Below are 118,884 nucleotides of genomic sequence, written 5' to 3' on the forward strand. Positions count from 1 at the left end.
ATGGCTCATTTCTGTTCATCTGTCAACCCTAATATCCTAACATTCCTAGGGTTCAACCGGGGCTTTCTAACACTTTTCCTCTGTCACTTCACCTTAAATTCGACTTTAAATATTTTCATAACATAAATATATAAATGCTGGAAATTGACAATAATAATGTAAAATAAAAGAATATTGCATTTATTTACTGTAACTTACCTTGATACAAAATGTGACTAAACTTTACAATTTAGTCCTTTACTTTTTCTTTTCCCCGATCTACTCCCGAATTTCGTTCTTCTTGATCTATAATAGCAAATTTAACTTATTTAATATTCACATTTATTAAAACAGTCCTTGACCCAAAATTTTGCAAAATTATATTTTTACCCCTAAACTTTCACATATTTGCACTTTTGCCCCAAGGCTCGTAAATTAAACTTCATCCTATTTTCTTATGTTTTATGACATGCTGATCATTTTTCCCTTCTATGACAATATCAAAATCACACTCTAACATATACTTATGACTATTGTTTTTTTTTCTAATTTAAGCCCTTTTACTCGTTTTCACTTAAAACCGAGTAGCATAAGTTGTTTAACATAATTTAAAACCTCATATTCTATCATAAAACACCAAAATACACAAATTTCAGCCATGGGTATTTTTCCAAATATGAACCCTAGGTTGAATTATTGCTAGAATAAGCTTAATTAAGTTATCGGGACTCCAAAAACGTAAAGATCATTAAAAACGGGGCTTGGAATCACTTACTATGAAGCTTGAAAGTTGAAGAAACCCCAGCTATGGAGGAGAGCAAAAATCAGCAGAAACTAATTGAGAAGATGACCATTTTTGTGTTATTTTTCCCTTTTTAATTCATTTAATATCTAAATTACCAAATTACCCCTCCTTACTAAACTTTCAAAAATTCCTTCCATGTCCTAATTTTTGTCCATGAACTTAAAATTGGTCAAATTGTTATTTAAACCCTCCTAATTAATATTCCAAAGTAATTTCATACTAAAAACTTCTAGAATGCAAGTTTTGCAAATTATTCGATTTAGTCCCTAACCTCAACTTAAGCACTTTATGCATAGAATTTTATCACGAAATTTTCACACAATCATGCAATCATACCATGAACCTCGAAATAATAATAAAATAAATTTTTCTACCTCAGATTTGTGGTTTCACAACCACTATTCTGTTTAGACCCTATTTCGGGATGTTACATTTCTCCCCCCTTTTAGGGATTTTCGTCCCGAAAATCTTACCTGTGAAGAGATTTGGGTACTGTTTTTGCATAGCCTCTTCGGGTTCCCATGTAGCCTCATCTACCCCGTGTCTATTCCATAGTACTTTCACAAGTGCAATACTTTTGTTCCTTAAATGTTTTACCTCTCGAGCTAGAATCTTTACCGGTTCTTCACCGTAAGTTATGTTTGGCTGAATCTCAACCTCTGTCTGAGAAATCACATTGACGGATCTGAACGATAACGACGTAGCATAGACACATGAAATACATTATGAATCTTCTCTAACTCAATCGGCAAAGCTAACCGATATGCTAATGGTCCGACTCTCTCAATTACTTCAAACGGTCCAATAAAACGTGGACTTAGTTTGCCTTTCTTGCCAAATCTGAGAACTTTCTTCCACGGGGATACTTTCAAAAAAAATTTGTCACCAACTTGATATTCGATCTCTTTTCTTTTTAAATCTGCATACGACTTCTGCCTATTTGAAGCTGCTTTTAAACAATTTCTGATAACTTTCACTTTTTCTTCTGTTTCTTTAACTAGATCAACCCCAGAATCGCTTTCTTTAAGCTCATTCAATATAAAGGTGTACGGCATTTACGTCCATACAAAGCTTCATAAGATGTCATCTTCAAACTTGACTGGTAACTATTATTATAGGCAAACTCTACCAATGGTAAGTATTTTTCCCAACTACCTTGAAATTCTAATACACAACATCTAAGCATATCTTCAAGTACCTGAATAACTCTCTCTGACTGACCGTCGGTTTGAGGATGGAAAGCTGTACTAAAACTCAACTTTGTGCCCAAAGCCTCTTGTAATTTCTTCCAAAACCGTGAAGTAAATCTTGGATCTCTGTCTGAAATGATCGATAATGGTACCCCATGTAGCCTGACTATCTCTGAAATATACAACTTGGCCAACTTGTCAAGTGAATAATCCATACGAACTGGGATAAAATGAGCTAACTTCGTTAACTTATCAATCACAACCCATACTGCATCTTTCTTTCTCGGTGTAAATGGTAATCCTATCACAAAATCCATAGTAACTCGATCCCATTTCCATTCCGGAACTAGCACAGGCTGCAATAATCCTGAGGGTACCTGATGTTCGGCCTTTACCTGTTGACAAATCAAACATCTAGAAACAAACTCTGAAATATCTCTTTTCATTCCTACCCACCAATACAATTTCTTCAAATCATTATACATTTTTGTACTGCCTGGATGAATAGATAAAGGACTACTATGTGCTTCCTGTAAAATCTTCCGAATAAGCTCATCATTCTTTGGTACACATATTCTGTCTCTAAACATCAAACAACCATCAAAACCAATCCAGAAATCTGATTCTATACCAGACTCACATTGAACTCTTTTAGCTTGTAACTTATTATCATCTTTCTGAGCTTCACAAATCTCTTCAAGAAATACCGGTTTAGCTCTTAATTCAGCTAAAATAGAACCATCATCTGACATGGCTAAATTGGTATTCAAAGCTCGCAATGTAAATAAAAGTTTCCTACTTAAAGAGTCAGCAACTACATTTGCCTTACCTGGGTGATAATCAATCACTAACTCATAATCTTTAAGCAATTCCAACCATCTTCTTTGCCTCAAATTCAAATCTTTTTGAGTCATCAAGTATTTCAAGCTTTTATGATCGGTAAATATCCAAGCACCTTTCACCATACAAATAATGTCTCCAAATCTTCAATGCAAATACAATAGCAGCTAGCTCTAAATCATGTGTCGGATAATTTTTCTCATGTGGCTTCAATTGTCTAGAGGCATAAGCAATTACCTTTCCTTCCTGCATGAGTACACAACCGAGCCCATTCAAGGATGCATCATCAGAATCACAAATTCTTTACCCGGTTAAATTTGTACTAAGATAGGAGCTTCCGTCAACAATGCCTTTAACTTGTCAAAACTTTGTTGGCACTTCTCATCCATTCAAACTTAACATCCTTCCGTAGTAGTCTCGTCAACGGGTAGCTATCATGGAAAATCCTCCACAAATCGCCTATAATATCCGCAAGACCAAGACAACTTCTAACTTCGATACATTTCTAGGAGGCTTCCAATCAACAATGGCTGAAATCTTGCTCGATCAACCTTAATACCTTCACCGAGACAATATGTCCAAGAAAACCAACTTCTCGTAACTGAACTCACTTTTGTTGAACTTGGCATACAACCGATTATCTCTCGAATTTGTAAATCGTTCTCAAATGCTCTGCATGCTCAGTCTCATCATGAGAATAAATCAAAATATCATCAATGAACACAACTACAAACTTATCTAAGTATGATCTGAAAATTCGGTTCATTAAGTCCATGAAAATGGCAGGAGCATTAGTCAAGCCAAATGGCATCACAAGGAACTCAAAATGACCATACGTAGTCCGGAAAGCAGTCTTCAGGACATCTGACTCTTTAACTCGCAACTGATAGTATCCAGATCTCAAATCTATCTTGGAAAACACAGTAGCTCCCTTCAATTGATCAAACAAATCATCAATTCTAGGCAATGGATACTTGTTCTCTACTGTTACCTTGTTAAGTTGCCGATAATCTATGCACAATCTCATCGATCCGTCTTTCTTTTTCACAAATAGCACTGGTTCACCCCATGGTGAACTACTGGGTCTTACCAAGCCTTTATCTGTTAATTCCTACAACTGAGCTTTCAATTCTTTCAATTTCAACGGAGCCATTCTATAAGGAGTAATAGAAATGGGCGTGGTACCTGGAATCAACTCAATACCAAACTCAACTTCTTTAACAGGAGGCAAACCTGGTAGTTCTTCCGGAAACACATCGGGAAACTCACATACCACAGGCACTAATTCAATTTTCAATTCTGGATCTTTAGTGTTCAACACAAAAGCAAGATAAGCTTCATACCCTTTTCTCAAACATTTCTGAGCAGACATAACAGAAATTATGGGAAATAAACTATCTGACTCTTCTGAATTAACCCGAAGAATTTCACTATTTTCACACTTCAACTCAATGAATTTCTTTCCACAATTCACTATCACGTCATGTGTAGTCAACCAATCCATACCAAGAATCACATCATACTCATCAAATGGCAATAGCATGAGATCAGCCGGAAAACAGTATCCTCTAATCATTAAAGGACAATTTCTACATACTTTATCTACTAATACATGCTTGCCTAATGGATTCGATACTTTAATCACAAATTCTGTAGATTCTATAGGCATACTTATACTAGGCATCAATTTCATACAAACATAAGAATGAGTTGAACCCGGATCAATCAGAGCAATGACATTAATATCATGTAGAGAAAATGTACCCGTAATCATATCGGGGGAGGATGCCTCTTCGCGTGCACGAATAGCATAAGTCCTTGCAAGGGCTCTAACATCTGGTCTCACAGCCGAATCTCTAGAGGTACCTTTGTTACTTGCTCCTACTCCCGGTTGCCTCGGTGATCTGCTTCTAGCAGGAGCATTTTCAGATCTAACACTCTGTGTTACTTCTCGGCTAGCCACTTCTAGACATTCTCGTACAAAATGATCTGGAGCACCACATTTATAGCAAACATTTTCGCCTACCCGACAAGGACCATAATGAAGTCTACCACACCGTAGACACCCTCATCTACTCTGTCTGACATTACCTACACTCGTAGTCGAGGTGGTCTGAGCCTTCGGATCCTTAAATCTGCTACCTCTATTCTGACTAGATTGCCCTGCCGAAAAGTTAGATCTGGTAGAAAACTCTTTGGGCCTCTTGGATGTAGCCTGAAATGATCTGCTCATCTGTCTCTTCTTTGTATCTTGTGTCTCTGTCTCAACTTTGCCTTTTCTTTTTAACAGCTCCTCGCTTACATGTGCTCTCTCAACTAAAATAACGAACTCTTTTATTTCTAGGACACCCACTGACAGTCGGATATCATCATTTAACCTATCCTCAAACCTTTTACACATGATAGCCTCTGTGGACACACATTCTCAAGCATATTTACTAAGCCTGACAAATTCGCGCTCATAATCGGTCACTGTCATAGTACCTTGTTTCAATTCCAGGAATTCCTTTCTCTTCTGGTCAATAAACCTCTGACTGATGTACTTTTTACGAAATTCCTCCTGAAAGAAATCCCAAGTGACCCTCTCCTTTGGTACAACTGATACAAGTGCCTTCCACCAGTAGTAGGCTGAGTCTCTAAGAAGTGATACTACATATTTCATACATTCCTCGGGTGTACAAGATAATTCGTCAAAGACTCTGATAGTATTTTCTAACCAAAATTTTGCTCTTTCTGCATCATCATCTTTTGTTGCTCGGAACTCTTCGCCCTTGTTTCTGATTCTATCAACTGGTGGCTTTTCTCTTACCACTGCATTCTATGATCGGGGAAGCTTGAGCTACATGGGTAGCCCGAGAATCATGAGGGGTGGAGGTGTAACTGCCGGATTCGCATTTAACGAACTCGGCAAATAAATCATTCAAAGCTCTAAGAGAGCTTCTCGAGTCACTCCTCCCGATCAACTATTATCGGCCTATTCTCGATGGCTGCTTCTTCGTGGGAGCAAAGCGCATTACTTTCTACATCATCATCACCACTCGTCCGGATCCATTACTATAAAACAAAATATTTAAAAATCGTCAGAGTCGTCACACTATCAAAATACAAGTATGGCATGTATAGCTAGACTTTTTCTCACACAAACTGTTCCGAGAATCGACTAAACCTGCTCTGATATCAATAAATGTAACACCCCCACGCCCGAAACCGTCACCGGAGTCAAGCTTGTGGTATTACTAAACTTATCTTACCTTTTAAACAACTCTAAACCACTTATTTTAATTTTTGGAATAAACTATTTTTCTGCATCATGGTTGCTTAAAAATTCATTTCTCGAGTTTCAAAACTCAAAATTAAGATCCATAAATTTTTCCTGAAACTAGACTCATATATCTATCTACTAATTTTTTTCTAGAATTTTTGACTTGGCCAATTAGTACAGTTTATTAGTTAAAGTTTTCCCTGTTTCAAAACTCGACTGCACTGACCTCTTCTTACTACAAACAATTTTTCTTCCTGTACAAAATTCATATGGCTAAGCCGTTTGCTCTCAAAACTAGATTCAACAAGGATTCTAACCATATAAATTAAACCTTCTAATTATTTTTTTTACAATTTATGGTGAATTTTCAAAGTTGAAACAGGGGATCCAAAAATCGCTCTGACCCTGTTTCACTAAAACTCAGATATCTCATAAAATATAATACCTTTACCTATTTTGCTTATTCCATAAGAAAATATACATAATAAGATTTAATTTAATATATTATTCATCTTCAAACTATGTTTCTAAAATTTTTAGTGATTTTTCAAAGTTACGTCATTTCTGTTACTTGAATTTGTTTTTAGGTTACTTTCACATTTTTCATAATTTTCATGTGATAATCATCATTCAATCATACATATTAATAAACATGTATATCATCAGCTATTTTATTAGCTAATCACTAGCAAGTATTTACACATCGTTCACATTATACCAAAAGTAGCTAAGTTTCTATACATGCCATACCCAAAACAAAACGTCTAGTTATACCGAGTTATTTCTTTGATAGTGTGATCGGCTTCCGACGTTTCCTTCGATCCCCGAGTGACTCGATAAGTACTATAAGAAGAAGAAAATAAAGAGATTAAACACTAGGCTTAGTAAGCTTACAAGCAAATAAATCACAACATTCAACATAATGGATAATTATGCATAATATCATCTAACACCATAAATTTCTTTACTTCTCAATTTCTATCTTCTTCTTTATTCCCTTACCTTCTTTCTTACCGACCTTTCCTTTTCATAAGTATAATCTACTTTTCCTTTGCTGTTAATTCAATGTAATTTAACTCAGTATCCTGACCCGTTGAACCACTCGGAATACTAAGGATACTAGGTCGTTCTCGCTATCAATATCTCGCCAATGCCATGTCTTTGACATGGACTTACATGAATTATTCCTGTCTCCAATGCCATATATAATATGGACTTACATGGCTCAATCTGTCTCCAAAGCCATATTTCTAATATGGACTTACATGGCTCATTTCATTCATCTGTCAACCCTAATATCCTAACATTCCTAGGGTTCAACCGGCTTTCTAACACTTTTCCTCTATCACTTCACCTTAAATTCGACTTTAAATATTTTCATAACATAAATATATAAATGCTGGAAATTGATAATAATAATGTAAAATAAAATAATATTGCATTTATTTATCAGTAACTTACCTTGATACAAAATGTGACTAAACTTTACAATTTAGTCCTTTACTTTTCTTTTCCCGATCTACTCCTGAATTTCGTTCTTCTTGATCTATAATAGCAAATTTAAATTATTTAATATTCACATTTATTAAAACAGTCCTTGACCCAAACTTTTGCAAAATTATATTTTTACCCCTAAACTTTCACATATTTGCACTTTTGCCCCAAGGCTCGTAAATTAAACTTCATCCTATTTTCTTATGTTTTATGACATGCTGATCATTTTTCCCTTCTATGGCAATATCAAAATCACACTCTAACATATACTTATGACTATTGGTATTTTTTCTAATTTAAACCCTTTTTACTCGTTTTCACTTAAAACCGAGTAGCATAAGTTGTTTAACATAATTTAAAACCTCATATTCTATCATAAAACACCAAAATACACAAATTTCAGCCATGGGTATTTTTCCAAATATGAACCCTAGGTTGAATTATTGCTAGAATAAGCTTAATCAAGTTATTGGGACTCCAAAAACGTAAAGATCATTAAAAACGGGGCTTGGAATCACTTACTATGAAGCTTGAAAGTTGAAGAAACCCCAGCTATGGAGGAGAGCAAAAATCGGCAGAAACTAATTGAGAAGATGACCATTTTTGTGTTATTTTTCCCTTTTTAATTCATTTAATATTTAAATGACCAAATTACCCCTCCTTACTAAACTTTCAAAAATTCCTTCCATGTCCTAATTTTTGTCCATGAACTTAAAATTGGTCAAATTGTTATTTAAACCCTCCTAATTAATATTCCAAAGTAATTTCATACTAAAAACTTCTAGAATGCAAGTTTTGCAAATTATTCGATTTAGTCCCTAACCTCAACTTAAGCACTTTATGCATAGAATTTCATCACGAAATTTTTACACAATCATGCAATCATACCATGAACCTCAAAATAATAATAAAATAAATTTTTCTACCTCGGATTTGTGGTTTCGCAACCACTATTCTGTTTAGGCCCTATTTCGGGATGTTACATGTGCTTTAAAAGTTATATTAGAATTTTAATTAGGCTTGGAATAAGGAGTAAATTGCATGAACTTCATTTTTCGAGCCTATTGGAATTAATTAAAAGTTTAAGGGCAAAATGATACTTTTGCCTAAAATGTGAATTGGGTTCAATTGAATGTGAAATGTATGGAATTGATGATTAAATTAATTTATATAGATCCAGAAGTACCAAATAAAGAGAAAGATCGAGGGAAAGAGAAAGTTTCAGATTAGTAGATACGAACAATTATCAAGGTAAGTTCGTATAACTTAAATAAGCATGAAAATGTGTTGGTTTGATTGTTGAATTGTATATGACTTGATATGTGAATTATATGTACATGGAGCATGAATATGGAATGATAAGAAATATGTAAGAGATTGTAAAATGATTGAAAAAGGGTTATAATCCGTTTGAATACAGAATCCCGATGGATACGTGATTCTTGATGTGAAATGAGATCCTGCATGAGTTGCAGAAAAGATTTAGCTCGAACAGGTAATCTATTGCTCTCATCATTTAAAAGTATTTAGCTTGGTCAGTTAATCCTCTGAAATGGGCTCTCAAGAATATGTGTTTCAATTAGGACTTAGCCTGGACTTGTAATCCTAATTGACTGAGGATTTAGCCTGGATTGGTAATCTAAATTGGACTCTATAGGGAATTCATTGTCATACAAGGATTTAGCCTGGACTGGTAATCTGACAAAGCCTTTAGAGTATATGTGTTACAGTTAGAATTTAGCCTGGATGGTAATTCTACTATATAATATGTGGCTCGAGAGTGTACCTAAAAGGTACTACTGGATATGAATTAACGGATAATGAAATTGTGCACCTCATCTGTACAATTGGAAATATCCATCGGAAAGTCGATAATTCAATGGAAACAGTAAATAAGTGACATGGAAAAGATGAAATGGATTGTGAATGTGGCATGATGAGCTCATCTATGCATATTGGTGTTTGAAACTAACTCATTTGGTTGAGTGTATGTGATTAGGCAAATTGCCAAGTTGTTGAAAAACATGAAATGTATGGTTAATATGTTGAATATAAATGGTAAGTATAATTCTTGTTATACGAGCTTACTAAGCATGAAATGCTTACTAGGTTTTATTTTCCCTATTTTATAGTGCTCTGAGGCTCGCGAAGGTTGGAGATTGGTCGGAGGAAATCATCATACTATCCACCCTTTGATTTTGGTATAAATGATAAACTTGATTTTGGTATAATGGCATGTATAGGTTATATGGTCTAAATTGTAAATGATGAATATAAACTAGCCATTGGGATGGCTAGTAATAGTTGTTTTTGGTATGCTGTGAGTTCATAATATGATAAATATCACATGTTAAGTAAGTTCAATATGACAATCAATGATGCAAACTATATAAGGTAAGCTTATAAGTGTGGATATATGAGATGATGAAACAAATTGGTTGATGGATATTAATTAATATTATGTTTGAATTGGTTGGATTCTACTTGTAAATATTGGTGCAGGAAAAATGACAAGTTTTAGGTGAGAAATGAGGCTAGGAATGGCCTTATTTTTTCTACACGGGTAGACACAATACATGGGCATGTTATCTGGCTGTGTGTCCTCTGTATTTCAAATTTGCAAAACAGAATGCTCAAAATTGAGCACACGAGCAGAGACACGGGCGTGTGTCTCAGCCGTGTGGATGACACAGCCTTGAATATGGGCATGTGTAATGGTCTGCCGTGTCATGGTCGTATGAAGTCTGCACCTAATTTTTGAAAAAGAAATTGACGTGTAGCCTGGCTATGTCAAAATTGCACCTTAATATTTACAAGTCAGAGAGTTACACAGGCTAGCGACACGGCCGTGTGACCAATAACATGGTCATGTGACCTAGCAACACGACCGTGTGACTTATCTCTCGCATCACACGAGCTAGACATGGGCGTGTCACTGGCCACACGGCCTGACCACACAGGCATGTGGGTATTGTTCATAAGAAAAATTTTAAAATTTTGTGAAAAATTCTTTGAGTTTCAGATTTGGTCCCGACCCGCTTCTAATGTTTGTATTGGGCTTCGAGGGTCCAATCAAGGGATGTTATGATTGTTCTCGTTAAATGAATAGTAAATGACATGATTATTCTGTAAATGTTCTGTATTTACTGGTAATACTCCATAACCCTGTTCTAGCGACGGATACGGGTTAGGGGCATTACACTGGAACTCAATTGCAATGGTCTTCTCACAACTTCAAATGGGTAAGTAGCTGTTATCTATTTTTTAATTTAGTGACTTCCCATATTAATTTATTGCATATAGATTAATTATTTGATTTAATTAAGTGTTATAAAAATATTTTTTAATTGATTTAAAGAAAAAATCTCTAAGATATGTTTTGAAGCTATTCAAATTAATCTCCACGAAACAGTAGATCCAATTTGTTTGATTTAAATAAATCCAATTTTTAAAAATTTGTTGCTTCATAATAGCAATCTTCAAATATGAACTAATACATGTCCATAATATCAACTAATTCATGGCCCAACTATAATGTTTTAAAAAATTGCTAACTTCAAATACGACAACTTATAAAACCTTGGGTAGTTATCGACATAATTGTAAATACTTGGTGTCGTTGCTCTTACAAGGGCCTCAACAATTTTAAAACATTTTCTTTTAAAAGCAATTTCAATTGGAGTGTATAGGATACCAAACTAACAAATTTAATTTTATTAGGCATAAACTTCTATTGCATTTTATTAGAGTTCATTCAACTAGGGGTGAGTATTTAGTCGAGTCGAGTCAAAAAATTTTGAGTCAAGTCGAGTCGAGTTAACAAATCCTATTATTTATGCTCAATGTTGTGTTTATATAGACCAATTATTTAACTAGTAGACAAAGTATATGATTATTTAACTACATAAACAATATAATGATTTTACCATTTAAGTTAGTAGATAAACATTTATCAAAATGAAATAGTTTTGTCTTTTAATTTAATGGTTTTGACTTTTAACTTTAAAAAATGTAAACATTTATCAAAACGACGTAGTTTTGCATTTTCTTAGTCGAATTTTCGGATAACTCGAATTGTGTAATTCACATTCGAGTTAAACTAAAAAATTTCATTTATTTTATTCGAGTTGATCTAAATAACTTGATTAACTTGAATTGTTCTACTAAAACTTTAAATTTTTATGGAGTTTTTCGAATCGAATCGAATTTTGCTCACCTCTACATTCAATCATTTCACTCCAATCTTGAAACATTAAATTTATTCGTTGGTCAAATTTAAATAAAATATAACATGTTATTTGATTGAACTTGACTTTACTCAAAGCGTAACGTTACTTTTCTACCCAAATTTAACTCAAATGAGTTTGAAAGAATTCGAATTTAACTTAATCAGCACTAGAAATGATTATGCGATAGTTGTAACAAAATTTCTGGACTGTTATATAAGTCCAGCCTAGCCCAACTCGACCTGGCAAAAAAAACAAAAGGCTAAATTTTTGTTCAAACTTGGTCTGAGGATTATCAATAGTGGGCATACTCTGCCCCTCCAGCGCACCTCCTTACCGCCGCTCCCGTACGCCACTAGATGCCAGAAAAAAACCTCCGTACCTGCACAACGAAAGGACAAACGATAGCAAAGCAAAGAGAAAAAAAAAACAAATTGTATTTTTTCCTTTTCTTTTAGGCTATAAAAGACCGAATATAACGAATGTAACGAGGTTAGAAATTTGAATAGAGAAGAACAATACAAACAGAAGCGTTTTTTTAAAAAGGTTGCATTTTTATCTTTTTCAATTTCTGTTTTTTTTTATTTTGCTTTTAAGTTTCGAAAATAAAAAAGAGAAATAGGAGATTACCTCTTATTTGAGTCGTCGGAACCCATTTCCTTGGCTAAAATTGAAGCAAAGAGTGGCTGTGGGGTGGTGAGCACCGAGACCTTCGGGCTTGGCCTTAAACGGAGATTAAACGGAGCCTCTTCTCATCACCGGAAGTCAATTGCCGTGCCTGAATGGTGGTGAGATAGAGATGTCGGCCGAAAAAGGAGGAATTAGGAGGGTGTTTAAGTATTTCTTTCTGTTTTACTGCTAGAATTGTGTTCTGTGAACTGTATACATGTGTACTGTATTGAGATTATCTATAGTGGGGATACTCAATCTAATGAGATCCTAAATTATGTTTAAGAAGCCGAAAAATTGTTCGAATTGTGTTAGCAGGAACGTGACTGTGCAGTGGTACGGGGAATTTTATATTGTTATCTCATAACTTAATCCTGGGAAATGCGTTCTAGTGTAATAAATTGTTCTACTAAACTCTTATGTAAGCATTTTTTAGCCCGGGATTAAATATTTTTAATGATCAGTTTCTATTTTCACCAAAAATTCCTAGGTTTCGTTGTTCCGCTCACTACTGTCGTCTCCTTCTCCGCTCCAACCTTCAACTGTCTCCGTCCTGCCGCTGGTCAATCTCATCCAATTCCAGGTATGTTTTTTTCAATCCCTTCTATATTCAATGCTACTTGTCCTTGAAGTTGCCAGTAAATCAAATTTTCTTTTTGGGTTTTTGCTCAAAATTTTCAATTCCTCTTCTGTTTACAATATATTCTGCTTTAGTAGTATTAGCATAAGATTGTCTCCTTTATTAGTTTAATTTTTATTTTTGGTTTGCAACAGTTATGTCGGAACCATATTGTGAGAATATGAAAGAGGATGCTGGTGTAGCTCCACTTTCTTGCCGTTTAAAGACGAAGAAAAAGCTTTGGAGCTATACACACATTTAGTGGAGCATCACGATAACTGGATATTAAGTTGCCATCATCTTGTACGGTATCAAGATGAATGGCTGGTTGCACTAGAATATTCTAAAAATATTGTAACATATTTTAGAGAAAAGATGGAGGTGTGGGAAAGTAGTGATCGAAATCAGCATGAATGGTTCAATTATATTAGTGAGGATTTCGTTAAGATCTTAAAGGATATTACTTTTTTCGGGCTAAAAGTAATAAGAGCATTTACACGCAAGATCCGACGAAGCCTATATTCATCACTAATTTCAGTGGGGGGTAAAGTTTTTACCCAATTTGAATGCATCTGACCAACCAATAGAAGGTGATATTAATGAGTTGAAATATTTGATGAACTGCATCGTCAATATGCCATTTGGATCTATTATCGAAATTATGAGAATTTCAATATGCCGAATGAATTATCATTGTTTCTTAACTAGCTCAAATCTCAAAACTTGTAAGTTATGTTTCATATATTTATTTTAAAGTTCGATAACTCATATGTTCTACTTCATTAATTTTATAATTTTTTTGTTTTCTTATTTGACTATGTCCAAATGGACAGGAAATATATAAGTCCCGCGTTTCTACTGGATGCGCCTTTATTTTGGAGACCTGTTGATAAGTTTCATTTTATTATAAATCTGGATCACATGATGAAGCGTGGAGAGATTATGCAAGGTTTTATTGACAGATGCCTATTTCTCTTGCGAAAGAAATATTCATATAAATGGATGTCGGTGGTGAAATGTGATCCGGTGCTTAAATCTGTATTAGAGCATTCAGAATCTCATTACCCAACTAATTCCTTGTCCTCTGTAATACAGTACTGCTCTAATGTTTACCTTCATTACAACGACAATATAACAGCAGAAGTAAGATTTCAATATTTTTTATTATGATATTCTATTTACTTTTGTTATTAACTTTTACTTAAATTGTTTATTTTATAGATTAGCATCATTAACATTAAGAGTGAGTTTAGTACGCTACTGCCAGAACTGTATCTTCATCTATTTGAAGGTTTAATCAATTATGCAATAGGCAATAAAAGCAGGTAAGGAATATAGAAAAATTATATTATCATTGTAAAATTGTTTTTTTAATTCATATTAAATGAATATTGTTATTTTATTGTTTTGATATAGGCACCCAGTTTTTTCGAAATCAATTATTTCTGAAAATATATGAAAGGTAAGCAAGTTGGTTTTCTCTTTAAATATATTTAGAAACTATCACACCTCAAAGTCTGGACTACAAGTAGGAAAAAGAAAAGAATAAAAAAAAATCACGTGATTAAGAGGAAGAAAAGAAAATATGAGTTTAGAAAATCCAGGTAAGAGAAATACGGGTTAGAGAGTAGTAACTAGAACTTTGGATTAGCTTAGGTGAGATTAGAATTGCAATCGTGGATCAAATTGAAGCAAATTACTTCAATTGAAATCGAGAAATTCGATTTCTTAAAACAAGTCGCTAGAAATTAGACTATGTTAAAGATTTAATTTCATGCATGTTGATATTAATTAATTTCATGCATGTTAATAATATATTTAATCTTCTTACTTATTTGTTTATTCAATTTTATTATGTTTATAATTGAATTTAAATTATGTTAGTACTATTGAGTATATATTACTAAGCGTACAGTTATATTTATTTTTGTGCGTAGGTATCGGATGGGAGCTTTAGTAAATACATGGTCAAGCATCCATTTTCTCCAGCTCAACTCGAAAGTCATTTTGTTACTATTTTGTATGTTGAGTCTTAAGGTATGTAACTAGGTTGGTAAACTTGTTACTTGAGTAATTTTAGGTACTTTTGGCGCTTTTAATATTGTTTGGTACTTGAGTCTCTATTGAGTATACAGTTATAAAGCCACCAGCTATTGTCTAGCATAATACAAAGCTGTTGAGTTATAACCAGACCAAATCATATTAGTTGCATTTCATAATAACAGGTCCAAGTTAAATACATAGTTTGATTTGGTATATGTAGCTTTAAAAAAATTTGGGTCGAGGCCGAGTTTAACATATATAATTTGGATCGAGTTTGAAAAAAAATTTAACTGTTTTTTGAAGAGCGCTCGGGTAACCATGTTTACATTCTTGGGGGAATAAGCAGAACTGATGCTACTTTTGGTGGTTATGATGATGTAAACGATGTTTTCCGATTAGATTGGAAGGACCTTGAATGTGGGTGGAGAAAACTACTTCTATGTTGTTCCCTCGGGCTTTTCCCCTGGTTTTTGCTGCAGAAGGAAAGATTTACACGATATAAGTGGGGATATTTGGGAACCATTGTCGCCCCCTCCGGAAGCTATCGCTCTAAGTAATCCTGTTCTAGATTCTTCCCGATCTCGGATTTTGGTGCACTGCCTTGTCAATGATTCTCTTTACGCTTATTACTATGATCGTAAATCATGGGTTTCCCTCGAACAAAAATTTTGTTACTGGTCTGGCTTAGCGTCTGTACAAGCCCAATTTTGGGCCCAAAACCCCTAAACCCACTAAGCCAATAACCCCAAACCTACCCATGCCTACACACACAACAAAAGAAAAAGCTAAGGAAACCCTAGCTGTCAGCACATGCTCCCCACCCCATCCACCACCGATGCCTGCAAGTGGCCTCTGCTCCACCACCGTTTGCCTGCAGCAACAACAGAAGAATAGACAAATATTAAAAGAAAAAGAAATGTAATGGCTATTTAAAAGCCAAATCAAAAACCATTGTAGGGGGTATTCTTTTAAAAATAAAAAGCGAACAACATTCGATTTCAAGAAAAAACAGAGACTTTAGCAACATCAAAAGCAGGGAATAGCCCCATATTAGAGACCGGAGAATCGAAAACAGCAAATCTAAGGTCTATTTTCTTTTTTCTTTTTGAATTTATTCACATATATTATCCCCATTTTTAATAAAACAACACATATATTAAATAAATAAAAAATACAAAAAAAGGAGAAAAATCTACCCACGGGCGATTTCTGGCCACCGTGTACGGTGGCCGGAGCGACGGCCGGCACGGCGGATGACACGACGGCGACCGGCCCACTCCTCGCCGGATTTTGGTACCTGTAGAAAGAGAAGAGAGGATTAAAAGTTTTTTTCGAAGAGGAGAAAGGAAATGAAATAAAAAAAATAATTAGTTTATATAGGCCGGAAAAACGCACTGTTTTGCCCGGCCCTTTTAAATCCAGAAACGGCGCCGTTTAGCTACCCCGACCCGAGACCCAGCTCCGACCCGCCTCAGGATCCGCGCGTTTTCGTATGATGGTCTAATTGCGCGCGCCGTCCTTCTGCTTTTCACACGTTTTGCAATTATCTTATTCTTTCTTTCAAATTGGCCTCAAAATTCATCATGTTTTGTGATTTAATCCTACCTTCTGCGACGTCGTTTTAAGGGTTCGGGTAAATTACCCTTTTGATCCTCTACATTCTTATAGCGCATTCAAAGGGTCCTTCTTTCATATTTATTTTAAAATCGACCCCAAAACTTAATATTTGTTCAATTTAGTCCCTTTTCATATTTAATACTGTTTTCATATTATTTTTACTCTTTGTTTTTTAATATTATTCATTATTCTATTTTACCTTTCTTGTATTATTATTTTAGCATATTTTATTATTATTTAAGCATTTTTTTAGATTAATATTACATATATATTTTTTATAGTTGTTTTATATATATTATTATTGTTCCTAATATATGTTTTATGTATACATATTCAAATACTCTATTATGTACATTTTTTATGCCTATTCTTACCTCTATATTTATTATTAATATCAATATATGTTTTATTATATATATTTAACATATATACGCATACGCTTATATATTATTATTATTAGTTTTTGATATTATTGTTTTGTTAATACATTTGTGTCATATATACATACTTTTAACATATATTTGTATATTATATTTCATATTATGCCCATGTAAATTAATGTTATATCATGTATGTCATTTTGTTATAATTTTTATATATTGTATATATCATATTATGTTCTACCTTGTATATTATGTATGTCATGTATATGTTTTAATATATTATGTGTATATTTTATTTTGTATTACACGTACATGTTATGTATATACATTTGATTTTATCATATATTTATTTTCCATATATTTATGTAATGTTTTTATTATTATTATCATTATTTTTGCATTTTTACTATAATTACTATTGTACCTCTCAATCGTTATCACTATTGCATTATTACTTTTATTACTATAACCTTTTTATATGTAATTACCTATATGCTATTGTTTTTCTACTAACTAATTTAAAATATATATATACGTATTTTAACGTACTTATGTCACTTATATATATCATTATTCTCATTATTATCGTTTTCGTCACCTATTTATTTATACCTTTGTAAATTCTCTCAAACCTTAAATCATTCATTATTTGTATCATCATAATTATTATTACTAACATGTATATATACCATGTAATTTTTATTATATTACTTATACATTTTATATATACCATGCATATGTGTCTTTTAATATCGTACTATTATTGTTATGTATATATATTTTTATATTTCTTATTACTTCTATTATTACGTAGGTACTTTGATACGTATATGTATGCGCTTTTATATTATTATGACCGCCATCATTATCATTTTATTTCGCCATCTTTATATTCATTTATTCGTTAATTTACTTATGTATTCGATCATTTCATTTTTCTCACGCATTTGTTTATATTTATATATTACTAACCTTGCTTCTACGTCATCTTTTCATAATTACTCGTTATTATCACTTACTATTATCGTTAATAATATCATGATCTCGCTTTTATATATTACTATGAATCACTTTATGTTTTTACTCAATGCCTTAAAATAATTCTTTCATAAAGTGATATTCAGTATTTGATAATTCGAGATAATCGTGCCTAACTTCTGGGTTTCGATTTTTCTCATTTAATCTAAATAACGGAATACTCTTTTAAATTGCTATCTGAGTTTTGAAAATGCTCGTTCTCAGAGATCTGAAGTGTTGTGCCCTAACTTACGGGTATGACATTTCGTCACCTCGAAATATGAATTTGTTTTAAAACAAAGGCAATATTCGTGTTTGAGAACTCGGAAAACGCACCTAACTTACTGGATTTCGATTTTTCTCGTTTACCCTAAATAACCGAATACCCTTCTAACAAATTAAAATACGTAAGTTTTATATAAAAGGCAAGCTCGCTCTCAAAAATTCAAGATGTCGTGTCCTAACTCACTGGATGTGACATTTCATATTTTGAGACGAGAAGGTCTTTAACACTTGAACTTTTTTATAAAAAAGGGATCGTATTTCAGAATTCTTTCAAGTTTTTAAATTTTCGACACTAAGACACTAATTAATCAACTAGGTACCAATTTTGGGCGTATCGAGGGTGCTAATCCTTCCTCGTATGTAATCGACTCTGAACTGTTTTCTTGATTTGCGTAGACCAAAATTGTTGTTTAAATAAATCAAACTATTTATTAAAAACAACCACTTTACAAGGTAACCCGATCACACCTCGTCAAAAAGGATCGGTGGCGACTCCTCCATTCATTTTCATTATCAAAATCCAAGTCGATACCCGATTTTCCTAAAAAATGGTTACGACAGCTTGGCGACTCCACTGGGGATGCGAATGAGAGAGTCAAGCCACAAGTTGATTAACTCTTGTCTTTTTATCGAAAATTGAAAATTTGGTTTTGAAATACGATCCTTTCATTACATTTCATCAGCTATTTTTGTGGTACAATACCTGCGCGTTGTTTCGAGTTTTTAAATAATTTTGCATATTGCATTGCATGGCCGCTGTGGTTACACCCCTTTAAGTGGGAGTGAGAAACTACTCCTTCGTGAGGTTTTCACCTCTGTGCAGGATAGTGGATCACTTTCGGGATACATCCATACCTATGTCTTCGTGAGATTTTCATCTCCGTGCAGCCATAGGGAAATGTATTCCCTTGAACTGAACTCGGTCTGTATGAGCCTATAATGGGTGAAGATCGAGGAATCTGCTGGTTCAGATACCCTTACTCTAGAACTAAACCCCATGTAGCGAGCCTTAAGAGCCCGCCCTAGGTAGAGCCACTTCGAAACCCTAGTGGTCACCTGAGCAAGTGCTATATTTATTATTCTTTGTTTGCTTTGAACTGCGTATAAATTACTGACTTGCTTTGTTTTACTTTGATTGTATTTGTATGGCATTTTCATTGTAAAAGGTGTTGATTCGCATTCGGTTCCTAAATAGATAGCTTATCATGGAAAAGGGGTTTTTTGATAAAGTAGAAGACAACGCGGCTGTCCGGATATGGGTTGAGACAACACAACAAGAAAAAGGTGACAGTCTTACCGAGGGGTACGTGTCAGAATTGTGGAATTTTACTCGGATCAGCGTAACTCAGAATAATCTCCAAGAGATGAAAGAAATTTGGGGTCAGTGGGATGATGAGGTCAAACAGCTATTCTATTGTCATTACGGTGATTTACCTTATCTGCTCGATGTCAAGGTAGATGAACACCTGTTTCGAGCCCTTGCCCAATATTGGAATTTTGCTTACAGTTGCTTCACCTTCGGGAAAGTAGATTTGGTACCTACTATAGAAGAATACACGAATTTACTCCATTGCCCAAAGATTCAGGTTGACAGAATTTATGCCAGACCTGCTAACGTCCCAGTATTTTCGAAAAAGATGATGAACATCACAGGGATAAGCGAACAGTGGGTGACAACCCGGATCAAACAAAAAGGAGATTGTTAATGCATTCCTTGGAGGAACCTGAGGGATCTAATCTTAGCGCACCCCGACGTGAAGAAAAGGGTAGATGTCTTCGCCTTGAGCATTTATGGACTGGTCATCTTCCCCAAGGCTTTGGGGTACATAGACGAGGCTGTTGCCGACCTTTTTGACAGGCTTGGTAAAGGAACCACACCTGTACCCGCAATCTTGGCTGAGACTTTCAGATCATTAAATGCTTATAGAACAGCGGGTGAAGGGAGATTTATTGGATGTGCACAGTTCTTGCTATCCTGGTTCCACAGCCATTTTTGGAAAGTGGAAAAGGTCTCGTATTGCATCTTCTCTGAAAATTACTCTCCGCTGAATAAGTTAGTGGCTACACCGAGGCAAAATGATGTGACAGAATAAAATTGGATGACGGAGCTCCAAAATCTGCAAGAAGAAGATGTTGAATGGAGAGCCCCGTGGATGGTTCTTAATGAAATATTATACCGATGCGGAGACTTCGATTGGGTTCCCTTGTTAGGAGTATGGGGGGCCGTCGGGTATGCTCCTCTGCTTGCATTGCGACAATACAGATCCAGACAGTTTATACCACCAACATACGGGTTAGCCCAGTGCGAGTTCGTGTTCACAGGGAATAATTACAAAAAGAAAGTTCGCGAGATATCAAATGCCTAGAACCAGACTCGTAGAATGAAGAAGTTTGCTGCCAATCCCATGACTACTCCTGAGTATGACCGATGGTGGAATCAGAGGATTAACTAAACATCCGTACATCAGATCAAGGGAATCCTCAGTCGATAGAAGAGCACTTGAAAGTAATCCCATCTGAGCTAGAAATCATTAGGCAAGATTTCGAGAGAAAGAGTCTGGAGCTAGAAAAAAGGATCGAGCAGTTAGAAGAAGAAAAGATGCAGTTAGGGTTAGATGTCGATGTCTAGAAACTAGAAGCTGAAAAACTCAGAAAAGGGAAAAACAAGGCTGAAGAGGACTTAGACAGTTTGAAAACGGACTATAAGAAGCGCAGATCAATGAGAACCGCTAGGTTGGGAAAAACATCCGAACAATGGCGACATGAAGTTAAAGAAGAAAATTAGTGGGAGAAAAATATTCGCGATGCTCAAGCTCGAGAAGGTGCTCTGAAAAGAAGTTTGGTAAAAAGCCAGAATGAGAAAGAAGGATTAAAGATCTGAGTATCAGAGTTAGAGAGGTCATTGTATCAGTATCGCTCGCGTAACTCTACAATCGAGTTGAAAGCTAGTCAGAACAGAATCGAAGAATTAAAAGAGAATATAGAAGAACTCAAACAGCGCTGCAAAATCGTGAACTTCAGATAGAACTCCTCGAGGTAAATAACGAGCGATGGAAGGAGCAACTTCATCAATCTCAAGACCAAGTCAGGAGCAGGGACTACGTCATGGGCGAAGTTTTGACTCAAGTGCGAGAAGTGGCTGATCACTTGCAAACATTAGCAGTACAAGCAGATGTGCTGAGTTTAAAATACGAGTCAGAATCGGACCGAGGACGAAAGCTAGCTTGGCTTCTTAGGCAGGTCAAGGCCTTAAGTATCAGGGCCAAGCCTTATATATAATCTATTTTATGTAAATAAACTTGTTTTCTAGGAAATTTACTCTAATGAAATCGAATTGGAATCAACACTTTTGCATTCATCGCATTCATTGCATTCATGCATCAGCATTGCATCATATGCACTAAAACTCACAAAGAACCCTAAAAATCATGGCAGTTACCCTGGAACATCGTTACAGTACAAGGGGAAAAACAAGAGCAATGGACCAAAGGCTCGAGAGATTGGAACAAATGCAAAAAGAGATACAGGATCAATTACAAGCACGTATGCAAGAACAGCTTGCCAAAATCCAGCAAGATATGAGGGACCACATGTTGGAGTCCCAAAAAAGCATGATGGACCAATTAACTCGTCTATTGGCCGGCAGATTAGAAAAAGGAAAAAGCCCTTAGATCAATGCGGGAGAAGATAATGAAGATCCTACCTACCCTCCGGGTTTTACCCCAGCGGACGTTCAGATACAACCTGATATGTACCCAAGAAGGCCATCGGTCACAATTAGGCCCCAACCATTTCAAGCCAGTGTTTCGGCACCGATAAATTATCAGGCAGGCTCAGGCTCTAATCCGGGGGATAACCCGACCAATCCTGTGGTCCTCAATCTCGATGAAGTAACAGAAGCAGAAAAGGCAAGGGTAGAACTCCCGATAGAGCTTAAAGAAAGGTGTAGATGGTTGGAAGAAAAATTTAAAGAAATGGAAAGCACCGACTATCGTGGTGGAATCGATGCTAAGGAATTAAGTTTGGTTCCGGACTTGATAATCCCTCCCAAGTTCAAAACTCCGGAATTTGAGAAATATAACGGGACTAGCTGTCCCGAAGCTCACATCACTATGTTCTGCAGACGAATGGCAGGCCATGTCAATAATGTCCAACTATTAATTCACTGCTTCCAAGAAAGTCTGGTTGGGGCTGCTTCTAGATGGTACAACTAGCTGAGTCGCTCCCAGATCAGTTCATGGAAAGATTTAGCACAAGCCTTCATGAAGCAGTACGGTCATGTGGCAGACATAGCCCCTAATAGAATCACTTTACAAAATATGGAGAAGAAGCATAATGAGAGCTTTAGGCAGTACGCCCAGCGATAGAGAGAAGTGGCCACACAAGTCCAACCCCTTCTGTTGGAAAAGGAAACCACTATACTCTTCATCAATACCCTGAAGGCACCTTTTATTAACCACATGCTGGGTAACGCAACCAAGAGTTTTTCGGACATAGTAATGTCTGGAGAAATGATAGAAAATGCCATAAGATGTAGGAAAATAGAGGCTGGGGAAAACACTAAGAGGTCAGCGCCGAGAAAGAAAGAGCACGAGGTGAATAATGTGAGTTCATATTCGAAATCGATCACCGTAAGCCAACCAAGGTCGACAACTACTGGACAACAGGGCCCACCCAGACAAGAGCTCAACACAAAACAAATTAGGGAGAAACTTCAATTTACGCCCATTCCAATGACGTACAAGGAGTTATACTAGAGTTTATTTGATGCACATGTCGTGTCTCCTTTCTATCTGAAGCCAATGCAACCTCCATACCCCAAAGGGTATGACGCAAATGCCCAATGCGAATACCATGCGGGAGCTACAGGACACTCGATAGAAAACTGTACCACTTTTAAAAAATTGGTTGAGAGACTCATCAACTTGGGGATTGTGAAATTTGATGATGCATCCAATACAGAGAATCCATTACCTAACCATGGGGGTAAGGGAATAAATGCGATAATCGAGAGTTCGGGGAAAGAAATTAAGATGAATATTGCAGAAGTGAATACCCCGTTGAAAGAAGTATGGAAGAAAATAGTGGAAAGAGGTTTGATAGCACAGAATTCGGAGGTCAGGCCTCGAGAAGCGAAGAATTATTGTGAGTTCCACGATCAAGAGGGTCATGAGATTCAGAAATGCAGCCAATTCAGGGCTTTAGTACAAGGATTAATGGATAATAAGGACCTGGAATTCTTCGAATATACGGGAGCCTAGAAGAAGCAGATGTGTGTGCCTCCGAAGAGAGGTCGACGAAGGATGTTTACAAAGTCAACCACCCAGTGGTTATCATATCACATCCGAGAATGAATGAAGCCGGGCCACGAGTTGCGCCAAAGGTCGTGATCCAAAAGCCCGTTGCTTTTCCTTATAAAGACAGCAAAAGGGTACCGTGGAACTATAGCTGCAATGTGACATTCCCGGGAGAGGAGACCCCGATTAATGCATCAGAGGAAGTTCAAGATGAAGGTTTTTATACGCGCAGCGGAAGGCGTTATACCCCAAATATAAAAGTCGATCAGGTTAAAAGAAAATTATTAGCAATTGAGCAAAAGAAAGAGAAGCCGGCGGGGCCTGAACCAACTGTTAATGAATCAGTGACTGAAAAAGAAGCCAAGGAATTCTTAAAATTCCTAAAGCACAGCGAATATAGTGTCGTAGAAACGGTTGCAAAAATAGCCGGTCGTATATCTAGATCGCCTTACTTTTAAGTTTCGAAACCCATCGCAGCGCATTGATGAAGGTGCTGAATGAAACTTATGTTGCTAACGATATCTCTGTAAACAAACTGGACCGTTTAGTTAACAATATAAGTGTCGACAACTTCATATTCTTCAATGACAATGAGGTACCGCCAGGAGGCCGAGGATCAACTAAAGCTTTGCACATCACGACTCGCTGTAAAGGGTACACGTTACCGGGGGTATTGATTGACAATGGGTTTGCACTGAATGTCCTACCCCTATCTACGCTGAGTAGGTTGCCAGTGGATAGTTCCCATATGAAGATATGCCAAAATGTAGTGAGAGCATTTGATGGCACGGAAAGGAAGGTAATGGGGAGAATTGAAGTACCCCTCTTAATAGGGCCGAGTGCATACGAGGTAGATTTCTTAGTCATGGACATTAAGCCTTCGTATAATTGCCTATTGGGGAGACCGTGGATACACTCGACGGGGGCAGTCCCTTCATCGCTGCATCAAAAGTTGAAATTAGTGACCGAAGGTAGGTTAGTAACAATCAATGCTGAAGAGGACATCATCGCGGCAATAACCAGTGATGCCCCATATCTGGAGGCAAATGATGAAGCAATCGAATGCTCTTTTCGATCTTTAGAGTTTGTGAACGCGACGTTCATCATCGAAGGAAATAAGATTCCAATGCCCAGGTTATCTGAGACTACAAGAACGGGACTACGGCTAACTATTGGAAAAGGGGCTCTACCTGGAAGAGGACTCGGAAGATACCTCCAAGGAAGGATTAATGTACCAATGATGAAGGACAAACAAGACCGTTTTGGGTTAAGGTTTAAGCCGGACATGAAACAAATAAAGAAAGAACTTGAGAAGAAGCAAGAAAGAAGGAGAGCGCGAATGAGCGGGGGAGAAATCGAATGGGAACCAATGATCTTCCCCCATATATCGAAGACTTTTGTGTCTGGAGGGGTCATTCACTCCGAGCGGAAGACGTCAGGAAAGGAAATCTTGGAAGGAATGATGGAGAGTTTGGACATCAACGCCACATATGAATAAGGGACGGGGGTAGAGAATTTGTCAAGCATTCGCCCCTATGAGCCGGGAAGTGTTCTAAATAATTGGACTGCGGAAGAGATTCCTGTAGTCTTTAGAACTAACTCAGAGTAATGTCCAAAACACACTTATTGCTCTAGGCCTAGGAGTAACAAGTGTCCTTTTGTGAAATAGGCTTATGTTCGAAATCGTTATTTCAATGAAATGCATCCTTTTGACTTATTCCGTGCAAATATTCTTTTATTCTTTCATTCATGATCATACCATACATATCATTGTTCTTAGGTTCTCTTGTTCTTTGCATCTTCCTTCACACCTACAATAGGTCTCCAGATATCAATGATGCGAGTGACATTGCTACTAATTCAGAATCTCCTTTTGAGCGAGATATGTGTCTGGAGGGATCCCAAGACTTTGAGGATGACGGAGACTGTAACTTATCCCCTGATTTGTTAAGGATGGTAGAACACGAGGAAAAATAGATTCTACCTCACAAAGAGACCGTAGAGGTCGTGAACTTGGGAGATGAACTAGAAAGGAGAGAAGTAAAGATCGGAGCTTGCATCACCATAGAGACAAAGCGGAACCTTATTGAGTTACTCCAAGAGTTCAAGGATGTCTTTGCATGGTCATATCAGGATATGCCTGGGCTAAGTACTGACATTGTGGTACATAGGCTCCCCATCAAAGAAGAATGCAAGCCAGTTCAGCAAAAGCTTCGAAGGATGCGCCCCGATGTTCTGTTGAAAATAAAAGAGGAGGTCAAGAAGCAATTTGATGCTGGTTTCTTACAAGTAATTAAGTACTCGGAATGGGTAGCCAACATCGTCCCCGTCCCTAAAAAAGATGGAAAGGCACGGATGTGTGTAGACTACAGAGACTTAAACAAGGCCAGCCCGAAAGATAATTTCCTGTTGCTTCATATCTACACCTTAGTGGACAACACGGCAGGTTACTCACTCTTCTCCTTCATGGATGGTTTCTCGGGGTACAATCAGATCAAGATGCATCCTGAAGACATGAATAAAACTACATTTGTGACTATGTGGGGAACCTTTTGCTATGAAGTAATGCCGTTCGGATTGAAAGATGCGGGAGCAACATATCAGAGAGCCATGGTAACCCTATTTCATGATATGATGCATAAAGAAATTGAAGTCTATGTCGACGACATGATCGCCAAATCTCGGACTGAAGAAGAGCATGTGCAAGTCTTGAGGAAATTATTTTTAAGGTTGAGAAAATTCCAGTTGAAACTCAATCCCGCAAAATGTACCTTCGGAGCCAGGTCAAGAAAACTGTTAGGATTCGTGGTCAGTGAAAAAGAGATTGAGATTGACCCAGACAAAGTCAAAGCCATACAAGAGTTACCTCCACCACGTACTCAGAAGGAAGTTCGAGGATTCCTAGGAAGACTAAATTACATCGCTCGGTTTATTTCACAACTAACCGAGAAATGTGACCCCATATTCTGTCTCCTTAAGAAACACAACCCTAGTGGTTGGGACGAGGAATGCCAGAAGACTTTCGACAAAGTTAAGCAATATTTGTCTAATGCCCCAGTGTTGACACCACCTAATCCAGATAAGCCACTGATATTGTATTTGACAGTATTTGAAAATTCTATGGGATGTGTGCTTGGCCAACACGATGAATCGGGAAGGAAAGAAAGAGCGATATATTACCTCAGTAAAAAGTTTACTGAGTGTGAGACGAGATACTCGTTCATTGAAAAGTTGTGTTGTTCCTTGATCTGGACAACCCAAAGACTGAGACAATACATGTTGTACCATACAACTTGGCTGATCTCTAAAATGGATCCTCTAAAATACTTGATGGAGTCGACTGCCTTGAAAGGGAGAATGGCCCGATGGCAAATTCTACTTTCTGAATTCGATATAGTCTATGTGAACCAGAGGGCCGTAAAAGGAAGTGCGATAGCAGATTTCCTAGCCAGCAGAGCCCTAGAGGACTACGAGCCTCTGAACTTTGATTTCCTAAATGAAGATCTAATGTGCATAGCAACCACGAAAGAAGACCCTCAAGAAAGTCACCCTTGGAAGCTAAACTTTGACGGAGCATCAAATGTTGGGGTGAGAATCAGGCGATTCGTGTCCCCAAACGGAGATCATTATCCATTCACTAATAAATTGGATTTTGACTGCACGAACAATATGGCAGAATACGAAGCATGCATCATGGGAATACGTGCGGCCATAGAACGTAAAATCAAGGTGTTAGAGGTATATGGAGATTCTGCCCTAGTGATTTATCAACTCAAAGGGGAATGGGAGACAAGAGACAAATTGATCAATTACCGGAGGTTGATCCTTGAGTTAATTAAAGAGTTTGATGATATTGTCTTCTACTACCTCCCACGAGAAGAAAATCAGATGGCTGACGCCCTAGCAACTTTAGCTTCTATGATTAAGGTGAACCAACCAGAGGATGTGAAACCAATCCAAATAAGCATTTACGAGACCCCGGCTCATTGTTACAACCTCGAAGAAGAAGAGGAAAATGATGATCGCCCTTGGTGCCACGATATCCTATGATATATGAAGAATCGTGAGTACCCCGACCAAGCTACTGAGAACGACAAAAGAACATTGAGAATACTTGCCAGTGACTATGTCTTAGACGGGGAGATCCTATAAAAAAGAAGAAAGGATCAGGTACTGTTAAGATGTGTAGACGCTATTGAGGCTAAGAAAATCTTGGAGGAAGTCCATGAGGGCATCTGCGGGACACATGCTAATGGTTTTACAATGGCCAGGCAAATTATGAGGTTCGGTTATTATTGGTCTACTATAGAAGGAGACTGTATTAACTACACCAAAAGATGTCATAAGTGCCAAATCTATGGAGACAAGATTAATGTACCTCCCTCACCTCTGCATGTCATGACTTCGCCATGGCCTTTCTCAATGTGGGGCATGGATGTGATTGGGCCAATTTCGCCAAAAGCTTCAAATGGGCATCGTTTCATCTTTGTGGTCATCGATTATTTCATCAAATGGGTGGAAGCCGCTTCATATGCCAATGTCACTAAATCAGCAGTTAGCAAGTTCCTGAAAAAGGAAATCATCTATCGATATGGAATGCCGGAAATGATCATATCTGACAACGCATTGAATTTGAACAATAACACGATAGCGGATGTCTGCAGTCAGTTCAAGATCAGACACCACAACTCGTCACCAGATCGCTCAAGATGAGCAGTGACAATCGAAGCGGCCAATAAGAACATCAAGAAGATTGTAGGAAAGATGACAGAAACTTATAAAGATTGGCATGAGAAGCTACCATTCACCCTCTATGCTTATCGAACGTCTATCAGAACTTCTACTGGGGCAACGCCTTTCTCATTAGTCTATGGAATGGAGGTAGTCTTACCTATCGAGGTCGAGATTCCTTCCCTCAGAGTTTTGTCAGAAGTAAAGTTGGATGAAGCAGAATGGATCCAGTCCCGATACGATAGTTGAATTTGATTGAAGAAAAGAGGCTACGGGCTATTCGCCATGGTCAGATGTACCAAAAGCGAATGATGCGAGCTTACGACAAAAAGGTTCGTCCCAGAGAGTTCCACGAGGGAGACCTAGTACTGAAAAAGATCCTGCCCATACAAAAAGACTTCAGAGGAAAATAGATGCCGAATTGGGAAGGGCCTTATGTGGTGAAGAAAGCCTTTTCTAGCAGAGGATTGATATTGGCTGAAATGGATGGCAAGACCTTATCCAATCTCGTGAATTCGGATTCGGTCAAGAAATACTTCGCCTAAAAAAAAAAAAAGGGAGAGGCCAGGGTGAAAACTCGCGAAGAGCACCTTGAGACCAAAGGGATTTTGAATTGAAAACCCGTAAAGGGCAATTCAAATTTTGATCGAAGGTGGGGCATGCAATGGTCTTATGGTACCTAAATTAACAAGAAGGAGAGATGTTACATCTTGGGGCATCTGCAAGAGTACTCTAGATCCCCTAAACACATATTGGGCAAAAAAGGGGAGTCCTCAAGAAGTCAGTACAGAGAAACTCACGCTGCGATATCTGGGGCACCTAGTCCCTTTTATTCATTTTGTATTCCAGTAATGTTTGTTGACTGTGATTAATATATTCCCTTCAAATGTTGTTTCTGATAAATTTCAGTTTTGTCATTGTTATGATCTTTTTCAAGCATTTTGCATTGATGATTAATGGACTAAAACCATTTTTGCAAAAAGAGTTCTGCACATTACTCTAAAAGTTTCTAAATAGTATAGGAACCTGAAACAGGACTATTATTTAGAACTAACCAAACTCAAAGATTGGAAGCATCTGAGAAGAAAGAGTATAAATTAGGACCACCTCTTCGGGTTTTCTGTTCAAAATTTAAGCTGAACAAGAAGACAGAGTACCTTTTCAGAGAAAGAACCTTGATGAACAAAGAGCAATAGCAACCTAAACATTAAAAGGGACTCACGCTCACCACATGTTGCACCCATACATTCATAGATCATTCGTAATGCATCTAATTAGGAGCATTTGATTCACTTTGATCATAGCATCCTAATTCTTTGGCATAAGCATAAATACATGGAACTGATTCTACAGGTCATGTCCCTAGAATCAGTGAATTCACCAAGCCTTAAACCCATAAGCAGTAGGGTAACAGGTTAAATTTACAGATCTTAACCCCCTAAGCAATAGGGTAATAGGCTGAAAATTACAGATTTCGTCTCCCTGAAGTTGCAGTGGAGCAGATCAAATCCAGTAAATCCTGTCTTCCTGAAGTCTCAGTGGAGCAGACTGAAGTTACAAGTCTCATCTCCTTGAAGTCGCAGTGGAGCAGACTAAATGTACAGACCTTAAACCCCTAAGCAGTAGGGTAAAAGATTAAATTCAAAGGGCTTTAACCCCCCTAAGCAGTAGGGTAACAAGCCGAATTTGCAGATCTTATCACCCTAAGCAGTAGGAAAATAGATCAAAGAAGATGGGCCTTAACCCCCTAAGGAGTAGGGTAATAGGCTGAAAATCACAGATCTCACCTCCCTGAAGTTGCAGTGGAGCAGATCAAATACATCGAATTTTGCCTCTTCGAATGCAGTGAAGTAGATTCAAACCACCAAGCTTTAACCCCCTAAGCAGTAGGGTAACAAGCTGAAGTTTATAGATATTATTGCCCTAAGTAATAGGATAACAAGCCAAATTTTCAAACCTTAAACCCCTAAGCGGTAGGGTAACAGTTGAGTTCTGAGATCTAAACCCCTAAGCAAGAGGGAAGCAGATCAATGATGACAAGCCTTAACCCCTAGCGGTAGGGTAACAGGTTGAAAATCAAATATCTTCTCCCTGAAATGGCGTTGGAGCAGCTAAAAGCCACAGCAGATCTCCTTGAAGTTTCAGTGGAATTGATCGAAGCTACAACAGATCTCCTTGAAGTTTCAGTGGATTAAGCAAAGCTACAATAGATCTCCTTGAAGTTTCAGTGGAATTGATTGAAGTCACGTGTCTTATCTCCATGGAGTTGCGTGGAGCAGATCAAAACAAACCTTACCTTCTTGAAGTTGCAGTAGAGCAGTGAAGCGAAGCGAAGCGAAGCAACAAGATTGGAATAAAGCTACCTGGAGAAAAGGAGCGCTAAACAAGTCCAGACACAGTGAGACCGGGAAAAATTGGTCTTTCTTAAGTCTTTGCTCTGTTCTCGTTACACGACAACAAGCAAAGAGGGGCAGCTGTACAAGCCCAATTTTGGGCCCAAAACCCCTAAACCCACTAAGCCAATAACCCCAAACCTACCCATGCCCACACACACAACAAAAGAAAAAGCTAAGGAAACCCTAGCCGTCAGCACATGCTCCCCACCCCATCCACCACCGACGCCTACAAGTGGCCTCTGCTCCACCACCGTTTGCCTGAAGCAACAACAGAAGAATAGACAAATATTAAAAAAAAAAGAAATGTAATGGCTATTTAAAAGCCAAATCAAAAACCATTGTAGAGGGGCATTCTTTTAAAAATAAAAAGCGAACAACATTCGATTTCAAGAAAAAACAGAGACTTTAGCAACATCAAAAGTAAGGAATAGCCCCATATCAGAGACCGAAAAACTGAAAACAACAAATCTAAAGTCTATTTTCTTTTTTTCTTTTTGAATTTATTCACATATATTATCCCCATTTTTAATAAAACAACACATATATTAAATAAATAAAAAATAAAAAAAGGAGAAAAATCTATCCACGGGCGATTTTCGGCCACCGTGGCAACGGCCGGTACGGCGGATGACACGACGGCGACCGGCCCACTCCTCGTCGGATTCTGGTACCTGCAGAGAGAGAATAGAGGATTAGAAGTTTTTTTAGAAGAGGAGAAAGGAAATGAAATAAAAAAAAATAATTAGTTTATATAGGCTGGCAAAACGCATCGTTTTTCCCGACCCTTTTCAATCCAGAAACGGCTCCGTTTAGCTGCTCCGACCCGAGACCCGGCTCCGACCCGCCTCAGGATCCACGCGTTTTTGTATGATGGTCTAATTGCGCGCGCGGTCCTTCCGCTTTTCACACGTTTTGCAATTAGCTTCTTATTTCTTTCAAATTGGCCTCAAAATTCATCATGTTTTGTGATTTAATCCTACCTCCTGCGACGTCGTTTTAAGGGTTCGGGTAAATTACCCTTTTGATCCTCTGCAGTTGCGCGCGCATTCAAAGGGGTCCCTTATTTCATATTTATTTTAAAATCGACCCCAAAACTTAATATTTGTTCCGAATTTAGTCCATTTTTCATATTTAATACTGTTTTCATATTATTTTTACTCTTTGTTATTTTAATATTATTCATTATTCTATTTTACCTTTCTTGTATTATTATTTTTAGCATATTTTATTATTATTTAGGCATTTTTTTTAGATTAATATTACATATATATATATTTTATAATTGTTTTATATATATTATTATTGTTCCTAATATATGTTTTATGTATACATATTCAAATATTCTATTATGTACATTTTGTTATGCCTATTCTTACCTCTATATTTATTATTAATATCAATATATGTTTTATTATATATATTTAACATATATACGTATACGCTTATATATTATTATTATTAGTTTTTGATATTATTGTTTTGTTAATACATTTGTGTCATATATACATACTTTTAACATATATTTGTATATTATATTTCATATTATGCCCATGTAAATTAATGTTATATCATGTATGTCATTTTGTTATAATTTTTATATATTGTATATATCATATTATGTTCTACCATGTATATTATGTATGTCATGTATATGTTTTAATATATTATGTGTATATTTTGTTTTGTATTACACGTACATGTTATGTATATACATTTGATTTTATCATATATTTATTTTCCATATATTTATGTAATGTTTTTATTATTATTATCATTATTTTGCATTTTTACTATAATTACTATTGTACCTCTCACTTGTTATCACTATTGCATTATTACTTTTATTACTATAACCTTTTTATATGTAATTACCTATATGCTATTGTTTTATACTAACTAATTTAAAATATATATATACGTATTTTAACGTACTTATGTCACTTATATATATCATTATTCTCATTATTATCGTTTCGTCCCTATTTATTTATACCTTTGTAAATTCTCTCAAACCTTAAATCATTCATTATTTGTATCATCATAATTATTATTACTAACATGTATATATACCATGTAATTTTTATTATATTACTTATACATTTTATATATACCATGCATATGTGTCTTTTAATATCGTACTATTATTGTTATGTATATATATTTTTATATTTCTTATTACTTCTATTATTACTTAGGTACTTTGATACGTATATGTATGCGCTTTTATATTATTATTACCGCCATCATTATCATTTTATTTCGCCATCTTTATATTCATTTATTCGTTAATTTACTTATATATTCGATCATTTCATTTTTCTCACGCATTTGTTTATATTTATATATTACTAACCTTGCTTCTCGTCATCTTTTCATAATTACTCGTTATTATCACTCACTATTATCGTTAATAATATCATGATCGCTTTTATATATTACTATGAATCACTTTATGTTTTTACTCAATGCCTTAAAATAATTCTTTCATAAAGTGATATTCGTATTTGATAATTCGAGATAATCGTGCCCTAACTTATTGGGTTTCGATTTTCTCATTTAATCTAAATAACGGAATACTCTTTTAAATTGCTATACGAGTTTTGAAAATGCTCGTTCTCAGAGATACGAAGTGTTGTGCCCTAACTTACCGGGTATGACATTTCGTCACCTCGAAATATGAATTTATTTTAAAAAAAAGGCAATATTCGGTGTTTGAGAACTTGGGAAAACGTACCCGAACTTACTGGGTTTTGATTTTTCTCGTTTACCCTAAATAACCGAATACCCTTCTAACAAATTAAAAAACGTAAGTTTTATATAAAAGGCAAGCTCGCTCTCAAAAATTCAAGATGTCGTGTCCTAACTTACTGGATGTGACATTTCATATTTTGAGACGAGAAGGTCTTTAACACTTGAACTTTTTTATAAAAAAGGGATCGTATTTCAGAATTCTTTCAAGTTTTTAAATTTTCGACACTAAGACACTAATTAATCAACTAGGTACCAATTTTGGGCGTATCGAGTGTGCTAATCCTTCCTCGTGCGTAACTGACTCCCGAACCTGTTTTCTTGATTTGCGTAGACCAAAATTGTTGTTTAAATAAATCAAACTATTTATTAAAAACAACCACTTTTACAAGGTGACCCGATCACACCTCGTCAAAAAAGATCGGTGGCGACTCCTCTATTCATTTTCATTATCAAAATCCAAGTCGATACCCGATTTTCCTAAAAAATGGTTACGACAGCGTCAATTGTGGACGATGTGCTGTATACTGTCATGTATAATTATTCTGGTGAGTTCTGTTCTTTGGAGGAGTATAATTTGCTTGATAAGAAACATTTGCCCGTCAAATAGTCATCAGAATTTTCAGTGGATCTACCAAGGAGTGGCACTCTGTTTCGTTTGGGCAATGGCTGAGTGTATTTTGGGTTGGGTCAACCATATCGATATGAGTTTTGAGTACATAAGATTTAATATGTGGTGCAACGAGCAGGGAGGGATTCATGCAGCTGCAGAGCATCAATCTGCCATCACTGTTCCATATCGATCCAAAGATATTTGTGATATATTTTTGTTCCGAATGAAGGTTAGAGCCCCCTTCATATCACTACTACATCATAATTATTCATTTACCAATGCTGCTTGCCATTACATTTGGTTTGCTCTAAATGAAGGTTAGTGTCCCCTTCACATCACTACCACATCTTAATTATTCCCATCGTTGTAAATTGATGGATTTTTCATTTGCCAATGTTGCTCTTCTTGTCGCTAAGAAGTTGATAGTGAGCCTGGAACTTCCTGTATAAAACTTGAGTAATGCTAAGGTACGAAGTAGACGAATCAGGCGTTGGATTTGCATTGTGTGAAAATGTCTGCTCTATTTGTTGTTTTAAATGGGTACGAGGCTCCTAGCACCTTTAGAGAACTAGAACTCAAGTGCTGTCTTGCCTTACCCCCAAGCCCCAATAGTTGCTTCTAGTTTTTTGTTCCAACAAGAAAATAAAATATCCTGATCTAAACAAAGGCTTAAATTCCTACTTAGGAAGTTGGTAGACTATGACAATGTTTCTGCCTAAAATATCAGAGCGAGGTCATTACCTATAGGCAAGTGAAGATTTAGTAAAATGATGTCCTTTTGTCGGTGATGGGTACCACAGTAAAAATGTCAATATTGATAAGGACTATGATAATCTTGAACAATAAGTAAACAAAGTAAAGCTTGACTGCCACTTACATAAAATTAGAAAAAGAAATTCGGTGGGTTGTATTGGGCCAAGAATGGCTCCCTTTTGGTAATTAGGGTTGGGTCTAGTCGAATGATATTGCCCATATTTTGTGCTGGGTCAGGGGCCTAGCCAAACGTGAAAGGTGTTAGTATCCTGTCTAGGCTCGACTTGTGAGCAGACCTACTTATGACGAAACTATTACTTAGGTTGTAACTTTTACTTGACATCGACCCCCCCCCAACAAAAATTACTTTTTGATAACCTCTGTCTCTCCCACTACTCATGATTGGTGTTACTTTCATATTAGTGCTTTCCTAATAAATTCCCAACCCTTTTAACTTCACTCGAAGAGGCTATACAGTTGTCCCAGAGATGAAGGTTTGGCTCTCAAGAAATTCTGTACGATTGGTACGACCATCATGATTTAACTGGTCTTGAGAACGTACAACCTTTATCACCGCACTTGTTCCTTTTAGTCTTCCTTTCTGTCTTCGTGCAACATCTTGTTTTAATGGTTTACAAGGTTTCCTCATCTTACTGAACAGAAATTTTTGCAACATGCATATGATAAGAAGCAAGATGAAAGTGCAGAAAATATAACTATTACTAAGTGAGGATAGATTTATTCAATAGGCTGAATTTGATTTGAGATAGTGAATGTGATTACTAAGTGAGCTATTAGCTTGTTGAAATCAGCAAGAGAGTGGACAAAATATTACTTAAGAATATAACTCTAATAAATGGGAATTACTTAGTCCTATAAGTAGAGAATTTGAAGTAGAGAAAAAGTAATTAGTAGGGGACAAAAATTTTTATTTGGAAATTCTTGTTAAATATTTTGCCATCCTATTTCCGGTTTTGTATATCATATGAATCGTATGCTTTCTTGGAAAGTAAGAAGGTTTGGGAGTGATAATTATATCTGTATTATTTTTTCCTCGTTTCTTTGATTTTGTTCTTGCGTGCTTGACTGATGAAGCTCCAACACGTAAGAAGTCAAAAATGAAAATGGAATGAATTACATATGAAGATAGAATGCTGCAGACTGCAGATGTATATCTGAAAAACCATTAATAGATTATGGAGATCGTTTCTTCGATGTGTTTGTTTTGTTGGTAGTTGTGAGCTATAATAATAATAATAATCTTACTCACTTTTCATTGCTGTAAAAGGTCATGGAAGCTTTTATTATTATTAACAATGTTGATTTTTATGGCTCATTTTAGGCCTGTTGATGTGGTCTGCTGATGGATATGTGTGTATACGATTTTCTATGATTTTTTTTAAATGTTTGTTGATTTTTTTAATGTTTTATACATTAAATACTAGTTTTTGCCATGTGGTGAAAACAACCAGCAAAAAAAATGGCACTTTTGACTTTGTAACTTTGATGGATAACTGTAATGATAAAATGGCTTAATTTATTATAATTCTAACGTCTAGGGGTTCAATTTTTGGTTTTTGTCCCTTAAGCCTTCAATTTTCGCTGCAATGATATAAAATTATATTTCTAATCTCAGATATTTTTTCTCTCCCTTTTAGGCCTCAGCTGGAACGTGTTGGTGCATGGAGTTGAGTCAAGACCCATGTTGATGGTGAAGAGAGACTTTGAAGACGCGGTCAATTATTTTGGTTAGAACTTTGAAGTTGTTCATGTAATTGGGTGCTTTCTTTTTGGATACCGAAATATTGACAAAGTTAAAACAATATAGTATTGTGATTTTGCACTTTATTCAGTTCTCTTAAGGCCATTTCTCTTGTCCTTCAAATAACACCCATTAAGTGGTTTGAATTTTTATTTTTTAAATTAAATAAATGTATTTGAAAATTAAATTAAACTTTCGTAGTCAGAAGCGAATCCTGGGGATTGACGGGGGGCCAAACCTCTAAAATAGAAAATTGTTATGGCCCTATAAAAAATTTTAAAATTTTAAAATATTGGTGAAAGTGATGTATAGTGGTAAATTTTAAATTTCACTTAATTTTGCATATTAGCCCAAAATAATTTAAGAAATTTGAATTTTCTACTAAATAAGCATTTAACAAATCGATGGATTTAGAAATAATCATGAAATATTTAGAAGTATTTTACTATTCAATTTATGTAGGATTTGGGAATTTAGTTTTAAATTTTGGATTTGAATTTAAAAAAAATACAGATTGAGTGAAACATATATATACAAAATATAATATATATATATATATATATAGATTGAGTGATTATTTCTTAAAACAAGAATTTGTTGGATTCCTACTAACCAGTTGATTTGGGTTCATCGGTATATATGAATTTGACAAATTCATACTTTTTATACCATTTTAAATATATATTCTATTAAAACAAATACATTTATAAAAAAATAATTTAAAGATCATCATATTAGAGTAATGATTTAGGGGTGTTTAAATTTCGATTAAAATTAATCGGTCAGTTTACTAATTTAATTCGATTAGAAGTTGGTTAATAAATTTTAAAAAGTTTAATTATTGGTTAATTTAGCTCGAAAGCAAGTAATTAAACAGATTAATCGAACTTAATAACTAATATCATATATTACATGTATTAGGCTTAGCGTACTGCCCACCTAATCCCTAACCAACGGCTCACCCCAACACTCCTAAGTCTTACCCAAAATAAACCTAATTTAGTATAATTTATAAACCCAACCCAATTTACAGTATTGGGGTTGAATCCGCAGCTTTCATAAAATACAAGTACTAGTAGAGATATTTTGCTGATTATTTTAACCTGAAAGTTTTAGGGAAGGACTTGCTCAATTGGTTTGCAGACAAGTCTAGATACGAAAGCTTGGACATAAGTCCTAGTTCCAAGGGTATATTACCAGAAAGTTTGTTCCCATTCAAACCAAGATAAAGCAAAAAAGTCAACTTTTGCACAACCTACAATGGGAAGACACTACACCTTGAAATTCATTGTCAAGTTAATGAATTTTAGGTTCGGGTAAACACTTAAATATTTAGATATATTCCCTCTAAGTCAGTTTTTTCAAGGTGGGCTCTCTTCAAGCTAGTGCAAATTTTCAACCGTTGAGGGATTAACCTAGTAAGCTGGTTGTCATCTGTTGTGATGTATTCAAGTGATCCACCATGGCAAATGCCTTGCGGCAAATTTGTGTTAATCATACAGGTTTTAACTTGAAGCTTTATCGAGTGAGTTTTGTTGTTTGATAGTGTGATACAGGAGTCAAGAATTATATTGCAGAATATTGCAAACTGTATTTCTTGTAAGATAGAATTTGTTTATAAATTAAATCGGAGGTTACGAGATTAACTCTGTTAACTCAAAAGATCGGAGGTTACGAGCTTAACTCTGCTAACCTTAATAATCAGTTAGGAGCGTAGGTCCATAAGTTGTCAGAAAGCCAAAGTTAGTGATATTAAATCAAGCGAACCATAAGAAAGCAAAAAATCATGATAGTAAATCAACTTGACAGCCCAAAAGATATAAGTCGGATCTATACTCACACATAGAGCATGCAAGAATAAAGCATCAAGATACTCCATGAATAGTAAACTAATGTCCCTTAGGAAGGCGAGGAGAACCAAACTGTAGCACATAACATCGATATCAGATCATATTTGGGACCATGTTCTAAAAGATCCACACCAGCTGCAAACTCATAGTATCAAAACTTTTATGGGATTACAGAAAAGACGAATAATTCAAATGGATATTCCATGTCTTTTGGCGATCTATCTCATAAAAAACCTCATCGTCAACAGATGAATGCTTACTCATATCGAAATCTTCTGGTGCAATGTTTAAGAAATCTACAAGTTTACTAAATGTTTGATTTTCAATGAATTGTACTTGGAAAACGCCATCACTGAAGAGGTGTGGCGCAAAAAATCCAAGGATGCTCCTTATTGTGCAGTTTTCCAAATAGCTTTTTCCTGTTGCTCACGTACAATAACACCTTTTGCTCCAATCCAAGGTATCGTGATAGATAATCAAACTCGCAGGAGGAAAACATATTTGCATGAAGTGATACCAACATAAATATGACTATCTCAACAAGTGCAGATTCGACAGTAGTTCGAAACCCATAGTTATACTCGCAAAATCCAACTTTAAAGGCTATTTATAACTTATCCTATATCAAGATATGCAACTGCATGCATAATAATCAAGAGAAATCGTACAAACATGTCAATATCCCGAAAAGTAATAATAGTATGGACTCGAATGATTTCATTAGTCATTTACATGATAACATCCTTCACCAAATCATTTTGCTGCTCCCTATTCAATCCGATGTTCGAACTTAGTGTCTTTTCATTTTAGAGACAACGGTGCTTTTTGGAGCAACTGTTGGTTCTTTTGGAAGATGTCATGGTTGATATCAGAAAAGGTCCTTTAACGTATTGGACATAAGACTTTGAGACTGAGACTCCCTTTCCCTTCTCATTATTGTTATGGTCTCTGTAATTGTGGCCTTCTCAAGTAGGCGACCTGAATGTTATTTGAGTGAATTAAAATAGCTTTGATGGATTGATTGTTAAATGGAAAGAGAACCAATCAATGCCTTACTTTGCTTCCTGAAGTTTTGTTCGAGTTTAGAAAGACCTTATGTTAACTTGATCCAAAATGCTAAAACCTGCCCAACACTGTAAATAACTTCAACACTTGGTGTCAGACACTGTATTTTTTTAACAACTAAACCAAGATCGAAGGCAATTTCTTCTCAGTAGCAATTACTAACCCATTAGCAGCTTTGATTCTAAGAGATGTTTGACCCGATTCGATTGCCGACAAGGGTGCTCGATTTGAACTAGCTTTCCCGAAGGACAAGATGCAACACTAATGAGGCTAGAACGATCGGGACAACAAGTGAACTCAGTTTTTTAAACACTATTATCATAAGCACCAGCTGCTGTCAAAATTTTGAGATTGGGATATCACTGCTATCAAAGCCGGGAGTCCAACTTCAACGCATCTAACTAATTGAAGGAAACCATGTGAATAGAGACAAAGTGCAATGAAAGTCAGAAAAGGAAACTCGTATAAAAAATAATGTTAGATTTTGGAAGCTAGCCCAACACCTACAAATATAATTATCACAGAAAGCATATGCAAATTTATATATATATATATACACACACACAAAGCTATCAGCTTAAAAAGTCAACATTTTTATTTACTCACTAAACAAAAAACCCTAAACTTTAAGCTTCCCATTTCCACATCTTTTTTAATACTCTAAATCATCATATTAAGTAAATAATAAAGAATTATAAAACTTGATTTAATCATCAATTTAATCCGATTCAACTTATTCAAAACATGCGAACCGATTTTTTGTCTCATTCAAATTAATATACCTATTAACTCCCGATTCAATTAATCCAATGGTTGATCAAATTTCAACAAATCTCTAACATTTGATACAAAATAATAATATTTTATATTCATTAAAATAATCATAATTAATAAATAATTTTAAATTACAAACAGTCACATATTGAGAATATCTTTAGTTTGAAATTAACAACTAAAACAAGCAAATTACAATTTTTTTAAAAAATTATCAACCTTTACTTCTTGAAACAGATAATTGAACAACTTGTCAACAAATTTATTTAACTATAAATCTTTTTTTCTCAATGACTATTAAACCCAAACCAAATTAAAAAAAAGAAAAAGAAAAAAGAAATAACCCGAACTTAGAAACCCAAAACTAAAAGCGATTTTGGATCTGGAAAGGCGAAGCTGAGGGGGAACCATGAGCGGTGATACTAGTGATTCCTCCAGTTACTTTGATGGGAGAGAGCCAGATGAACTGGTCAGGGCCCTCGTCCAGAAATGGCCGGATATCGATGGTAAAATAACGCACGGTTTGCACTTTATTGATCTGGAAAGCAATAAAGTCTTTATTAAGGCGATGCCACCTGATGCTCCTTCATGTTCCACTGCCGTTTCCTGTGGCAATCACGTTTACGTTATTGGGGGAATGCGCGAAAATGATGCTAATTTTCGTGGTTATGATGGAGTAAACGATGTTTTCCAATTAGATTTGAAGGACCTTGAACGTGGGTGGAGAAAAACTACTTCTATGTTGTTCCCTCGGGTTTTTCCCCTGGTTCTTGCTGCTGAAGGAAAGATTTACGTCTTCCAATATTTGGTTTCTGAATCTTTTGGCGAGGTTTACGATATAAGTGGGGATTTTTGGGAACCATTGTCGCCCCCTCCGGAAGCTATCGATATATGTGTTCCTGTTCTAGATTCTTCCCGATCTCGGATTTTGGTGCACTGCCATGCCAGTGATACTCTTTACGCTAATCACTATGATCGTAAATCATGGGTTTGCCTCGAACAAAAATTTTGTTACTGGTCTGACACAGCGACAATCGTGGACGATGTCCTGTATACTGTCATTTATAATTATTCTGGTAAGTTCCGTTCTTCGGAGGCGTATAATTTGCTTGATAGGAAACATTTGCCCGTCAAATAGTCATCAGAATTTCCAGCGGCTCCACCACAGGGTGGCACTCTGTTTCGTTTGGGCAATGGCTGAGTGTATTTTGGGTTGGGTCAACCATATCGATATGAGTTTTGAGTACTTAAGATTTAATATGTGGTGCAACGAGCAGGGAGGGATTCATGCAGCTGCAGAGCATCAATCTGCCATCACTGTTCCATATCGATCCAAAGATATTTGTGATATATTTTTGTTCTGAATGAAGGTTAGAGCCCCCTTCATATCACTACTACATCATAATTATTCATTTGACAATGCTGCTTGCCATTGCATTTGGTTTGCTCTAAATGAAGGTTAGTGCGCCCTTCACATCACTACCACATCTTAATTATTCCCATCCTTGTAAATTGACGGATTTTTCATTTGCCAATACTTCTTGTCATTGCATTTTGTTTGCTCTTCTTGTCACTAAGAATTTGATAGTGAGCCTGGAACTTCCTGTATAAAACTTGAGTAATGCTAAGGTATGGAGTAGACGAATCAGGCGTTGGATTTGCATTGTGTGAAAATGTCTGCTCTATTTGTTGTTTTAAATGGTACGAGGCTCCTAGCACCTTTAGAGAACTAGAACTCAAGTTCTGTCTTGCCTTACCCCCAGGCCCCAATAGTTGCTTCTACTTTTTTTTCCAACAAGAAAATAAAATATCCTGATCTAAACAAAGGCTTAAATTCCTACTTAGGAAGTTGGTAGACTATGACAATGTTTCTGCCTAAAATATCAGAGCGAGGTCATTACCTATAGGCAAGTGAAGATTTAATAAAATGATGTCCTTTTGTCAGTGATGGATACCACACGTAAAAATGCCATTATTGATAAGGATTATAATAACCTTGAACAATAAGTAAACAAAGTAAAGCTTGACTGCCAGTTAAATAAAATTAGAAAAAGAAATTGGGTGGGTTGTGTTGGGCCAAGAATGGCTCGCTTTTGGTAATTAGGGTTGGTTCTAGTCGAATGATATTGCCCATATTTTGTGCTGGGTCAGGGCCTAGCCAAACGTGAAAGATGTTAGTATCCTGTCTAGACTCGACTTGTGAGCAGGCCTACCTATGACCAAACTATTACTTAGGTTGTAACTTCTACTTGACTTCCATCCCACCCCCCAAAATTACTTTCAATAATCTCCGTCTCTCCCACTACTCATGATTGGTGTTACTTTCATATTAGTGCTTTCCTAATAAATTCCCAGCCCTTTTAACTTCACTCGAAGAGGCTATAAAGTTGTCCCAGAGATGAAGGTTTGGCTCTCAAGAAATTCTGTACGATTGGTACGACCATCATGATTTAACTGGTCTCGGGAACGTACAGCCTTCATCACCGCACTTGTTCCTTTTAGTCTTCCTTTCTGTCTTCGTGCAACATCTTGTTTTAATGGTTTACAAGGTTTCCTCATCTTACTGAACAGAAATTTTTGCAACATGCATATGATAAGAAGCAAGATGAAAGTGCAGAAAATATAACTATTACTAAGTGAGGATAGATTTATTCAATAGGCTGAATTTGATTTGAGATAGTGAATGTGATTACTAAGTGAGCTATTAGCTTGTTGAAATCAGCAAGAGAGTGGACAAAATATTACTTAAGAATATAACTCTAATAAATGGAATTACTTAGTCCTACAAGTAGAGAATTTGAAGTAGAGAAAAAGTAATTAGTAGGGAGAAAAATGTTTATTTGGAAATTCTTGTTAAATATTTTACCATCCTATTTCCGGTTTTGTATATCATATGAATAGTATGTTTTCTTGGAAAGTAAGAAGGTTTTATTATTATTATTATTATTATTATTATTATTATTAACAATGTTGATTTTTAGGGCTCATTTGGTGCCTTTTGATGTGGTCTGGTGCTGGATATGTTTTTAATTATTTTAGTTAAAACTTTGAACTTGTTGATGTAATTGGGTGCTTTCTTTTTGGGTACCGAAACATTCACAAAGTTGAAACTGCAGAAAGAACATGTTTAAAGCATAACCATATAGTATTATGATTTTGTACATTATTCGGTTCCTTTTAAGGCCATCTCTCTTGCCTTTATATATATAATCAAATAACTAGTAATATCACCATTACGTGGTTTGATTTTTTATTTTAATAATTAATTACTTTTATTTTTAAATTAAATAAAATTTAATTTAAATATCAAGTCTTTGTCTTGTTCATTTTATTTGTATTTGAAAATTAAATTAAACCTTAATCGTGAATAATATGTTGTTTGATTGAATCCTTTAAACAAATTATCTTAATTGAATAAATTTGAATTATGTGCATTGTTTTAGTAGGTAAGTTGTTTTCTTTCTTATGTATACAATCACTTTATTTTTTTATAAAAATATTATTTTGTTGTACTTTTAAAAAATGTTATTTTATTTTTGTTTAATAAATCATTTTTATCAAATTCACGTAGGCATTAAAATGCAAATTTATGTAAATAATTTTATTTTAATATTAGAATGGAGGAATTTCATCAGTAAAATTTATAGGTTTTGGAGTTTATTTAACTATAAAAATACATCTATCATAAAAGAAAAGATAAGTTTATTTTTATAATAGTCATTTTATTGAATTTTAATATTATAATAATTAACTTTATTATTGTTAAATATTAAAATAGAAATATTTTATTAAATTTTATCTTCAAGTTATTTTAAATTAAAATTGAATAGCAAAATTCAAATAATTTGGGAGCTTGAAAGGTTGTAGAGAAAGGAATGGAATTAGTGGGTTATTTTTGGAGAAATTGTTAGCAATATATATTATATTTTGAACAATTTCATTAGAAGTTCTGATTATATTTGTTATGTTTGATACAATGTTTAAAATTATTTAATAATTTTTTATTTTATAAATAGAAGAATAATGTATTTTAGCGTATTCAAATTGATGTTCTCTTACATTAATAAAATATTAATACCAATTGAATTAAAATTCAATCGAAGATAAAGTTTTATTTTTACTTTTAACTTAAATTTATTTAAAAGTTGAGCAAGCTAATGATAATCAAAAGTAAGAAAAAGAATCCAATAGGCTAATCATTAACCTTAGATAGGTATAATCTATGTTAGGATTTTTAAAGGTGGATTTTGTTGTATGATTGGATTTCATTAAAACCAACCTAAGTTATTTATTCAATCTTTGGGGTTATCTTATTGGGGAAAAAATAGCCTTTGCCTTATTTCCAATACGCTATTTTATTAATGTATTAAATACGATCATCTCGATGCCACTAATCTTGAAAGAAATAGAGAAGGTGATTTTGGGAATTTGATGATTCCATTTTATATAATATTTTATTTCTTGAAAAATTAAATCAAAATTGCAAATATCATATGTTACTTTCTTAATTTTTAAAATTTTAAAATAATATAGTTTTGTAGAATTTTTTCATTAATTTAAAAATAAAGACTATTTTATAATACCAAAATTAAAACTAATTAAAATTAAATAAAAAATAAACTTAGATTAATCCGAATTCATTTCCAATTCTCGATTTTTGTTAAAGAAAAGTTATGAATCTTAGATTTGGTCTAAAATTACTTTTTAATTTTTTATTAATAAAATCATGAAATTAAACAATATTTTATAAGTTGATGGTAGGGTTGAGTGGGCATGATTTGTGGGGCAGTGATGAATCATTGACATGCCAAATAAACATTGTATGCCTCCTTTATTATTATGGTTTTGCAGTGTCTGGTTTTTCCTTCTAACCACTAAAAGGCCCCATGTTTTTTAATAAACCAAAATCACTTCTGACAGTTTTTTCAGTTGCTTCCTTAGCCAATTTCTATTGCCCTTTGCAACCTTGTCTTTTCTATTTTTATATTTTTTTAATTATGAATTTGATTAAATTTAATGTTAAATTAAATTAGCTTTTTATTGACAACGTTGTTTTCTTTAAAAATTTTATATTTTTATTATTCAACCCAACCACATTAATAATTTTAGCTCCAATTTGATTTTCTTAGTCAAACATATTTGTATGGATTTAAGGATATATATTTATTCTTTTAAATTCTATTTAGTTTGTTTTATTTCAAAAGCTACGCATTTTATTTAATTATAATAGTTGACTACGTTTGCATTGAATCTAATTTGTAATTGAATCGATCAAGTTATCGATATTCAATCCGATCGATTTAATTGATCAATCCAGTTTAAATTAAATAAATAATTAAAAATTCATAAAATTAAAATATCTCCGACGACATTCTATTCAATTGGAAAATCGATATCAAAATGGCATTATGTTTTTCTCAGAACCTACAAAGTATCGATACTGTATTGATACAATTTCATAAAGTATCGATAAAATTGTATTGGAATTGATAGTTAATCTCCAATAGTCACTAAATTTAGCATTTATTACAAAAAATATCGATACATTTTTATCTAGTATCGATACTCAGTACTACAGGTGTATTAAGTACTCTGGTTTTCACATCCCCAACGGCTCTATTAACTACCACAACAACCTCCATGGTTGGAAATCAATTAGGGAGTATAAATATTACCTTCTAAAGTTCCTACAACAACAACAAACAATATTTAAGATTGTATACACTTGTATTCAATACTTTCATAATTCTCTTGTATACACTTGTGTGCTCATTGTCTTTCTTTTGCTTAAGTGTATTCTTATCTGTTTATGCTTTGATAAATCATAATTTTTACATATTTTTATCTCATGCTTAGCACATTTTTTAATGAATTATCCTTAGATTTGGTGAATTCGATGCTCCTAATCCTTTAATTTCATATTTTATACTTAAGTGAGCACAGGAAAGTAAAAAGAGCGAGAAACGGGCTAAAAACAGAGAAAATGGGTCAACGTGAGAAATCAACACGGCCTGGACTTCCGTACACAGGTAGACCACACGCCCGTGTAGTTTTGGCAGACTCTAACACGGCCTAGACTTCTTCACACAGGTAGACCACACTCCTGTGTCTATTCAACAACTTTTAACACGGTTTGAAGCAATCGCACACGGGCGTGTCCCTATCGAGCCCAAGTTTAGTTCTATTCGGAAAAAGGCCACTTTGGAGGGTTCTTAGGCATTCTAAAGTCTATATTAACACCCCAGAGGAAGCAATTAAGGGACGCACGGAGTAGGAGGCAAGGAATTACTCAATGAAAGCCGATTGATCCATCTCAGAAGTTGGATTCTCCTTCAAGACTGAAGATCTCCCTTCAATTTCCCTCAGGAGTTTTTGGGTTTTCTTTATGTTTTGTTATTATTATTGTTCTGAGATGTTATCTTTTACAAATTAAACTAAATCCCCTAAATACATAAGAGGAATGAAACCTAAGAAAGATCTTGTTAATAGTTTCTGAATTATATGATAAATATTTGATTTGTTCTTAATTATGTGTTCTTAATTCTTACTTTAATATTTCAGGATATTAATTCAAGTATTGATGTGCTTATTCATAGGAGCAAAAGTCCATGTCTAAGAGTAGATCTAGCATAATTAAGCGGAGTTGATTGTACCCCTAGACATAGGGTGACATAATTTTGCCGGATTAGGGTGAAACCTAATAAGGGAATCTATAGATCAAGTTAATGCAACACTAGGGGTTTTAATTAGAAAGAGATTTCAATTAATCAACCTAGGGTTAGACGTTGTTAGTCTCGAGAGAGATAATAATATAAATTAGGGATTTCTACGGATCAAGTCAAGTGAGTAAATCGTCTAGTTCAGAGTTAAATAACAAGTGAAGTCTAGGTGGATTTTTCCTTGGGTATTGTCTAAGTCAATCAGTTTTCCCAAAGTATTTCCTCAACTTACTTCATGTGCATTCTTAGTTTAGTTAATTAGTTTAGATAAAACAACCCCTTTATTTTAGGATAGATAATAAAAAGAAAGTTAATACTAGTACTTTTAATTCCTGTGGGTTCGACATTCCGGTCTTGCTATAAACTATACTATTGTTCGATAGGTGCGCTTGCCTTTATCGTAATAATAGCTAGTTTTCAAGTACGATCATTCATTAATATAAAACTTATCGCGATTTGTTCACATCAAGTTTTTGGCGCCATTGCCGGGGAACTAAGATATTAGGAACACTCAATTTTTATTACTTTAGCCATTTATTTTATTGCAATTTAAATTTAAATTTTATTTTTGTTTATATTACTAAATTTTCTTTTATTTACTTCTGGCAGGTTTTTATAGTTTATGACTAGAAGAAACCCGTCAGGACCACTACTTTTTGATAGTGAGATCGAACACACAGCTCGCAGAAACCAAAGAGAAATAAGGCAAAGCCTAAGAGACATAAAGGAAGGGCAAGAAGACGATATTCTAACCACAACCAAGGAGATGGCTAAAAATCAAGAAAATCCGCTACCTCCTGCGATTGCTACTGATCCAGTAAATTAAAATCCTACTCCACGCACTATGTATGATTATGCTAAACCTAATCTAACAGGAACTGAGTCGAGTATAGTTAGGTCTGCTATTGTTGCAAATAATTTTGAACTGAAACCTAACACAGTTCAAATGATACAATAGTTTGTTTAGTTTGATGGTTTGCAGGATGATGATCCAAACACTCACTTAGCGAATTTTCTGAAATTCTGCGACACGTTTAAAATCAATGGCGTTTCTGATGATGCCATTCGTCTTCGGTTATTTCCCTTTTCATTAAGGAATAAGACTAAACAGTGGTTGAACTCATTATCACAAGGGTCAATCACTACTTGGGAACAAATGACCGAAAAATTTTTACTTAAATATTTTTCACCGGCTAAAACGGCTAAGTTAAGGAATGATATCTCTTCTTTTGTGCAGATGGAACTAGAAACACTCTATGATGCATGGGAGAGATACAATGATCTATTGAGAATGTGCCCTCACCATGGATTGCCTCTATGGCTGCAAGTTCAGACGTTTTACAACGGTGTGAACCCCTCAACAAGGTAACTTATCGACCCAGCCGCCAGTGGAACTTTAAATAACAAAACACCTGAAGAGGCTTACGAATTCATTAAAGAGATATCATTGAATAACTATCAGTGGCAAGTTATGAGAACAAAGCCGACAAAAGTAGCAGGTGTTTTCAACCTCAATGCGGTTACTATGTTGTCTAACCAGGTAAAACTTTTAAATAAAAAGATTGGCGGTTTGTGTGGTTCTACTCAGGTACATCCAGTTATGAGGTGCGATTCAAATGGAGGAGGAGTTTAGACAGAATATCAAACCTTCAACCCTAACACCGAGGAGGAACAAGTCCAATATATAGGTAACAATAATTTTAGACGTCAAAATAACCCATACAGTAACACTTATAATGCAGGTTGGAGGAACCATCCCAATTTTTCGTGGAGTGGTCAAGGAAATTAAAAACCACAACATCCTTCAGGTTTTCAACAACAACCTTACCAGCAAGAAAAGAAGCTGAACCTTGAGGAGATGCTAACAAAGTTTATCTCAGTGTCAGAAACTCATTTTTAGAATACCGAAACAGCACTTAAGAATCAACAAGCATCGATCCATGGGCTCGAAACTCAGATAGGACAGCTCACTAAATTAATTTCTGAACGACCACAAGGTAGCCTGCCGAGTAACACTGAATCTAACCCAAGGGAACAGCTCAATGCGATTACCATTCAAGATGAGGAAATATTAGTTGAACCTAAACCAGAACCGAGGCAAAAAATTGTGGTAAGTAAAGATAAAGGTAAGGTAGACCACAGTGAGTGGAAACCGGTAAGTAAAGAGTACAAACCTTATGTGCCACACCCTAATGCGACAAGGAAAGACCACACGGATGAATAATTTCGTAAATTCTTTAAATTATTAAAGAAATTACATATTAACCTACCATTTATTGAAGCTCTTTCACAAATGCCAAACGCAGTTAAATTTTTAAAGGAGCTTTTAATAAATAAGCGGAAGTTGGATGAGGCGTAGCATGTGGAGTTGAATGCAGTTTGCTCAGCCATTCTACAGAACAAGCTGGCCACCAAATTGAAAGATCCAGAGAGTTTTACGATTCCTTGTTTAATTGGTAGCTTAGATGTTAATAATGCATTGGCTGATTTAGGGGCGAGTATTAATGTCATGCCCTATAAAATGTTTAAACAACTAGGTCTTGGGAAACCCAAACAAACTAGGATGAGCATTCAGTTAGCCGATAAAACCATTAGATTTCCTAGGGGTATCATTGAAGATGTACTTGTCAAAATTAATAAATTTATATTCCCAATTGATTTTGTTGTTCTAGACATAGAAGAGGATAGTAACGTACCTTTGATTTTAGGACGACCCTTTTTAGCAACTACTATAACTATTATTGATGTTGGTACCGGTGAACTCACACTCCGTGTGGGGAATAAAACAATTACTCTTCAAGCTCGAAATTCTGCTAATACTGATCATGTGGTACAACATTCTTTGTAGGAAACACGTTCGAAAAGCATACATAGCCATGTTCAAGTAACAATAAAAGACCCATCCATGAAAAACAAAGGCTACAAATCGAGGAACTAGATGAATAGTGGACACAAAAATTGAGAACACACGATAAACCACGCCATGACAGACTCAATGTTTCACCAAATCAACTTAAGTTTGGAGATAAAGTATTATTAGATGCAACAGACCCTCGTATTGCCACTTCTGAACCTAATGGAGCAATCCCTCTTATGATACTTAGCATTTTCCCATACGGTATAGTCAAGGTAATTCATCCCAAATTTGACACTTTTAAGGTAAATAGTACCTGTCTAAAACCTTATTTTGATGAAATTAATAGCAAGAATGAGGAGTGTAAACTCCTCGCACCACTATGACCGCGTAACAGAGAGGTAAGTCGAGCTTAGACTCTACATAAACGCTTCTTGGAAGGCAACCTGAGCACTAACGATGATTGATTTCTTTAAATTTTAGTTATTAACATATAAACCACTAACTGAGTCATTGAACACAGGTTTTCCAAATCTACACGGCCAGGCACATGGGTGTGCCTTAGGCCGTGCTCACACCACAGAAGGCTACACGGCCGTGTGAAACTAGAGTAAAATTTTTCCCCAACACAGGATTGGATACATTGCCACGATCGTGCGACATGACCGTGGGAAAAACTGTCAAAATAACACGGGCGTACGACACGCCCGTGTCTAAAAATCATGGTGAGAACTGAGAAATTAACACGGGCGTGCGACACGCCCGTGCCCACCACCCGTGCTCGAGACTATCAAAATAACACAGGCGTGCGCATACATACACGGGCGTGAGAGAAGCGAACGAAGCAGGACACGATCGTGCGACACGGCCGTGTGCACCAATACGCCCAACGAACACGTGCGTGGGGCGAATTTCAGACACACCTAAATTTGAAAATCACGAAACACACTGGCTAAAATAAGGGTACATGAGCGTGCCCCATGGTCGTGTGCCCCAATATCTATATAAACCCCTCACTATTCATCATCCCCTTCCCCCAAAACCCTAACCTTAGCTGCTAAAATTCCTCCCCCCACCAACCGGCCACCCCTAACTCACATTTATTCTTCCATTTTTCTCTTCTCTCTCTCTCCCCTCTCCCCTCTTCTCACCTTTTTGCACCACACGGCCTCACTGCCCACGCTCGTAACCGACCCACATCACTTACTCCTCAGACGACCAACCTTCTCCCTCTACACTATTGCATTTGTCTATTCTTTTCTCTCTATTATCTTGTTATTTCTTGTTTTATTTGACTGATTCTAATGATAACCATGCTTATGCTCTTTTTTCTTATTTAAAAATTTTTCATTTTAGTTGAAGCATTATGATATATTCATTCAATCTTGTGTTTCCATGGATTTCATATCATATTCCATATTAATGTTCCCATATGCATTCATTCACTAGGTATTTTGTTAGCATTATTCTCGTATTCCTAATTCTAATAATGATTTGATATGTCTATCTATTAGGATTTGGTTATTTTTCAGTACATTTCCCCTTTAGCCAGTAACCCTTATGAAGTTTTCTATTTAATTTTAATATGCTTGCATACTTTTTCCATGCTTTTCTTGGGAATTATTTTTAGAACTTCGTCTTTTCATTGTAGATACAATGACGAACCCAAAAGGCAAGAAGACTGTCATCCCTGCCTCAAAGAAATAAAAAGGAGCAGCATCCTCTTCGAGTCCCACTGTCGAGATTAAACACCCATTTCTCCAATTTCCACCGAAAACACAAGAGGAACTTTTCCAAATACTACAGGCCCAACCCTTAGGTGTGGCCCGTTGCATTGATTGAGCCTTACTGGAGTAGATCCAACTGGCTGACGCAGTTCGGGCTCTTCTGAATACTGACCCATGGGGGCTCTTCTTTGAGATCATCGAGTTCGAGCTCACACTCGAACTCTGTTCGACCTTCCACCTTCAAGCTGTTATGATAGAGTTCGATGATCCTAAAATGGTCCAGTTCCATCTCGATAGTTTAGTTCGCTAGTTGAGCGTACCTGAGTTCGGAGTCACACGGGACTATATACGGAGGAGTTCATGGATGACGACAACTTCAAAAGCCTCCATCGCCACATCCACTACTCTCCTACAAACTGTTGGAAGGCCTTAGTCCCTGCCTCAGCCACTTATGACCCCAGCCGCTCTAAGGCATCGGCTTTCGCCCCATCCCTGCGATACTTACACGCCATCCTAGCCCACACCCTGACAGGGCAACAAAAGAGTATCGGCATCATCAATACTAACGACGCCTACTTTTTATAGAGCATGGTGCATGGGCATGTCTTCGACCTCACTTATTTCATCGTCCTCGCCATTCGCCATTAGACAGAGCTATATAAGAAGGGAGTTATTTCCATTTGCCCTTATGTGACTCGCCTAGCGCGGTACTTAGATCTCCTCAACACGGTGGCGTAAGTATCCTCCCTTACTCTTATTGGTCAGATGTTCCCATAAGGCATCTCGAGTATGCTACATATGAGGATGGTCGAGCGACAACGTGGATTTGATCCTCCTCTGTACTGCCTAGTCCAATCAGTCGAGCAGGAGGACCTAGAGGACATTACTGATGATGTCCCTCCACCTCATGAGGATCCAGCCTCTCAGCCACCACCTATTCATCGTCCAGTTCATGCGGCGGCTTCACTTTCTGACATATCTGAGCGTCTCACTCGATTCGAGCAGTAATTTTTTCAACGCTTTGATCACATTGATGCGACTTTACATCAGATTTGTCAGCACCTTCACATCTCATCGCCACCCCCACCTCATGAACCATCTGGCAATGAAGATTTTTGAAGATTCTTTATTTATTACTTCTATGTTTATTACTTTTATGTTTATTTATCTTTTTAAAGTACTTTTTTTTTATTTCCCTTTAATACTATTTCATTTTTAGGTTTTACAATTTATATTAAGCAATTTATGTTTTTGGCCACTTATTTACGAGTAATCCTGCTACTTTATATTTCCTAAAAAGTTACTGATTCTATCGCAGTTATGAAGAGCTCCAAAGCTCACTATTACTTAGGAACTTGCAACTCCACTGGAAAAGGTTCTTCACGACTGCCATGTCTTGCCCGACCACTGTTGAAACCATCTTTCAAAATTTTAAATTTAATGAAAAACGGGGAATCGACTTTTTGAAAAACGGAAATGGAGTCGCCACCAATCCTTTTTTGTCTAGGTGTGATCGGATCACCTAGAAATTTGGTTATTTTAGTAAAATATTTCTTTTTACTAAAATAACGATTTTGGTCTTACGAAAATATGAGAAAACAGGTTCGGGAGTCGGTTACGTATGAGGAAGGATTAGCACCCTTATTATGCCCAAAATTGGTACCAAATCGATTAGATTCTGTCCTTATGTCTAAAATTTAAAAATGTTTTTGAAATGTGGTTCCTTTTAATAACATTTGAATAACCTGAGTTGGTCGTCAAAATCTTCTTGTTTCAGAGGAATATAGCATCACATCCAGCACGATAGGACACGATCCTTTATACCCTCGAAAACACAATAAATTTCGACTTCCAAAAGTTTATAATTGGAAAATTACAAAAGGATGCCCAATTATTTAGTCCAACCAAAAATCGAAACCCAGCAGAGTAGGGCACGATTCCTCGAATTTTCAAACATTGAACATTGCCTCGCCTTAGAAAACATGAGTGAAATTTCAAAGGAATATTTGATTATTTTGAACAAACGGGAAATCGAAACCCAGCACGATAGGGCACTATTCCCCGAATTTCCAAACATCGAATATTGCCTTCACTTTAAAGAGTTTTTAAAGACATGAGCGAAATTCTAAAGGGATATTCGATTATTTTGAACAAACGGGAAATTGCAATCCAGCACGATAGGGCACGACTCCTCGAATTGTCAAACATCGAACATTTCCTTCGTTTTAAAGAGTTTTTAGAAAACATGAATGAAATTCTAAAGGAATATTCGATTATTTTGAGCAAACGAGAAATTGCAACCCAGCACGTTAGGGCACGATTCCGCGAATTGCCAAATATCGAACATCGCCTTCGTTTTAAATAATTTTTAAAAACATGAGTGAAATTCCATAGGAATATTCGATTGTTTTGAACAAACAGGAAATCGCAACCCAGCACGATAGGGCACGATTCCCAAATTGCCAAACATCGAGTATCGCCTTTGTTTTAGTGAATTTTCAAAATGAATAATTATAAAACTAGCTCAAAACGTATTAATTTTACTTCAAGCAAGATGGAATAATTAATTAAAAAAGGTTGGGCCTTATGAAACAACATTTTGTAAACCAAAAAGAGCATGGGATAATATATGTATGCATAAAATACAATAATGGATGAATGAAAATAATATAATTTATTCAATCAACTGACAAAACAATTAACTATGATTAATCTAAAAATTATAACTCGATGTTCAAGCATGCATAGAGAATAATTGACATAATACACATGAAATAATATATAAAAAAATTAACTCATGAGATATCAAACAACAATACAAAAAAAATTTCTAATTAAGGAATGTTGCATTGATGAGCAAACAACACATCTTAGAATTCAAGATAATTTGTAAAAACTAAGAATATATAAATAATTTTAAAATAGATGCTACAAAATGAAGGCACTTGAATCAAATAATATGCAAAATGATTTGGGAAAAATACATTTATTTACAATTGACAATATGTACGAATAAAGATAAGTTCAAATAACAAATGGAATATATAAAAGGCATGCAAACTGCAAAGGTATACGACAACATATAATTTTAAAAGATAAGTTATATACACAATAGATTTAAAAACATATATATAAGTAATAAAAAAACAACAAAATGAAAAAAAGAAATTGATATGTATATGGGATCAAGCTAGTTTCACTATGAATAATATATATTCATATAGATGTAAAACATTTGAATAAAATATCATATAGAATGTTGAAATAATATGCTAAAGAATTTAAAGATGATTTTACAAAACAAAATAGAGTTATTATAATAGCTTAACACATATACACATATATAAAAATGTTAGAAACCTTAAAATAATAAATATTACTAATCCAAAACTCACTTAAAATAAGACATGTACAAATAAAAAAATATTTAAACGAAATGTTATATTAGTTGCTAAAATAACATAATATAGAACTTTAAAATAAATAAAAAAGGGGTAAAATTATTAAAGTAATTTCAACAAAAAAATATTTATTGAGTTCTTTTAAAAACAATGCATTATAAGTATAGATGACTCAATTAAAAATAAATCTAAAATAATGGAGTCAATTTATGAATAAAATAAATTATTGAAATTGAAGCAAGGACCGATGCGCAATGCGTGCGAACGCTTAGGGTCCAAAACTGGAAATACCCCAGGTCTCAAAACGCAGCACTTGATCATGGACCAAAGTGCAAACATATCCAAACTTTAAGAAGAATCTAAAAATAAATAAAATGAAATCAGGAGCCAATCAAAAGTGGGGGCAAAGGGGATGGATTATCTGCGCAAAATACCCATCTGGAACGAAAGAGTGTGGATTCGACCCTCGGATCGGGTCAACGCGCGGATCCACCCTCTTTAAATGGCACCGTTTCATAAAACTGGTATTAAAATCCCCATTTCCATTTATTTTACCCTCAAAACACTAATAACCCTTTTAACCTTAACCAGTTCTGTTAGGGTTTGGCTTAACATGTAGCCGCCAGACCACCATTAGTTCAATGTCCGACGGCGCGAATCACCAGACTTTGCCGACAGAGGTCGCAACCACAGAGATCTGGTGAGCCACTTCTTTCCCTTTTTTTTTAAAAAAAAAATCTTCAAATCGTAATTCACTATTTCGAAAAAACCAAGCAAGAATTCAAAAAAAAAGCGTTCGACCCTTACCCAATCTCCTTATTTTCGAGATACTTGGGTGTTCATCGGTGTCGTTTCAAATGCTTCTTTCTTTTATGTTAAAATCGCAAGAAAAATGAGGAGAGAAACAAAAGAATAAATAGACTTGAAAATCACCTCTTGATTTGTGATTTCTGCTTTTCTATTTCTTTGTTGTATGTGCGTAATATCTGTCTGTAACCTTACAAAATGAGAAAATCTCTTGGCTTTATAGCCGAAGAGATAGAAAAATAAAAAGAAAATAAAAAAATACAATTTTTGCTCGTATTTGTTGTTGTCATTTTTCTATATTTGCAGGTATAGGGTGTGCATTGGCGTGTGTCTTTGGAGTGGCGCGTCATGCGGTCTGCAAGTAGGGTCTTGGTATATGGAGGTGAGAGCGTGGCTGCTGGAGCGGAGGAGTTGTCCTGTTCTTAGCTACGGTGCAAAATAAAGGGGGGTGACCTAGGGTTTCTGGAACTGTTAAGGAGATGGGCCTATTGGGCTAGGGTATTAAGTTTGGGTTTTGGGTCTAAGTAATGATTTTGGGTTGCATTCGTTGTTGGGCCACAAGTTTTGTAATTGGACTGTTATAAAACTAGACTATCATAATTTTTTTTATTGTAATAATTTTGATTTTATGCTTATAAGGGTCTAGGCTAAATTGGCCCATTACAACCACCACGATAACCTATTCGCTGGACACTGTGGTTGTGGAACCCAACCTTTACCACCACCAGAGTATCCTTCTCCACTTTCTATACCTCCAATTCAATGATTCCATTTAACATTCAGGAAGTTTCACTTGTCTCCCTCTCTTTTTTGATATTATCTTTATATTACTATACATCCTTGTATATTGAGGGTAATGTACATCTTAAGTGTGGGGGGCTTATCTATATCATTATCAGAAAAATCCCTGAATTTTGTCTTATTCTCATGTGACTCACTCATGTCACGATTAGAATGAATTTTGATTAATTTATGATTTTTATTGATATTTCTTGAATTAAAACATAGGCATTTATGCATTGATTGTTCAGAATTTAAGAAATTAGAGAAACACGATAAGTTGATTTTTGAGAATTAAATTTTTTTTAGGTTGATTCCCCAAGTTTAGGTATTATCTCGAGTTGAAATTCATAGGTTTAACATCAAAAAGCAATAATTCTTGTGAGATCTTAAGCTTTAGAGCATATATTATTTCTTTCATACTCACTTTTCTTGTTGCTTTGAGTGCGTCAATATTGATTTGTTATTTTAGAACTTGCGTCGATTATGCATGTCAAAACCACTCCATTTGATTTGATATGTTGAGATGATAAAGGCACCTAGGATTAACCCACTCACTCCATAAAAGCTTACCTTCATAATTAACCCTTAGTGAACCCCCTTGAGCCTAACAAACCATTTATTGATTTACCCTCAATATTAACCCATAACCCATTATTGTTGAAATCCCCTCAATTAATTTAATCTCTATTTTTGTCGAGATTTGATTTGAATAAATTGCTTAGCTATGTTTTATTCTATAATATTTGATTTGTTCTTAAAAAAATATTATTATTATTATTATGAAATTATGTAATGCTTGGATTAAAACGATGTTATCCATGAAGAAAAACTCATGAGGAATGTAATTTGTCAATTGTAGTAGTTTTCTAGTTAGGTAATTTTTCAATTCAATCTCGATTCTAACCTTCTTTTTCAGCTTGTGACCACACCGCCTAACCAAAGCCACGTTACAACCCTTTAAAGACCTTTTGATTGGTGTATCATCTCAATATATAGTGGTGGAGATTTGATTTTCACGCAAGCCTATGGTAATGACTTTTCATTTTGACTAATGAGTGCTAAATTTGTTGTCCTTAAACACCTCGAGTGATTTGAGTGAATCTTTAGTGAGGATGTTAAATTCTGTGATATTTTGAATTAAAGGTGATTACTTAGATAAGGGAAGACACCTAATATTTTCGTGATAAAATGCTTAACTTGTAATGTTTGAAGCTTTGATGTTCTTTTAGTTGAATTCTTAATGTATGATTACTTATGGTTTATTTTGAGATATTATTGATGAGAATTGAAAATTGAGAAGAATTTATTTTAATTGTGAGTTGAGGATTTTGCTTGAGGATAAGCAAACGCTTAAGTGTGGGGTTATTTGATAAATTGTAATTTATACATATTTTTATCCCATGTTTAGCACATTTTTTGATGAATTATCCTTAGATTTGGAGAATTCGATGCTCTTAATCCTTTAATTTCATATTTTATACTTAGGTGAGCACAGGAAAGTAAAAAGAGCGAGAAACGAGCCAAAAACGGAGAAAATGGGTCAACATGAGAAATCGACACGGCCTAGACTTCCGTACACGGGTAGACCACACGCCCGTGTAGTTTTGGCAGACTTTAACACGGCCTGGACTTCTTCACACAGGTAGACCACACGCCCATGTCTATTCAACAGCCTTTAACACGGTTTGAAGCAATTGCACACGGGCGTGTCACACAAGCGTGTCCCTGTCGAGCCCAAGTTTAGTTCTATTTGGAAAAGGCCACTTTGGAGGGTTCTTAGGCATTCTAAAGCCTATATTAACACCCCAGAGGAAGCAATTAAGGGACACACGGAGTAAGAGGCAATGAATTAGTCGAAGAAAGCCGATTGATCCATCTCAAAATTCTGATTCTCCTTCAAGACTGAAGATCTCCCTTCAATTTTCCTTAGGATTTTTTGGGTTTTCTTTATGTTTTGTTATTATTATTCTTTTTAGATGTTGTCTTTTACAAATATGAACTAAATCCCCTAAATACCTAAGGGGAATGAAACCTAAGGCGGATCTTGTTATTATTTTCTAAATTATATGGTAAATATTTGATTTGTTCTTAATTATGTGTTCTTAATTCTTGCTTTAATATTCCAGGATATTAATTCAAGTATTGATGTGCTTATTCAGAGGAGCAAAAGTCCCTATCTAAGAGTAGATCTAGCATAATTAAGCGGAGTTAATTGCACCCCTAGACATAGGGCGACATAATTTTGCCGGATTAGGGTGAAACCTAATAAGGGAATCCATAGATCAAGTTAATGCAACACTAGGGGTTTTAATTAGAAAGAGATTTCAATTAATCAACCTAGGGTTAGACGTTATTAGTCTCGAGAGAGATAATAATATAAATTAGGGATTTCTACGGATCAAGTCAAGTGAATAAACGTCTAGTTCAGAGTTAAATAACAAGTGAAGTCTAGGTGGTTTTTTCCTTGAGTATTGTCTAAGTCAATCAGTTTTTCCAAAGTATTTCCCCAACTTACTTCCTGTGCATTCTTAGTTTAGTTAATTAGTTTAGATAAAACAACCCATTTATTTTAGACTAGATAATCAAAAGAAAGTTAATACTAGTACTTTTAGTTCCTGTGGGTTTGACATTCCGGCCTTGCTATAAACTATACTACTGTTCGATGGGTGCGCTTGCATTTATCGTGATAATAGTTAGTTTTCAAGTACGATCATTCATTAATATAAAACTTATCGCGTTTGTTCACATCATGCTTAATTTGCAAACATTCTGATTTTGTTAGGATTATCTCTTTGTCCTCTTCTTTGTAATTCTTTGAGAGGGTTTATCTTAAAATTTAGGGTAGAAATCTTAAGAGTGTTGTAAGGTTAAACCTTGTCCTCAAAGGTTGAACAAATTAGTGAATTTAAGAAATCCTTAATTGTGAAAAGCTAAGTTATTGGAGTAGGCAATTGGGGTTAAACTATTCTAAATCTTTGTGTTCATTGTTTCATTTTCTTTTCTTGCTTTTACCAAATTTTTTAAAAGTCAATGCACCTCCCTTCTTAACAATTTCGGTTTGATTAATCGAGCTAACAGTTTTCATATCTAATATTTAAATAGATTGAACTAATATCACATAATATAATATATAATACAACACAATATTGTTGAGACTCTTAGTTGTCTTACATTTGAAGTTTCTCCTTGTGTTTAAACATTTCTTTGAACTGCATCACTATGTTGTATCTCTGGTTCAAACATCAACCTTTAGACAATATTTGAGACATCTCTTTAAGATAGCTTAAATGTAGTATGTAGTTGCTATTTTTTACTTTAACCTTCATGATGTATCGAAACCATTTTTTAGAGTTAGAAAAAATGGGGATCAACTTTTCAAAACCAGCTGTGGAGTCGCCATCAATCTTTTGTTTTGGTGTGCTTGGATCAACTTAATAAAATATTTTATTCCATTTAAATCAATTTTGGCCTACGAAATTCGAAAAAATGGGTTTGGCAGTCGGTTACGTACGAGGAAGGATTAGCACCCCCGCTACGCCCAAAATTGGTACCAAATTGATTAAATAATGTCCTTATGTCTTAAAAATGTCTTGAAATACGATTTCTTTTAAAAACATTTGAATGACTCAAATCGGACGTTAAAATTCTCTTGTTTCAAAGGAGTACAGCATCATATCCAGCACGTTAGGACACGATCCTTTAAGCCCTCGAAACTACGATCAATTCCGATTTCTAAAAGCCTATATGCTGAAAATTACAAAAGGATACCCAATCATTTAGTCCAACGAAAAAACAAAACCCAACACGGTAGGGCACGATTCCTCGAATTTCCTAACATTGAACATTGCCTTGTTTTAGAATTTAGAAAACATGAGTGAAATTTTAAAGGAATATTCGATTATTTTGAACAAATGAGAAATTGAAACCCAGCACGATAGGGCACGATTTTTCGAATTTCGAAACATCAAACATTGCTTTCGTTTTAAGGAATTTTCAAATGAATAATTGTAAAACCAACTTAAAATGCATTAATTTGACTTGAAATAAAATAGAATAATTAGTTTTAAAGAATTGGAAATTATAAAGCGACATTTATAAACCAAAAGGGGAAAATAAAAGCATGGGATAATATGTATACATAAAATACGATGATGGATAAATGAAGATAATATAACCTGAGGAAACTAATTAACAAACAGGCAATAATATATAACAAATCCAAAATATAACCAAATTCATAGGCATTGGTGAACAACAATTGATTTAATAATACATAAAACGAATAAATGATGTGCAACAAATATGCATGAAATAATATAAAACAATGAGGACAATTAACACATGAAATACTAAACAATATAAAACCAATATGAAACAAAACAACTTCTAAAAATGATGGATTGATGAATTAATAATACATGCTAGAACTAGGAATGATTTTTAGAAGGAACTAAGAATATATATATAATTTTTAAAAATAGATGCTGCAAAAAAAAAACCTTTGCATCCAATAACGTGTCAAATATTTAGAAATAAAACATTTATTTAAAATTGATACAACAAAGATAATTTAAATAATACATAAAATATGAAAAGCTAACATGGGTATAAATTATGAAACTTAATATATATACATGTAAATAAATTTTAGGGCAATTATATGCAAAAATAACATGGAATTAAAATATGAATTATAAGATTAAACTAATTTTACTATAAAATATACATGTGCAAATATATATAAAACATTTAAACGTGATACTATATAAAATATTAATATAATATAAAGAAGAATTTTAAAATAATAATTTTATAAACACAAAATGAAGTTTCTAAAATAGCTTCATATATACATAAAAATATTAGGTGAATCACAAAGCAAGAAGTCTTTTAAGTAGAAAACTCTATTAAAATAATATATGTATCAATGCATATAAAAATATTTAAACAAAGTGGTATATGAAAATGTTAAAATAGTTCAATGTAAAAAGAATTTTAAAACGATGATTTTATAAAACAAAACAAAGTTATTAAGATGACTTAACACATGTATAAAAATATTGTGAACTTCAAAATAATAGGCATTACGACTTGAAAACTCAATGAGAATAATATATGTACAAATATGTATAAAATATTTAAAGAAATATTGAGCAAAATGTAAAAATAACATGATAAAAGAAACTTCAAAATAATTGTACAAATAAAACAAACAAAATCATTAAAATGAATCAACACATATGAAAATATAAAATGTATTTTAAAATGATGAGTAATACCAATAGAAAACTAAATTAAAATTGAATTAAAATCAGAGGGATAATTTAAAAATAGAAGAAACTATTGGGATTGAAATAGAGACCTATGCGTGAAGTGCGCGAATACACAAGGACTAAAGCAATAAATAATCTAAATCGCAAAACGCATTGTTTAGGCCCGGATCAAATTGATACGATACCCTAATTTCAGGTGAAATTTAAAAAAACAAATAAAGTGTAAATACGACCTAATTCAAAATTAGCACGAAGGAGAAGGGCCACGCGCGCAAATTTCCCAATTTAAGCAAAGGCGCACGGATCCGGCCTGCTAATCGGGTCAACACACGGATCTTTACCCTTTTTGAACGGCGCTGTTTTTAATTTAGCCTTTAAACCCTTATTTTTATTCATTTTCTTTTAAAACATAACCAGTCTTTTGCTTTAAAAAACAAGGGCACCATTCTGCTAGGGCTTATTTTGCCGCAGCCGTCGAACCACCATCACAACTGGTGACCAACAGCGCGCAACAGTACCCCGATCCCGCCACTGAAGGTGCTTGACCTCGCCTAAAGGAATTTAGTGAGTGTATTCTTTCTCCTTTTCTTCTTTATTTGAAAAAAACTTCAAATCCCATGTTATTTTTAAAGAAAAAAACGAAGAAAGGTTCATAGAACAAGGAAGCTTTCAACACTGTTCGACCCCTCGCCCTTACCTCGCATCTACGAGGTATTTGGGCTTTCATCGGTGTCGATTCACATACTAAAAAATCGAACCAACCAAAAAGAAAATAAATCGAGAGGGAAGGAGAAAAAACTCGAAATCACCTTTGCTATTTTTGATTGCTTTTTCTTTATTATGTGTGGGTAAACCTTACAAAAATGAAATCTCTTGGCTTTATAGCCGAAAATAAAAAATCAAATAAAAATAAAAAATTTTCTATTTTTTTTGTATTTGCTGTTGTCCTCTTGCGTTTGGTGTGCAGGTATAGGCGACGGGGCTAGCTGTGGGGCATACGGAGGTGTGCGTGGCACTCGGCGTAGGGCGTACAGAGGTCGCTCGTGGTGGTCTTACGGTGCTGTGGGCTGCGGGCTACAGCGCTCATTGCTGCTAGGGTTTCCCTTTCTGAAACCAAAATTTAGGTCATTTGGGCCATTTGGCCATTTCTGCATTTGGGCTTTTGGGTTCCTTGGGTTAGGATTATTAGGCTATTCGGGTTAGGTTTATTGGGTTAGGGGTTAGTTTGGTATTTAATGCTTGGGTTTGGTTTGGTTTAGGCCCGAAAATTTGTAAATGGACCTTTAAATTTAGACTGTTATAATATTTTTATTATAATAATTTTTTCTTTTGTGTTTTGTGTTTGTACGGGCCTGGGCTAAAATTGGGCCTTACAATGTGTTAGACACTCAATAAATGATCCTTTAGCCATGTTTTATTCTATCCTCAATGATGTTAATCAAATTTGGGAGAGAAAGAGAATGAAGGATCGACTTTCCTTATCTCAGGAACTTATTCTTATCCTTTAAGCCTTTTACTTGGTAATTGAGTTGACTATTTGAGATTGAAACTCGATGACTTTATCTTGGATAATGTTACAATCCAAATGGTGATTTTGTCTTTACAATGTTACTTAAAGAAGCTATCATATTTTCCCTATAAATAGGCAGCACTTATGCACGTGCCAATGCATCTTTTGTGGAGTGCTTTTGTTTTATTTTTCTTTTGTAATTGTAGCTAGCATTTACTTTGTAATTTGCACTTTGTTGTAAGTAAGGCAATTTGGGTGAGTGATTGTAACAAGTCGGGGTTATCTGTTGGGGTTGCAATTAGTTCTTGTGTAAGGGTAGATTGGGCTTTAGCCAATAGGTATTTGATTGATTATGGAATAAATAATTCACAGAGTAAGGCTTCGTTGAGTAAAATTATTTGCCAAATTGCGTTAACAATTTTTTGTGTCTATCTTTTCTTTTTCTCTTATTTGCTTATTGCCTTTGTTACATAGTCTTCTCTAAACTTGTGTTCAAACATCAATTGGGACAGAGAGCAAATAGGTTGCTATTTTAAATACAATACAATACAATACAATACAATACACATTGTATCAAATTTCAATACCACATATATGTTATAAAATCTTATGATGCTCTAATCAAATATTTATAAATTTAATTTAAAAGATATAATACAATAATTTCAAGTATATTTAATAACAATAATTTAATCATAAAAATTTTAATCACCCAAATATCATACATATTATAATTTAATAAAAGAATTTTAGTTTAAAAGAAACATTAAAGTAATAATATTATTCATAAATTTCTTTGCATAATGGTTATCCATAATGTGTAGGCCTCAATTGAAGAATGAAATAATAATAACTCTAGAAGGCAATCTACAACAACTTGAGTAGCAAATTTGAGTGACCGGCTATTGCATTGGTTGTTGCTTGAAAGGGGTAAGGCTTGGTGAAAGGGAAAAAATTAGGACTTATGGAGAAAAACAATTAAAACAGAATCGTGCTGATAACGTGTTATAAAATAAAAGTCAGAGAATAAAAAACAAAGAGAATGAGAGAGCAAAATGAAAGCATATTTTTATTGATCAATCGGAATATTTATAAAGCTTCTCTAAAGTCTCTACTTATAAGCATATAAGTATAAATGAAGTAAAGATCTACTTCTAATGACTATTAGAATTTAAAGTACATTAAAACTTATCTTAATCTTAATGGACATCCATTTAATAAGATATTCATAACAATATTGAATTTTCTTTTATCATCGGCAAAGATGAAAAAGCTTTAATTTCCCTCTTAATACCACCTTTACCGGTCTTGGCTTGCTATCTACTCCAAAAAAATCTTGATTGATAAGAATTTTTTTTCTAAATGGAATCTAAGATTATATCTTTTCACCCCCACAAAATAATATTAGAATCAACCCTTAAATCCTTTAGAAAGTCCTCATACTTGTGTTTTTAACTGATTTAATCTCTCTATTATAAATTAATTATCCGCAATCTCTCTAATTTTTGAAATGTGTAATTTTCAATTTTAAGACCAACTTTCCTTTATTAATTTTGTCAAATAATTCGACATGACTTATGTTTTAAAACATATGATGATGTGGTATATATATCTTAACATTTTTGTACAGTTCAATAAATGTTATACAATTTTCTATTTTTGGTCTCTTTTAAAAGATCAAAAAAGTTAGCCAATATTGTACCAACAAATGCCAAAGTATCTATATGTCACATACTCATATTATCACATGTTTAAAAAGATAAGTGGTGTCAAATTATTTGATGTAATTAACAAAAAAAACAATTGGCATATAGTGAATGGAAATGATCAACATAGAGTAAAAGGATGAACTAAATCCTCCAAAAACACATAGTATAAGTGCCTTTTATAAAATTTGACCTTTTTAAGTGAACCGTAAAATTATATATTGTTAGCATATTCCACTAAATCATATTAGAACCCACAATTTGTAAAGTGACCATAAGAGGAAGATAATGCAGTTATTCTTTGTGTATTCCAAGCACCTTTTAATTAGATTTGCTCACATTTTTTTCCGCCTGCAAAAAGATGATCAAATCTAGTTAAATCAAGGAAGCAATAAGATTTGCATCCACTTGCAAATATCATCGCATCGATGGATAAAGTAATGGATTTTGGCATACCGGCCAAAGATTGCATTCATGGCCAACATGGGATAGGCAAGCAACCCAAAGGGTTGGCTTCTATATTCTCTATCATTACTCTCCACTTTAAAAAGATACATATATGAAAATGCAAAGCTAAATATACCCTTAATCTCCCTTTGATTTGTTGAATGAATATCTTTGAGATGCTTAGAATCGATTTTAGTCACTATTTACTATGACCCACTTTAAAGACCCTCCCCCTCATTTACAACAATTTTGGCTTCTGTTTATATATATAATCGGGATAAAAAATTGAATTTAAAATCTCATGATTCACAACTTAACTAAAATTGTACTCACATATTCACATATTCATATTTGAAGCTATAAAATTTATATTATGAAAATCATAATTAAATTATATAATTTTATAGTTATAGTAATTAATGTTTGCTTCTATCACCACTAATCAATTTGTTTGCTTACCAAAAAAATTATGGTTTTTGTCAATGAAAAGAGATTTGATGGGTACTTAAAAGGGTTTATATTTGATTCAACCGCATTTTATCATAATTTTTTGACATTTTCAAAACTACTTCTTCACCATAATTGAGAGTTTTTGCAATAAAAAATATTTTTAAAAATTACTTTTCAAGTCAAATCAAGAAATTTGTTGTAAAGTGACACTTTTAAACCGCAACAAAAATACTAAATTAACATATTTAGTTAATTTCCCCATTCCTACACGATGAGCAAAGAGAATAGACGTAGCTATTTACAACCACGACCCTATTTGGGCCCTGCAGTTCTTGCCCCTCACCCAATCAAATGCAGCACAATTTCCAACAAGTAAACAAGAGCACACGAGTGGCATTTGGTAACCGGCTCACAACTCTTTCAACTTGCAACGTGCTTTTCTCATAGCCTTGTATCTTTTTCAAATATAATTAAAAATGAAATCATCAAGTTTAAACGATTGATTAGAATAAACTTAAAAATATTTTTTATTTTGAGATTCAATAAAATTAAGAATTAAGTCTTATTTTATTTAAAAATTTAGTGTAATCATTAAAACACCAAATATTTGATAAAAATAAAATATTAAATTGACAATACATAACAATTATTAGGCTAGGAAAATAAAAAATTAAAATTTAAAATTGCTAAACTTAAAAGAAAGCTCAAAAATGATTTATTGAAATTTCCATAATCTCATGTTTGCCATTAAACCAAAATATTAGAATACTAAACTTTCTTAACGAGAAAGTTATTCCGAAATAAAGAGTTTTTGGTATTTGGGAGATCTGAATATTTTTGTTGGAGGGAATCTCTTTAATAATCTAACTTATTGTTTGCCTAACCCACTCTCCTTTTTGACAAAATTTCGTCATAACCAGAATTTTGAAACTGAAACTTCCAGTTATCACATGGGAGAGGTAGCTTCCAGGCATCTCCATGGCCTCCAGTTTTGACTATTTACATGCATTCAAAGCAAATAATAAATACATAACATTAAACCATGTTATATATGCATATATTAATGTTGAAAGAAAGTCGAAAGTTGGTATAGAAACTACCATACATTGCATGCAAAGATACTTTGTTTACTGTTCCCTTTCCTCAAAAGAATAAACCTAGTGTATAAAGACTTACGTTGAACAAATGGGGTTTTGGTATTTGAAGTCAAAATTCCTTTCCTTCTATTCTTACATGCTTTTTTCCCCATGCATTTCGTGTCTTCTGGTTTGCTCCATCTTATGGGCAACGATGCCACTTTCGTTTCTAATTATATCTTTGTCAGAAAAAAAATCTACACGAGGAAAGACTATAGGATCATGGCATGTCATCAATCTTGTAGAGTACTGAAAGATACTCAAATCATAATGGCGGTTTATGAATACTAAATCAATTAACCTTGTGATAATATTTCGGGCTAAATCATTATTTGGGATTTGAATTTGATAATTTTATTCATATTGGGGTCTAATTTTTTTTGTTTTGTTTAAGTTATGCCTTTAACTTGAATATTATTCTTACATTAAGCATTGAATTTGACAATTGTTCTCATATTAGAGTTTTTTTTTGTCTAAGTTAATATCTGAATTTAATAATTATTCCCACTTTAAGGCATGAAATCTCGAGTTTTCAAGAACTACCTTGGATAAAAAAAGCTCAAACCTCAATGTAAGAATAATTGTTAAGGTTAAGGTCTAATTTGAACAAAAAAAAGTTTAAATCCCAATGTGAGAATAATTATTAAGTTAAGGGTCTAACTTAAAAGAAAAATAAAACCCCAACAAAAAAAATTAAATTCAAACCCCAAAAAGGTGATTTAACCTAAGTTATGCTCCACCACATGGCTTATACGTTAGAAAGTATAATTAATAATAAAGATATAGGGTACAAAAGGTGAAATTTAAAGAAATATTATTATGAAAATGGATTGGAAACTTCATTCATGCATCCTTTCAATAATTGCCTGAAAATATTATTAACCATATAACCAATATAGGTTATAAAGAAAAGTTGTAAATCTAATTCAGATACGAAAAAAAGTGTGTTAAGAAGAAAATTTGAACAAATGTTTTGTGCTTCAAAACAAATAATATTTTTGGGGACAAAAAGTGAAGAGTCCAAATCAGATAATAATTGGTTAAGTGAAACCGTACGTTGTGAAAAACTTAGTTTTAATTGCCGACCTTAATAAAAAAATGTAGAGAGAAAGGTAAGTAATGCAGACAAAAGGGAAAGCATAAATGTCAAATTTATAAGACAAAAAAGCTGCTGGTTTTGATTCAAACTGCATCAAAGGTTAGGTTGGGTTGGTTTGGAGCTGCTTGTTTCAATATGCCTTTACAAGGGGCGGTGCTCATTCAAATTTCTTATGCCATCTCTTTTTTGCCTGAATTTTATGTTTACTTAGAAAAAGTAGAATTGAATTATAAAATTTTAATCAGAATAATTGTATTCTTAAGAAAAAACAATATTGTTGAGAGAGACAATTACAAACCTTAAATTCAATATAAAAAATATCAATACATAATTTTATCTAAATCCCTTAAATCAAATTTCTTTTAACATATAAATTAAAAAAATTAGTATAAATTACTTGGAAAGTTAAAAGTGAAATGATAACATTGACCCTTTGCCATTTTCAGCATTCATTAATGAAATTAGTCTTCATGGCAATTATACAAATTCATTCCGTATGATATGAATAAAAAGTAGTTAATGTCAAATAGGAATTATTGACTAGAAAAAAAAAAGTTACATCAAATTAAGTTGAGCAAAGAAATCATTAGTTTTGTCTTGTTGAAGGAGTTTCAAAACTTCAATCGGTGCAATATTAAAAGTATATACATTTGATTTCTATGTCAAACTCATCTTAACCAGACGATCTGCAACTAAATTACAATCTCTAAAAATATATCTTATCCTTTATTAACATTCATCTCTCATAATCCGTTGAATGATCCTAAACATAATAATTTTTAAATCTATCATCATACTGTCTTGCCTTAATGTTTAATTAAGCTATTAATATTTCCATGTACAAACTCCTTAATAGGAAAGTCTATACTTGAAGTTTCAACTTCATTAATTTCTAGATCATAAAAAAGTCTTTTTCTTTTTTTTAAAAATATTTGACTCGAAAATTAACTTTTCCGACTGTTTTCAATGTCCAGAAAATGTATGGTAAAACCTATATCATGATTGCATAATTCATCTATATTTTATAGAAATAAAAAAATGAAATAATGTATGATTGAAGACTCTGAATATTCCATACAAACAATGAAATAATTGAAATGCATTTTATGTATTAAATATAGTTCCTCTTTGAGAAAAAGGAATAATTGTGTTAAAACATTAAATTCTTAAAGCCTTTTTATTTATAAATAACATAGACTTAAAAGTTCTTAAAATCATTAAGTATCTAAAATTCGTTTAAGACCTCTTTAAAGCAGACAGTATATATATCTACAATAAGTTTAAATACTGTAACGTAAGATAAATTAAAAAAATTGAATATATCGTACTAAAAATAAACATTATACAAAAAAATCCTTAGTTGGTCAAAAACACACGCATGAAAATGGTTTCCTATAGCATCATAAATTTTGTAGTATATTTGACTCTCGAGAAATAAAATTTGAGCTCTCTTGTTGAATACCAATCAGATAAAAAACAGTTGCAAACAAATGAAAAAAAAGTAAGAAGTTAATTTCTTAGACTTTTCTTTTATATATCCAGTCACGTCTCCCATAATTTGCACGACTCAACTTTTTTGTCTGAATGATTCAAAATTTAACGATGGAAACATTCTTCTTTTTCTTTTTTAAATAATCTTTTAGGTAATTATTTTAGACATTGGATTTTTTAATGATAAAACATTTTAATTTATATTAAAATAATTAAATGACACATTAGATTTTATGTTGCATAATTTAAAACAATTTTAATAATAAAGGGACATAGTTAGAACACTTTTTAAGTTTATAGATCAATTTAGAACAAATGTTATAATTAGGGTAGTCATGTTGAGTCTCGACTTAATTTGATATCGACCTAGGCTAGACTCTTAAATAAGAATAATATTTTCTTCACCTATAATACTTAAACTCGAAACCTTATTTCTTTTGACACTCAATTCGACAATAAATTAACTAAAAAATTGAAAAAAAATAATTACATTAATTATTTAATAAATTAAAATAATAAAAAGTTGGTGATTGATTTACAAAAAATAACGTGTGAGCCAATGGTTTTTCCTTTGTTATAATTCACTTCTCAAACTCTCACATCTCAACAGTCACCATAAGTAGGGACATTAGCAAGTCGAATATCTACTAATTTTATAATAGTTGAAACCAAAATTTTAATTCCATCAATGGTGGCAAGTCACAACTTTTAAAATGATTTTAATAATTATATTGAAATAAATGGTTTTAAATTTTAAATTTTAAATTTTAAATTTTTAATAATAAAATTTTGAGATATGTTTGAAATTCAAATTAATTAAGAAAAGAATTTTAAAATTTTTAGAATTAAATAATTGATCAATTTTTCAATCAAGAAAAACAAACACCTAATGCTTAAATTGATTAATCTTAATAACCCTAATATTTTAATTTTCATTCTAATTTTTCTAAAAAATCTAAAACCATAATATTTTATATATGTGAAAAGACAAAAAAAGGCAAAGATTGACTGTTATTAGTTTTATTTTAATAAGTTAAAATAAATATAAAATCTAAGTCTTAGAACTATTTATTTCGATTTAATGACTAAAATCATTTTAATTCTTATAATTAGTTAAATTTCTACAAATACATAAATCCCTATGTGAGTGTTGAAGGAGTTTCTTCGGATGCTTAGCAATGAGAGGAATCAAAATTGAAAGAACCCCTTCATCCCCATTTTTTACAGGCTTTTGAACAGGACAAAACCATGTACCTGCCATTTTTTTTTTCTAAATCGTATACGATATTTTTCTTAGAGACAAGGTAAATAAGACAGTTGAATCCTTAAATCCTGCTGATCAATGTAATAGTGACTAATTTCTTTATTCCATACCTTTACAATTATGAACTTTAACTTCAATTTTTATCATTTTACCAACAAGTTGCTTAAAAATAAAAATTAAAACCCCCCATTTTGTTTTTCATGGGGTGTGAAATAGACCATGGATCTCATTACTGTTCCCCCTGCCTCTAATTCAAAGAAAACAATAGAAGGTGTCTAAAAGTACAGGTGGCGAAGAAAGGTATGGCTGTTTCGTCGCTTAGTGCTGCCATACCAAGGTTTTTCCTTTTCTTTTTTTTTTTTTGTTAGTGCGCTTCTGTAATTTTCACCTTTTCTTTTCAGTATCTTTTTTTTAAATCAATTTATTTATTTTCTCTCTGTAGTCCCTTTGCCTTCCTATTTAAAACCCTGCCCTTTGCTGCATTTTTTCTGTACTACTCCTAGTCATTTTGTCATTGCCATTGTTATCTTCTCCGTTTTTTTTCTTCACTCTCTTCAGGTATCCTTCTAGTCATTGAACTTGATGTATAAGATTTTAATGTGTGTGTGTGTGCGTTAATTTTTTTTTTCTTCTTTTGCTTATCTGGTCTGGTTTTTTTGGGTTTTGGAATATGCAGAACAAGTTAAGAAAGAAGAATGACTAACCAACAAAATGTGGTGGTTGTGGATGTGAAACCCCATGGTGCTGTTAAGCCACCATTATCATTTCCAGTGGCCAAGTCCTTTTCACCACAAGACCTGAAGTTATTATTAATGAAGAAAAGGTTCGAAACTGAGAATGCTTGGGTACTGGATTCCATGAGAGCTTCTTCACCTACTCGTATCAGCAACCCTACTACGACTTCCTTACCTGAAACTGATGTCAAAAGTTCCTGGATTGTAAGTTGCTATTTCTCCGTCAATCTTATTTAAATAAGTAAATAACCCCTCCTTTTTTGTTATTATTGTTGTCTAATCCTTATGGAACAGGTCCATCATCCCTCAGCTTTGAACATGTTTGAACAAATAGTGACTGCTTCAGAAGGGAAACAGATTGCGATGTTCCTTGACTACGATGGCACACTGTCACCAATCGTTGAAGACCCGGATCGAGCTTTCATGCCCAGAGAGATGAGAGCAGCTGTAAGAGATGTTGCAAGATATTTTCCTACTGCAATACTCACCGGAAGATGCAGAGACAAGGTACCTACATAACATTCTTTAATCATTATCAACTGCAAAAAACTATTCTTTTGATGATGGAAATCCTACAGGTTTACAGCTTTGTAAAACTATCTGGACTTTATTATGCTGGTAGCCATGGTATGGATATCAAGGGACCATCCAAAAGTTGCAAAGACAATAATAATGTAAGAAACCATCAGTTTACTTGAACAAATTTAATCTTTTTCTACCCTTAATTTCCCTTCATCTGTTGGTATTTTTTGTATATATTTCAGGGTAAGCAGGGAGTGCTTTTCCAGCCTGCAAGTGAATTCTTGCCCATGATTGATGAGGTCCTTTTTTTCCCCCATTATGTACAATGCATATTCTGGAAATATATATAAAAAATATACTTATTTTTTTCTTTTAAAAAAAGTACAGGTGTACAAAGCATTGGTAGAGAAAACAAATTCCATTCCAGGAGCCAAGGTGGAAAACAACAAGTTTTGTGTTTCCGTACACTATCGATGTGTTGATGAAAAGGTACAAATCGAACCCACTTTTTGTCTCATTATTTTCGTCATTAAATTTCAATCCTAATCTCACTGATTTACTGTGCAGAGTTGGGCTACAATAGCTGAGCAAGTTAGATCAGTGCTGAACCACTACCCTAAGCTTAAATTAACTCAAGGGAGGAAGGTATAATCATAATGGTACATAATCATAATATATGTTCTTTTTCTTTAACCCATTTTTCTTAAAAGAAAAAGAAAAAAAATCATTATTTTATTTTATTTTCCTTGATTCAAGCAGGTATTAGAGATACGTCCCACTATCAAATGGGACAAAGGGAGAGCCCTTGAATTTTTGTTGGAAGCACTAGGTGAATATATATATATATATACTAAAATTTCTGCCTTTTTAAATAATTACTTAAATATAGTACTAATTTAACTTTGATTCAAATTTAATACTTTTAAAGGATATAACAATGCAAATGATGTTTTACCAATTTATATCGGCGATGATAGAACTGATGAAGATGCTTTCAAGGTAACCTACAAATTATAATTAAATAAATTTACATTTTTCTGTAAAAATTAAATAATTTCTGGTCAATTTTTAACGCATTTGTTTTTTTGCCTTTGCATGGTTTTATGGTCAGGTTTTACGTGATAGAGGACTAGGATTTGGGATTTTGGTTTCAAAAATACCCAAAGAAACTAATGCATCCTATTCTCTCCAAGAACCATCTGAGGCACGATTTATTACTAATTTTGGCATATTTTGCTCTTCTTTAATTTAAATATATTTTTGGTCTATAATTGTTCATAAAAACATAATTATTTTCAGGTTAAGGAGTTCTTGCGACGTTTGGTGGAGTGGAAAAAGTTGTCGCTACAAACACCCATAATTGGCTAAAATTAAGTGCTTATAGAGGACCTTGCTGAATTATTTAATGTTCTGGTTTAGAGAGAGTTTTTATAATTGTAATTAAATACCAGTGTTCAGAGGCTGATAAAAAAGAAAAAAGAAAAAAAAGAATTGTTCCATTAATTTGGAAATTCTTTAAATCGACTAATCTCTCTCCTTCGTATTTGCATAGATATTATTCTCAGATATGTTAACCATTAAAAATGGAAAAAGATGGTTTCGTGATACACCAACGTGCCCATCCATCTTCATATCTATTTGTTAATTATAAAATATATTATTATAATTAAGTTTAAATAAATATGTTATCATGTAAATAATAATTTCACAAGGAATAACCTAACCGACGAATAAACCTGCAGACACAAGCAATTAACAATTCTTATCTTAAACAATAATGCCATCAAAACAAACATTCAGAAGCTACAAATCCATTCATTATTATTTTCCCTTATTGAAAAACCCAACTAAGTACAATAAAAGGGAAATTATGGAGGCAACTTTTCTCTTTTTGTCTCCTTGAAAGGACAAAAAGTTTATTATAACTCCATACTTTTAAGAAAAAATAGTAAATATTTGGACCAACATGTAATTTCTTAGTTTTTAAGGTGCTTAGGAGAAAAGAAAAATATGGTTACTAAATTAACTATAAAAGATATATAATTAACTAATGAATTTGTATTTTTCCATTATTAATGTCAAAGATCAATTGGTTAAATTACAAGGAATTGTCACCACCTTCATCATTCACATATAATAAGGTTTTCTCTTGGAAGGTGCATGCTCGCATGTAAAAGAGAAAGAAGAAGAAAAGGCAATAGAGTTCATCAACCTAATTTACTGGTTGAATAATTTGAAGGTTTCTTGAATTAGTTCATGCAATGAGAATCCAATAATTATTAAAAGTTGATAAACTAGCTAGTTAATGTATTGCATTCCTTGGGGACCATTTTTCATGTTATGTTTGAACACTTGAATTTTTTTTATTTTTTTTACTTCAGTGCAAAATTTATGCCAAGAAAAACAAATGGAATTTGATCTCATATATAAACCTTACGATGGATCAATTCTTATGTTACATGAATCTATTTTAAATATAATCAAATCTCAATATATATTAGTGATTAGAATATTAATTAGTTACTATGATCTTCTTTTTTGCTACATATCAAATCAAATAAAAATATTAAACAAAGGCATGAAAATGTCATGATCAACTAAATGAGATGTCAATATTCATAACCTTCTCTGCTTAGCCATTCACCTTTTTTAGATCATGGTTGAGTCTTTTCTTCACTTTAAAGATCTCTATATGTTGTGTAGGATTCTTGATGTCGTTGGGATGAGCCCCTAATCCACTTTAGATCTTCTTAAAATAATATTGATCTAGTTCTTACCCTTGGTCAGGAGTTTGCATTTGCTATAATTCCCTAGACCCATAAATACAGGAGAATTAATCCATAAAGAACTCTTACTTGGAGTTATGGATTTGCACAAAGTCTTCTATAATAAAAAATCACATGATTATTAATATTTCTCACCATAGTCATGCCTCTAAATCTATCTCGTTATCTTATATTTTTTTAAATATTCTAATGGATATCATTACCATTTTCTTCTCAGGGTTCTTTAATTATAATAGTGTCATCACATGCATCATTCCTTGTCCTTGTATATTCTCTCGCGAACATATTTACTATAGAATTGTAGTAGAATCTAATAAAACAAAGAGTACCTACTGGGTTGGGTTTAGATGAACCCTATTTATCATATAGGTAGTTGTGTTGACAGCTTCAACCCAGAACTTACGAGTAATACCTTTATTGTTAAGCATCACTCTAGCTATCTCTTGTACTGTTCTATGCTTGCGTTCAACAATTCCATTCTGCTGTGGAGTTTTTGGAGCAAAAATCTCAAGCTTAATCCCTTCACCTTCATAGTAATATGCAAAATTCTTATTCTCAAACTTCCTTCCAAGGTCACTATTTATCATTTTGATCATGTCAACCACTCGACCTTTTTCATTTATCAAGGTTCTGCATAGCTTCTTGAAAATTTCAAAGGTGTCACCCTTGTCTTTAAGGAATCTCACCCAAGTGTACCTCGAGTAGTCATCCACACACACTAATACATAGCGCTTCTCAAATCCGTTGAAGTAACACTAGTGGCTCAAGTGTTTGGACTTGTGAAACTCTCTAATGTTTCTCCCTATGTTGTTTACCCTTCAAACAACTTCTACAGACTTTAGAAACATTTCCACTTAGCTTAGGTATACCTTTGACAACTTCAAACTAAATCAGTCTTTGAAGTCCTTTGTAGTGCATATGCCCAAGCTTCTCATGCCATAGTTCTAATTTATAAACACTTGCTTTGCCACACTTCACAGTCTGAAGAATCTTGTAAAAATTATCAAAGATATGGACTTCTTCCATAATCTTCTCTTTTTTTAGAAAAAAATGCACATCCATCTTTGGTGAAGCTGACCAACATCCCTTGATCACACAACTTGTAACATGATATGCGTGATATGAAGTAAAAAAATTTATAAAGAACTTGATCACACCAAAACTAACTAATATCACGACGTTAAGGCAAGCGCACCTATCGAACAGTAGTATAGCTTAGTGGCAAGACCGAGTTATCGTACCCAAGGGAACCAAAAGTACTATTACTTACTTCCTTTCTATTACCTAGCCTAAAAATAAGAGAAGATTGTTTAAACTAATTCTAAAACTAAACTAAGAAAGCACAAAGAGTAAATTGGGAAACTTTTAGGGAAAAGCTGATTGATATGGACAATGCTCAAGGGAGAATCCACCTAGACTTCACTTGTTATTGGTTCTTGAGCTAAACGATTTATTCACTTGACTTGATCCGTAGAGATCCCTAATTTATGCTAAACCTTCCGTCGAGGTGAAGAGCAACTAGGCCTAAGTTGTTAATTAAAGTTCCTTTATTGATTAACTCCCTAGGTTGCATTAATTTGATCTATGGATCCCCATATTAGGTTTGACCCTAATCCGGCAGATTTATGTCGCCCTATGTCTAGGGTTGCATGCAACTCCTCTTAATTATGGTAGATCTACTCTTATCACAGGGACTTTTGCTCCTCTACTCTAAGTACATCTGTTTCTTGAATTAATACCTAAGTTTATTAACACAAGAATTAATCACACATAATTAAGAACAACTCAAGTATTTATCATATAACTCAAGAATAAATAATAACAAGATTTGTCTTAGGTTTCATCCCCCTCAAGTATTTGAGGGGTTTAGTTCATAATAAAGAAAGAAAACATCTCAGAAGATATAAAATAACAAAACATAAAAGAACCCAAAATACCTGAAAGAATTTAAGGAGATCCTCTATATTGCTGCAAAATTTTCCCTTCTGGGATGAATCAATCGGCTATCCTTTGGAGTAATCCCTTGCTTCTACTCTCTGTATTGGCAGAAAAGAATATTTCCCTTAGCAGGGAAATAAGCACCCCCTTAGCGTTGCCTCCTAGGGTATTTATATAAAGCTTTGGGGAGCCTTTCTTAGCCTCCAAGTATCTCAATTCGAGTGAAATTCCTCGTCCTCACGACTAGAACACGCTCGTGTGCCACGCCCGTGTACTTCGACAAGAGGCTGTGTGAGATTCTGTTGATTGGGGCACAGCCGTGTGGCCTGGCCGTGCTTGTCGGGGCTGGCCCGTGTGATCTTCATGTGGCATGATCGTGTGCCACGACCGTGTGGTAATTCTTTGGGCCGTGCGTTTTCACATTTTGGCCTATTTTCTCCGGTTTTTGGTCTATTTTCGTTCTCTTCTCTTCCCTATACTCTCCTGAGTATAAGATATGAAAAAGAAAGATTAAGAGCACCAATTCTCACTAAATTGATAATAATTCATCCAAAATATAGGCTAAACATGAGGTAAAAATATATATAAATTAGCGTTTATCAAATACCCCCACACTTAAGCCTTTGCTTGTCCTCAAGCAAAATCTCAATCCCTAAATAAGAATCATTCCTCTCAACTTACAACCTTTATCAATAATGTTTCAAACTAATCTACAGATAGTCATACAATGAAAATTCAATCAAAAGAACATTAGAGACTCAATCACTCTAAGTTGAGAATTTTATCATTGAAACATAAGTTTTCTCCCTTCTCCTAAGTAATTATCTCTCCATCTTAATTAACAGGAGTTGACATCCTCACTAAGGATTCACTCTATCCACTCGAAATGTTTAGGGTTCAAAAATTAAGCACTCTTTGGTCAACCTGAAAAGTTATTACCATAGGCTTGCTAGAAAATCAAATCTCCACCACTGTAGGCTGATATGATACATCGATCAAAAGGTCTTTCAAGAGTTGTAACGGGGCTTGGTTAGGGGTGTTGTCATAGGCTGCAAAAGAAGGTTAGAATCGAGATTGAACTGAAAATTTATCTAGCTAGAAAAATCTCTATCATTGGAACATATTTCTCAAGCTAATTCTTATGATAATATCAACTTTGCCTTGGTAGCTTTAAACTAGAAATATGCAAAAACTTATTGAACTACTATAAATTACAGCTGAATACATATGTTTTTTTAAGAACAACTTATAATAACTTGAATATTTACAACTGTACATGCTGGAAAAGAGAATAAAGCTAGATAATAACTTCAACTCAAATCTCGACAAAAACAAGGGTCAAAGTAATTGAATGAAATTCAACAAAAAATGGGTTATTGGTTAATAATTAGAAGGTAAGTCAAAGAATGGGTTGTTAGACTCAACGGGGTTCACTAGGGGTTAATTTATGAGAGTGGGCTTTTTATGGAGTAAGTGGGTTATATCCTAAGTGTCTTTATCATTTCGAAATATCAAATCAATGATGTGGTCTTGACGCGTATAATCGAAGTAAGTTCTAGAATAACAAATCAGTATTGACTCACTCAAAGCAATAATAAAAGTGAGCACGAAAGAATGTATGCTCAAAACGGCTCAAAATCTCACCAGAATTATGGCTTTTGATGTCAATCCTGTGAATTTCAAATCTCAAGATAACACTTAGAATTAGGGAAAAGAACTTATGCGAAAAATTTGGGGTTCTCAAAAATTTCAACTTATCATGCTTGGTTCCCTAATGTTTTAAAGTCTGAATAATCAGAGTACAAACACCTATATCTTAATTCTCAACATATCAATAAAATCATAAATCAATCAGAATTAATCCCTAATAGGAGACTAAGAATTATTTGAGAACAAAGCATAACGAAAAATTTCAGGGATTTCACAGATAATGTAAAGATTTAAATGAAGCTTCCCCCCCACACTTAAGATGTACATTGCCCTCAATGTACAAAGATACGTAAATAGCAAGAGAAGTATAATATCATAAGATAGGGATAGAATTGAAACTCCCTAAATTTAGGATGAATTTTTGAGGAAGAGTCGGCAGTTTGTGCAGGGTGTTCCCATTTCTGTTTGAATATGAGCTGTAGAGCTCCTTTTTGAAACTACGAAAATATTAATTAGTCGTAGGAATTTTCAATTAATAGAGATTACTCGTTAGGGATTGGCCGATATAAAAGATAGTAAATTAAATAACAGAAAAATAATAAACTAAGTTCTAAGAATACTAATATTGTAATGATTAACAGGATAAAAATAAAATTTGAAATAAAAAGGAAACTAATAAAGGAAAAATAAAAATAAAAAATAAGAAAAAATAGAACCGAATGGGAGAATAGAGGCACACGCCCATGTGGCTCGGGGTTAGTCTGTGTATTTCAAAATTGGCGTACCTGGCTCGAACAGTACGTCCGTATAGACTAGCTCGCACGGCCGTGTACGAATGGGTTCACTGCTCCCACGGGCGTGGGATATTTCGCACGGTCGTTTCCAATTTGACAGTGTTGGCCACGGTCTGAGGACACAGGCGTGGGGTTTGTGTAAGCCCGTGTTGATACTGCAGGTTTGCCTCGGCCATGTCGCACGGCCGTGGGCAAGTGTTGATTGCCTGTGTAGAATTCGTAAGGTCACCACGGCCATATCGCACGGCCGTGGGGAATTATCGATGACCCGTGTTTTGGGAAAAATTTGTGTTCTGTTTATACACAGCCTTGGTACACGACCGTGCCTCTGTTTGAGGTGTTCACACGGCCTCGAACACGCCCGTGGGCATGGTCGTGTGGTTCTAATTTCTTGCATCAAAAGTGTTAGTTGATGTATTAAATGAATAAAATAGAAGAAAAATTACTAAGCTAGTGCTCGAGTTGCCTCCCGAGAAGCGCTTATTTATAGTCTAAGCTCGACTATGTTCGAGCTTTGTGTTCACGGCGGTTTGAAGAGTTGATACTCCTCTATCCTGTTTAAAACTTTATTTTCAATGTAGGATTTGAGTCGAGTGTGGTTTACCTTGAAAGTGCCGAGTGACTCATGTTTTATCTCTACTGTACCATAGGGGAAGATTTTCATTACCGTGAAGTAAGGTGTGTCACTTGTGTGTTCTTTTGAATTCAAGATTCGAGGGTCACCTTCCCTTAAAATTACCTTATCTCCCACATTGAGTTGATTTGTTTGTACCCGAGGGTCGTCTTGGTGATGCTCTAGGTTGGTGTGGCATATTTTGGGCTTTTCGTGATAGTTCAACCACTCATCTAGTTCCTCAGTCTGAATTATTCGCCTTTCGGGTACATCTCCTTGGGATGGACTTGCCTGTGATTGGGTTGCCTTTATGTGGAGTGTATCCTGCACAGAAGGTTGGGTAGTTAGTTCAGTGTTTTTACAAGGACTCATAACTATATTATTATCAACTGTCTTAATTGCATTTTGAGCTTGTAAAGTAACTTTGTCATCACCTATACGTAGTGTAAGCTCACCTGTTTCTAAATCAATTTTAGTTCTAGTCGTCGCTAAAAAGGGTCGCCCTAAAATTAAGGGTACATTACTATCCTCATCAATGTCTAAGATAACAAAATCCACTGGGAATATAAATTTATCTACTTTTACTAGAACATCTTCAATTATACCCTTAGGAACTCTAAGGGTTTTGCCAGCCAATTGTATGCTCATCCTAGTTTGCTTGGGCTTCCCAAGACCTAGTTGTTTAAACATTGTAAAAGGCATGATATTTATACTTGCCCCTAAATCAGCTAATACATTATCAACGGTTAAACTACCAATTAAACAAGGGATAGTGAAACTCCCTGGATCCTTTAGTTTGTTGGGTAGTTTGTTTTGAAGGATAGCTGAGCACACTGCATTCAGTTTAACGTGCGATGATTCGTTTAACTTCCGTTTATTCGTCAGTAGCTCTTTCAAGAATTTAACGGCATTTAGCATCTGCGATAAAGCTTCAAGAAATGGTAAGTTAATGTGTAATTTCTTTAAGAGTTTAAGAAACTTACCGAATTGCTCGTCTGACCGGTCTTTCTTTAGTACGTTTGGGTATGGGATGCGAGGCTTGTATTCTTTGATGTCTGACTTGTTTTTGCTTACCTCTACCTTACCTTTATTCACCTCAGGTTCCTCTTTTGTTCTTGGGTTGTCTTTGGTTAATGCTTCCTTATCTATTGTACTCACGGCATGAATTTGCTCTTTTAGATTGGTCTCAGTGTTACTTGGAAGTCCACCTTGTGGGCTTGTTGACATTAGCTTGGCAAGCTGGCCTATTTGAGTTTCAAGTCCTTGAATAGATGCTTTCTGGTTCCTTAGTGCTGTTTCGGTATTTTGGAAATGGGTTTCTAACATGGCCATGAATTTGGTAAACATCTCTTCAAGATTGGGCTTTTGCTCTTGTTACTGCGGTGGCTGCTGAAATACTGGAGGAGGCTGTTGCCTTTGGTTTCCTTGTCCTCCTCATGAGAAATTTGGGTGATTTTTCCAACCTGTATTATAAGTGTTACTATAAGGATTAATTTGAGGTCGAGAATTGTTACCCAAATAGTTGGCTTGTTCAGTTTCTGTGCTATGGCCATAGAATGGATAGTCTGGATTGAACATGTTCCCTTGCGTCGCGTCACACCGCATCACCTGTTGTGCCTGCGTAGAACAAATAAAATTATCAAACTTTTTATTTAGAAGTTCTACTTGGTTAGTAAGCATGGTGACAGCATCAATATTATAAACTCTTGCAGCTTTTGTTGGCTTTGTCCTCATGACTTGCCACTGATAGTTATTTAATGACATTTCTTCAATAAATTCATAAGCTGCTTCAGGTGTTTTATTGTTAATCGTTCCTCCTGCGGCTGCATCAATCATTTGTCAAGTTGATGGGTTCAAACTGTTGTGGAAGGTTTGAACTTGTAGCCACAAAGGTAGTCCGTGATGAGGGCATCTCCTCAAAAGATCCTTGTATCTCTCTCAGGCATCGTAAAGTGTTTCTAAATCCATCTGCACAAAGGAAGAAATATCGTTTTGTAATTTAGCTGTTTTAGCAGGAGGAAAATATTTAAGTAAAAATTTTTCTGTCATCTGTTCCCATGTAGTGATTAATCTTCGTGGTAAAGAATTTAACCACTGTTTGGCTTTATTCCTTAAAGAGAATGGAAATAGCCTTAGTCGTATGGCATCATCAGAAACGCCATTAATTTTGAAAGTATCGCACAATTCCAAAAAGTTTACTAAATGTACATTGGGATCTTCATCCTGTAAACCATCAAATTGCACAAATTGCTGAATCATCTGAATGGTGTTAGGTTTTAATTCAAAATTATTAGCAGCAATAGCAAGTCTAACAATACTTGTTTGAGTACCAACCAAACTAGGTTTAGCATAATCATACATAGTACGAGGAGCTTTATCTGGTCTTGCAGGTAATGCCGGAGGCGGTTGAATGTTTTGATTTGCATCCATTTCTTCTGTAGATTCTGGCTCTTGTTCTGGATAATGTAAGCTTCGTCTAATTTCTTTGCGGTTTCTGCGAACTGTGGCTTTTAAATCTTCGTCAAAAAGTAGTGGTCCTGTTGGGTTGTTTCTAGTCAAAAACTAGAAAAACCTAGATGAATAAAAAGAAAAGAAGATAAAAATAAATAAATAAATAAATAAAAATAAATATATATATATAGTAATGGCTAAAGTAATAGAAATCGAGCTTTCGTAATATTTTAGTTCCCCGGCAACGGGGCCAAAAAATTTGATATGCGTGATATGAAGTAATAAAATTTATAAAGAACTTGATCACACCAAAACTAACTAATATCACGACGTTAAGGCTAGCGCACCTATCGAACAGTAGTATAGCTTAGTGGCAAGACCGAGTTATCGTACCCAAGGGAACCAAAAGTACTATTACTTACTTCCTTTCTATTATCTAGCCTAAAAATAAGAGAAGATTGTTTAAACTAATTCTAAAACTAAACTAAGAAAGCACAAAGAGTAAATTGGGAAACTTTTAGGGAAAAGCTGATTGATATGGACAATGCTCAAGGGAGAATCCACCTAGACTTCACTTGTTATTGGTTCTTGAGCTAAACGATTTATTCACTTGACTTGATCCGTAGAGATCCCTAATTTATGCTAAACCTTCCGTCGAGGTGAAGAGCAACTAGGCCTAAGTTGTTAATTAAAGTTCCTTTATTAATTAACTCCCTAGGTTGCATTAATTTGATCTATGGATCCCCATATTAGGTTTGACCCTAATCCGGCAGATTTATGTCGCCCTATGTCTAGGGTTGCATGCAACTCCGCTTAATTATGGTAGATCTACTCTTATCACAGGGACTTTTGCTCCTCTACTCTAAGCACATCTATTTCTTGAATTAGTACTTAGGTTTATTAACACAAGAATTAAGCACACATAATTAAGAACAACTCAAGTATTTATCATATAACTCAAGAATAAATAATAACAAGATTTGTCTTAGGTTTCATCCCCCTCAAGTATTTGAGGGGTTTAGTTTATAATAAAGAAAGAAAACATCTCAGAAGATATAAAATAACAAAACATAAAAGAACCTAAAAACCCTGAAAGAATTTAAGGAGATCCTCTATATTGTTGCAGAATTTCGGCTTCTGGGATGAATCAATCGACTATCCCTTGGAGTAATCCCTTGCTTCTACTCTCTGTATTTGCAGAAAAAAATATTTCCCTTAGCAAGGAAATAAGCACCCCCTTAGAGTTGCCTCCTAGGGTATTTATATAGAGCTTTGAGAGCCTTTCTTAGCTTCAAAGTATCTCAATTCGAGTGAAATTCCTCGTCCTCACTACTAGAACACACCCGTGTGCCATACCCGTGTACTTTGACAACAGGCCGTATGAGATTCTGTTGATTGGGGCACGGCCGTGTGGCCTGGCCGTACTTGTCGGGGCTGGACCGTGTGATCTTCATGTGGCACGGCTGTGTGCCATGGCTGTGTGGTAATTCTTTGGGCTGTGCGTTTTCACATTTTGGCCTATTTTCTCCGGTTTTTGGTCCATTTTTGTTCTCTTCTCTTCCCTATGCTCTCCTGAGTATAAGATATGAAAAAGAAAGATTAAGAGCACCAATTCTCACTAAATTGATAATAATTCATCCAAAATATAGGCTAAACATGAGGTAAAAATATGTATAAATTAGCGTTTATTATAACACCACAAACCTGGCCTAGACATTATGGCCGAATCTGACGATGCCACATGAGAGTGTTTTTGAAAAACGCTTTTCGCTACGTGAAAACAGTTCCAATTATTATCTTTAATTTAGTTTAGAGTCATATCTCAAATCGTAGAAGCTTTCAAAACCAATTTAATTTATGAAAAACCTTAGATATTTCGAGAAAACCATTCTCTAGCATTGCAGTTCTAAAATTTGAATTCACAGTTCAAATCCCAAATCGAAACTGAAAGTCCAAGTCCAAGATTACATCCAGAATTCCCAAAATAAATAAGAAGGAACGAAGTAAAATGTTTAAACTATAAGACCCATAAGTGGAAAGCTGGGGTCACCATCGAGTTCTCCGCTGCACCAGTCCAACTATTGCTGGGGATTCCCTCGATGGATAAAGCAAAAAAAGGATGAGTTTCACAACTCAGTGTGTACATCCCCATAGTTCAACATGCATACAGATAGATATTAAAAAATAGTCATAATTCGGGCCTGAGCCCTTTACAGAATCAGCATGAGCTTTAGCCCACTCAGAAACAGAATCAGATGCATATATATAAAGTTGGACCTTAGCCGACAAAGTCAGATATAGCATGCAATAGATCAGATATACAGAAAAATATGCCCACCAACCTGCACACCAACTCATGTAGGGATAAAATCGACCCACCCATCTCTGCACACTAAATATGGGATAATATCGAGCCATCAAACCCTACACACCATAAGGTACCGCAATGCAGCACACGTCATAAATATGCAACTTAGCTGCCAGACAACAGGCTTATGAAGCCTTTCAGATACTTCTTTCACTTCATCGAACCCACCCAATGCAATGCAGCATACAAACATGGCATGCTAATAAACAGATTAACAGACATATACCAATATACAGAACAGAACATATATACATGCTAACTAGCATATGCGTTAATCATACATCACATAATCAGATCAGATCTACAGAAATTAGTGGTTTAAGTAATGCTTACCAACCCTATAACTGGTCACAGTCGACTTGGGGGACCCATGCAACCTTACAGAACATTTCAGAAAAATGGGCTCACACGCCCATGTGACATGCCCGTATAGGCCCACACACCCATGTGGCCCACACGGCCTGACCCAAATTCTCACACGCCTATGTGGTTCACTCGTGTGTACCCACACGCCCATGTGGCCCACACGGCCCAATTGGTCGAGCCCGTATCTCCCACACGGCCTCGCCGATCATCACACGGTAATGTCGTGTGCCCTTGTTGCATGCACACGGCCTGATTTGTCTATCACACAGTTGTATATCGCCACATTGCCTACCACACGAGCAGTTCACACGCCCGTGTAGCATCGACAATTTACTTTTCAGCTTTCATCGAATCTCATTTTCTATGTAATCGGAGTACACACCTGGTATCGATTCGAAGCTAATGCAACCACAAACACTCCAGAACCTAATATTGAACAATATGTCGCTTAGTTAGTCATTTAAATCAAGTTTTTAAGAACAGGAAAATCTCAAAAGTTAACAATGTCCGTACCTATAATGATCAACGGCAATTCTTTGCTGTCTAATGTGCCGTTTTAGTAATCTACAGTGCCTAGATTGTCTCCTAAATAAAAAAAAGTCTCTTAACCACTCAACAAACACAAAAACGAGACAAAAAGCACTCTAACACTTATCGAATTTGTACCAAACGCAGAGCTAAGTAACGATGATGAAAAATAACCAAAAACTAATACTAAAATAAAGCAAAAATCGGCAGCAACAGGGGATTTTCAGCTGAAAAGAAAAAGAAAATAGAGAAAATATGGAGAGGAAATTTGCAGGGAAAATTCAACAGGGAAAAAGAGGAGAATGATTTGGGTTACTCTCAAATCCCTTGTTTTGCTCCCACTAAACCTCAATTGTTGCAATCACTCAGTATCCCAAGCCAACTCAAACACTCCCACGGCATTAGTAGCAAAAATAATACCTTCATTCAGACTCGAACCCAAGACCTCCCTTACTTCCACACTTTATTTAACCACTAGACCAATAAGCCCATTTTTGCAAGCTTTTCCAACCAATTACTTATAAGCCCTATAACCTAAGACAAGGCTTCATACATATAAAAACCAAAATTTTTCTCAAGTTAAGGTTTGAACTCAGGGCCTCTCATACACACCCAGAACACTTAACCATTGAAGCAGATACATAATTATGTCAATTAATCACAAAAGTTGAAACTTAAAATTTGGGGTGTTACAACTCTACCCCCTAAAAGAAAATTTCGTCCTCGAAATTTACCTGATCAGAAAACGTGAAGATACTACTGACGTATCGAATCCTCTGACTCCCAAGTAGACTCCTCAGTGCTATGATTCCACCACAGCACCTTCACTAAAGGGATGGATTTCCTACGCAGAACTTTAACGTCGCAATCCAAAATCTAAACTGGCTCTTTCTCAAAAGCCAGATCTGATCGAACCTCAATTTCCTCCACAGGCACAATGTGTGTGGGATCAGAATAGTAGCGTCTCAACATCGAGACATGGAACACATCATGTATAAGATCCAAATCTAGAGGTAGCTCTAACTGATATGCGACTGGTCCTACTCAATTCAGAATTCGGTACGGTCCAATAAACCAATGACTCAACTTACCCGTGCAACTGAATCTCAACACCTTCTTCCATGGCGAAACCTTAAGAAAAATCATGTCCCCCACAAAATATTCAATGTCTCTCCTCTTCAAATCAGCATAGGACTTCTGTCTATCAGACGCTGATTTCAGTCGATCTTGAATCAAACAGACTTTATCCTTAGTATCTGATATAACTCCGGACCCAGAACACGTCACTCACCTAACTCAGTCCAACATAAGGGAGTGCGACACTTACGATCATACAGTGCCTCGTACAGTGCCATCTGTATACTAGACTGATAGCGGTTATTGTAAGCGAACTCTGTTAACGATAAGTTCTCCTGCCAACTACCTTAGAAATCTATAATGCAACCCCTCAACATGTCCTCCAGTATCTGGATCACCCTCTCTGACTGACCATCTGTCTGAGGATGGAAAGCAGTACTGAAGTCTAATCTCGAACCTAAAGCCTCGTAAAGCTTCTACTAGAACCAAGACGTAAACTGAAGATCCCTATAAAAAATGATCGGAACAAGAACCCCATGAAGTCTCACTATCTTCGAGATGTAAAGCTTAGCCAAATTCTGTAGGGAGAAGTTTGTCCTGACCAGAATGAAATGTACAGTCTTAGTCAATCGATCCACGATAACCCAAACGGAATCCTTCTTAGTGGGTGTTAGAGCTAACCCACTAACGAAGTCCATCGTTACTCGCTTTCATTTCCACATCGGTATCTTAACCGGCTGTAGTAAACCAGAAGGTAACTAATGTCCAGCCTTAACCTACTGACACGTCAAACAACAAGCAACAAAGTTGGTAACCTCACGTTTCAACCCTGGCCACCAATACAACTCTCGCAAGTCTCGGTACATTTTATTTCCAACGGGGTGCATAGCATAAGGGCTACTATGTGCCACTCTCATAATCGACTATCTTCAGTCCTCGTCGTTCGGCACACAGATCCGTCCTCGAAAATACAATACCCAATCATCATTAATCTTAAAATTTAAACTGATCCCACTCTCCACTTGACGGAACCTCAACTCAAGAGACTTATCTCACTTATATTTATCATTGATGTTATCAATCTATGTCGGTCTTACTTGTATCTCGGCCAATAGACTCCTATCATCAAATAAACTAAGCCGAGCGAACATCGCTATCAAGTCAGTCATAGCCCTACAGCTTAACGCATCAGCCACCACATTGGCCTTACCAGGATGATACTCAATACAGCAGTCGTAATCCTTAAGCAGTTTAACCCATCGATGCTGCCTAAGGTTTAAATCCTTATGAGTGAGGAGATACTTGTGGCTCTTATGGTCAGTGTAGATGGTGCACCTCTCACTGTACAGATAGTACCTTTAGATCTTAAGAGCAGAGACTACTGCCGCCAACTCTAAATCGTGCATCAGATAGTTAACCTTATAAGTCTTGAGCTGCCGAGATGCATCAGCAACAACTTTACTGTCTTGCATCAGAACATAACCCAAACCCACATGTGATGCATCATTGAAAACCACAAAATCCTTACCAGATTCAAGTTGAATCAGAACAGGAACCTGACTAACACAGTCTTGAGCTTATCAAAGCTCTCCTGCTGTGCATCAGTCCATACGAAAGGAACTCCCTTACGCAAAAGCTTAGTCAATGGAGTTGCGATCAAGGAGAACCTCTCTATGAACCGTCTATAACATCCTGCTAGCCTTAGAAAACTGCGAACCTCAGACACATTCTTTGGTTGTTTTCAATCCAACACAGCCTCAACCTTAAAAAGGACCATTCTAATCCCCTCTGCAAAAACTACATGTTCTAGAAATGTCACTTTTAGAAGCCAGAATTCACACTTACTGAACTTGGCATACAACTGCTTCTCACGAAGAATCTATAGTACCAATCACAAATGCATATGGAGCTCATCCTCGATCTTAGAAAATACCAAGATGTCGTCGATGAATACTACCACAAACTGATCTAAGTAGGGCTGAAACACTCAATTCATCAAGTCCATAAATGTCGATGGTGCATTAGTCAACCCAAAGGGTATAACTAGGAACTCGTAATATTCATTCTGAGTCCTAAATGTCGTCTTATACACATCGGCCTCCTTTACTCTCAACTGATGGTAGCCTAACCGCAGATTGATCTTTGAAAACACTGAAGCCCCTCTGAACTGATCGAATAAGTCATCTATCCTCAGAAGTGGATACTTATTCTTGATTGTTAATTTATTCAATTGACAGTAATTGATACACATCCTCATTGTACCGTCCTTTTTCTTTACAAACAAAATATGTACTCCCTATGGAGATACACTTGGCTAAATAATCCATGATCCAACAACTCTTGTATTTGAGCCTTAAGTTCAGTCAACTCTTTTGGTGCTATACGACTGGAGCTACACCAAGAATCAACTCGATACAAAATTCTACCTTTCGGTTCGGAGGCAATCCCGAAAGTTCCTTTGGAAATACATCTAGAAAGTCTCTTACAGTTCTGGTATCCTTAACTGAAGAGTCCACAAAATCAAAAATACTGATGTAGGCCAGATATGCCTCACATCCTTTCCTCACTAACTTTTCTGCTGCCAACACAGAAATCACATTAGTTAGATAATCTTGTTGTTCTCCAATTACAACTACTTCGTTATCCTCCACGGTCCTCAGAACCACTATTTTCGTCATACAGTCCATACTCACTCTGTGTTTAACTAACCAGTCCATGCCCAGAATTATGTCGAACTCCCCAAACAGAAGCTCCATCAGATCAGTCAGAAATACCATCTTTTGGACTTTCAACGGAATGTCCTTAAACAATTTACTCACTATAATAGGCTGTCCCAACGGACTTACCACAGTTATCTCACTCGAAGTGCTCTCAGACGGTAACCACAAGGTTTCAAACACGGTACTAGCTATATAAAATTATGTAGAACCTATGTCTATCAATGCAAAGTATGGTACATTAAAAATTAAAAACGTACCCGTGATGACGTCTGGAACATCTCTATCATCACGACGACGAGCAGCGTCAACCAAAACAGGCTGCCTCACCTTAGTCGACCCAGTACCTCTGCCCTGTGTTCTCTACCCTCGGCCCACGCCATTACCACCCCTCGCTTGTCCTCAGCCCCTAAGTAGCTGCTGAACCACTCTCGGTGGCTATACAGTCCTATTAACCGGAGCTTGCATCTGATTAGCTCTCAATGAGCAGTTTTTAACTTGATGCTCAGTAGACTCACATCTAAGACAAGCCCCAGTAGTCCTCCAACACTTACCCGGAAGACGCCTATTACAGAGCTAGTAGATCTCCACCCTCATCGGTGCAGTAGTAGGCCCAACTCTCACGGGCTCATCAGACTTGACCTTTTTCCTATGCCTCATCCCAGTATTCGAAGGCTCAGCATCTTTCTTAGCCTTTCTTCTGTCTCGATTTTAGTGCTCAGCCCGCTTACCCTCATCAGCAATCTTAGCTTTCTCTGAGGAACTATCAAAACCTGAAGCCTATCTTGAAGACTATCCTCAAACCAGACACAACACTCATACTCAGTTGCCACCATGCCTCGCGCCTAGCGGCTCAACCTCAGAAATTCAACCTCATACTCGGCCAGTGAACGATCTCTCTGAGTGAAATTCAGGAACTCACGTCGTCTCGCATCAATATAATTGGCTCCCACATACTTACTCTGAAAGCCGTCTTAAACAGATTCCATGTCAGTTTAACGGGCTGAGTGCCCTCCTTAACTGTCAACCACCACTGATACGTTTCATCGCGAAGCAGAGATATAGCCCCCTTAAGGTTTTGCTCAGCAATGAAATCCAAATCATCCATAATGCGTTCTGTGGCCTCCATCCAGTACTTGGCCATGGTAGGAGCAACTCCAGCGATGCCCCTAAATACCATAGCCCCATTGGACCGGAATCATTCTGTAATTGACCCACGGTCTCCAGAACTAGTGTTGGGCCCAGTGACCCTCTCTAAAATTTGTAACATAGCTTGGGACAGTGCGTCGTCCCCAACCGCACGATTATGAAACCTAGTCCTAGACCTAGTCTCAGTAACAGGGGATATCAGCGTCTCGCTAGTATCCAAATTTAGAATCGTATCAGATGCGAAAGATTTAGCTCGACCCCTCTACGGCCCCTACCACGGCCTCTATTACCCCGTCCATGAGTACCACGCGCGCTCATCGTATTTTTAGATTAATCTGTATTAACAATTTTATGCAAATCAGTTTACAGTTTTGATAATTATTAACAAATATTTTATACAGTAAAGTTATCAAAATATTCATAGTTTGTTGTTGAAAGGTCACAGTTTGCTACAGTTTTCAGTTTACACTACATAGAGTATTTTAGTAAGGTTTACTACCTATAGTAGTTTCATAGCATGTTAACAATAATTTCAGACAGATCCAAGCAGAATTTTAAGATATTCTAAGTATGCTATCATATAATTCTAAATAGAGATTTAGAAACTTATAGGATCGGCACCGGAGACTCGATGTACCACTTATTTATCAAAAACATTTCAAAACATTTTACAAATCATCATTCATTATTTTTTTAAATAATTTTTTTTACCGCTCAAATCTACAGCTGAGTTTTTGCAAACCTGGCTCTGATACCATTAAATGTAACACCTCAAACTTGGCCTAGACTTTATGGCTGAATCTAGCGATGCCATATGAGACTTTTTGGAAAAATCTTTTTGCTACGTGAAAACCGTTCCAGTTATTATCTTTAATTTAGCTAGAGTCATATTTCAAATCACGAAAACTTTCAAAACTAATTTAATTTACAAAAAACCTTAGTTATTTCGAAAAAACTATTCTCTAGGGTTGCAGTTCTAAAATTCGAATTCACAGTTCAAATCCCAAATCAAAATCGAAATTTTAAGTCCAAGATTACGTCCAGAATTCCAAAAATAATTAAGAAGGAACGCAATAAAATGTTTAAACTATAAATCCCATAAGAGGAAAGCTGGGGTCACCATCGAGTCCTCCGCTGCACTAATCCAACTACTGCTGAGGATTACCTAGACAGATAAAGCAGAAAAGGGTGAGTTTCACAACTCAGTGTGTACATCCCTACAGTTCAACATGCATACAGATAGATATTAGAAAATAGTCATACTTCAGGCCTGAGCCCTTTATAGAATCGGTGTGAGCTTTAGCCTACTTAAAAACAAAATCAGATGCATATATATATAGTTGGGCCTTAGCCCACGAAGTCAGATATAACATACAACAGATCAGATATACAAAAAAAATATGCCAACCAACCCTGCACACCAACTTCGTCCGACCCAACACATTATGTGGGGATAAAATCGACCCACTCATCCCTACACACTAAATATGAGGATAATATCGACCCATCCAACCCTACACACCATAAGGTACCGCAATGCAGCACTCGTCATAAATATGCAGCTTAGCTGCCAGACAACAGGCTTATGAAGCCTTTTAGATACTTCCTTCACTTCATCAAACCTACCCCAATGCAATGCAGCATACAAACATGGTATACTAATAAACAGATTAACAGACATATACCCATATACAGAACAGAACATATATACATGCTAACTAGCACATGCGTTAATCATACATCACATAATCAAATCAGATCTATAGAAATTAGAGGTCTAAGTAGCGCTTACCAACCCTATAACCGGTCACAGTCGACGTGGGTGACCCGTGCAACCTTATAGAACGTTTCAGAAAAATAGGCTCACACGCCTATGTGACATGCTTGTGTGGGCCCACACGGCCTAAATCAACCTTAGCCGTGTGGATCATACAGCTGGGCCCAAATTTCTACACGCCCGTGTGGTTCACTTGTGTAGGCCCACAAGCCCGTGTGGCGCACACGACCCAATTAGTCAAGCCTGTGTCTCGCACACAGCCTTGCCGGTCATCACACGGTAGTGCCGTGCGCCCGTGTCGCATGCGCACGACCTGATTCGTCGACCACACGGCCATGTATCGCCACATGACCTACCACACGGGCAGTCCACACACCCATGTGGCGTCGATAGTTTACTTTTCGAATTTTGTCGAATCTCGTTTTCTATGTAATCAGAGTACACACCTGGTATCGATTCAAAGCTAACGCAACAACGAACACTTCAGAACCCAATATCGAATAACACATCCCTTAGTTAGTCACTTAAACCAAGTTTTTAAGAACGGGCAAATTCTAAAAGTTAATAATGTCCATACCTCTAATGATCAATGGCAGTTCCTTGCTTTCTAAAGTGTCATTTTAGCAATCCACAGGGCCTAAATTGTCTCCTAAATAGAAAAAAGTCTCTTAACCATTCAAAAAACACAAAAATAAGACAAAAAGCACCCCAACACTTACTGAATTCGTGCCAAACGCAGAGATAAGTAACGATGACAAAAAAAGACCAAAAACTAATATTAAAATAAAGTAAAAATCAGCAGCAACAGGGGATTTTGGTTGGAAAGAAAATGAAAATAGAGAAAAAATAGACAGGGGAAATTTGTAGGGAAAATTCGGCAGGGAGAGAGAGTGGAATGATTTGGGTTACTCCCAAATCCCTTGTTTTGCTCCTACCAAACATCAGTTGTTGCAAACACTCAGTATCCCAAGCCAACTCAAACACTCTCACGGCATTAGTAGCAAAAATAATGCCTTCATTCAGACTCGAACTTAAGACCCCCCTCATATCCACACTCTACTTAACCACTAGACCAGCAAGCTCATTTTTGCAAGCTTTTCCAACCATTTACTTATAAGCTCTATAACCTAAGACAATGCTTCATACATATAAAAACCAATTTTTTTCCCAAGCTAAAGTTTGAACTCAGGGCCTCTCTCACACACCCAGAATACTTAACCACTAAAGTAGATACACAATTATGCCAATTAATCACAAAAGCTGAAATATAAAATTTGGAGCTTTACACAACTAGCTTATACTTACCAGATTATCTTTCAAACCTTCCACCAACAGTACATTCTTCAGCCTAGGCAAACCAGGAGCATCGAGAGTACCTTTCTAAAGAATATTGTCTTTCTTCCTATCACCAAAAGCAGCTCAACCATTTGGGCATTCTTCAAAATCAATACGAAAGTTTTGATTCCCAGTCATGTGTCTGGAACACAATACTAAACATCTTCATGAGAAATCTTTAAAGATCTATGAGCTACAAGCAAACACTATGGTTACTTCTTCCTCCAAACCTGTTTATGCTTTTTTAGATTTGAGTGGCTGTGTGCAGTGGGCACTTCAGCTAGCACTAAACGTTTCCACCTCAAATCTTGATTATCAGTAATGGAAAATGATTCTGGAATAAATATGTACCTTATTCTCACTCTTGATTATCATATCCTTGGTTAAACTGTCACCTATTTTACCTTGTTTGGATCATTTCACAAACACTGCAAGACTTTCCATTATTGGTTTCCTTTTGTCAACAAGTCCTAGTCCTTTCCTTCCTAGATCCCTTCTACCAATGACAAGTATTTCATTGAGTTTTCTGCTCTTGCTACTCCTAGTATTGAACTTCTCTAGAGCCAATTTAGTTTTAGCCAACTCCTTTTTAGTGTTAACAAGATTGTCCAACTTTTTTGTCAATAAAGACTCCTTAGCCTCAACTTGTTTGATCAACTTTCCATTTTGTTCTTTCAATTGAGCATTTTTTTGTCCAATTTCAAATTCAACTCATATATATGTAACACCTTATACCTAGTCCAATCGTTGAACTTGAGCTACAGGATGCTACCACAGAAAACTGAAACATTCACAAACAAATTAGTCAATAACATTCAATAAATTTATATATACAAACTGAGTTCAGGTTAAGCATACATTATAATCAAAACTGAGTCCCAATCGGGATTATGAAAGCCATTAAACAAGCTTAGAACTAAATCGGGATCATTTTAAAACTTTTACAAAAAGATAGGAAAAATAGTAAAACTGGGGTCACACAACCGTGTAATATGGTTGAGGTCGTGTAGTGCTATCACACAGCCGCGTCCCCAAGGCATGTAGCTCTTTATTGTCGTGTAATCCAAGGTCACACGACCGTATCACTAGCCTGTGTAACATACTGTAACCATGTGAATCACCCTGCACTTAAATTAAACAGACTACACAGTTGTGCCTGCACTCGTGTATGGCACACGGCAATGTAGCAGGTCATGTCACAGATTGTGTGTACCTAAAGTGCCTTCCATAACAAGCAAATATAACCTAGGTTCTTTTAAGCCTCAAGTCATGCAATAGACCCTTGGTTAACCTATTAAAAGACACGAAAATATACCAAATTACAACATAATTCATTCAATCTGAGTGCCTAACCAATATGCCACATTTGGCACCATAATTCAACCATTAAATAACAACTATTCCTTACAATTCATGTTGTAATAGCCCGATTTTCAGTGGTGTCAAAAACAGTGGTTTGAGGCCACCAAATCCGGTGAGTAAGCTCATAAATTTTATTATTTAATATTTACGAGTTAAATATGGTTTTAAAAAATATTTTTGAATTGGTAATTTATGTTTTATAATGAATTATTAGGTTCGAGTAGTAAAATCCTAGGATCAAGTGGTTTTAGAAAGTGAGGAATTGGGACTTCGTTTCTATAAATCGAGCTGTAAATATTTTTATAAATATTTACGAAGTGGCATTAAGGTGGTATTAAAGTTTCATTGAAAAATTTTAACTTTTCGATATTTAATTAATTAAAAAGGATTAAATTGTAACAGATGTAAAATTTAATCATTATTTGATTAAATGGGTAATTTTTAAAGGAAAAGAGACTTAAATGGTACTTAAACTATGGTCAAAGTTTCCAAGCGGTGGTGTTATGATTGATTCCACTAGCTTTTGGATTAGTTGTTCTTTTAGTCCTAATAAGTTTGGGATTAAATTTTAAATGAGTTTATTTAGTTAGAATTTAATTAAATTGAAGGATCAATTATGAAATTAAACCTTCCTTTGACGGTAATTGTGCCATATATTTATGTGATGGACAAAAGTGGGCATAGATTTGGTGTTTTAAATTAATTATTAACCAAGGGTAATATGGTAATTTGATGGATTAAATTAAATTAATATAAAAACATAAGAAAAAAAAAGGTGGGGTTATCATCTTCTTCCCCAATTACAACCGAAAGCTTCCATGAAAATAGAAGCTAGGGTTTGGCCAAGCTTTAAAATCTAATCGGTAAGTGATTTTTGTCCCGTTTTTAATAATTTTTATGTTTTTGAGATCGTTGCAATTAGATTTAGCTATCTTGTACCTTTGATTTTGAAACTATTAAAGATTTTGAAATTTTCCATTAATGAACCTTGTGATTTTTTATATTAATTGTTATTTAAAAGTATTTTATTAAGTTATTTTTGATGAATTTTCTGATTAGGGACTAAATTGTTGAAATAGTATAAATACAATGGTATGTTGTGAAATTATTGCAAACATGGGTTCTATATAATGCCGTGAATATTCAGCTAGCTTGGATTTGTATTAAAAATGGTAAATTTGCATGTTTTGGGTTCAAGGACTAAATTGAATAAAAGTAAAACTTTAGAGGCAATTTTGTAAAAATGTTAAAAAACCAAATTACCTTAAATGAATTATTTTATTTTCCAAATTAATATATTGAATGAAATTATTAATTTAGATTAAGATCGAATGGAAAATCGAGGAAAATGGATAATTACCAAAATGCCCCTAAATTTTGGTATTTTTGTAATTTAGCCAGGTAAGTTCGTATGAACTGTGTTCTGTATAATTTTGATTGAAGTGAGTGTTAATAGGCGATTATATTGTGATGAAATTAATAAATATATGTTAGCATGCAAGTTGTCGTGTTATGAAACGACGTAAATTCAATAACGTACGATGATTATCGAGTCCCGTTTGAACCTTAGAAATTCGAAGGATACAAATGACATGTCATTAAGGTTCCCAATTTGGTTGTAATCCCGCATCTGTTGCGGACACATCACAGTTCTCTTGAGCTTCCCGATATTTGGCTTGCAAGAGCTTCCCGATATACGGCTTGAATGAGCTTCCTGTTTACATGCTTGTATAAGCATACAAGTACGTGAATTGATGGATTATAGATTTCTACACTTCGTGTGTACTACCCGTGTATCCAATGATATTCTAATGGTTCGATGGGCAATATTCTGTTACGAGACGATATGAGTTCGATACGAACTAATACTTGTATATACATGAAATATATATTAATATATTGAAATGGATGATTTATGTATATGAAAAAACGGAAAGAGAATGATATGTATTATGACATGTAAATGTGTAAATATCCTTGATATGTTGATACATGAAAATTATGTTAGTTAAGATGAGTAATAAACTCAAGTGTGACATGTTGAGAAAATAAGTTTATCAATGTTGAATTTATATGAAATATATTCAAGTACACTAATAAGTGTTGTTGTTTGATGCTTAGGCAAGTGCCAAGCTATTGGTTGAATGGTAATATCTTTATTTATGTGATGCATTGAAAGGGTAAGTACTCAAATGAAAATATGCTAGTGCTCATGAAAGAGTGGTAAGGTTTAAGTTAAACAATTTCTTATGAAATGACTTATCATATGATTAATTTGAAAAAGGCTATGTTTAAATGCACTAACTTGTGGCTATGGTTGAATGATATGTTTATGATTGGTGTGTTATGCATATGGAATGAGTGTGGAAAGTAAAGAAATGAAAATGAAAATAAAGAAATTTGAAAAAGTTAAAGTTGTTTAAAATTCTACTATGCTAGGAATAATATGTATAAGTGATGTCATGGATTTATTCACCTTGTGAATTGTTGAATATAACTTCACGAGTATTGCGGTATCAATATTGGATTATTCTTGATGTGTATAAATTTCATATTTGAAATGAATTAATATGATTAAAGTTTATACGAGCTTACTAAACATTTATTGCTTACGTAGTTGTTTTCCTTTACTTTTCAAATTATCGGAAACTCAATTGAGTTGGAAGCTTGTCAGAGTTATATCACACTATCTATCGGTTCTATCAGTACTTTTGAATGTTTTTATTTTGGTTATAATGGCATGTATAGGTTATTTTTGGCTAACTGTTGGCCTATATGTGTTTTGTTGAGTTTAGCCACTCATTTGGCTTATGTTTTGGTATTTTGATATGTGCATAATTTGCCATGAAATGTTTATGAGTGGAATGATTTGTGGTTGAATGATGAAAGGTAAAATAGTAGTTGAAAATGCATATAAGCTACGTTTTATAAGTTGGTGTGATTTGGTACTATGCTATAATAAGTGTATATGTATTTGTTGCTATTGAATAAGTGGGACAATTGGTACCAAATGGTAAGTTTTAGTAAATAATTTACATGTTGTGTATTAATGCAATTAGACATAAAAGTTGGTTGATTACTTGGTTACATGGATTATATGGTTAAACATATTTGTATTTTTCATTTAAGGTGCCTAAGGGTATATTGGTTGTATGTGAATATACTATATGTTTAAGGATTGCTTTTACTTGTTTTGGATGTCATAATATGACTTGTTTATATGCGCAATATTAACTGAAGGTACATGGCTTGTTGTGTGAGAAAAATAGCTTATAAAATAGCCTATTTTCATCCACACGAATAGAGACACAGACGTGTGTCTCATCCATATGTGACACACGGGCGTGTGTCTCAGCTATGTGTGACACTGATGGGCGTTGAAACTACCTAAAGTAATTTCTAAAAAAACAACTCTAAATTGTAGTAAAGAGTGGTAGTAGGGTCAAGTCCACAGGGATTAGATATTGCAATCAACTTCTGCGTTCACTTATGAACATAATATTCATTGTGTCAAGCGTCGTGTCAAGAGTCATGCCCACGACTCCAAACGTACTTGCAACAAAATAAACAACTAAATCGGGAGAGTTTGAGAATGTTTAAGAAAGTAAATAATCTAATCAGCTTAAATAAACGATTGACTACTATTGAAAATAAATGTAAACTGGAAATAAATTCAAACTTGTTTAAACTGATAAAATAAGCCTTAGCCTTAGACTCGATAAATTTCATATCAAGAATCGATTCTTAAAAATTAATCTTCTCTTCCAAATGATAAGCTGGTTATAGTAGTTAAGAAAGTCCTAACCACCAATCCTTCCTTTCGTAGCTGGTTCCAGTATGACCTGCAAACCAACCCTTACCAATTATCTAACCGAGATGCACGTGTTCCCGACTCAAGATTCCAGCAGCCTTGCATTCTGAAGAACCCAACTCGAATCAACGACCTCAACCGCATGGGTAGTTTAAACTTGATCTCTTCTTCCTTATTTGTTCTCGGAAATTCGAATACAGCACGGCTGACTCAAATCTCCAACTGTCAATAAACATGACTCCGACCCAACGTGCACTTTAACTTGAAATTGAATTTAATTTTAAAGGACGATTGGTCTATCCCGATACTTAAGAAAAAATAAATATTGATTGGACGAGTTTCTAGCATAAATTCGTATCTCACGATTCCCAACCAGAAAGAACATCGGCCTAAGGCTAAAATGAAATTTAGTTAAACATGAAATTATTCATGCTTTGTATGCTTTGAAAGGTAGGTTGATGATAATGGAGGAAATTGGGGAATGAAAGGTCTTGGAAGGCAATTAGGTCAATTTTATAAAATCAAGCAAATGCAAATAAAAATGGCAGTAAGCTTACGTCAATAGGAAAGAAAAAAGAAATTAATTCTATTCCAAATTGAAGTAGGAATAAGAATTAATGGATGTCTTTTCAAAGAACACTAAAACTCTATTTATATATATAAAATTTACTATTTTTAGCCTTAACTAATTTAATATAAAATCAAAAATAAAATAAATAAATAAAAATAAAATAGAATTGTCTATTTTGGCTTTTTACAAAGTCAAAAATTCTAATGAGTCATTAGCTTTCTCCATATTTTTTATTCAGCCTCATTTTGTTGGTTTGGTTTTAATTTGGTCCTTTTTTGCTCGTTTTTGTCTCTTAGCATCCCCGTTGCATGCCTAATAAGATTAAAACATAAAAAGTAATAATCAGCAGGGATCAAGTTAGAAATATAACGAATTAAACACAAAATAACATGCAAATTAATATGTTATCAAATCCCCCTACTTAACTCATACTTGTCCTCAAACATATTGTTCTTTCAAACACTAGAAATTATTCTACAATTTATAACAAATTGAGCCTCTTTTCCATTTTCATAATCAACGCAAACAACATAGGCAAAAATAAACAAATGCTCAGAATATATAGTTTAATCAACAAGTGTCATAAAATTGAAATATGTGAACTAAATAATTTCACTAAATTGAGTTTGAATCCAAAATTTGCAAGGCATTTTTAATTAAAAAAAATTAGACATGTTTAAAACTTTTTACGCGAACTAGGATGACAACCCAAGCACCCTATTCCGGTTACTCAGTTTAAACAGTCTTTTTTTTTTTGAAGGCTTGGTTAGCAGAATGTTTGCAAGTTATTGACTTGTCACTCGAAGTTCTTTACGTGAGATAAAATGACAACCCGAGCACCTTATCCCAGTTACTCAATTCAGTCACGTTTTCGAAACTTTCACTCATAACTTGAGCCATTATTTATTTGTTCATTTTATTTATTTACTTATGTACAAGCAAATTATTTATGTACAAGCAAACATTTTTTCAAACAACCAATTTATATGAAAAGTCTAGTTACATATATCAACCTTAAAACACAAATGTCGACTAATTTAGATACTTTGAACACTTTAATTCAAAAATTGCCCAATTGTCCAAATTGACTAAGTAATGAGATTAGAGGCTCAATGTCGAAATAAACTATCGAATAAATCTAGCATAAGATTGAACATATGCAAAAGAAAAACATGCAGCAAAAATCAATCAATCATCCGTGCATACTTACAATTTTCGATCCTCCCTACTTACTCTATGCTTGTCCTCAAGCATGTTTTATATGCAATAAAGTTCAAACTCAAAAAACAAGCAAAGAGAAAGGTTAAGAATACTCTCCATGTGTTTCTAACGATGTTGCCGGTGTTGGGAAATAATTGTCAGCATTTAGCACGGCGTGCCCACACCATCATCATTATCTGACTTTTGGAAAAATTCATAACCTCCATTACGTTCTTGAAAACAGCAAATTCACTTGACTAAATAAAAATTTATTTACTTACAACCTAAATATTACTAAAACTCAAAATTAAATAAATGAAAATAATTTTGGGTTGCCTCCCAAAAAGCGCTTTTGTTTAACGTCGTTAGCTTGACACCATAAATGTTATCTGTTTGGCTCATTGAGAATTAATTTTTCCACCTCATGTACTTGGATGTTCTTGTAGAAAAGTTTCGACCTTTGCCCACTATCCTTGAAGCCCTTCCCGAATTCCCCTATTATTAGTGGATTAAGGTGTCTTTGAGCTTCTCCATTCAAGTTTGCATTATTTTCTGTCGGAATCCTTGTATGTTCTGAAAATGGTTTCAAATCTAATTTTGAGGCTTTTATGACAACTTTACGAATTGGTTTTTGGATCATCGATAATTCCTCTTGCTTAACATCGAGATCTATATTCCTGCAAGGTACAGTTTGTAGGTTATCATTGGGATGTCCCATATCCTCATAAACACTAAACATAACCACTTCACTGTCAAATTCCATGGTGAGTGTTCTATTCCAAACATCAATTTTCGTTTGTACGGTACTCAAGAATGGTGTCCCAAGAAGTATCTCAGACGAATTGGCCAAGTTGTCATCCTCCATGTCGATAATCTAGAAGTTTGCAGGAAATATTAACTCGTTTACCTTAACAATAATGTCCTTCAACACTCCTTCCGGATGCACTACAGATCTATCTGCAAGCTAAATAATTACACTTGTTTCCTTCAAATGAGCCGCATTAAGTAGTTTATAAATTGACAAATGCATAACATTAATTGATGCGCCTAAGTCACACATGGCTTTTTTAATACTGACACTACCTAGTTTGCAAGTAATGGAAAACATACATTGGTCCTTACATTTGGGTGGTATTTTTTTTTTGTAGATCGGCAGATACATTTTTTCCGACACTTATCTTTTCATTGCTTAGAAGTTTCCTTTTACTCGTGCATAACTCTTTTAGGAGTTTTGCGTATCGTGGGATCTACTTAATCATATCGAGAAGAGGTATGTTGATTTCCACCTTTTTAAAGGTGTCGAGGATCTCCTTCTTGTCTTGCTCCTTCTAGCATTGGACAAGTCTTCCAGGAAACAGAGGTGGTACTGCAAATAATTTTTATGGTGCTGACTCTACTGGAGACTCTATGTCAAGTTTCTTCTCATCTTGACCAGCGTTGTGGGCACGACTCGTACCAGGTACGGGCTCCAAAACCTTCCCACTCCTTAACATCATAGCACTTACACTGTGTCTTGGATTAGGCTCAGTTTGGGACTGCAGCTTACCTTGGGACTCCAAATGGCTAACTGTGAGTGCAAGCTTACTCACTTGCTCATCTAACTCTTGCAAATGCATTTCAGTTTTTAGCTAAAACTTCCCAGTACTATTGACAAGCCTTTCCATTATGGCTTCCAAAGATGACTTTGGGGGCGATAATTGTTAATTCAGAGGCAGCATTTATTGGTAAGGTTGATTGAACTGAGGATTTGACCCATAACTTAGATTTGGGTGATCTTTCTGCCCCACATTATACGAATTTGAGTAGGGGTCATACCGCCTTTGGGGCGGTCCTAGAAAGTTCCTGAAATAATTCGCTTGTTTTATCAAATCCTCATGTAGAATCAGACAGGAATGCATCTGATGATCTGGCTTAGTGCAAATTCCGCACAACCGTTCTGGGCTCGTTTTATCTGTAAGCAAAGTTTGAAAAATGTTAGTCAGCTTATCAATTTTGTCTTCTAGAGATAGAGAACTTAACCCCTGAGCCCGTCTCATGGGTTCTGTGGCCCGTCGAAATTGTTGAGAGTTAACAGCTATGGTTGAACCCCTCCCACTTGCAACATGTATCATTTTCATTTCCATCGGGAGCAATCCCTTATAAAATACTGCAAGAGTGACAGTTTAGTCAATCCATGATATGGGCAACTTGAACACAATTTTTTGTATCGCTCTCAGTAATCGTAGAGCTATTCAGTCTCTTTCTGACGAATTCCCACAATGTCTCTCCTAAGTTCAGCCACTCAAGCAGTACGGAAAAACCTGTCAAAAAACAAACGAGACATGTCAGACCATGTATTGACAGAACCCGGAGGCAAATAAAATAGCCACTCTCTAGCAAAGTCGACTTGTAAGAAAGGAAAAGCACGAAGTTTGATTTGGTCTTCGGTAACTCCCTAAGGCTTACACCATATGGAATTCCTTAAGGTAAGTGTACATGTTTTCATTTTGTAGTCCACGGAAGGTGGGTAGTAAATGAATCAAACCAGATTTTAACTCGAATAACGTTCCTCCTGCCGGATAGGTTATACATAAAGGTTGTTGTTCATCCGGAGCTGCCGCAAGCTGGCGTATCGTCTGCTCAGCCATCTCATTTGGTTCGTCAAACAAGAAAATATCTTCGGTGTATGATATTGTTTCGAATCTAAAATTTGGTCGTTTAATACGTCATATAGCTTCTCTTCATAGTTGTCAGGCCAATTTCTCAATTTTTGGTTCAAGCTCTAGAGTTCTCGGTTCTGATCTGGTCATAAGGTAAACAAACAAAAATTAGAATAATATCTTCAATCCCCGGCAATGGTGCCAAAATTTGATGGGCATTGAAACTATTAAAAATAATTCCTACAAAAATAACTCTAAATTGTAGTAAAGAGTAGTAGTAGGGTAAAGTCCACATGGATTGGATATCATAATCAACTTTTGTGTTCACTTATGAACAAAATATTCGTCGCGTCAAGTATCGTGTTAAGAGTCGTGCCCATAACTCCAAACGTACTTGCAACAAAAATAAACAATTAAATCGGGGAAATTTGAGAATGTTTTAGAAAGTAAATAATCTAATCAGCTTAAATAAACGATTGACTACTATTAAAAATAAATGTAAACTGGAAATAAATTCATACTTGTGGAAACTGATAAAATAAGTCTTAGCCTTAGACTCAGTAAATTTCGTATCTAGAATCGATCCTTAAAAATTAATCTTCTCCTCCAAACGAAGCTGGTTATAGCAGTTAAGAACGTCCTAACCACCAATTCTTCCTCTCGTAGCTGGTTTTTGTACAACCTGTAAACCAACCCTTACTGATTATCTAATCGAGATACACGTGTTCCCGACTCAAGATTCTGGCAGCCTTTTGTTTTGAAGAACCCAACTAGAATCAACGGCCTCAATCGCGTGGGTCGTTTAAACCCGATCACTTCTTCCTTGATTTGTTCTCAAAAATTCGAATAGAGTACGGCCGACTCGAATCTCCAACTATTAGCAAACATGACTCCAACCCAACGTACACTTTGACTTGAAATCGAATTTAACTTTAAGGGATGATTAGTCGATCCTGATATTTACGAAAAAAATGAATATCGATTGGACGAATTTTTAGCATGAATTCATATCTCACGATTCCCAACTAGAAAGAACACCGGCCTAAGGTTAAGATGAAATTTAGTTAAACATGAAATTATTCATGCTTTGTATGCTTTGAAAGGTAGGTTGATGATAATGGAGGAAATTAGGGAATAAAAGGTCTTGGAAGGCAATTAGCCCAATTTTATAAAAGCAAGCAAATGCAAATAAAAATGGCAGTAATCTTATGCCAATAGGAAAGAAAAGAAAAATTAATTCTATTCCAAATTGAAGTAGGAATACAGAATTAATGGATGCCTTTCCAAAGAACACTAAGGCTCTATTTATATACAAAAAATTTACTATTTTTGGCCTTAACTAATGTAATATAAAATAATAAATAAATAAAAATAAAATAGAATTTTCTATTTTTGGCTTTTTTACAAAGTCAAAAATTCTAATGAGTCCTTGGCTTTCTCCATATTTTTGATCCGACCTCATTTTGTTGATTTTGTCTCTTAGCGTCTCAATTGCATCATTGACAAGATTAAAACATAAAGGTGCTAATCAGTAGGTATCAAGTCAGAAATATACTAAGTTAAACACAAAATAACATGCAAATTAATATGTTATCAGACACATAGCCATGTGACACGGTCGTGTGTCCTCTATATCTTTTAATTTGCACAAGTTAGTATGCTCAAATTGTTCACAAGGCCTAGTACACGGGCATGTAGTTTGGCCGTATGACCTAAGTCAATATACTGACACGGCCTAGCACACAGGCGTGTGGCTTGGCCTTTTGTCCCAAGTTAGTATATTCACACGAGCATAGACATGAGCTGGGACACAGCCATATGTCCCTATTTTGAATGCCTACGCGGCCTGAGACACAGGCGTGTCTCCTAATAGTGTGAGTCACACGGCCTGGCCACATGGCCATGTGTCCCTGCAACTTTGGAAAATTTCAATATTTTTCGACAAATTCTTTGAGTACCCGATTTAGTCCTTGTTTCTAATGTGTATTTTGATCCCCGAAGGCTCGTATAAAGGACAATTGTTTAATTATGATTAGTTTCTGACATGTATATTATATGATGTGAAATATTTGAAATTTCTGTCTATTTGTTCTATAAACTCCAGTAATGCTCTGTAAACCTGTTCCAGCGATGGACTCAAGTTAGGAGTGTTACACATGCCAAGTTGTTCATACCTAAACATACACGTGCAACCATCATTTCTATAACTAAGATATCAATAGGCAAAGTTCATCAAATGGTCTAAAACTTAAGTACCTATTTCATCAAGCAAAACATATCATATTTACCAATGCATTTAACCATTTCAAACCATAATTCAATCACACCAAATATAACATTTGCCTAACACAACTAAAGTTCTTCGTTATTATCATCAATCTACTAAGTATAAATTTGGTACAAATCACTTAACATCACAAGGTTACATATATAAGTTTATACAAAACCAACATGCCAAAACATGATTACTATTTGCAAAGACTATCCATCTTATATACATACTGGAAGTGACCAATTTCAAAACATCAAAAGTCTACCAAAACAAAAGACAGTAGATGTGAGCTTCTCGCCAATCTGGTCGACAAGTTTTAGACGTCCAAATCTACAAAAAAGTAATAACACGAGTAAGTATATAAAATACTTGATAAGTTCGTACAATTAAACATTTACTTACCTTAATCATTTAACACATACACAATTCATTTTGTATATCAAATTTACCTATCAAAATTTAAACAACATCAACTTATAAGATTTTAAGCTCAATCATATATATACCCTCAAATGTTCTTATTTTCTTTTCAATTTAACTTGAATCTCATAACCAAAACATATTCCTTACTTAGCCAACCTTAAATAGCATATCTCTAAAACTTCATTCACAATTCTACCCGATGAAACTTTGTAAAAGAACTCTATACACAAGTGAAAATAATAGTGCCCGATTATCCATTAGGTTGAACCTACACGATAAATAGTCTAGCCAGGGCTTAATATTCATGTATTCTTGATTCCGCAACATATCCAAGAACTTTGAACCTTGGCAAAAATTCATAACCTCATATACAAGACTTTTACTAATTTCACCAGGATTTATCTCACATTATACACAATTCCAATTCACCAACAACCAATATTGACACATTAAATATAACACATTAGCATAAGCAATTTAAATTACATCATATGAACTTACCTGATTTCACAGTAGCGGTTTAGCTGATAAGGACTAGTCTACAAGTTTCTCTTTTCCTTGTACATCCTCCGGTTGTTGTAATTTCATTTATACAACAATTCTCTAAGTTTTGCATTTATTTCAATTTAGTCCATAAAATCGAAAATGTTATAATTTACACATTTAAGCTTCGATTTCGAAATTGATCTCAATTTCATCCTCCAAAAGTCCAATAGAACACAAAAATTCAGAATATTCATACACATTTTGAACTTATTACATTTTAGTCCCTAAGTTTAAAATTAACAACTTTTACTTTACCAACTAATCCATTTACATATCTAAGCTTCAAACCTAACCAAATAGCCATAAAAGCTTCAAGAAAACATCAATAACAACTTAAAAAAACTTTAACAGTCTCGTGAAATAGTCCTCGGGTTAGCTAAATCAAGCTCTCGGGATTTTAAAAATATAAAAATTACAAGAAACAGACTAGAGTTGACTTACCAATCAAGGATAAAAAGTTTGAAACCAAGCCCTAGCTCCCCCTTTTGTCTTGTGAGAAGAAGATGAACCAAAAATAAAAACGAAAATATTTTTAGCTTTTGTTTTTCTTACTTTAACTATTATGCATTATAATAATATTTTATATTATAAAATAAATCACATTTTAACTAAATAAACATGTAACAACCCATTTTCAGTGAAATCGGAACAGTGGTTTTGGGACCATAAATCCGAGCCGGAAAGAATATTTATTTTTATATTTTTGCATGGTCTACATTATGATAGTAATGTCATAAGAAAATTCTTATAAGAAAAATTAATGGATGATAAATAATTAATAAGAAATAAAAATCATTATAGATCATCTTCTTCCCCAAATATTCCATGGAAACCCTAACAAAGAGAAAACAAGCTTTCTTGGCATAATTAGATCCAAACAACATAAATTCAAGGCTAAATTGAGAAAAAAAAAGTTTTGGATTAGTAGATTTTCTTATACAAACTGTTATCAAGGTAAGTTCGTGTAACTTAATTTCGCATATTAATATGTTTTAATTGAATGTTGTATTTGATTTGAATGTGGTATATGTTTATGTAATATATATAATGTTATAAATACATGAAATGGTTACATGATTGCAAAAGTCATTAAATTGTAAATTCTGTTGGAATAATGAAAATCGATAGATACATGTGATTTCCTGTACATGAAATGGTTACATGATTGCAAAATTCATTAAATTGTAAATTCTGTTGGAATAATGAAAATCGATAGATACATGTGATTTCCTGTACATGAAATATGATTCTACATATATTGTAGATGGGATTTAGCTCGGACGAGTAATCCTGATATAACTCTCGAGCATCTTGATATATATATATAGTTCCTGCGAGCATCCTGATCGGTAATGATCTTGCATTTGTTGCACATTACCGCAGCTCTTTGCGAGCATCCTGATATACGATCGGTTGTGATCCTGCATATAATATGAACACAAACGCAGCTCTTCAAGAACGTCCTATTAAGCTCGCTTAAACTCTCTGTTACCTTATCCGAAGCTCCCTAATATTATCTCTTCGGAGATATCTGAAAGGCTCTATGAGCTTCCTGAGTAAAAACTCTTATGAGTTTCCTGATTAGCTAGGATAAGTGTCCTATTACATGATTACATGGCTCGTTTGAGCATCCTGATATGTGGCTTGAGAGTATGTTCCCTGAATAAGAATTGACGGTTTATAGATATGTACACCTTGAGTGTACTATTTGAGTATCGATCAATATTTCAATAATTCAACGAATAACACTATTGACATGAGAAAAATGATGAGATAAATAGAAATATGCTTTGAATGCTTTTGAATTGTTTGATGAAGGATTATATGATGAGCTCATCTATGTTTATTTAGCATTTACATGTATTATATGACTAACTTGCTTGATTGATTATATGTTTTTAGGTAAATTTGTTAAAATGATGAAAGCATGTTAATTGTATGCTTAGTGTTGTTAAATGTGATTGGTAAGTTTCAATTCCTATTATACGAACTTACTAAGCATATAATTTTTACTAGGTTTTATTTTCTCTATTTTATAATGCTCGGAAGCTAATGAAGGTTGGAAACTGTTGGAGCATCATCACACTATCCACTAACTTGTTTTGGTATAAATAGTAACCTCATTTTGGTATAATGGCATGTATAGGTAACTTGGCCTTTGATGGCATATGAATGTAGTTTGTAAATTGGCATGTATAGGTAACTTGGCCTTTGATGGCATATGAATGTGGTTTGTAAACTAGCTATTAGAATGGCTAGTAATGTTTTGTTTGGTATAATTATAAGGTTTTATTAAAACAAATACCTATGTGTTAAGTATATTAAATATGATTGTCAAGTTATGCTTAACCTATAAATTAAATAAAGATAATATTATAATCATGATTGCATATCATAAAATATCATATTAGATGTTAGAATTGACTTAGATTTAATGCTTGAATTGGCTGGTACATACTTGTAAGTTTTGGTGTAGGTTATTGGCAAATTTGGGTGAGAAATAAAGCTAGAAAACGACTTTATTTTGTCCACACGGGTGTGTTTCATGACCGTGTGTGACATACAGCCTGGTACATGGGCATGTGGTTAGGCCGTATGTCCCCTGCATTTTAAATTTGAGAAACAAAATGCTCAAAATTGAGCACACGGGCAGAGACACAGGCGTATGTATCAGTTGTGTGTTCTACACAGCTTAGAAAATAGGTAGCTGTGTGGCACAAGTCAGAGAGTTACACGAGGTCGAACGCGTCCTGTAGCACAGGCATGTCTTAGGGTCACATGGGCGTGTGTGCCTTGTATCTAGGAAAATTTTAGAAATTTTACGAAAAATTCTCTTAGTTCCTGATTTATTTTTTACTCGATTTTAATACTTATATTGGGCCTCGAGGATTCATTTAAGGGACGTTATGAATAATTCTGATAAATGAATAATAAGTTACATGAATTATCTGTAAAAATTTCGTAAACTCCAGTAATACTCCGTAACCTTGTTCTAGTGAAGGATACAGGTTAGGGGTGTTACAAAACATACTAATCGTCCAAACAAAAATAAAAATGATATATTTACCATTTAAAACCATTAAAAACTTTAATCAAGCATTTTAGTTAATAGAAATCAATAGAGATAAAGTTTTACATATTTTTTACAAGTTAGTCATTTTTCTTTAATTAACGAGCCAAACGAAAAAAATTGTTGGACCAAACTTTAATACGATACACATATAACTTTTTAATATTAAATAAATAACATTTACTAACTCACACATTAGAATTGTGGTTTTGAAACTACTGTTTTCGACACCCCTGAAATCGGGCTATTACAATACATGTTCACGTTTTCCTAGCATAGTTTTGTATGTGTTTAGAAACTCTCTTTCAGAATCATCATAAGATTTATCATCTATCTCAACCTTAGAACCATATACCACACTCGAAGCAAATATTACATAATTGTTCACTTTGTCCTCATTAGATCCAAAATTGCTAGAGGTGTTTTCATCACTCCATGTAGGACATAAAACTTTCTTTATCTTCTTAAGAGTGTTAGCACACTTAGTCTGAATATGACCATAGCCAATGTATTCATGACATTGGGTATTGTTTCTACCTACAGTTGTTGTTTGCTTAATACGAAAATAGTTCATATACGTACTTGATAGCAATAAGCACTACAACTTGGCACTGTTGAAAATTTGCGCAAACAAAACAAAATAACACCAAGGATTTGTTTATGCAATTGGTTTTTCTACGACTACGGAGCCTAGCTCAGTGATTAATTCCACTATTTTTAATCATAAATACAACAACAATTTACACTCCATCACTCCCCAAATATAGAGATCATACTTTTGTACCTATAAACTAGAACACTTGCCTCCAATTCCTCCCTTAAGAACTTGGGCAATAAATACTCAATGTTTACAATTTAGATTGCACTCTTTCAGAAAAAACAATTCCTCAATAAATAGATTCAAGTGCTCTCAATAAACTCTCATACATAACCTAAACAAGCCTTAAAACATATATCAAATTCGGCTCGTTAATATAGAAACTAAGTCAATACAAAGTAACTCCTTGAAAATAACTATTACAACATACACATTCAAAGCACAATCAATCAAAGATAGGCTCTCCAAAATCAGTAACACAATCTCGATCAGATCTCTACATTCCAACGATTGAATTAATTCACTCAAATCTAATCCAATCTTCAATAGTCAATAATTGGTTTCCCTAGGCAGACCACAATATCTTCAATATAATAGCCCATTAATAGGTCCAAATATTTTTTTCATGAAATTGCCAACTTAAATATAGCAAGAATTTTCACTGCCTTAGTGGCAGTTTGTAGTGGGCACTACTAAGTGCCACTCAACTCATTCAACAGACCTAGCCTCAACAATTTTCTTATTAAATTTTATATAAAAGTATAAATTAAAAGACAAAAATATATTCATAATAGTATTTGTTACCTTCTAAATATATATTTTTAGTCATTTTTTAATTGAATTGGTGTTTGATTGACTAGTGACACTTAGTCAAAAACTTAAATATAATAGGCTTATATGTAAAAAAAAAAAAAAAAAACCCTTAAGAAATTGCGAAAAGATCAACTAAGTCTTTTTGTTATCAGTTCCGTCATTGGTCACGTTGACCGTTTAAAAAACTAATGGACCAACCAGTTGGTGACACATGGCAACTTCTAGTTTAATCTAATATTTTCTCATAGAAAATGATTAAAAAATCATAAAAATTGAAACTATTAAAAATTAAGAATTTTAATAAATTAATAAAACTTATAAATATTATAAAATAAATTTTAAAAATTATAAAATTAATAGAATATATTTAAAATATTTAAACTTTTATGAAAACATATAAAAAATCATAAAATTATTAAAAATTATATAAAATTATGAAAAAAATCATAAAAACATGAACTGGACCAAATCAATCGGTCGGACCAGTTAGATCGAAATCAGCAAGGCTACTTGTCTAAAGAAAACCAATAGATTAATTGACCCGGGAGCTGAGCAGTTGAACTGATTTTTTATTTTAAATATTATATTTAATTAAATTGTATGTGCTGGTCGAACTGACAAACCGGTGGCTTGACTGGTTCGACCATTAATTTAATTCTAAAAACCTTGGTTAGAATATTTCATACTGATCTATGCTAATATTTGGATAATGAAAATTTATAAAATTAAGAAAAATATTCAAAGTCAAGTATTTTTTGTATAGTTAGACCAGTGGTTGAGCCGATCAGGCCACCAGTATGCCAGTTTGATTGGTTAGTATAGTTTAATTAAATAAAACATTAAAGAATTAAAACAAATCGGTTCAACCGCTAGACTTGCAAGTCAACCAATCTAATGGTTTTCTCTGGTGATACCCTTGTTGATTTCGATCTAACTAGTCCGACCGACCGATCCGGTACAATTTAAGTTTTATAATTTTTATAAATTTATGTCAATTTAAATATTTTTAATGATTTTTATAAGCTTTTAAGAATTTGTATACATTTTAATAAAATTTTAAATATTTTTATTAATTTTATAAATTTTTATAATTTGTTAAAATTTGTTATATTTAATTAGATTTTTTATAATATTTATAAGTTTATATTACTTTTAATAAATTCTAAAATATTTTTAATTTTATGAATTTGTCAAGTGCCACTTTTAACAAAACCGTTAACAGAGGAATTGTTTCTATTAAGGGCAGTTACTTAATTAAATGCTAATTTAACATAAGAGTATAATTGATTTTTCGTACTCTTTTAAACAAATATAAATAAATAGATAGATTTTCAAATATAATGATGAATAATATTACAAAAACAGTGTTTTATTTCCGTTTCTAAATAATTTTAGAACTTTGGTCAACTAATTTATATAATCATTTTTTAGTTATGGGATTCAACATAATTATGATCTTCTTTATGATTTTTCCAACCACAAGATACATAATTTCTCTTCTAACATAAAAACCAAATGAGAATGGTAGTTCTAAAAGGTTTCCAAATGCAATTTGTGACAAAATTGTACTCATTTCTCACTTAATACGTACAAGAATGGTTAAATGATCACAAACAAACAAAACTTTGATGAAGAAAAAGTTGGTGATGCCTTCTTGTTTCAACTCACTAACCCTAAACAGAATCATTCTCATCTTCATCCTCACCAATATATCTATCTTCTTTACCTATTTTCTATCAACAAGTAACAGATTCCAAATGAGGACTACTAATTTTGTCTACATTTTCATACAAATAATCATATCTTGAAATTATTCAAAATAAGTATTTATATTCTAATAAAAATAAATTTAAAACTAACATCACAATCAATCATTACAAGTATTGACCAACCTAAACGATCTTACTCACTCATGGTTTACATTGGTGGGAGCTAAGGACGATATTGAAGAAGGGCTTTGCTCACCTTAATCCAATCTGATCAATCATTACAAGTACTGACCAACTTAAACGATCTTACCCACTCATGGTTTACACTAGTGGAAGCTAAGGACGATATTGAAGAAGGGTTTTGCCCACCTTAATCCAATCTAATTTTTATACCTTTTGTTTCAACTCTTAAAATTAAAAGCTTATAATGAAATATTTATACAAGTGTTTATAAAATTAAAATATATGCTATAAATTCTTATAGAATTAAAAAATTATAATTTAAAACATAAAAATAGTCATAAATATAAAAGAGATATTTTCTTAAATATATCGAGATAGTCTAAAGGAAATTTTACTTAAACCTAACCTCAACCTAACACCAACAATTAAAAAATCAACTCGTCTTACATTGAAAAAAATCTCCCTTATAAAGAGGAGGTGAAGTGAAACCCATTTAGTTTCGGATTCTTAAATGTGACTCGATTTTGAACACTCAAAATTTTCAAGACATGAACTTTACTATTAAATCAAAACTCCATTTACCTAATAAAAAATATTTTAAAACAAATTAATTAACATATATTTTCATCTAAATTCTTATATCTTCTAACGCTCCATATATAATATATAAATATTGCAGCCATCTTTCTTGAATATTATATATTTTAGAACCCAGTCTCGGATAGGGGTGGTAAGAAAAATAAAAAAGGAAAAGAAAAGCGAATTGGCACCATTAGAGGGTACAAGAGAGAAGAATATTAAAATAGATTTCACATTGATTATTATATCTTAAACCAGATATTAAAGTACAGGTTAAAGAAGCAAGCTTTTGCTTTTAAAGCAGAAACATAGGCTAATTGAGTGATAGACCAAATAAATGATCCTTAAAAACACATTAAAGAAAAGGACAAGAAATCATTGCACGTTTAAGATATTATGCACTGAAAGAGTGGGGTAAGAAGATCATTGCTCACAAACAGAAGCATAGAGCTACACCATTGGAGAGTTGGATTTGAGATAGCCCACCTCAAAAGATTAAAAAAGAATCTTAAAGTTTTTTTGGGGGGCTTCTTTTAAATTTTAATAATGAGTTTTAAGGTTAGGTGGTGAAAAGGATGGCCACTAGGTGAAAGGGGGAACCCATGGTTGAAGAGGAGTTGGAATCCACTTGAAGTGCTTTGAGTTGAAGACATGGGACTTGGATTTTTAATGGGGACATCCAACACATGCTTTCAAGCTATGAAACCTCTCTCTCTATATCTCTGGCTCTTTCATATATGTAAAGAAAGGTATCACTAGATTCAACCCATTATTAGGTCCTTAAACTCAATTAAACTAAGTAGCCGAAGCCTCCAATTATTGAAGGAAAAGAAACCACTTCCCTTCCACAATCGAGTCTCACTTAATGGTCCCATTTGATTAAACAGCTCTTACTTGGAACAGTTCAGGACAATAGTTACATATGTCTCGTAAATAAAACATGTTGAATTTCTTATAAAAGTATGTTTTCAAGTATAAATGTTGGCACATTTTGTTTGTTCAAATGATTTTATCTAAATTTCAATGACAATTATTTCGGCATTAGTTCAATGGACTATTAAAATTTATTATGTTCAAATGATTTGATCTTGTTGATGTTTCTTTGTGGTGCGTTGGGTTGAGCAACGGATCGGGTTGTGTAGTTAGGTTGCCTACAACACAAAAGAAATTAAGAGGTGCCGAAGCTTGTGTACACTCTGAAGCTCAAGTCAACGTTTCAGCAGGGTGTGAGGTTGAAGATGATCATGGATCAAACATAAAACAGAGAGAAATCATACTGGAAATGAGGTCAATGTTTGGTATTTGCAGTTGATTCTTGAGCTTGTATGTTTGTTGCCTAGATCTGTCAGTTGGTTAACGTGATGTCTCCTATTTGTTTAGGTACGTTATTAGCTCATTCCTTACGCAAGTATGCTGAGTTGTATAGATGCTTCTTTCTGTTATAGGGAGATGAATCCTTTTTGCGCCATGTGACCTTACTACGCTAGTTGGTGATCTTGTGAGCCTTAAGGGGTTTGAGTTCATATCGGCATTATGCATATTTGAGCCAAAGCTCTCCTAAGCTTCTTCTTGGGTCATATTTAAATGACAATTATTTCGGGATTCATTAGATGGTTAAATAATGATTATGTCTATTCAAGATTTTTCAATTATGAAAAGTTATATAATAATTGGAAGTGCCGATGTGTCTATTTAAGTAGTTTTCTTGTTACATTGTACTTTGAGTATATATATTATTTAATATTTTGTTATAATAATTTACAATCATATCAATAATTATGATTATAATTGTGTACTTGAACTAGTTGCTAAAGTTACAAGAAACAAAATATGAGGAAAAGTGATAGTGGAATAGATCATATATGACTGTGATAACCACAATAAAATAGGGGATAGTAAATTTTTTACGCAGTTTCAGCTTCCCTATATTTGCGAAATCTAATTCAATGGGATAAATCTATTGTCTTTTAAACAAATGTAACAACTGAACCTAGTTTTATCATACTCGAGTGAAGAGTCCACACTCCTCCCCTTAAGAACTTAGCTCGTAAAACTAACAACGAAAGGTTTTACCTTTTCAATTACACTCTACAAAATAACGTTCCTCAATGAACTGATAAGTGCTCTCAATATTCAATACATCAACCTACATGAGTCTCTCCAATATATATATATATATATATATATATATATATATATATATTACGAGACTTGCTAGTATACTAAAAGGTCAATCACAATCTATTTTAAACAGTAGTTAAAATAACTAAATATAATATAATAATGACCACAATAAGGTGAATTGTTGGTAGATAAGCCTTCAAAAAAAATTTCTCAATCCAACATCCTTGATCCAAAGGTGTTAGTAGAATCTATCCGATCCATTTCAATACTCAAAATATGATTTTTCTAGTGAATTAATCTTTATTGATGAGCTTGAATCATTCTACAACCACAATATTAACGTAGCACAAATATTTATTTCTATAAATCCTGTAAAAAAGACAATTGATCATTTGCACATTCAACAAACTTCAAATATTTCAAAACCTTTTTCTTTTTTTCGAATTGTTTAAACTAGCCAAGGTGCCTGCCTGGTTTGCACTATTTCCTTATTGACCTAATATATATATATAGACCGTGAAAAGGTTCCCACTTCTATTTAAAAAGTTTATCTTTTCTATTAATTATATACAAAACATAGGGGCACCTGGACTTAGATAAGGTGAGATAATTGGTACATTAAAATCCAGATGGTTCTGTCTTAAATCTTGCAGTGTATCTTTTGTAGTGGTTCTTTATTATCTTGTACCTAAAAAACAGATCACACAGAGAGAGAGAGAAGGACATATTTACAAAAAGGAAGTAATATTAATATAATTAGACAGGGAAGCACACACCAAACAGGTTGAGATTGCTGTGCCCGTACAATTTTTTTACTAAGGTTCGGGCTATAAGTGATGAGGAACCGTGGAGATAAGATAGAGGAGGAGGACGGTGGTATTTTACGATCAATAGGGTAATAATCGAGGTGGCGGTGGCCTTGCATGCATGGAAAGGTGGTGCACGCAGCTCATGAATTGCGTGCATGAGACAATAACAATAATTATAATAATGGAGGAATTTGTCTCATTGTTTTTGTTGATTGAAATATCAAAAGGGTAAACTAAACTAGTAGTCACTAAATTATGAGTAAGTTTTCGTTTTGGTTATTTAACTAAAAACAATTATAATTTGGTCACTGAACTATTTAAAAGTTTTCATTTAAGTCACTAGGTTATTAAAATTGATGCTATATGGCTTTCTCTTCGCACTGTCTGTACCTATCAAAAGTTCTCTTTCCCCTCTCTATTACAGTTCAATTTTTGTTTTCATGAAACTGCTTTAAACGTCATGAATCTATGAATCAAGATTCAAATACCTTTTTCTTCAATCTTCAACACTGACCGTCAGATTGAGTTAGATCTAAGGTATTTCTACTTGTCGATGGACACTAATCCACTATATTGATCATCAAATCGTCGCTTGGAGCTCGCTAACAAAACCTTCTTTTTTGAAAAAAAAAAACCTTAACAGCCTAGTGACTTAAATAAAAACTTTTGAATAGTTTAGTGACTTAAATGGGAATTGCAAATAGTTCAATGACCAACTTATAACTTTTTTTAGTTAAGTGACCAAAGCAAAAACTTACCTATTTAGTGACTAATGGTGTAATTTACCCATATGAAAATAGGTTTTTACAATAAAATTATACGCCAACATATAAATAATTTAAATATGAAGATGTATAGAATTTTGTTTAGAAGTTATAAATACAAATATTGTAAAATACCAAGTAACAACAAAATACAGTCAAATAAATACAAAATACAAAGAGATAAAGTGAGCAAAATAAGCCCAAGCTTGAAAGCTCATCCTTCCAATTTGAGCCCAGAATGATCTAAGTCCGAGAAAACCCAAACCCATAACATATATGAACTCAAGAAAATCTGAGTTTGAGATAACCTGAACTCGAGAAAGCCTAAGTCCATAAAAATCTGAGTTCGAGTATCTAGCTTGAGCCCGAGATAAATCTGACACACAACCCAAATTTATAATTGAACAATCATATTTAATTTAATTTTATGATATTACTTGAACTAAAAATAACTAATAATTATTTATTTTATGAAGTTGGGGTTCATAAACATTACATATTTATATTAAAATTTTATTAATAGCAAAATAATCAATAATAAATTTTAAATTATAAAGTAAATTTTAAAAACATTAATTGAATAAAAATGTTTTAATACTATAACTATATATGTACAATAAATAGATGAAATTAATAATTATTAAAATCTATAAAATTTAAATTTAACGATAATATAAAATATATATAATAACATAATACATTAATTTAATAATACAATAATTAGTGTTATACTTATCACAAATGATAGAACATGATTTATTATGCAATATTAATAACATTACTAATAAATTTAATTTTAATAATTTTTTATTAATATTTAATATTTATTAATATTATTATCTTTATATTATATTTTAATTTGGAACGAGTTTATTTTTATTTCGGTTGGGTTTTAAATAAAGTTTAAATTGGGCTTAGGCTTAGGTTTAGTTTGGATTTGGTTTTGGTTGGTATTGGGTTTAAATATATATATCATGTACAAAGTTGATTAATTTGGTTTAAACGGTTTTGAATTTTTAAAACCAAAATCGAATCAACAACATTAAATCAATCGGTTACTTAACCCGACCATAGTGCATATATATAAAGTATTAATATATTAACTGATTATATTTAATCATTAATGCATATATATAAATTGTTAATATATTATATATTATATTATATGATATAGCATTATATAATATAGTATGAGGGCTAATTTTAAAATGTACAAAGTGTATATGCATGGAGGGACTTAAAGCATATTTCAACCAATATAATAATAAACAAGAATATATAATAATTACTATATTATGTACTACTATTATAGTATGTGATATAGTATTACATAATGTAGTTTTAAAACTGTTAATACATATATATATAACTATTAATTGGTCCGAATCAAATTTACCAATCAATTTATTTGAATTGCCTTAATTTGGTCGGTTAAATCGGTTTTAATAACTAACCATAATAGATGATATACTATTACATAATATAATAATATAATATATATATATATAAATACGATTAAAA

At 34.3% G+C, this 118,884-nt stretch overlaps 1 protein-coding gene, 1 long non-coding RNA gene and 2 other non-coding genes across 4 annotated transcripts; 3 read left to right on the plus strand and 1 right to left on the minus strand.

Moving 5' to 3' along the window:
* Positions 1-34,346: 34,346 nt before the first annotated feature.
* LOC128294082 (uncharacterized) lies at positions 34,347-36,788 on the plus strand. The gene is made up of 2 exons (XR_008284304.1): positions 34,347-34,443; positions 36,626-36,788. It is a non-coding gene; the product is annotated as an uncharacterized LOC128294082 (long non-coding RNA).
* Positions 36,789-48,341: 11,553 nt separating this feature from the next.
* Positions 48,342-48,448, minus strand: LOC128294733 (small nucleolar RNA R71). Its single transcript, XR_008285040.1, has one exon. It is a non-coding gene; the product is annotated as a small nucleolar RNA R71 (small nucleolar RNA).
* A 23,103-nt stretch (positions 48,449-71,551) lies between these two features.
* On the plus strand, positions 71,552-73,869 carry LOC108485661 (probable trehalose-phosphate phosphatase D). Its single transcript, XM_017789513.2, has 11 exons — positions 71,552-71,643; positions 71,762-72,023; positions 72,114-72,326; positions 72,398-72,493; positions 72,584-72,640; positions 72,729-72,830; positions 72,909-72,986; positions 73,101-73,170; positions 73,270-73,340; positions 73,453-73,545; positions 73,641-73,869. The coding sequence occupies exons 2-11, from the start codon at positions 71,781-71,783 to the stop codon at positions 73,707-73,709; spliced, it is 1,092 nt and encodes a 363-aa protein (XP_017645002.1). The 5' UTR covers positions 71,552-71,643; positions 71,762-71,780; the 3' UTR covers positions 73,710-73,869.
* An 8,147-nt stretch (positions 73,870-82,016) lies between these two features.
* Positions 82,017-82,122, plus strand: LOC128295041 (small nucleolar RNA R71). The gene has a single exon (XR_008285348.1). It is a non-coding gene; the product is annotated as a small nucleolar RNA R71 (small nucleolar RNA).
* The last annotated feature ends 36,762 nt before the right edge of the window (positions 82,123-118,884 follow it).

The sequence above is a fragment of the Gossypium arboreum genome, chromosome 6, assembly GCF_025698485.1.
Source record: "Gossypium arboreum isolate Shixiya-1 chromosome 6, ASM2569848v2, whole genome shotgun sequence".
NCBI lineage: Eukaryota > Viridiplantae > Streptophyta > Magnoliopsida > Malvales > Malvaceae > Gossypium > Gossypium arboreum.

Bases quoted from the DNA above. Each gene is read 5' to 3' on its own strand.
- LOC108485661 (XM_017789513.2), top strand. From the start codon at position 71,781: ATGACTAACCAACAAAATGTGGTGGTTGTGGATGTGAAACCCCATGGT. The intron at 72,641-72,728 runs GTCCTTTTTTTC...AAAAAAGTACAG, and splicing joins TCTTGCCCATGATTGATGAG to GTGTACAAAGCATTGGTAGA. The intron at 73,341-73,452 runs GTAACCTACAAA...TTTTATGGTCAG, and splicing joins CTGATGAAGATGCTTTCAAG to GTTTTACGTGATAGAGGACT.